A 128,679-nucleotide genomic window follows, 5' to 3' on the forward strand; every position below is an offset into this window, starting at 1 on the left:
ACAATTTATGAGATGGTTCTGAGGACAGACGTAGTTGCAGAGCATTCTATCTTCAAATAATTCTGTGTGTGTTTATCCCAGTCACACTGAGCAGAACAGTAAAAGGCGATGTGAAAAGAGCTGATTGAAAATGGGAAATGCTGGGGGCACAGAGCACTGAGGTTGTCGTGGGTGAAATCATGGAGAAGTCAGATGTAGAACTATAGACCTCACTCTAAGTTTGTTCCAGATTGAAATACAAACTTGTAAGTTAGTGTTTAAACTGTAAACCATTTGTAAGTTATCAAAGCTTTCACCGCTTTACCTTCCCAGTTCAGTGTCTTGTCCACTGAAATATAATAGAATGGAGAGTGTAGTACACTGCGTGCTGCAGGATGAGCTACTCATTGACTGGAGGGGCCTTGCCTGCTCATGGACCATTGCTCCTGTTAACAGGTGGCCCATTCACAGTTGCTCTTGGGGAGTTAATAAGCCATCGTCTTCAGAGCCTTTGTCTGTCTCATGCTTTTCAACCTGCTGGGAATGTATATTCACTGTGAAATAAAGAGGGTGATGCATCACAACACTTGGTCTCTGGGTCAATTCTTACTCAGAAGCAGAACTGGTCACTGATCACATCACCAGCCTCACAGTGAGTCGCTGGCTCAGCAGACAGTTGGGAAGACACGTGATACGTTGGCCTTTACTGCGTGATTGGTATACAAGTGTCAGGAAGTCTCGCTGCATTTGTACACAATTTAGTGAGACCACACCTCAAATTCTATGATTCAAAACAAGAACTGCTGGTATAGTTAATTTGTAAAATGTATAGAAAATAGTGGAGATACTGAAATGAAGAGTGCACCTTGCGTCTCAAGATTCATCCACACTCCAGTCTTGCTGGCCGTGCAGAGCAGCTTCAGTGGTTGATTCCTGGCATGAGGAATTTGTCTTCTGAGAGAGATTTGGTAAGATTGACCTCTGCTCACTAGCTTTTAGTGGAAACAGAGAGAAGTGTTATTGTCACACATCAGGTTGTGAGGTGTATTGAGGGGGTCAATTGAAACTCTCATGGCACTCCAATTTGAGTATCAGTCCTAGAGTCATGGAATCATAAAACAGAAATAGGCCTTTCAACCCTCTATGTCCATGCCAACCACTGAATGTCCATCTAGACTCATTCTATTTTCGAACACTTGGCACATTATGTTCTGAACCTGAGGATGTCTGTGATTCAAGTGCGTATCTAGATACTACGTAAATATAATGAGAGAACCTACCTTTGCCACCCCCTGAGACAGTGTGTTCCAGACGCTAATCATACGCTGAATCTTCCTCAGTTCTGCTCTAAACCTCCTATCCCTTACTTCAAACCTGGTTTATACATCTCTGCCATGGGGAAATATTGCCCACTACCTTCCCTAGCTATGCCGCCTCCCACCAGAATTTTTAATCCTTCAGTCAGGTCCACCTTCAATCTCTTCCATTCCTGATAAAACAAACCCACTCTATTCAGTCTCTCCTCATATCTGAAATATTCCATTCAGGCAACATCCTGGTGAATCGCCACTGCACCATCTCCAGCATAATCACACCTTTTCTATAGTTTGACTACCAGAATACAATAGCAACATTTGAGATGCATTTAGGCAGGCAGAGGATGAAGGGATATAGACCACGTGCAGGCAGATGGGATTAGTTTAAATAGGCATCATGGGCCAAAGGGCCGGTTTCTGTGCTTTACTGTTCTACATGAATGGGGAATGTGAGAGGGACCTAGGAGTACAAGTATGTAGGTCCCTGAAAGTGGTGTCACAGGTAGATAGGGTAGTAAAGAAGGCAGTTGGCACGTTGGTCTTCATCAGTCATGGCACTGGGTATACGAGTTGGGATGTCATGTTGCAGTTGCACAAGACATCAGTGAGGCAGCATCTAGAGTATTGTGTACAGTTTTGGTTACCCTTTTACAGGAAAGACATCAGTAAACTGGCAAACGTGCAAAGATTTACAAGAATGATGCCAGGACTCGAGGGCCTGACTTACAGGGAGTGGTTGGGGAGGCTAGAACTTTATTCATTGGAGAGTCAGAGGCAGAGCAATGACCTTATAGAGGTGCATAAAATCTCGAGGGGCAGAGGAAAGTGAATCAAAAAGTAGAAGGTATAGGTTTAAGGTGACAGGGGAAAGATTTAAATGGGACCTGAGGGGAAACTCCTTCATGCAGAAGGTGGTGCATGTATGGAACGAGCTGCCAGAGGAAGTGGTTGAGGCAGGTACAAAAACAACATTTAAAAGACTTTTGAACAGGTACATGAATAGGAAAGGTTTAGAGGCATATGAGCCAAACGCAGGTAAATAGGATGAGCTTAGATGGGCATCTTGGTTGGCATGGATGAGTTGGGCCAAAGGGCCTGCTTTCATGCTATATTACTCTATGACCCCATGACAGGACCGCACTGTGTCCAAACTAAAGTTTCTTAAAGATGTAGCATTACTTCCCTGTTCTTAGATTCAAAGACCCAGATAATAACGGCAAATTTCCAGTATGCCTTCTTAGCCACCATATCTACCCTTGCTGCTTCCTTCAGGCATGCTTTGACATGTACACCAAGATCACTCTGTTCTTCAGCACTTCCCATTCTTCATATACATTCGAGCCCTACTAGTCCTCTCATTTTTCAGGATTAAATTCCATCTTGCATTTTGCTGCCCATCTTCCCATCTCATCAATATCGACCTATATCTGAAGACCCTCCTCACCATCAACAACACCACAATTTTCATGCCCAGTTTTGTATTATCAACAAACTTGGAAATTTGATAGTTGGTCCCTTCAGCCAAACTGTTGATGTGCATGGTGAATAAATGGGTCCAAGCAGTGAACCCTGCAGGACCCCACTAGTCACAGCTGCCAACCTGAGAAGAATCCATTTATTCCCACTCTTTGCTTTCTGTCTTACAGTCATTTCTCAATTCATATCAGTATATTGCTGTTTACTCCAAGGTCTCTAACATTGTTGACCAACCTCCTCTGTGAAACTTTATCAAAGGCCTTCTGAGCATTCAAGTACACTACATCCACTGGCTCCCCTTTATTTAATCTACTTGTTACATCCTCAAAGAACTCCAGAAGATGTGTTCAGATTAGGGTTAGTCAACAATGATCCTATTATTCCTTTCAAGGTGTTGCTATTACATGATTCATTTTCCTACCAATGGTGGGGAGGATAACAGGATGTAAACTGCAATTGTACATGGTCTTGGTGAGACCACACCTGGAGTACTGAGCACAGCTTCGGTCAGCTGGCCTAAAAATCTTGCAACAGAGGGTATGCAATGAAGATCCCAGGGCAGCAGTTTTGCATTAAGGAGCGATTGCTTGAACTAGGCCTGCATTATCTGTAATTTAGAAGACTGACAGGTGAGCGCATTGAAAATTAAAACATTCTGACAGGGCTCAACAGGCTGGATGCAGAGAGGATTTTCCCCTGATGTAAGGAATCTTGAACCAATGGTCACTGTCTCGAAAAAATGGCTCAGCCATTTTGGACAGATATCAGGAGAAGTTTCTTCATGCAGAGGGTGGCAAAGCTTTAGTGCTGTGGAGGCTTAGTCATTGAGTTCATTTAAACAGTGTTTGATAGATCTGCCGATATTATAGGAATCAGGGGATATGAGGATAGCTCAGGAACACAGAGCTAAGGCAGATCTGTCATCACCTTGATGAATATTAATGCAGACTCGAAGGGTCAAATCGCCTACTCCTGTGCGTGCTTCTTCTGTTGTAGGTCATCCATCTGTGATAGTTGCTCATCTCTTTTCTTTCCATCAGTAAAGCCTGACCTGTGGGGCATGTCCCACATCCCTGCTATTTGCAACATGACATTTCTTTTATTTTCACCCTCTAACTGCTGGCGTTAACCCATTTGATCAACCAATCCCCATAGCAACCCTTGGCCTCACCCTAGCACCTACTTCTTTTGTCCGATTCATCCCTCTCACCACCTTCTCTGCAACTTAAAACTGATTTGACTTTCTCTCTTTCCCAGTTGTGAAGGGTCTCTGTCCTGAAGCATTAACAATGTTTCTCTTTCCATTGATGCTGTCTGCTGAGTTTCCTACATTTTCTGCTTTTACTTATGAGCTTGATATCTGATCAATCAAGGATCAAAATAAAGCTGACTGAAAGACAGATTCTCTTTCCCTGACCTTTAAACTTTCTTGTTATGTACTGCTAGGCCTACAGTGAGCTAGGACAATTCTCCCAGAAGGAAGGAGAGACCGCTACAGGCTGGTGGTAGTCAGAGATGTCAGAAGGCAGGTTCATTGTGTAAGGAGGCCACACTGACCTTCCAGGGCTACAGCCAAGCAATCCTCGCAAGAGGTTGCCATAGCGGTCTCGTTATGGAGTAATGCTACTTGAAGGTAGTGTGTTGATGCAGACAACAGAATCACTCTCACTGTCCATTCTCAGGTCAAACGGAAACTTATTTATTTATCATTCTTTGACTTCTGAGGTAGAGAAATGCTCGTTCACCTTATCACACAATCGCTGCGATTATACAAAGCATGGCATTTTTAAACACATTTAGGGAATTCATTTAACACTTCTTCATCAGCCAAGACTGTGCTGATATATTATACTTCTATATGCAGTTAAACCATAAGTGAACCAGTGCCTGGGCATCAACATCTCTAATACAACAAATTTCATGACATACGTCAGTGATAATAAACCTGATTCTGATTCTGAACCCAGAAGGCCAATCTCCCCCAATTCACTATTGTATCATTTGACTATGAATATCTACACTTACAATGCAGGCAAATCCCTCCTCCCCTTTCTACCCTCCCCTAGGGCTGAAGAAAAGGTTTGCAAAGTTTTCGTATCTTTCAATATGCAGTTTACATGAGCTCTGTGATGCAGGAACGAGACGTAAACTGTGAGAAGTGGCAGAAACTAGGAAACTAAGGGTTACTGTGACTTTAAACTCCTTGTGTAAAGCAGTCAAGGTCCACTTGCAAAGTCAAAGGACACATCACAGCGCAGCCAAAGAAGGTAGTTGGAGTGCTGGTCCTTTAAATGGCATGGCTTCAAAGGACATGGGTTTGTTGAGCCCAGTTGTTCTCTGTCTCACTGCTCAGACAATTGTGGTTGAAATTCAGAGAGGAGACAAATTTTGCATGTGCACTTGTTGTTGAGGTTACTTGGGATTTTAATGCTGGAAAATAAGGTGCTAAGCAAAATGCACAAAGTACAGGACGAGTATGCAACTGCAAAGAGTACAGGACTAGTATGTTCCAGTAAGAAGGAAGGACAAGGATGGCAAGGTAAGGGAACCTTGGATGACAAGAGCGGCTGTGAATTTAGTCAAGAAGAAAAAGGAAGCATTTCAGGTTCAGGAAACTAAAATCTCACAGGGATCTTGAGGAATATACAGAAGCCAGAAAAGAACTCAAGAAGGGAATTAGGAGAGCCAGGAGGGGCCAAGAAAAGTCTTTGGCAAGTAGGATTAATGAGAATCACAAGGCGTTCTACAGATACATCAAGAGCAAGCGGATAATTAGGCAAAGGGTGGAACCACACAAGTATAAAAGAGGGAACGTGCTTGGAGGCAGAGGATATGAGCGAAATCCTAAATAAGTATTTTGCGTCGGTATTCACCAAGGTGAAGGTCATGGAGGATAATGAGGTCAGTGTGGAGGGTGATAATAGACCAGGGCATGTTGAGATAAAGAAAGAGGTGGTGTTGGCTCTCTTGAGGAACATTAAGGTGGATAAGTCAAGCCATCCAGAGTGTTAAGGGCCTGGACGGGGTGGAATTTGTGAAATGTGTCCAGGAAAGTTTCCTGGGGGATCTACTAGAGAGGGTGCGACACTGGACCTCCTCCTGGAGAATGAGGTAGGGCAAATGGCAGAAGTGTCTGTCGGTGAGCACTTTGGGTCCAGTGACCATAATTCCATTAGTTTTAAGGTAGTGATGGAAAAGGATAGGACAGGTCCACAGGTTAGGGTCCTAAACTGGAACACGACTAATTTTGGAGGAATTAGACAGGATCTAGCAGAGATTGATTGGGTGAGCCTGTTTGAAGGAAAAGGAACGAATGGCAGGTGGGAGGCTTTTAAGACTGTGATATCAAGAGTCCAGGGGCAGCATGTTTCTCTTAGGGTGAAGGGTGAAACTGGCAAATTTATGGAACCCTGGCTGATGAGAGATATTGCGGCTCTGCTCTGGAAAAAAACGGAAGCATACATTGGGTTTAGGAGGTCAGGGACAAGTAAATCCCTTGACAATTGCAAAAAGATTAAGAATACACTTAAGAGGGTGATCAGGAGAGCAAAGAGAGGGTATGAGATGGATCTGGCAAGTAAGGTTAAGGAAAATCCCAAGAGGTTCTGTAGCTATATTAAGAGTAAAAGGGTGGCTGAGGAGAGAGCAGGTCCACTTAGAGATCAGCAGGGCCACCCATGTCTCGAGCCGCAGGAGATGGCTAGAGTTTTTATATTTACTGAAGAGAAAATTATGGGTGCTCAAGAGGTAAGATTTCCAGAAGACTGGAAGGTGGTTAATGTCATTCTGTTATTTAAGAAGGGAGCAAGGACAAGCCAGGGAACTATAAGCCGGTCAGCCTGACATCAATGGTGGGGAAGTTACTAGAGGGAATTCTGAGGGACAAGATCTACCAGCATTTGGATAGACAATGTCTGATTAGGAGAAGTCAGCATGGCTTTGTGCATGGAAAGTCATGCTTGACGAATCTTTTAGAGATTTTTGAGGGGGGTAACCAAAAGGGTAGATAAGGGTAGGGCAGTGGATGCTGTCTTCAACAAGGTCCCACATTATAAGCTGGTCTGGAAGATTAGGTCCCATGGAATCCAGAGAGAGCTAGTTAGGTGGATTCAAAATTGGCTCAGAGGTAGAAAGCAGGGGTTGGTGGTTGAAGGTTGTTTCTCAAAATGAAGGCCAGTGACTTGCAGTGTGCCACAGGGTTCGATGTTGGGACCCTTATTATTCATTATTTATATAAGTGACTTGGATGCAAATGCACAAGGCTTGATCAGTAAGGTTGCAGATGACACAAAATTAGGAGGTGTTGTTGATAGTGAAGAGGGATATCGAAGACTGCAGGGGGATCTTGATCAGTTAGGGAAGTGGGCCAAGGAGGGGAAAATGGATTTCAATACAGATAAATGCGAGGTGATGAATTTTGAAAAGGCAAGTCAGTGTAGGACTTATACTATTAATGGTAGGGGCCCAGGGAGTGTAGTGGAACAGAGGGACCTAGGAGTACAAGTGCATAGCTTGTTGAAAACAACATCACAGGTAGACAGGGTGGTGAAAATGGTGTTTAGCATGCTGGTCTTCATCATTTAGGGCATTGAGTATAGGAGTTAGGACATTATGTTCAGTTGTGTAATTCGCTGGTGAGGCCGCACTTGGAGTACTGTGTACAGTTTTGTTCAGCCTATTATAGAAAAGATGTGGTTAAACTGGAAAGAGTACAGAGAAGATTTATGATGATGTTGTCAGGACCACAGGGCCCAAGTTATAGGGCTAGAGTGGCCAGGCTACGTCTTTATTCCTTGGAACATAGGAGAATGAGGGACGACCTTATAGAAGTGTTTAAAATTATGAAAGGCATAGATAAGGCGGATGGTAACAGTCTTTTCCTCAGGGTTGGGGGGGGGAACCCAAAACTAGGGGGAAAAGGTTTAGGGAGAGAGGGTAAAAATGTAAAAGGGACCTGAGCGGCAATTTTTTCATGCAGAGGGTGGTGAGTATATGGAACGAGCTGCCAGAGGAAGTGGTTGAGGTAGGTACAATGGTATCATTTAAGAAACAGATGGATAGGTACATGGAGGGCCAGTGCCTGGAGGGATATGGGCTGAAAGCAGGAAATTGGGACTAGTTGGGTGGGGACCTTGGTCGGCATGGACTGGTTGGGCAGAAAGGTCTGTATCTGTGCTGCACTGCTCAATGACTCTATGACTCTAAGTTCCCAGAACCTAATGCGAGATACACTGGGTTATTGAGAGAGGTAAAAGACGAGATTGCTGAGGCCTTGACCAAGATTTTTGTGTCCTCTCTAGCCACAGGTGGGCTCCTGGAGGACTGGCAAGTAGCTAATGTTGTTCCTTTGTTCAAGAAGGGAAATAGGGATAATCCTGGAAACTGTAGGCCGATGAGTCTCACGTCAGCGGGAGGGAAGCTATTGGAAAGTATTCTTAGCGTTAGAATTTATGAGCATTTGGAAGTGCATGGGTTAATTAGGGACAGTCGGCGAGGCTTTGTGTGGGGCAAGTCAGTTTTATAAACTTGATTTTTGAGGAGGTGACCAAGGTGATCAATGAGGGTAGAGCAGTGGATGTTGCTTACATGGATTTTAGTAAGGCATTCAACAAAGTCCTCACGGTAGGCTCAGCCGGAAGATTAAGATGCATGGGATCCACGGTGACTTGGGTATTTGGATTCAGAATTGGCTTGCCGAAAGAAGACAGTGGGTAGTGGTCGATGGGTCTTATTCTGGCTGGTGTTCTGCAGGGATCCGTATTGGGACCTCTGCTGTTTGTGATATATGTCAATGATCTGGATGAAAATGTACATGGATGGGTGGGTAAGTTTGCTGATGACACAAAGATTGGTCGACGGAGACAGAGTTTAATCCGAGCAAGTATGAGGTGTTGCACTTTGGGAGATCAAATATAAAAGGAAAACACACAGCTAATGGCAGGACCCTCAACGGTGTTGATATATAGAGGGATCTTGGGGTCCAAGTCCATAGCTCCCTGAAAGTGGCAGCAAAAGTTGATAGGTTGGTAAAGAAGGCATATAGCATGCTTGCCTTTTATTAGTTGAGGCAATGAGTTCAAGAGTCAGGAAGTTATGTTGCAGCTTTATAAAACACTGTGTAGGTTACATCTGGAGTATTGCATTCAATTCTGGTCACCGCATTATAGGAAGGATGTGGAGGCGATGGAGAGGGTGCAGAAGAGGTTTACCAGGATTCTGCCTGGATTAAAGGGCATGTCTTATAAGGAGAGGTTGGACAAACTTGGATGCTTTTTCTCTGGAGCGGCGGAGGCTGAGGGGAGACCTGACAGAAGCTATTAAGATTAATATGAGGCACAGACAGAGTAAACAGCCGATATCTTTTTCCCAGGGTCGAAATTTCTAACACTAGAGGGCATGCATTTAAGGTGAGGGGGGAAAGTTCAAAGGAAATTTGCGGGGCAAGTTTTTTACAAGAGAGTGGTGGGTGGCTGGAATGCGCTGCCAGGGGTAGTGGTGGAGGCATATACGATGGAGGCACTTAAGAGGCTCTTAGATCGGCACATGAATATGCTGGTAATGGAGGCATATGGACCATGTGCAGGCAGAAGGGATTAGGTTCCATTAGCTTAATTAGTTCAGCACAACATTGTGGGCTGAAGGGCCTGTTCATGTGCTGTACTCCTCTGTGTTCTATATAAATACTTGCTAAAACATTGAGACTAATTTCCAGACAGGTGATACCACTTTTCTGCAGGTTACACAAATTAAGCACCTTTATAAAGATGTTTTTTGATCCAGTGCCCTGCAGGAAAGAGCATTCAATGCCGAATGAAAGGAAGCTGATGTGTTATGGGAATGCTGCTATGTTCTCTCCCTGTGATGGATTGGTGGAATTAACTCTTTGTGTGCTGATTCCATTGATGTTTCAACAACTGGATCTGGTACTACACCAGGAAAAGGCCTGTTAATTCCAATCACCACACTCCTCACTCTTCCTTCTGGTGTCTCTTATGTCATAAATGAAAATAAAAATAAATGCAGATGCTGGAAATTTGAGGAGGTGACAAAGATGTTTGATGAGGATAGGGCACTGTCATGGTTCCAAGTGCTGGTTCTCAATTCTGCCCCTTATCCCCATTGCTGGTGCCTTGTTGTGCCGCACATAGTTTCCTTGCACTGCTATTTGCCTAATGACACACACCTGAGTTCCATCAGGAGACTAGTATAAGAACCCTGGTTTCATAAACACTGGTTGCCAGATTGTTGGTCTGTCTCTAGGTATACTGTGTCTCCTGGCTGTTTAGAGCTGTTAACTCTAGAGCAGTCCTGGTTTTTTGCAGTTTCTCCTAGAAAACCCTATTTCCATGTTGGGACTCTGTCTCAGAGTCCTGAGGCAAAATTCCTTCTGTTTGTTGCTCTGTGTTTAATACTGAGGAAGCATCCTGACTCCAATCTTGTACTGGTGTTCTGCATTTGGGTTCTCTGTGATCTTGCTCTTTGTGTGACATTGTGACAGGCAGTGGATGTTTTATATATGGACTTTAGTAAAGCTTTTCACAAGGTCCCTCATGATCCAGAAGATTAAAGCACATGAGATTGGTAGATTTGATTTGAAATTTGCTTGGCCTTGGAAGACAAAGGGTAGTTTTGGAGGGGTGTTATTCACACTGGAGTTCAGTGACCAGTGGTGTTCTTTGAGGATCAGTGCTGGGGCATCTGTTGTTTGTGATCTACTTAACTGATTTGGATGAAAATATAGGTGAGCTGATTAATAAGTTGGTGTTAGTCAAGGATCCAGTTACAGAGGAAGGTGTTGAGTCCTAGGTCTTGGAGTTTGGTGACAAGTTTGCTTGGGATTATAGTATTGAAGGCAGAGCTGTAGTGAATAAACAATAGTCTAATGTAGGTGTCTTTACTGTCCAGATGCTCCAGAGCTGAGTGTAGGACTAGTGAGATGGTGTCTGCTGTAGACCTGTTTCAGTGATAGGTGAATTGCAGTGGGTTGAGATTGTCTGGGAGGCTGGATTTGACGCCAGCCTCTAAGCACTTCATGATGGAGGATGTCAGAGCCACTGGTCGGTAGTCATCAAGGCATGTTATACCTTTTCTTCAGTACCAGGATGATAGTGGCCTTCTTAAAACAGGTGGGAACCTGAGATTGAAGCAGGGAGAGGTTAAATATGTCTGCAAATACTTCTGCCAGCTAATCAGCACAAGATCTGAGCACGTGGCCAGGGACACCATCTGGGCCAGATGCTTTCCTTGTGTTCACTCTCCAGAAGACTGATCTTACATCCTCAACGGTGACCACAGGTTCAGTTGCATTGGAGGCTATCAGGGTGGGTGGTGACAATCCACTTCCCTTCCATTCAAAAAATGTGCATAGAATGCATTAAGCTCATCAGGAAGGGATGTGCTGTTGTTAACTATGCAGCCTGACTTCATCTTGTAGCCTGTTATGGCATGTAAACCCTGCTATAACTCCCAGCTGGTCTGGGACTCTATTTTGAGTTGGTATTGCCTCTTGGCATTCCTGATAGCTTTCAGAAAGTCATACCTCAATTTCTATTTGTTGACACTTTCTGGAAGCTGTGGACTTGCACCCCAAGATCTCTGTATATCAGTGCTACTAAGGATCTTGCCATTTACTGCATTCTTTTCTCTTGTATTTGACCTTACAAATTGCAATGCCTCACACTTATCCACAGGAGGTTGCCTTGGAGGTCTCTGTATGGAGTAATAGTACTTGAGGACAGTGTATTGTTGCAGAGCAAAATAATCATTTGCACTGTTTCTAGGTCAAAATGGAACATATTTAGTCGATTGCTCTTTCACCTATCACAGAAGATTTAAACTAGATCTGTGCAGGATGGGACCCTGAACAGTACAGAGGTCAATGAGAAGTTTGGGGGGGGGGGGAATACTGTAGCTAACAAGAGCAAGTTTAGTTGTCAGGATAGCCAGAGAGGAAGTACCACTGGTTTAAATTGCATTTGTTTCAATGCAAGAGGCTTAACAGGTAAAGTGGATGAACTCTGTGGATTGGCTCTGGGGATTAGGATATCACCATAACAGAAACATGGATAAGAGAAGGGTAGGACTGGCAGCTCAATGTTCCAGGATATAGATTTTACAGGCATGACAGCTACAGGTAAGAGGGTGAGTTGCCTTTTTGATGAGGGAGGACATAAGTGTATTGAGAGGATATTCCTGGAGATCACCCAGTGAGGCCATATGGGTAGAACTTAGAAACAAAGGGGATGGTCACTTTGGTACTGTATTAAAGGCCCCCCAATAAGCAGCAGGAATTAGAGCAACAGATTTGCAGATAGTTGTAAGAATAATAAGGGGGTAGTAGTAGTGGGAGATTTTGTAGGCAGTAGGCAAGATGTTGCAGAGGTCGACTAGGTAAGGTGATTTTCTGGTAAAGGGATGACTGCCAAGTGAGAGGCTTTTAAAAGTGTGATATCAAGAATCCAGGGGGGAGCATGTTCCTGCTAGGGTGAAGGGCAAGGCTGCTAAGTTTAGAGAACCCATGGTTGATGAGAAATATTGAGGTTCTGGTCAGGAAAAAGGAGGCATACATTAGATTTAGGCAATCAGGAACAAGCAAATCCCCCAATGACTATAAGAAGTGCAGGAATACACTTAAGAGAGAAATCAGGAGGGCAAAAAGAGTACAAGATGAATCTGACAAGTAGGAAAATCCCAAAGAGTGGCAAGGGAGAGAATAGGTCCCCTTAAAGATCACTATGGCTGTATATATGTGGAGCTACTGGAGGTGGGTGAGATTTTTAATGAATATTTCACATGAGTTTTTACTGCAAAGAAGATGACAGTTGCTAAAGAACTGAGGGGAAAAGAGTGATATTTTAAACCACAGAGGATGTATTGACAGCCTTAAAGCATATTAAGGTTGATAAATCCCCAGGGCCTGACCAAGTGCATCCTTGGACCTTGTGGGAAGCTAGGGAAGAAAAGAGGCCCTTGCAGAGATATTTGCTTCATCTTGAGCCACAGGTGAAGTTCCAGAAGGTGGCTAATATTGTACTCTTACTTGAAAAGAGCAACAAAGACAAGCCAGGAAACTACAGGCCAGTGAGTCTGACATCAATGGTGGGTGAGTTCCTGGAGAGGATTCTGAACAAGATCTATCAACATTTGGATAGACAAGGTCTAATTAAGGACAGTCAGCATAGCTTTGTGTGTGAGAAATTGTCTGACAAATCTCTCAAGGTTTTCAAAGGGTTAACTAAGAGGATAGACGAAGATAGGCAGTGGAAGTTGTCTATATGGGCTTTAGCAAAGCCTTTGACAAGGTTTTGCATGGCAGGCTAGTCTGGAAGGTTTGATCACATGGGATCCAGGAAGAGCTAGCTAATTGGATTCATAATTGGCTCAAGCAAGTAGAGGGCGATGGTCGAAAATTGTTTCTGAGTTGAGCCCTATGACTAGTGGGGTGCCATGGGTCAATACTGAGACCTTTGTTCATTATTTATATACAACTTGGATGTTAATGTACAAGGCATGGTTAATAAGTTTGTGGATGATGGGGAGTATTGTAGACCATGAAGAAGGTTATCAAAATTTAAATAGGGATCTTGATCAGCTTGGTAAGTGGGTTTGAGGATTGGCAAATGGCTTTCAATTCAGATAAGTGTAAACTTGCATTTTGGGAAGTCAAACCAGAGTAGGATTTATATAATGGTCAAGCCCTGAGGAGTTGTAGAACAAGGACCAAGGCATACAAGTAAATAGTTCACTGAAAGTGGTGTCACAGGTAGACAGGGTGGTGAAGAAGGTGTTTGGTACATTGGCTTTCATTAGTCAGGACACTATGTATAAGAGTTGCAATGTTATGCTGCAGTTGTACAAGACATTGGTGAGACTTCACTTGGGAGTTTTGTGTACAGTTTTGGTCGCCCTGTTGTAGAAAAAAGTGCAAAGAAGATTTGAGGTTGCTGCCAGGACTTGAGGGCCTGAGTTATAGGGAGAGGGCAGGCAGGCTAGGATTTCATTCCTTGAAGCATAGGAGACTGAAGGGTGACCTCATAGAGGTGTATAAAATGTTGAAGGGCATAGGGTGAATGCACATAGTCTTTCCCCAAGGGGTTTAGTGGGATATAGGCCTAATGCAAGTAAATAGGACTAGCTTGGTGGGCACCATGGTTGGCATGGATGAGTTGGGCCAAAGGGCCTGTTTCCATGCTGTATTACTCTATGACTTATCACACAGTTGCTCTGGTTGTATACAGTGTGGCATTTCTAGTGGCAGAACAAGCAGGGTGGTAAGAAGATGTATAACTTACTTGCCTTTGTCAGTCAGTGTTGAGTGTAAAAATCGGGAAGTCATGTTGCAGCTGTTTAAAACTTTGATCAGATCACATATGGAGTATGTGCAGTTCTCATCTACTCAGTACAGGAAGGATGTGGAGGCTTTGGACAGGATGTAGAAGTGGTTCACTGGGATGTTGCCTGGATTAGAGAGTAATAGCTATAAAGAGAGGTTGGACAAAATTGGATTGTTTTCTCTGGAGCATCAGAAGCTTGGGCAATTTGATAGAAATTTATAAAATTATGAGAGGCATAAGTAAGGTAGATAGTCAAAGTCTTATTCCCAGGGTGGAAATGTCAAATACTGGAGGGAATAGGTTTAAGGTGAGGGGGAAGTTTAAAGGAGATTTGAGGGAATTTTTTTTACATTGAGATTGATAGGTACCTGGAATGCACTGCCAGGGGAAATGATGGAAGCAGATACAATAGCAATGTTTGAGGCATTTAGACAGGCACCTGAACAGGCAGGGAATGAAGTGATTATAGACCATATGTAGGCAGATGGGACCTGATGTAGGGTCTTGACCTGAAATGTCGACAATTCCTTTCATCCTACAGATGCTGCTTGACCTGCTGAGGTCCTCCAGCAGATTGTTTGTTGCTCCAGATTCCAGCATCTGCAGTCTCTTGTGTATCCATGCTGCTCTAAGCTTGATTTGTGTGATCCTCGCAGCTCTTGGTTTCCCCGAAATAATCACCTGCGAACCTGAAGTCCCCTTGGGATCTGCTATATTTCAAAAACATAACCTTTCATTCTAATCTCCAGAATTTAAACCAACCTGCTGAATTCCACATATAATAAACCCTTCATACCAGGAATCAATCTAGGCCAGATACAGTTAACTCCAAATTCTGTACTCCACTCTGTCCTCTTCCACTTCTCTTTGATCCCCAGTTCTTTCTCAGATATTCTGACCACTTTCTCTTTGATCCCTACCTCTCCTCTCTCTGATCAGCACTCCTCTTCCCTTTGATCCCCTCCCCCTTCCATCACCCTCTCTCCATTTCCCTTCTTACTCTAATTTTTTGTTCTCCTGCCACATATTACTAATCGGAACTCATTCCTTCCCTATTCCAATTTTGAAACAACAAAAACTTATGAGGAACTTCTGACTGCAAAGAAATATGATTCAGAGATTGTACAGCACGTGCAGCTACATATACCACTTTGGTTAAGAGGGGCAGAATACAGGTTAACATTTGGGCTTCCCAGATATGTATAAGTACAATAGAGATCAAATTTATTATGCTAGCAGTTACTTCAGAAATCAATAACTGCCAAGTCAATCTTTTTCCTGAACCAAAGACCCTTCAGAGGACTTCTTTTGCTCGGTACCTCATCCCTGGACTGTCCCTGGAAACGGACGATCATCATAACATGTTCTAGTTGATCTGTAAATTTGCATATCAAAAGCAAGAAAATGTCTTGTGTAAATTAATAGCAATGTGGCATATGCTGAGAGACAGTGTTATCAGCATAACTGAACAAAATATGGAAACAAATCTTTGATGCATTTGCATTTACTGTTTTCCATGTCATCTCTTCTTTGGCTGTATTATGTTTTGTAATCAATTTGATTGTGAAGCCAGATTTTAAACTTTCAAATTACTCTCATGACGGTAACACATTTTAATAGTCAATTTTATTTGTTTTCCTAGACATGACCAACCTACCAATGCAGGCAAAATGAGGGCAAAGCCAGCCTGTATTTTCTAAAATATCTGCTTTTCATCACTAATATAACTTCACTCAATATAATTGTGCAGCTGGTACATTTTTTCCAGACCAAGTAACACAAGGATGCTGCTGTATATTTCCAGCTGAAATATATTTTGAAACAAATACACACAGTAGGAATTAGAAAAATAGATATTTCAATATGTAGAAATACACCATATCATTTTTGTTACTTTATTGCTAGGCATATAAATGGGATATGGGATGAAAGTTTTAATTTTCTATTGGACCACTAGATGGAGCATTTCTCCAAAGAAATCCACAGGCTAACGTAACAGTTAAGGATTCAGGTAATTATCAAAGGCAGGATAAATCATTTTTATCTTTAATGCTCCCGGTGCAGTGGACAATCTTGTATCTTCCTCAAGATTACACTCCATTTGCCAGATCTTTGCCCACTCAGTTATCTTAACGATATACTTTTGTAATGCCATCAGCAATTTTAGTAACTGTACCTTTGATGCCTTCATCCAAATGAAAGAAGCTCATGCCTCAGCAGTAATCCTGTGGTATACAACCATGGTATCTGTCCAACTTGAATAAGCCCTATTTCTGCCAACTCTTTTTCAAGATATCCAACCCATCTCTGCCAAAATGTCACTTATATACCATGATCTGAATTTTCTAAAATAACCTTTGATTATGGCACCTTGTCAAATGCTCCCTGGAAATCTATGTTTAGTACATCTGGTTCCCCTTATCCTCACAGCATGTTACTTTTTTAGCCACTTTTTCTAAAGCCTAAGGATGAAGTCCATCAAGACCTGAAGATTTGTCAACCCACATCTCCAAAAAAAATTGCACAGCACCAATTGCTGGTGATTACAGTTTTCCCTGAGTTTCTCCCGCTCTTCTAATTTCCAGCTATTTTTGGGATATTATATATCCTCTAAAGTGAATACAGACAGAATGTATCTGTTAAATTCATCTGCCATCTTCTTGTTTGTTAATTCTCCAGACTCACTTTCTATGAGATCAGCATTCAATTCAGCTTACTGTGGTCGAGAGACCTCGTACCCATATATCTGCCATTTCCTGCACTTCTGCTCTCACCCCCACCCCTCCCAGACCCAACAGGGAAAGGGTTCCCCTTGTCCTCACATTTCATTCCTACCAACCTATGTATCCAACATATCATTCTCCACCACTTCTGCCATCTCCAATGGGACCTCACTATCAAGCATATCTTCCCCTCCCCACCCCTTTCTGCCTTTCGCAGGGACCGCTCTCTCCGTGACTCCCCAGTTCACTTCTCTCCTCCCACCCTGGGAACTTTCCACTGCCCCTACCAGAGATGCAACACCTATCCCTACACCACCTCCATCCAGGGACCCAAACAGTCCTTTCAGGTGAGACAGAGATTCACCTGTACCTCTCTTAATATCATCTACTGCATTGGGTGCTCCAAGTGTGGCCTCCTCTACATTGGCGAGACCAAACACAGACTAGGTGACCATTTCACAGAACACCTGCACTCTGTCCATAACCGCAATCTGTATCTCCCCGTTTCCGGTCACTTCAACTCCCCTTCCCACATTATCACAGATATGTCGGTCCTCGGCCTCCTCCACTCCCAGGAAAATTCCAAGCACAAACTGGAGGAAAAGCACCTCATTTTCCGTCTTGGAACCTTGCAGCCTAATGGCATGAACATTGAATTCTCCCACTTTAAGTAATCCCCAATACCCCCACTCTACCCCAACCATGCATCTTCTTTTCTTCGCTTTTCTAGCCTTTCTTCTACCCATCCCCCAATGGATCTGCTCTCCCCTCCTCCCCCGCGCCTATTACTATCGCTTACCTGCATCTATCACCACCTTGTGCCCACCACGCCTCCCCTCTTTTGTCCACCTATTACTGCTCTGCTTTTCCCTCCTATATATTGGGCTTCCCCTTTTCCTATCTTCAGGCCTGAAGGGTCCTGACCTGAAATGTTGACCGCCTGTTTTTCTCCATGGATGCTGCCTGGCCAGCTGAGTTCCTCCAGCATTAATGTTTTTCATTTAGATTCCAGCATCTGCAGTCCTTTGTTTCTCTATTCAATTATTAACTCTTTTTTAAGTATCTGCAGAAGTGCTTACTATCTGTTTCTTCCCTTATTTCAGTCTAGGTTTATCTTGTATTTTAATATTATCTTCCTTATCAATCTTTCTTTACTGTATTTCATATTGCGTCCAAGTTTCCAACCTGCACTTATTCACAATTGCCATCTGGAGCTCACAGTTGCAAGATATTTTAATTCCCCTTCTCATTCCCACAACAATCTGTTTGCCCTCATCCTCCACCGCCAGAACAGCACCTCATATTCTGCCTGGGTATTCCACAATTCAACAGCGTGAACACTGAATTTTCCAAATTTAGGTAACTGCTCCCCCTCTTATCCCTGTTCCTTTTTCTTTCCTTTTGATCTACCCAGGTCCCCCCACACACCCCCTTCCTTCCAACATCCCCCACCCCCCAGTTTCTTTCTCCTCTCCCACTTACTCCATCTTCCTATCACCCACACACTTCTCCCACGGGGTACCCTATCCCCTCGTCCCATTATTCCCACATATCCATCTTCTCTCCTTTATTTGGTTCCACTCTTCACCTTCCTTTCTTACCAGATTCTGTAACCTACAGCCATTTGTTAACTCCACTTACCACCTCTCGACCTCTGTCACGATCTCCACCTTTCTCCTCCCCACCTGACTCCATCTGCCAAGTAATCCCTCCTCACCTGAATCCACCTATCATTGCCCCATCTCTCCCCCTCACCTCATTATACTGGCTATCTCCCACCTACTCTTCCAGTCCAGATGTTGGATCTTGATCCAAAATATCAACTGTCTATTCCCCTCCATAGATGCTGCCTGACCTGCTGAGTTTCTCCAGCAGCTCGTTTTTTTTGCTCTAGATTCCAGCATCTGCAGTCTCTCTGGTTTGTGTCAGAACTGAACAGTATTGACGCAAGGTCATCCACTTGTGATGTTGATCTATTTTTCTCTCTCCAATGGTGCTTACTGATCCACTAAGTATTTCCAACAGGTCCTTTTGTTTCACATTTGCAGCAGTTGCTGGGTTCTGCAACTCAAAGTTCAATCATGTTCTTTTATTTTTCTTGCTCTAATCTATTAATGACACAGCATCAAAATTAATTTTATGTAACAATCTACCCTTGTCTCCACACGGCCACTGACATTCCCTCTGTCCTCTCCACCCCTTCTCCTTTCTGCAATTCAAAAGTTTTTTTCTCACTTTTCAGTTTTTAATGAAAATTCATTAACCTGAAATATTATCTGTTTCTTTCTTGACAGATACTGCTTGAAATACTGAGTGATTCCGACTTCTCTTGTTTTTCCTTCTGATCTGTCACTTGCCTTTGCACAATTATTTTCTTTTAAGTTTGATACCATCTTTAATTTCTTTAGTTAACCACTAACAATCATAGAATTCAATCATGCTATATTTTCTGACTTAGGAAACTTTCACAATGAGGTCATTATTGTGCAATAAAATAGGATTAATACATGCAGTAAAGACTGCTCTCTGATTGGCTGTAGAACATACTGTCCTAAGAAACTATCCTGAGAACACTCAACATGAGAATACCCTGAGAACATTCAAGCTTTCATTATCCATAAGTTTCTCAGTCTATATGTAGATTAAAATCGCCCATGATTATCACTATACCCTTCTGACAAGCTTTCAATTATTTTGTCTATAAAACTGATAATATGGCATCCTCAGGATTTGGCTAGGGTCAGACTAATACACTTCTTTTTGAACATTTATTATTTATAATCCCAAACTGCTTCTACATCCTGGTTTCTTGAAATTACATCATTCTTCTAAAATCATCATTGATTACAATCTCCGGGTTGTAATATCTGGATCACTCCATGTGCCACACACCAGTGAGGGCAGGAGAAGGAGGATAAGGCAAATGAATGTGTGACTGAAAAGCTGGTGCAGGCAGGAGGGATTTGATTTCTTGGACCCTTGCAATCTCTTCCAGGGCAGAGTTGACCTGTAAAAAAGGGACAAGTTACAACTAAACTGGAAAGAATCAATACCCCAGCAGAGAAATTTACTAGAGCTACTTGGGAGGATTTAAACTACTCTGGCAGGGGATGAGACCCAAAGTAGTGGTGTGTCATTTAAAAAAGATGAAACAAATGTTGAGGTTAATGCAAGTCCAGCCAGAAGCCTGACAAGTAAGACAGATGAACTCAGGGCATAAATTGGCACATGATTGTGATATTATAGCTGTTACAGAAACATGGTTGAGGGATGGGAATGGTTCAATGTTCCATGGTATAGATGCTGTACAGAAACATGGAACAAACTGCCAAAGTAAGTGGTAGAGACTGGTACAAGGTTTAAAAGACCTTTGGACGGGTACATGGATAAGAAAGAATTTGAAGGGATATGGACCAAACACAAGCAAATGTGCCTCGCTTAGATATGCATCTTAGTCAGCAAGGACAAGCTGTGCCAAAGGGCATGTTTCTGTGTTGTATAACTCTATGTCTCTATTAACAAAACTAATCCTTTGCATTTTTCTAGTTTCCATACCTTACAAAGTATCATGTATCCTTCAATATTCAGCATAGAACTGAGTTCAGAATTGCATGAAGGGTGATTTTGGAGCCAAATTTAACAGCTTATTTGTTTTGAAGAAGCGCAAGGCCCAGAACTTCTTCCACACAGATAAAGGAAAATATTTGGCCATTAACTTGGTTGACAGGATTAATTTGGTTTACTGTGTTGACTCCAATTTGTTGACTGTGTTGATTGGACTAATTGATATGGTGAACTTGGTTAAATGTGTCAATTAACTCATTTTGTTGATCAGTTTAAGTTAGTTAACTAGTTTGATATTTACCCGTTAGCTCAATTAGCCTGAGACCGGGTTCATTTAGTGTAAGTTACTGATTGATTCAGCCATCTTGCTTCATTGGATCAAATCATTTGCTTTACCTGTTGAGCCCATTAATTTATTTGGCTTGGTTGTCTTGCCCATTGGCCCTGTACATTTGATTTAAGGTCACTTTGTTGGCTAGAGTGTTGGTTATCAGTTTGGCTCTGATGGTTATGTCAAATGGCTTTAATGACTGGGTTAAGTGTTAACTGTTTTGGCTTGTAGTGGTTGGCTGGTTAAGTCAATTAACTGATTTGACCATTAAGTTTGCTCAGTTAGTTAACTTGTTTGTCAGTAAAAGAGCAGATCAGGTAGCTTGGTTGGCTGGTTAACTCATATGGCATTGATAAGTGGATCAATTGGCTCCATTGATAGGGTTGTGTGTAACTGATTTGGTCATTGATGGTTGGCTGTGTTCAGTTGATCAGAGGAAGGTTGGCTCAGTTAACTGAGTCAAGTTGATCATAGGGTTTGTCAGTTGGCATTATTGACATGGTTGAGTTGAACATAACGTTTGACTATTAATAGCTGGCGCAGTTGAATAGGTTTTCAGATATGGCCGTTAACGGTTGGCTTAGTTGGTTGGGTTGAGTTGATCAAAGGGTTTGACCATTAACTGTTGGCTCGGTAGAAAGAGTTGAGTTGATCACGGGGTTTGGTCGTCAACAGGTGGCTTGGTTGACTGGGTTGAGTTGATCCGATCATTTGATGACTAACAGTTGACTGGGTCAAGCCGATCCAACGGTTTGACTGTTGACGACTCCCCATGACGACTGGGTAGAGTTGACCCAACGGTTTGACCATTGACGTCCTCCGACAACTGGGTCGGGTTGACCATTGATGACCCGACCCAAAACGACTAGGTTGGATTGACCGTTGACGACCCCCCCATGACGACTGGGTCGCGTTGACTGTTACTGACTCCCCACAACGACTGGGTCGGGATGAACCAACGGTTTGACTGTTGACGACCACCCCACAACAACCAGGCCGGGTTGGCCGTTGACAATCTCCAATGATGACTGTATAGGGTCGACCATTGACGACCTCCCACGGTGACTGAGTTGGGTTAACCATTGATGATCCCACGATGACTGGGTTGGGTTAACCATTAACGACCCCAAGATGACTGGGTTGCGTTGACCCAATGGCTTGCCCGTTGACGATCCCCCACGATGACTTGGTCGGGTTGACCCTTGACAACCCGCCATGACAACTGGGTCGGGTTGACCCAACGGTTAGACCGTTGATGACCGCCCCACGATGACCGGCCCACATTTACCATTGACAACCACCCCACGACAACCGGGTCAGGTTGACCGTTAAAGACCCCTCATGACGACCCCCAACGACAACTGGGTCGGGTTGACCGTTAACGACCCCCACGATGACTGGATCGCATTGACCGAACGGCTTGACCGTTGATGATCCCCCACGACGACTGGGTCGGGTTGACCCTTGATAACCCGCCACGATGACTAGGTCGGACTGACCCAACTGTTGAACTGTTGGCGACCCTCCACGACGACCGGGTTGCATTTACCGTTGACGACTGCACCACGACGACCGCACCACGACGACCGGGTCGGGTTGACCATTGACGACTGCCCCATGACGACCGAGTCAGGTTGACAGATGAAGACCTCTCACGACAACCGTGTTCTGTTGACCGTTGATGATTCCCCCTATGATGACTGGGTCGGATTGACCTGATGGATTGATAGTTGACAATCTCCCACTACAACAGGGTCGGGTTGATCGTTAACAACCCCCACGATGACCGGGTCGGGTTGGCCGTTGACGACCCGCCACGACGACTGGGTCCGGTTGACCCAACGGTTTGTTGGCAACCCCCCACAATGACCGGGTCAGGTCGACTGCTGATGATCCCCCACGATGACTGAGTCGAGTTGACCGTTGATGACCCCCCCCCACCCCCCCAAGACGAATGGGTCAGGTTGACTGTTGACAACCGCCCACGACGACTGGGTCAGGTTGACCGTTGCCGATCCCCCACGACGACTAGTCAGGTTGACCAGACTGGTTGCCCATTGACGACCCCCCCACGACGACCGGGTCGGTTTTACCGTTGACGACCCTCACGATGACCGGGTCGGGTTGACCGTTGATGACCCCCATGACAACTGGATCGGGTTGACCATTCACGACCCCCCACGATGACAGGGTCGCTTTGACCGTTGACGACCCCCCCATGATGACCGGGTCACGTTTATGTTGACGATTCCCCCATGACGACCGGGTCGGGTTGGCCATTGATGACCCCCCCCCCCCCCCCCCACGATGACTGGTTCCAGTTGACCATTGATGACCTCCCACGACTGGGTCGGGTTGACTATTAATGATCCCCACGACGACTGGGTCGCGTTGTCAGTACGGCTTGACTGTTGACGATCCCCCGCGACGACTGGGTTGCCTTGACCCTTGACCACCCACCACGACGACTGGGTCGGGTTGACCCTTGATAACCCGCCACGACGACTAGGTCGGATTGACCCAACGGTTTGACTGTTGGCGACCCTCCACGACGACTGGGTCGCGTTTACCGTTGACGACCGCACCACGACGACCGGGTTGGGTTGACCACTGATGACTGCACCATGACAACCGAGTCGGGTTGAAAGATGAAGACTCTTCACGACAACTGTGTCGGGTTGACCGTTGATGATTCCCCCCATGATGACTGGGTCGGGTTGACCTGGTGCATTGACAGTTGACAATCTCCCACTATGACAGGGTTGGGTTGACTGTTAACGACCTCCACGACGACTGAGTCAGGTTGACCCAAAGGTTTGATCACTGACGACCGCCCCACGATGACCGGGTTGTGTTGACCTCACAGGTTGACCGTTGACGACCCCCCATGACCACTGGGTCGAGTTGACCTGACGGGTTAACCATTGACGACCATCCACTACGACAGGGTCGCTTTGACCATTGACGACTCCCCACGACGACCGAGTTGTGTTTACATTGACAACTCCCCACGATGATTGGGTTGCATTTACGTTGACAGTCCCCCACGACGACCGGGTTGGGTTGGCCATTGACGACTCCCCACAACCATCGGGTTGGGTTGACCGTTAACGATGCCCATGACGACTGCCCGGGTTGACCCAACTGCTTGACTGTTGACGACCACCCACGACAACTAGGTCCGGTAACCCAACAGTTTGACTGTTGACGACACCCGACGACTGTGTCGGGTTGACCGCTGACAATCCCCCATGACGACTGGGAGCGGCTTGCAGTCGATGGGCCCCCCACGACGACTGAGTTGAGTTGCCAGGTGACGACACCCCCCCCCCACCACGATGTATGGGTCGGGTTGACCGTTGATGACCCCCGACGACGATCGGGTCGGGTTGACCCAATTGGTTGACTGTCGACAACTGCCCACAACAACCGGATAGGGTTGACCGTTGACGATTCCCCACAACTGGATCAGGTTGATCAGGCTGGTTGGCCGGTGACGACCCCCACGACAACCATTTCTGGTTGACCATTGACGATCCCCCATGACGACTAGTTCGGGTTGACCCTTGAAAACATACCACGACAACTGGGTCGGGTTGACCCAACGGTTAGACCATTGACAAATGCCCCATGACGACTGGGTCGCGTACACCGTTGACAACTGCCCCACGATGACCAGGTCAGGTTGACCGCTGAAGACGCCTCACGACGATCCCCCCCCCCCCCCCATGGCGACTGGGCCTAATTGACCTGACAGGTCGACAGTTGACGACCTCCCACAACGACAGGATCGGGTTGGCTGTTAACGACCCCCACGACGATTGGATCGGGTTGACGGTTGACGAACCCCCCCACAACGGCTGGGTCAGGTTGACCATTGACGAACTCCCCCACCCCCCACGACGACTGCGTCGGGTTGACGGTTGACGACCCCCCACGATGACTGGGTCGGGTTGACAGTTGATGACCCCCCACGATAAGCTCCCACAACGACAGGGTGGGATTGACTGATAACAATCCCCACTATGACTGGGTCGTGTTGACCCAACAGCTTGACCATTGATGATCCCCCACGACGACTGTGTTGGGTTGACCCTTGACAACTCGCCACGATGACTGGGTCTGATTGACCCAACGGTTTGACCGTTGGCAACCCTCCACAACGACCGGGTCACGTTTACCGTTGACGACCACACCACGGCAACCAGGTCGGGTTGACCAGACTGATTGCCCATTGACGACCCTCACGACGACTATGTCGTGTTGACCGTTGTTGATCTCCCCCAAGACGACTAGGTCAGGTTGACGTGACGAGTTGACAGTTGACAACCTCCCACTACGACAGGGTCAGGTTGACCGTTAATGACCCCCGCGATGAATGGGTCGGTTTGACCGTTGACAATCCCCCACAATGACAAGGTCAGGTTGACTGCTAATGATCCCCCATGACGCCCAGGAGGGATTTGCTGGTGACTGACCCCCCACGATGACTGAGTCGAGTTGACCGTTGATGACCTCCCCCCCCCACACCCACAACGACTGAGTCAAGTTGACTGTTGACGACCTCCCCCCCCCCGCCCCCACAATGAACGGGTTGGATTGACCGTTGACAACCCCCGACGACCAGGTCGGGTTGACCATTGTCGATCCCCCACAACGACTGGGTCAGGTTGACCAGACTGGTTGCCCATTGACAAAACCCCACGACGACCGTTTCCGGTTGACCATTGATGACTCCCCACGACGACCGACTCACGTTTGCATTGATGAACTCCAAGACAACAACCGGGTCGGGTTTACCGTTGATGACCACCCCACGACGACCGGGTCGGGTTGACCGTTGACGACACCCCACGACGACCAGGTCGGGTTGACCGTTGACGACCCCCATGATGACTGGGTTCGGTTGACCTTTGACAACCCGCCACGACGACTGGGTCCGGTCGACCCAATGGTTTGACTATTGATAACTCCCCACGATGACTGGGTCGGGTTGACCACTGACGATCCCCCATGACGACTGGGTCAGGTTGACTAGACTGGTTGCCCATTGACGACCCCCTACGACGACCGGGTCGGATTGGCCGTTGCTGAACGCCCACAATGACCGTTTGGGTTGACTATTAACGACTCCCCACCATGACCAGCTCGCGTTTACATTGACAAACCCCAAAACGACCGGGTCGGGTTGACCATTGACGAACCTCCAACGACGACTGGATCTGGTTGACTGTTGACGAACCTCCCACGACAACTGTGCCATGTTTACCATTTATGACACCATCCCACAACGAACAGGCTCGGACTGACCACTGACGAACCCCCTCCCCACGATGACTGGGTTGGGTTTACCGTTGACCCCCTACGACAACCGGGTTGGGTTGACCATTGGCAACCCCCCTCAATGACCAGGTTGTATTTATGGTTGACGACTGCCCCACGACGACTGGGTGGCGTTTACCGTTGATAACCACTCCACGACGATTGGGTCAGATTGACCATTGACCACCCCTCACGATTACCAGGTCAGGTTGACCGTTCACGACCCCGATGACTGGGGCGTGTTGACCGAACGTCTTGTCTGTTGATGATCCCCCACAACGACTGGGTTGGGTTGGCCGTTGACGACCCCCCCCACGATGACCGGCTCGAGTTGGCCATTGATGACCCCCCATGACGACCGGGTTGGGTTGACCGTTAACAACTCCAATGACGACTGGGCCAGGTTGACCCAACTGCTTGAATGTTGAGAACACCCGACGACGACCAGGTCCGATTGACCGCTGATGATCCCCCGTAACGACCGAGAGCAGTTTGCCATTAAGGGGCCCCACACGATGACCGGGTCATGTTTACCATTGACAACTGCCCAACGACGACCGGGTCAGGTTGACCTTTGACGACCCCCCACGATGAACGGGTCGGGTTGACCATTGATGAACCACCCCATGACGACCGGGTCGGGTTGACCATTGACGAACCCTCACGATAACCGGGTCGTGTTGACCGTTGACGACACCCAACGACGAGCAGGTCAGGTTGACCATTGACGACTCCCATGATGACTGGGTCGGGTGGACGAAACGGGTTGACAAAACTACTTTACAAGTGATGATCCGCCATGAGAACTGGGTTGGGTTGACCCTTGACAAACCCCCACGATAACTGGGTCAGGTTGACCCAACTGTTTGACCGTTGACGACCTCCCTCAATGACCGGGTCACATTTACCATTGACGACCCCCCCCACCCCACGACGTACGGGTCGGGTTGACCGTTGACGACCCCCGACGACGACCGGGTCGAGTTGACCCAACAGGTTGACTGTCGACAACCACCCACGACAACTGGGTTGGGTTGACCGTTGACGACCCCCATGACAACTGGGTCAAGTTGACCCAACTGCTTGACTAGTGATGATCCCCCACGATGACTGGGTCGCGTTGACAATTGACAACCTGCCACAACGACTGGGTCGCGTTGAGCGCTGATGATCCCCCATGACACCCAGGAGGGGTTTGCCGTTGACGGACCCCCCACGACGACTGAGTCCAGTTGACCGTTGACTATCCCCCATGACGACCAGGTCAGGTTGACCGTTGCCGATCCCCCACGATGAGTAGGTCAGGTTGACCAAACTAGTTGCCCACTGATGACCTATACGACGACAAGTTTGGGTTGGCTGTTGACGACTCCCCACGACGACCGGGTCGGGTTGACCGTTGACAACTGCCCCACGATGACCGGGTTGGTTTGACCATTGACGACCCCACATGACGACCAGGTCCTGTTGACCGTTAACGACCCCCTAACGATGACCAGCTCGGGTTGACCGTTGACGACCCCCATGATGACAGGGACGGGTTGACAAAACTGCTTGACCTGTGATGATCCTCCATGACGACTGGATCAGGTTGACCCTTGACAACCCGCCACGACAACTGGGTCGGGTTGACCCAACGGTTTGACCGTTGGCGACCCCCGACGATGACTGGGTCGGGTTGACCCAACGGGTTGACTGTTGACAACCGCCCACGACAACCAGGTCGGTTTGACCGTTGACGATCCCCTATGACGACCGGGTTGGGTTGACTGTTAACGACCCCCACGATGACTGGGTCAGGTTGACCCAACTGCTTGACCGTTGGCAACCCCCCCAAGACAACCGTGTTGCGTTTACGTTGACAAACCCCAAGACCACTGGGTCGGATTGACCGTTGATGAACCTGCAACGACGACTGGATTGGGCTGACTGTTGACCAATTTCCCACGATGACCGTGTCGTATTTACCATTGACGACACCCCCCCACAACGACCGGGCTCGGATTGACCACTGACGACCCCCCCCACAATGACCGGGTCGGGTTTACCGTTGATGACCCCTCACAACGACCCGGTTGTGTTGACCGTTGATGACCCCACCCATTCCCCCCCTCCCCCCCCACGACGACTGGGTCGGGTTGACCGTTGACGACCTCCCACGACGACTGGGTCGGGTTGACCGTTAACAACCCCCAAGATAACTGGGTTGGGTTGACCCAACGGCTTGACCGATGACGCCCCCCCCATGACAACTGGGTCGGGTTGACCACTGATGACCTCCCATGACGACGCGGTTGCTTTGACCATTGACGACCCCCCACGACAACTGGGTCGAGTTGATAGTTGACGAACCCCCACCACGACTAGGTTGAGTTGATCGTTGACGACCGCCCCCCCCCCCCCACAGTGACTGGGTCACGTCGACCATTGACGACCCTTCCACGACGACTGAGTTGACCGTTGACGACCCGCGCTCCCTCCCCCACGACGTCCAGATCGGGTTGACCGTCGACGACCCCCTCATGACAACTGGGTCGGGTTGACCGTCGACAACCCCCTTATGACAACCGGATCAGGTTGACCGTCGACCACCACCTCACAATGAACGAGTGGGGTTGACTGCTGATGACCCCTAACGATGACCGAGTCAGGTTGACCATGGACGACCCCCTCCCCCAACGATGAAAGGGTCGGGTTGACTATTGACGACCCTTCCACAACAAATGAGTCAGGTTGACCCAACGGTTTGACTGTTGATGACCCCCCATAGCGACTGGATCGGGTTTACCGTTGATGACCCTCCCATGACAACCAGGATGCATTTACCGTTGACGACCCCTCACGACTACCGTGTCGTGTTTAGCATTGACGACACCGCCCCACAACGACTGACTCGGATTAACCATTGACGACACCCCCTCCCCCCACAATGACTGGTTGGGGTTGACCCTTGATGACACCCCCCCCACGACGACCAGGTCGGGTTGACCGTTGACGACCCTTCACGACGACCGGCTTGGGTTGACTGTTGACGACCGGGTCGGGTTGACCACTGACAACCCCCCATGACTGCCGTGTCCTGTTTAGCATTGACAACACCTCCCCACGACGTCTGGCTCGGATTAACCGTTGATGACCCCACTCCCCCACCCCCATGACGACCGGGTCGGGTTGACCATTGATGACCCCCCCATGACGACTGGGTCGGGTTTACCATTGACCCCTATCGATGACCGGGTCGGGTTGACCGTCGACCACCCCTCACAACAACTACGTCGGGTTCACCTGACGGGTTGACCATCGACGACCCCTCACGACGACCGGCTCGGGTTGACCATCAATGACCCTTCACAACGACCGGGTTGGGTTGACCGCTGATCACCCCCCACAACGACCGGGTCGGGTTGACCGCTGACGACCCCTCACGACTGCCGTGTCCTGTTTAGCATTGACAACACCTCCACATGACGACTGACTCAGATTAACCGTTGATGACACCACCCCCCCCCAACAACGAATGGGTCAGGTTGACCATTGATGACTCCCCACGACGACCGTATCGCGTCTAGCGTTGGTGACACCCTCCCACGACAACTGGCTCGGTGGCTCGGATTACAGTCTCCCCTACTTGGACTCTGTCTTTACCTCTCGCTGCCTTGGTGAAGCAGCCAGCATAATCAAAGACCCTACCCACCCGGGACATTCTCTCTTCTCTCCTCTTCCATCGGGTAGAAGATACAGGAGCCTGAGGGCACGTACCACCAGACTCAAGGGCAGCTTCTACCCCACTGTGATAAGACTATTGAACAGTTCCCTTATACAATGAGATGGACTATGACCTGTGACCTCATGACCTCACGATCTACCTTGTTGTGATCTTGCACCTTATTGCACTGCACTTTCTCTGTAGCTGTGACACTTTACTCTGTACTGTTATTGTTTTTACCTGTACTACATCAATGCACTCTGTACTAACTTGATGTAACTGTACTGTGTAATAAATTGACCTGCAAGATCGGTTTGTAAGACAAGTTTTTCACTGTACCTCGGTACAAGTGACAATAATAAACCAATACCAATACCGATACCCCCCCCCCCATGATGACTGGTTTGAGTTGACCGTTGATGACCCCCCCCCCCACGACAACCAGGTCGGGTTGACCATTGACGAACCCCCCCCCCCCCCCCCATGACGTCTGGGTCAGGTTGACCGTCGATCACCCCTCACTATGACTGGGTCGGGTTGACGTGACAGGTTGACCGTCAACGACCCCCTCACGACGACCGGGTCGGGTTGACCGTCGACCACCCCCCCCCCCCACGACAACCGGGTCAGGTTGGCCATTGACGACCACACCCCCCCCCCGACGACGACCGGGTCGGGTTTACCATTGACGACCCCCCATGACGACTGGGTCAGGTTGACCCAACAGTTTGACCGTCAACGACTCCCTCATGACGACCGGGTCGGGTTGACCGTCGACCCCCCCCCCCCCCCCACGACGACCGGGTCGGGTTGACTGCTGATGACCCCTAACGACAACCGGGTCAGGTTGACCACCGCCCCCCCCCCACCCCACCACGAATGGGTCGGGTTTACCATTGACGACCCATCACAACGACTGGCTCGGGTTGACCTGACGGGTTGACCGTCGACGACCCCTCACGACGACCGGCGCTCGGGTTGACCTGACGGGTTGACCGTCGACGACCCCTCACGACGACCGGTTCGGGTTGACCTGACGGGTTGGCCGTCGACGACCCCTCCCGACACGGGTTGACCGTCGACGACCCCTCACGACGACCGGCGCTCGGGTTGACCTGACGGGTTGACCGTCGACGACCGGCGCTCGGGTTGACCTGACGGGTTGACCGTTGACGACCCCTCACGACGACCGGCTCGCGTTGACCGTTGACGCTTCAACCGCCGCCTCGCGCCGCACGCGGCTCGCAATTGCGTCACCGGAAGGGGCGGCTGGCGGTGGGCGGGAACATGGCCCGACCCGGCTCTTTAACTGCAGCCGGGAGGCAGCAGCGGACGGCCGCTGAGCAGGTTTCGCTGTGCAAAGGGCATTGCTGTCATTAGAAACTGCTCCTCCGAAATAAAATCCTGCAGCTCGGAGAATAAACTTTCTCGTTGCCAGTTTCCCCCCCCCCCCCCGAAGGATTTTTAATCGGGGCAAATAAATTTATAAATTGTGAGATTTTTCCCCCCCGCGAAGGATCAATCGCCATGTTCAGCTGGCTGGGGAGAAACGAGCGGGGTAAGAAGGATCCCGAGCTATTTCAGACGGTGACAGACGGCCTGAAGAAACTCTACAAGACCAAGCTGCTTCCCTTGGAGGAGTATTACCGCTTCCACGAGTTCCACTCGCCCTCGCTGGAGGATGCGGATTTCGACAACAAGCCCATGCTGCTGCTGGTCGGCCAGTATTCAACCGGCAAGACCACCTTCATCAGGTAACAACACCCCCCCCCCCCCCCCCCCCGAGGCAGGAGGGGCTGGGGGACGGGGTGCTCGGCATTGCATTGGCGTTGCACTTGCCTGGAAACAAGTGTCTCCCGATGTGTGGGCACGAAGGAAATACAGTGAAAATTCGCAGCCCGGGAGGATTCCACTTGACCAGCCATTAACACTCCAGATTAACCTTCTCAGTTTCGTGATCCAGATCGGTAGCCTATGTACTACTTCAGATTTTTTTTTAAATGTGGTGAGGATTAGATTTCTGCCTCCACCATCTTTTCAGGCTGTGATTTGCAGGTTTTGAGTGATATTTTTCTTCCATTCCTTCCAATGACTTTAAATCGATGTCCTGTACGTATTGATTGTGCTGTCTTTTTTTTTGCCTATTTGCCATGGCTAGTTCTTGCTTTATTATACACCTTGATTTGGGCCTCTTGTTCTTGGTGAACCGAAGAGAAGCTGATCCAATCTTCCCTTATTACAAATTCTTGAGATCTTGCAATATCCATTTCAATCTCCAAGGAGAAGAATTATTGAGATGTATGGAGTAAATAACTCCAGTCGATAATCTGGTAGGTCTTTGCAGGACAGCACAGCTGGTCCCATTTGCCTGCATTCTTTCAAAAGTCTTCCAAAAATTTTCACTTCCAAATGGTTATCCAAGATCTTTTGCTGACTAAACGTGTGTCATGTACCCTTGATCCACTTTTAATCGGGGTTTCTATTTACCTTGGTTAAATATCCCAAGGTTTTGAATACTTCTCTTCGATATCTTGACTTCAAGGAGGATGACCCCAACTGTTCTAGTCTATCCATGTTACTAAAATCCATTATTCTGGATAAACCTTTTGTGCTCTCTCAAGGTGTGATGTTCTAAACTTAATGTTGAAAACGGGAGGTTCACAAGAATGATTCCAGGAATGAAAGACTTAACCTATTAGGAGCATTTTTGATGTCTTTGGGCCTTCACTCAATGGTGTTCAAAAGAATGAGGGGGGGATCTCATTGAAACCTGGGTACTGAAAGGTCTGGATAGAGTGGATGTGGAGAGAATGTCTCCATCAGTAGGAGACCCATGGATCTAAGGGCACAGCCTCAGGATAAAAGGACATCCATTTAAAACTGAGATGAGGAGGAATTTCTTCAGCCAGAGGATGGTGAATCTGTGGAATTCATTGCCACAGAGGGCTGTAGAGGCCAAGTCACTGCGTGTATTTAAGGCAGAAATTGATAGGTTCTTGATTGGTAAGGGGGTTAAGGGTTATGGGGAGAAGGTGGGAAAATGGGTTTGAAAACAATCAGTCATGATTGAATTGCGGAGCAGACTCTGGGCTGGATGGTCCAATTCTGCTCCTATATCTTATGGTCTTGTTACTCTAATTGGGACCTAAGCAATGTCTTGTAAAGATTCAATGTAATCTCCCTGATTTTTGCACACAGTGCTATGGTATATGAAAACCAGCATCTGTGCTTTGGCAACAGTTTTCTCAACCTGTTTTGCTATTTCAAAGGTCTACTTCATCAGGGTTTCTCTTTCTCCCTGTAGAATTACATTGTTTAGCCTAGGTTGTCTCTTTTTGAAAAAAGTGGATCATTTTGCTTTTCTCAGCATTGAATTTCACATTCTGTTTCATTCAACTGTAGAACTATTACATCCTTAAGGTTTGGTAACCATAGCTGTGTACAGTAGACAAGTTGCGGCCTATTTAATGTCGTGTACAGCATTCTCACAAGATCACAAGACAAGGGAGCAGAAGCAGGCCATTCGGCCCATCGAGTCTGCTCCAATGAAAAGGGGGGGGAGAAAAAAAAATGAGGAATGGGGTGGGGGGGAAGAAAAAAAACCTATTCTAATCCCAATTTCCGGCCTTATCTCCATATCCCTTGATACCCCTACTATTTAGATATCTATCTATCTCTTCCGTGAACGCCCCCACTGATCTGGCCTCCACTGCTGTATGTGGCAAGGAGTTCCACAAATTCACCACCCTCTGGCTAAAGAAACTTACTTCTCCATCTGTTTTGAAATTGTACCCTCTAATTCTAAAGATTGTGCCCTCTGGTCCTGGACTCACCCACCAAGGGAAACAGCCTAGCCACATCTACTCTGTCCTTTCCTATCAACATTTTAAATGTCGCTATGAGGTCCCCTCTCATTCTTCTGTACTCCAGTGAGTACAGTCCAAGAGCCGACAAACGCTCCTCATACGTAAGCCCTTTCATTCCTGGAATCATCCTCGTAAATCTCCTCTGAACCCTCTCCAACGTCAGCACATTCTTCCTGAGATGTGGGGCCCAAAACTGCGCACAGTATTCCAAATGAGGCCTCACTAGTGCCCCGTAGAACCTCGTCAACACTTCCTTACTTTTATACACTATACCTCTCGAAATGAATGCCAAGATAGCATTCGCTTTCTTTACCACCGATCCAACCTGGTGGTTAACCTTTAAGGTATCCTGCACGAGTACCCCCAAGTCCCTTTGTACTTCCCTACTTTGAATTTTCTCTCCTAGGTAATAATCTGCCCATTTATTTCTGTTTCCAAAGTGTACAACTGCACATTTCTCAACATTGAATCTCATCTGCCATTTCCTTGCCCATTCTCCTAAACTGTCTAGGTCTCTCTGCAACCTTCCTATCTCCTCAATACTCCCTACTCCTCCACCTATCTTGGTGTCATCTGCAAACTTAGCCACGAAACTATTTATTCCATCATCCAAATCGTTAATGTACAAGGTAAAAAGGAGCGGCCCCAACACCGATCTCTGCGGCACACCACTAGAAACTGGTAGCCAACCAGAACTAGATCCTTTTATTTCCACCCTTTGCTTCCTGCCAACCAGCCAATGCTCCACCCATTCTGTTATCCTACCCATAATTCCATGACATCGCATCTTATTAATCAGTCTCTTATGAGGCACCTTATCGAAGGCCTTTTGAAAGTCTAAATACACAACATCTACTGCCTCTCCCTTATCCACCCTACCTGTGATTTCTTCAAAAAACTCCAATAGGTTGGTCAGGCAGGATCTTCCCTTCACAAAACCATGTTGGCTAGGACCTATCTTGCCTTGCGCCTCTAGGTATTCCGTAACCCCATCCTTGAGGATAGATTCCAATAACTTTCCCACTACTGACGTCAGACTGATAGGTCTGTAATTTCTTTTATGCTGCCTCCCACCGTCCTTATACAGCGGAACTACATTTGCGACCCTCCAGTCCTCCGGAACCATGCCAGAATCTATCGATTCCTGGAAAATTATCACCAATGTCTCCGCTATCTCTAAAGCCACCTCCTTCAGAACCTGGGGATGCACCTCATCCGGTCTGGGAGACTTATCAGTCTTTAGCCCATTTAGTTTTCCTAGCACCTTCTCGCTAGTAATCTTAACTGAACTCAGTTCCATTTCGTGAGACTCCTGACTAACCGGCACATTGCTGATGTCCTCCACGGTGAAGACCGATGCAAAATATTCAATTCCTCTGCCATCTCTCTATCGTCCATTATAATATCTCCTGCACCGTTATCAATTGGTCCTATATCAACCCATGTCTCTCTTTTACTCCTTATGTATTTAAAAAAAAACTCTTAGTATCCTTTTGAATGTTATCCGCCAACTTCCTTTCATAATTCATCTTTTCTTTCCTGATGACTTTCTTAGTTTCTCTCTGCAGGTTTTTACAAGCTTCCCAGTCTTCTGTTTTCCCACTAATTTTTGCTTCTTTGTACGCCGCCCCTTTTGCTTTTATTTTAGCCTTCACCTCTCTCGTTATCCACATTTGTGCCTTTTTTCCATTGAAACCTTTTTTTTCTTGGAATATATCTATCCTGCATTTTCCTTATTTCCTGTAGAAATTCCTTCCATTTTTCCTCCGCCGTCCCTCCAGCTAGCTTACTCTTCCAATCAATTTGGGCCAACTCTTCTCTCTTACCATTGTAATTTCCTTTGTTCCACTGAAACATCGATACACCAGTTATCAGCTTCTCCTTCTCAAACTTGAAACTGAACTCAATCAAATTGTGATCACTGGTTCCCAGTGGTTCCTTTACCTTTAGTTCCCTAATCACCTCAGGTTCATTACACAGCACTCAATCCAAAACAGCCAATCCCCTGGTGGGCTCATCAACAAGTTGCTCCAGAAAAAACGTCCCTTAGACATTCCACAAACTCACTCTCCTGAGTTCTGACTTGCCTGCTCTTGTATTTTGTGACCTCAGTTAATAATAACCCTTATGCCCACTTCATCAGCTTATCTGCCAGTCCTTTTCAGTACCTTCCCACCTGTTGCCTACTTCTGTGCCATATTTGGCCTGTACATTTGTAATTCTCTTGAACTGAAATCTATTGATTTTTTTTTCAACCAACCTGATGCATACCATGTATGTCATTTGCATGGAGGCTTGCATCAGGCTGACCTCATTGGAACTACTTTGTGCCCAGGTCATAGGCTTTGGTTCTCCTGTCCTAAGTGAGCAGCCATTCATTCTGTTCAGCCTTTAGTTTCCAGCTGATCCATATCTCAAATACATTTTCCTGCCTCAGATGCACATAAGATTTTACTGCAAAACTAGTCTATTGATCCACCAAGTCCTTGGAAGGAAGGGCAGGGATTGGGTTCCTCCAGGCCTCCTTCAACTTTCCATCACTTCTTCCTTGCATCTTGTTAACTTTTCCCTTAACTTCATCAATGCTATTAAGTTGTTCTGTGTGAATGAAAATTCTACATTCACAGCACACTCTGGATGTAGATTTTCCTGAATTCTCTTTGATTTACAGCTACTTTATGGCTTCCAGTCTGTTTCCTCTTGGGTCACCTCTTTTTTTTCCATTGGAGAATAGATTTTGGCCTGTTTCTTCATGGGTGTAACTATTTGACTGTTCGAGAATCATGCTGAAAATTTTTGCTGCTTTAGAGCATAACTTCATGTAGTGAGCAAAATTGCAAAGTACTCCAACCATGATTTGAAATACAGATGAGAGGGAGTGATGCTTTTGGTTTCTGTCTGTGCTCCTTCATAAAGATGTTTTCCCTTTGGAAGGGTTACAACAGATTCACCAGAGTTATACCTGGGTTCAGAGAGTTTAAATTGTGGGGTTAATTGCTAAACTTGGTTTGTATTCCTTTGACTCCAATGATTAATTTATTTCAAAATGCCTCTTGTTAAATATTGAGGGGAGGGGGGCTGGGGTGGGGGAACAATCTAGTTCCTCTTGAAGAATGCAGGATGAGGGGTTAAGGTTACCAATTTAGGAAAAGGATTTGGCCATCACTCTTTCAGCATAGGAACATAGAAATCTGGTACATCTCCTCATGCATCAAAAGCCACAGTGTTGAAAATTGAACACTCCAGTTTTGTTACTAAGGCACTTGAAGCAAAGTAAATTGTGTTGAGGTACAGATCAGCCATTCACTAATTGAGTGGCAAGCAATTTTGGGCATTGTATGTCCTGCTTCTGTTTTTGCAGCCCTTCTTTGTAAAAACAAGTGAATTGTTCTTTCAGCAAAGCTAGAGGAATTATGGTTAACAGAAACCAAGCAATTGTTGCTAATGTATGCCTATCAAATGTCTGTATTGCTTGCTGCAAATTCTTGATTTTCTGTGATTCTGAATCAGGTACCTTCTGGAACAAGACTTTCCCGGAATGAGAATTGGGCCTGAACCGACTACTGACTGCTTCATTGCTGTAATGAATGGGGATGTGGAAGGTGTGATTCCAGGAAATGCTTTGGTGGTGGATCCAAAAAAACCATTCCGGAAACTTAATGCTTTTGGCAATGCATTTTTGAACAGGTTTGTTAATGTTGATCATATTAAAAGTTGGTTATGATATTAAGGGAATATGCTGTGCAGGGCAAGCCAATAGGAAAGGATGAATACAAAAAACATTTTAAAAAAACTGACTACTCATCTCTTTGGCAGTTAGGTTCAGTGGTAAGTACAAGAATGGATAATATTCACCCAGTACTTGATATTGGAAAATGTTCCATATCCAACTTATTTAAAACAAGTAAACTTTAATAAACCAAGTCTGGCATTCAGATGCCAGAAATCTATACTTTGTGTACTTGCATAAGTAATGTGATTGTAGCATTTGATATGTGAATTAGTATTACAGGTGGAGTATTCTTATTAAGCTACATCCTTACTTCAAATTTATAAGGATGCCAATCAATATATCTTGAGTAGATTCATTACATTAAGATTGATGATTTTAATCAGATGATTTTGCTTCCAATCTTTAGAACTTGAATGCTTAGCATTGTTTCTTTCTATAAGCAAATTGCCACCTTGTTTAAAAGACATTAATAATGCAGAATTGGTTTCAAAAATCTTTTTTAATCAGCATGCAGATTAGATTTAACAGAAACCCTATCAGTTTCTATAAGCTAGTTATTCTTTTGACTTTACGTGAAATTTTCTATTCTTAACTAATACAGGAATTATAAATTCAGATTATTTTTTAAATATTATCAACTGGAATTTTATTGGCTTAGTCTGAAAATAAGGGGATCTCGGGATCAAACTTATCCAACTAACCTCTCTACAGCTGTGTCCATGCATTATAGATGGATCTGAAAAGACATTAAAAATTTAACTGGGCTGTTAAAGGTTTATGAATAACAGTAATGGAATAAAATTAGAAAACTGGGAAGAATAAAAATGCAGTGGAGGTAATTTCATGATTTGTGGACTGGGTTGAAGTAATATGATGCATATTGATTTTTGTGCTAGTTAAATATTTTTTTAGATGGCTCTGTTTGATAAGTAAAAGTAATGTAGCAGCATTTCTTGAAGTGACTTTTTATTTCCCTTTTGCTTTTTAAAGAAAAACACACTCAGTATTGCACTCTACTCTTAGTATCTCAGAACATTTAAATTGCTTAAGTGACTATATAATTAAATAACGTTGCAATACCCTAGAAAATTGGCTTTTTCAACACTTATAAAATTCCAAATCAGTTTTTATTTTCTGAACTGAAATGTGATAATGACCGTTTGCAGGTCATTTTGCATCTCTGGAAATTCTGCTGGGCACTTTGAAAGTGAGTCGCATTAGGGTCATGTGGGATGATGTCATTCCTCATTCAGCTTGGTTTAGCCAGCAGAATGCTGGTTTGGGAGTCCCTATATGTGTCAATCAATCCTGCCTTGACTTTCAAACCACCTCCAGCTTACTGCTACTACCACAAAACATTCCCCTACTTTGCTGTCAGATCTCAGTCTCAATCCTTCTGAGGCCCAGATCCAAACTGCCCCCAATGATACCTGTGAATGCCCTCATTTTAACTTGTTACCCTTATTGTCAACTGCAATCCTTGTTTTAAAATCATATTAATCCCTTCTAGCCACACTGACCATACTACTGGTCTCATTGGTTACATTGATTATAGGACCAGTGGAGATAGAGCTTCGTGACATGGTGTCATGACAATAACCTTTCCGTCAATGTCAACAAAACCAAAGAGCCGGTCATTGACTTCAGAAAAGGGGGTGGTGCAGATGCACCTGCCTATTATCAACAGTGCTGAGGTCAAGAGGGTTGAGAGCTTCAAATTCCTGGGAGTGAACATCACCAATAGCCTGTCCTGGTCAAATCACATAGATGCCATGGCCAAGAAAGCTCACCAGCACCTCTACTTCCTCAGGAGGCTAAAGAAATTTGGTATGTCCCCTTTGACACTCACCAACTTTTACTGATGCACCATAGAAAGCATCCTATCTGGATGCATCATGGCTTAGTACAGCAACTGCTCTGCCCAGGATTGCAAGAAACTGTAGAGGGTTGTGGACACAGCCCAGCGCATCACGTACACCAGCCTCCCCTCCTTGGACTCTGTCTTTACCTCACACTGCCTTGGCGAAGCAGCCAGCATAATCAAAGACCCCACACACCCAGGTCATTCTCTCTTCTCTCCTTTTCCATCGGGTAGAAGATACAGGAGCCTAAGGGCACATACCACCAGGGTTAAGGACAGCTTCTACCCTACTTTGATAAGATTATTGAATGGTTCTCTTATACGATGAGATGGACTCTGACCTCATGATTTACTTTGTGACCTCGCACCTTATTGCACTGCACTTTGTTTGTAGCTGTGACACTTTACTGTTGTTTTTACCTATACTACCTCAATGCACTCTGTACTGACAATGTAACTGCACTGTGTAATAAATTGATCTGTACGATCAATATGCAAGACAAGTTTTTCACTGTACCTTGGTACAAGTGACAATAATATACCAATACAATCCAGAACCCCCATTCCAAATCTCATCAGTGTTTGTGCAATTTTAAATTTGGGTAATAATCTGGAAATTGAGTGGGGGAAAAGCAGTCTCAGTAATGATAACAGCAAAAACTACCAAACTGTTGTTAAACTCATGTTGGATCTACTATCCGTAACTAGTCTGGCCTATATGTGACTTAGACTTCCCCCACGTGTTCTCTAACAGTACAAAAACAATTGGGAATGGGTAAAGGAAACTAATATGTTGATGGCACCAGTGGTGCCTAGGTAAACCTGGGGGAGGTGGAATGGGTGTAGAAATACATGATGTGTTTGTGTACACAGCCCATACCCATGTTAACTATATTTGGTTGAAGTCTTGCATATCCCAATGTAGGCAGAGTTAGAGTTGTGCAGCATTGAAACAGCCCCTTTAGCCCAACTTGTCCATGCCAACCAAGACTAATTGGGCATGGAATGTAATGTGTTGTAGATTTATACAGCACAGAAACGGGGTCTTTGGCCCACCATGTCCATGCCAACCATCAAGTATCCATCTGTACTACTCATTGTCTCTGGGGGCTGCAACTTGTACCCCAGTGAACTATGTCATGCCCCCTTAGCAAGAAAATCTTGTTCCTTTGGGGGGGGGGGGGTGGGGGGCTGGAGGTGGGGGAGAGGTCTTGTGGTCTCCAATGTGCTTTCCATGGTCTGCCCATTTGATGCTCTTGCCTGCTGACCTGCAGGAGGGGGAGGTTGCCAGCAGGGGACAATGAAGAGAGGCCCTCATAAGTAATGACTGTTTCTTCTGAACCAGTTTTACTTCCCCAGCTGTCCTTGACCTGAACCATACTGCTCAAATTCTGCAATCCACAGATGAATTTACAATCGGCATACTGTACATCATTCAGAAATCACCTATATTTTTTCTCTCTCTCCCTCCAGTATCATTGGTTGCTGGTTATTTCAGCTCATCTATTTCTGAAATCAACCATTCCTGTATCACCTCTAGACTTGACCATCCCAAAATACCCTATGGCCAGGCTATTAATTTAAGCATATTGAAAATTCTGTCCAGTGCTGTAAATCCCTCTTATCTTTGTTTTCATTCACTCCCATAACATCCAATGTCATGTTCTGTTTGTTCTTTCATTGCAGCAATGGTCAAATTACTGGACTAGTAATCCAGTGATCCAAATTCAAATCCCAAAATGGCAGCTGTGCAATTTAAATTTGACTCGTAGTCTGAAACTTGGAGGGAGAAAACTACCAGATTGTTGGAAAAGCCCATATGGTTTGTTGATCTCTTTTGGGGAAGGAAATCTGTTGTTCTGGCCTACTGTTGATCCCATCCCCACTCCATGTGGTTAACACTTAAATGCCCTGTGTCTAAGTTGGGAGAGCAATCCTACAAACTAATATTCTGGTGGAGGGGGTGGGGGCAGTTGCTGCTGCTATTGAGGAGAGTTTAACCTAGGCAGGTGGATGGGAACTTCAAAATACATCTGGTTGGAAGAAACAGTGGAAAGATGAAGTTAGAAAAATGCCTTCAGGCTTTCCCCTTTAACAATCTTGGTCATCTTATTTTGCACATGGCCTTGCTTGCCTCACCCTTGCCTCTTGGTTTCCTGTTTGTTGTTTCTTTCCTTGCTTCCTCACCTTAGTCTTCCCACTCGGGTTCCCATCCCCTGTCATTCTCGTTTAAATCCCCCAGAGGCACAGTGTCCTCCATGAGGATATTGGCTCCGGTGCTGCCTAGGTGTAATCCATCCTGTTTGTACCGGTCCCAATGTCCCAGGAATCAACATCTCTCCTTCCTGCATCACCCTCTCTCTGTCACACATTCATCTAATTTATTCTTCTAATTCCTATATTTGATTGCTTGTGATACAGGAAGTAATCCTGAGATTATCATCTTTTGAGATCTTGCCTTTTTGGCTCCTAATTCTTTAAATTTGCATTGCAGGACCTCATCCTTTTATCTACCCATATTGTTGGTACTGGCATGTACCATGAGCACTGATACCAACCTTCCTCTTCCACCCACCCCCCCATGTCCTGGATCTGCTCTGGGACATCCCTGACCCTAGCACCAGGGAGGGAACATACCATCCTGGTCTCTTGTTGGTGGTCTTTGAAAAGGCTCTTCTTCCCTTGCAAATGAACCCCCTATCACCATTGCTCTCCCAATAATTTTCCTCCCCATCCGTGCAGCAGAGCCATTTGTGAGGCCACAAATCTGGCTATTGCTGCTTTCCCTTCTGAGGCAATTCCATTGTCACCCCCACTCTTTTCTTCCGTTTCCCCCCCCCCCCCCCCGACTGAAATCGTATCCAATACTGTGCATCTATTTGAGGTGCACCTGTTATTATGATACTAACACTGAAGAAAGCAATCAAAATGATTAAGAATTTGGTCCAACTAGTATTGGTTTTAAGGGGTTGGGGAGAAAAGTTAGCAATGAAGTATTTACAGGGTTGCTCCTAATAGGAGATCAATCTAATCTATTGCAGGGAATGTCAGATTCTGTTTATAATTTATTCTGTTACTGATGGCATTACTCTGTTTTGGTTTTCGTCACACATTTGAAACTACCTAAAGGTTGGTATTTTTAAGGTGAGTAGCATATTTTAAAATGTACATGCTTCTAATTTTCCAAATTGAGATTTAGAGAGTCGTACAGATCAGAGATGGGCCCTTCGGTCTACTGAGTCCCTGCTGATCAAGTATCAATTTGCACTAATTCCATTTTTTTTTCCCTGTCAACTGTCTTCAATTCTATCACTTACTTACAAGGGACAATTTACAATGGTAAATTAACCTAACAACCTAATGTGGCATGTACTAGTAAATCATTATATGGCTCAATGGATGTTGTTCTGTTAATCTGTAACGTATATGTATTTACATTCCTGCAAAAAAGAGATGCATTACGCAGCAAAGAATTGTACACCGTAATGAGTTAAATGTCTACTAAAAATGCAATTGACCATTGATAATAATGCAAAGAAAATACATGATGTAACCATGGGCAAAAATCCACTGATTTTTGTCAAGTGCCAGTTTAATAATGCATCAAATGATAATGAATCTGGGCATTCAGGATTTCAACGTGGGATTTTTCTTTCACACTTGAAACAAAGCATGCTACTGTACAGTGAAATGGCATGGCTCTCAGGCTTTTAGATTGCCATTGAGGAAATTATTTACTAGATACAAATGAAATAAGTGTTTATATTTGCTTGTGAATATTTTCGTCTATCTTGCATTCTTTCCCCCGACTTTTAAACTGTTTTAGTGCTTCCTTTCTTGTTCCAAATGAACATAATCAAACTTTGCTTAAATAGAGTGGCAACACTGAATGTCAAACGTGCAATATAAATTTGAAAAATTTCTCATGGCACTTGAATCAAGGAAAGACAGCAGCTGAAGGAAGAGAAATTAGGAGTCTGTTTTGCAGAACAGGTAGATTGGCACCGGGATTCTACACAGTAGGTCCTGGACAGTTGAAGCATTGTTTAATGACTTTTTCTGATTCAAACTGAACATTTCACACTCGTTTAAGGAGAGAGGAAATCCAAGAAGATATAAACCAGTTACCACAGCGTAGGCCATTCATGGGTGATTTTTCCATCTCTGCATCCTTTTTATGATTGTTCCCCATATTTGTTTATTACAACAAAAGTTCTAGCCACTTAGCCCCTCAAAACTTGCATTGTCTCCCAGCAGAGCAATCCCATCAGTTCCTCACCCCACCACCTGCCGTGATTCTGCCCTGTACCTGCAATTACTTTGAATTCCTTTTTATATTGTGAAACTGCACTGAGTATTTCAATTTTCAGCCTTTTTTGTTTCAGTATCTGAACATAGCTGACAAAGGGAAACATTTATTGCTCATGAAAAGGTGCTGTTGAGCTACTGTCTTGAGCCAGTACAGTCCCTTTAGTGAAGCTACTCCAACAGAGCTGCTGTTTGGGTTGGGGGAAATTCTTGAATTTAGATCCAATGACAATGTATTTCCAAGTCTGAATGGTGCATGATTTGGAGGGGAATCTGTAAGTGGTATTGTTCCCACGTGTCTGTTGGTCCTAGCAGTAGGTGTCATACATTTGGTTGATGTCACTCACCTCAGCTACTTAGATGACTATGATGTATTTTAGATGATCTACACTGGAGCCACAGTGCACTGCTCATGGAGAATGAATGTTTTGGGTGCTTACTATACTACAAAGGCTTGCTTAGCTACTTGTTTCATTGTTTTATCTTGGCATTGTTACTCTAAAACCTATTCCAGAAGAAATGACTAAACCAAATTCTTTGGGACTGAGCAATATTTTGAATACTTGGTTTACAGGTATCAATTGCTGCCTGTGTTTAACAGTTGCCACTTTGATGTTACTTGTATGTTGTATTAAGTTTCTTGGGTACAACCTTGCTATATAAAGCCCTTTGTTTATTGTATTTGTTAGATTCATAAGTATTTTTGAGTCACTTGTAGAAGTCTGGAGACATGTCACTGCAGATGCTGGAATCTGGAGCAACAAACAAGAAGCTGGAGGAACTCAGTGGGTCAGGCAGCATCTGTGGAGGGAAATGGACAGTTGACATTTTGAATTGAGACCCTTCATCTGGATTGGTCCAGTTCAGATGAAGGGTATAGAAGTTTGGATTTGGGGTGTTTTTTGGACTACAGATATTGGGGTTAGAGATCTATGTTCTGTTATTTTAATGGCTTTGTCCATGAGTTGCTGCCTCTTAATGTCTTTTTCAAATGTCTTCCCTCACTGCTGGGCTTTTGTCCAAACTTGAGAGCCTACCCCTCTAACAATAACTCCCCCCATTGCTTCTACACTTTACCCCGCCCCCCCCCACCCCTCCACCACTACATCCCCTAACCTTTCTCCCAAAGACACATCTTTGTTGTCAATGACAGAATATCAAAATGTAGTGGATAGTCCAGCCTAGAGTTCTTATTTGTCCTGTGGGAAGTCATTGCATCGAACTTGTTGGCATGGATGATTTCCTCTCAAATATCTGGTTCTAGCCAGTCTTCTTTCATTTTCTCTGACCTATTGTACTCTTCCTTTACATTTGTCAGCAGAGCCACTGCTTGCTGAAATCCTTTGCCAGAAACTCCCCTCTCAATTTATTGGATGGGTTTCAACTCATCCTCTAGTTCAAGGTCTGATTTGGAATTGCTTCTAGCAGAAATGTCACATTTGGACTTGATGGTACTTCCTGTAGGAGCTACTCGTCACTGACCTTGAAAGCCTCCATGATTGATAAAACTAGTTTATCCTAAGTTTTAAAAGAAAAAGCAACTCTATGAAATTTAGATTAGAGGAAGCCAAATTTCAATTAAGGTAAATTCCCATTTTAGAAAAAGCTTTAATTTTACTCTCTCCCTTACTATTGTCACGTTCAATTTATGCTCAGACTTTTGTATTTGGCCCTCTTGAGGATGTCCTGAACCCCTGAATTTTGATTTTTTTTAAATCATTATATTTTAGTTCAACTTTAAAAATTATGCTGTTTTTAAACATTAGTTTCACAAATATGTCGTACATGTTTTAATGTTATTGCTAATTCTCATTAGGTCGTAATATCAGCATATAACTGCTGCTATTTATTTGAATTTATTGAAGTAATATGAAAATTAATGTGGAAGTAAATCATAATCATTTATGAAAACACATTTACTGAATAATAATAATTCTATGCTAAGTCTTTAAAACTGCAAGCTTCTATGTGGTCATAACTTAATCTTGAGGGCTACAAAGCAAACTCTGGAGCAGATGTTGCATGACGTTTTATTCACTGATTCCCTTAAATGCAATAGAATCATGACATCAAAACTTGGTTAGTTTTGTGCAGGTAGATTAAAATGTGCAAATTTTCTGTTAGTTTTTTTCTTTGATGCAATGTGTTTACCCTTTGGGTATTCAATGATATATAAGAGAAAATTGAATCTGCAGATAAACTTTAATTCCTTCACTTGTAAGAATGTGGAATTTGGGTTGAGAACATTAGAAATGGGAACTGATGTAGGTTGCACAGTCTGTCTGGCATTCACTATCATGTCAAAGCCTTTGAAGCTTCCATTTTCTCATTCTATTTTCCCCATATTATCTGATTTCCTTGTATCCTAAAATGGCTCGACCCATCTAGTTCTAACTGTCTAAGGGAAACTGTCTCTCCTGTATCTACCCTGTTAGCTCTTCTCAAGACCCTTTCTCAGTGGGATCATCCCAACATTCTTGGGTAAATCATGATCAACTCTTGGGACAACCCCTTCATCCCAAGTAAGTGAAAATCGAAAAAGCCGCAGATGCCAGAAATCTGAACTAAAACTTGTTTGAAATTCTCAGGAGGTCAGATAGCAACTGGAGAGAAAAAGTTAATTTTTCAGGTTGAAGAGCCTTTGTCAGAACTGTCTTCAACCTGAATTGTCAACTGCATCTCTCTCCACAGATGCTGACTGTTTCCAGCATTACTGATTTTTCTTTTTAATCCTTGTATTGAAACCATGATGCACTGACTCCAAAGCAAGTGCATTCTCCACCTATGGAGATAAATCTGTGCACATTACTCCAAATAAGACCTTGGCAAAGTTCCATTTGGTGTCTAGCAAGACGACTATTATTATACCAAAATCAGATTTATTATCACTGACTTGTATGTTGTGAAATTTGTTGTATGTGGATTTGAGTACAACAGCCATTTCAGTTTGTCTTCCTAATTGCTTACTATGCTTGTATGATAACTTGCTGCATTTTTGAACCACTGCACCCAAGCTGCTTCTGTATATCAACATGAATCTCCCTGTTTTTGTTCTTTTTCTATTCTCACATTTTACTTTCTGCCACTTCTTTTAAAGACATTTACTCAACTACCTATATTTGCAGAATTTTTACACTCTCCTCTCATTTCACTTCACCACCTTGCTTTGTACTATCAGAAAACTTGAATACATTGACTTAGATGAAGGTAAGAGTGTAATTGCAATCAAGTTGAAGACTTGTTGACCTGAAATGACAACTCTTTCTCCTAGCAGTATTTCCAGAAGTTTTTCTTTCAGAATTCCAGCATCAGCTTTTCTTTATTGTCAATCAAGAAATTCAGTCGGGGATAAAATTGATAATTATGTCCAGCCTTAATTAAATTCAAATGTAACCCAATGTGGCAGAATTCAGGCTCGAACAGCAGTTTCAGAAATTTGGTATTGGGCAAAGGAGCAATGTGGCTTGTCCATTGGAGCCAACCCTGTAGTTTCAATAACAGGGATGTTGTACTACTAGGGAATGCTGATGGTTTCCATAGCCTGCCTGTGGATTTGGAGGACTTTGCAGAGACTGCATTGGTGGTACTTCTGTACTTCAAGGTACCTGCTTTTGCAGTCTGTCTCTAAAGCAAACGAGAAGGCAGGAATGTTTGCTGCCCTGCAGATTAAGAGCATTGTACCAAATTTATGTTCACTTTTCATTCCTTTAATGGCTGAAGGCTTTGCTCATGGATTTGAATTTTATCAATATCTTCCCCAGAGAGATCCTGCAATATGGAAAATGGTTTGTTTTTAATGGTCTCTCCATGGCCTTTTTATTTTTGAAGGGTGGTGTTTCTTGAAGATCTTGTATTGTAAATGTTTAACATATTCTTTAGTATGCTTCAGCAAATGAGTCAATGATGACTTGGACCTCTGCCTCCAAACCTACACATGTACAACCGTCTGTTTATTATAGCACTGGCTGAAGTTGGTGACTTGGACTTGACTTTAGAATGGTGATGTAGGTTAAGTTCATTTGTCTTGTAAATTAGCTTCACTCCAGCAGGGATCGTAGAAGTTCCTTGTCAAGTGATTCCTACTATAATTTTAAAAGGATTTTTCTTTTCCTCTTAAGTGCCATTTTACAACAATATTAAACATTCATGAAACAATATCTTGGAAGATTACTTGGAGGTAATACAACACTACATCACCCACCTTTATCACTGGCAGTGAGTTGTGCTAGTTGATGACTATTTTTCTTTTTAGCAGTCCAAAGGGATTTTTGTGCCATTCTGTCCTCACTTTTTAGCCATCCTATCATTTGGTGCTAGTGCACAATGCTAGTTGTTTTAGATCTGTATCTGGCACTCCATGCTCGTGTTGCTGAGCAACTAGGAATGGGATAGTTGGTTTCTAAGTAACTTGGCATATTATTTGTGCCATACAACTTAATAAATTCAAACTACATTTTAAATTTCAGAATTGAATTGTCTCTGCAGGCAATATTATAATTCTAGGTGTCCATCTATGTGGCAAATCAGGAAAGAGGGCATCCAATTATAAACTTGTGTTTTTTTTTAAATAAAATTAGGAAATGAAAAAGATTACTTCATGTGTTCTTTGATATCTAAAGTTTTACAGGAACTAGAGTTCAGATGGATACACAGTATTCAGAAATTGTCAGCCTGGTCAAAGTAGTGCTGAGTTACCCATTCCAGATCCAAGCTGCTATATTCCAATAACAATCATATTTCTGTGTGCATAAATATTTGAATTGTTTGCCTTGAAGTTCATTGTTAATAAGAACTGAAATACTTGTTTTCTAGATTTATGTGTGCCCAGTTACCAAATCCTGTGCTTGAAAGCATTAGCGTCATTGACACGCCTGGTATCCTGTCAGGAGAAAAGCAGCGCATCAGCCGAGGTGAGGTTTCTATGTGATCCAGGTTTTTTTAAAAATTAGAATTGCTTGTGTTTTAGTTTGGGATGGTAGCTCTCTGCCTATCTAGTGCAGCTTCTCTGTGTTAATCAAAATGTACTCATGGTGTTCAGTCAGAAATGCAAGTTGTCATCAAGGAAAGTATAAAATAATTGTCATTAAAGCCATAGGTAAGAGGCATTGGAATTCTTTTTCCTTAATGTCAGTACTCTGGCTATATTTCCACATATCCATATAAGGTGCAGCAAACTTGTACAGGGAAGGGTGTGGGGCAGAATTTTTGTTAGTGTTAATGACTTCATCCTGGAAGTTACAACACTGGACAAAATTGCTTGTCTAGTTGATTCCTTTTTAAGCAAATGATGTAGAATGACCTTGTGAATCAGCATCTATCCTTTCCTTGAGTAAATATTTTCAATACTGATAGGTGATGCATCTTGGTAGTCTAAGGATGGGACGTACACCACTAGTGGTAAGGCCCTAGGAACAGGAACAGACTTGCATTGATGCACAAGTCCGTAGCTCCCTAAAAATGTTTGCACAGGAGGATAAAATGGTGAAGAAGGCATGTGGGATGCTGGCTGTCATTAGCAGGTGCACTAAATATAAGAGCACAGAGGTCATGTTACAACTTGGTAAAACATTGGTAGGTCACAGCTGGAGTATTGTGTGCAATTCTGGAAAGACATGAGTGCAGAGGCGATTTAACAGCCTGTTGACAGTGTTTCACTTGAGGAAAGATCATAGGTGAGATTTGTTTTCCTTGAAGTGGAGGAGGCTGAAGAGGGACTAGAGAAGCATATATAGGGTAGATAGTGAGAAATTTTTTCCCCTATAACAGACTTCTAAACCTAGAGTGCATAGGTTTAAGACAAGGAGCAAGAGGGCAATTTTGTTATTATTGTCATGTATACCAAGGTACAGTGGAAAAACCTTGTTTTGCATGCCATCCATAGAGATGATTTCATTACAACAGTGTATTGAGGTAGTACAAGGGAAAAGCAATAACAGAATGCAGAATATAATGTTACAGTTACAGAGAAAGTGCAGGCAGATAATAAGCTGCAAGGCCATGATAAGGTAGCTTGTGAGGTCAAGAGTCCATCTTGCTGTACGAGGGGACCGTTCAATAGTCTTATAACAGCGGGATAGAAGTTGTCCTTTGGTCTGGTGCTTTCAGGCTTTTGTGTATCTTGCCAGATGGGAGGGGGGAGAAGAGAGAAGAGAGAATGTCTGGGGTGGGAGTGGTCTTTGATTATGTTGGCTGCTTTTAGGCAGCAAAGTATAGACAGAATCCACAAAGGGGAGGCTGGTTTTTGTGATGTGCTGAGCTGTGTCCACAAACTCTCTGCAATATGCTGACTCGCCCAGGATTCCATGTTCTCATGTTCCAGACCAGCCTACTAAGTGGGACCTTGTGAAAGTCCATGTAGGTAACTTCTACCACCCTGTCCAAGTTGATCCTTTTGGATGCCCCTTCAAAATAAAAACTAATTCCTGAGGCACGATTGGCACGGTAGTGTAGCAGTTAGTGTAATGCTATTACAGCGCCAGCAACCTGAGTTCAATTCTGTCCACTGTCTGTAAGGAGTTTGTACGTTCTCCCCATGTCTGTGTGGGTTTCCTCCAGGTGCTCCGGTTTCCTCCCACATTCTAAAGGCATACAGGTTAAGAAGTTGTGGGCATGCTGTGTTAGTGCCAGAAGCGTGACAACACTTGTGGGCTGCCCCCAGAACACTCTCTGCAAATAGAGTGCACTCGATGCATTTCACTGTGTGTTTCAATGTACATATGACTAATAAAGCTATCTTGTCTTGTCTCATCTTTTTCCTTGCCAGAGCCTTAATGTTCCTTGTCAACCAAGGTTCCCTAATCTTGCTCTTTATTCTAACAGGAACATGCTGGCCCTGAACTCTTCCTATCTCGCTTTCAAAAGCCTCCCACTCGCCAGACCTCCCTTTTACATGCAAACAATCACTCGCGAACAAGTTTTTTGAATTTCTGTCTGTTGCCATTAAAATTGGTCTTCACTAATTTTGGACTTTTACTTGAGCACCTTTTTCTATAACTGTCTTGATATCAATAGAATTGTGGTCACTGGTCTCAAAGTGCTCCCCCACTGACACATCAACCCAGCCTCATTTCCTGAGCAGATCAGATGTAGCCCCCTTCTCTAGTTGGACTATCTACATGATGCTTAAAGCTTTCCTGGATGCACTTAACAAATTCTGCCCTGACTAGTCCCTTAGCAATAAGGTAGTCCAAGTCAATATTATGGAGTTAAAATCACTACTGTTAGAATTGTAGAGTAATACAGCACAAAAGCAGGCCCTTCAGCCCAACTGGTCAATGCTGACCAAGATTCCTATCTAAGCTAGTCCCACTTGCCTGTGTTTGGCCCATATCCCTGTACACCTTTGCTATCCATGTACCTGTCCAAATGTCTTATTAAATGTTGTTATCGTACCTGCCTCACCCACTTCCGCTGGCGGTTCATTCCATATACTGACCACCCTCTGGGTGGAAAAAGTTGCCCCTTGGGTTACTATTCTCCCCCTCTTCCCATGCCCTCTAGTTCTTGATATCCCCTAACCCTGGGCAAAAGCTGCGCATTCACCCTATCTATGCACTCATGATTTTATACACCTCTATAAGATCACTCCTCAGTCTCCTACACTCCAATTGAGGAAAAAAAGTCCCAACCTGCTCAACCTCTCTCCATAACTTGGTCCCTTGAGTCCCAGCAACATCCTCGTAAATCTCCTCTGCACTCCCAGCTTAATGGCACCTTTCCTATAGCAGGGTGACCAAAACTGAACACAATTCCAAATGTGGCCTTGCCAACATCTTGTACGACTGCAACATAACATCCCAACTTCCATATTCAATGCTCTGACGGAAAGCCAGCATGCAAAAAGCTGCCTTTAACACCCTGTCTGCCTGTGGTACCACTTTTAGGTAATTATGTACTCGTACTCCTAGATCCCTCCTGTTTTACAGCAGGATCTCCCCAAGGCCCTGTTGTTCACTGTGAAAGCCCTACCCTGATTTGTCTTCCCAAAATGCAACACCTCACACTTATCTGAATTAAACTCAGTTTGCCAATTCCTTTGCCCACTTTCCCAGCTGCTTTCCCCTCTAGTTCCTGATAACTATCTTGACTGTGCATGACACCACCTGTTTTAGTATCATCTGTAAATGTACTAACTGTACCTTGTACACTTCGTTCAGATCATTGATAAAGCTGACAAATAGCAATGTGCCTATTACAGCCCTAATATTCCTACACCTATCTGTGATCTCCCTACATATTTGCTCTTCTAATTCTTGCTGACTGTTGGGGGATGTATAATATGACACCATCAAAATGATAACCCCTTCTTATTTCCAAGTTCTACCCATGAGACCTCACTGGATGTTTTCTCTGGGATATCCCCTCTAAGTACCTAATCTCCAGTGCAACTCCCCCTCTCTTACCTTCACCTCTGTCATGCTGGAAGCATTGAGACCCTGGAATGTTGGGATATCAGTCTTGCCCATCCCTCAATCATATTTCTATAATAGCTGTAATATTTGAATCCTGCATTCCAATCCATGTTCTGACATCCTGTGCCTTGTCTGTGAGGCTTCTTGCATTAAAGTAAATGCAGTTTAGCCTATCAGACTTCAAAGGGCAGTAAGGATAAACCAGGAAACTACAGACTAGTAACCTTTGCATTAATTGTAGGGAAATTACTGGGGGGAAAAACTATAAGGAATGGAATTTGTGTTCGCTTGGAAAGATGGGTACTGATTAGGAGTCAACATGGTTTTTTTCAGGAGAAACCCTATCTTGTAAATCTGAGATTTTTTGCAGAAGTGACTAGGAAGATTGAAGGCAACATGGTAGATGTAGCTTTTGACAAAGTCCTCTGCTACTCTTGTCAAATTCCTTGCTAACATTCATGTAGACAATGTCTACTGCCCTGTCTTCATCAATCTTCTCAGTTACCACCTCAAAAACAAACTCAAATTAGTGGGGCAGGATTGAGGTGACAAGTGGCCTACTGCTGTTTTCTTGTGATGTTGTGTTAGTGCTGGCTGCATGTTGCATTTTCTTTTCGTCCTACTATGGCAGATGCCAGGTAGTAGGATTTGGGTGTAGTGGGTGTAAGAATGGAGACTGGGGCTTAAGAGGTAGAGTTTATCCCCTTTAGTTTTCCTCTTTCAAAGAGAAACTTCCAGTAATATCCAGACCTTTTGCATTGGAATTTTGGTTCAGTTTTGTACTGAAGTTGCTAAGAGCATGCCCTTGGACTCTTGCAACTATTGGAGAGCAGTCGTCTGGTGGCATAATGTTCTCCTGATTAGAGGAGGCTGATGCAGGTGACTAGCAAAGATGAACCGTCCCAAGCTAATTCAGCAGTACAATTGATGCTGAAGTATGTGCATGTTTGGTTTGTATTTAAATCGTACAATGACCATTTAGTAGGAGGGTACAAAAGAACAATAAGCCTGGCAGCAGAGTGAACATCAGTATTGAAATTGCTTGCTTGAAATGCCTTTCAACATAAAACCCCAGGTAATGGAAGGTTTTTTTTAAAAAGGAACACAATTTTGTTTTTGGAAAGGAACACATTAGAGTTTTTTCTCTTGAATACTAGTTTGAGGAACCAAATAAATGTTTATGAAATCAAGATTTTTGAAAGTAAATGTCTTCTACTTGTTGGCAGATTTGATCAGAAAATTAACATGCCACTAATGAAGGGGGGAAAGTGCATATTTTTATTAGATAATTATTGCTTTGCAACATAATTGTTGAGGCAGGGAATGTTTAAGAGGAGCAGGGTCCATAGTTAACTGAAAATAAGGATGTATTGGAATAAGGTTTGTGATTGGGTGCCTCCTGAAAGGTCTGAGTTTGCCAGGGCATGGGCACACTGGGCCAAGTTGCCTGCCTCTTTATTGCAAGTTTGAGACTTAATTGGATCTAAAATCATTAGAATCCCTCTGCCTTAACTGTCTTGTGACACATGAAATCAAAACCTAGAAAAACTGCAGGGGAGGATTTTATGCTACCAAGAATCTGTTTGAATGTTAATATTCAAGTTATGCTGCCATCCTGAAAGCATGTTTTCTTCCCTATGCCAGACATTTCCCTGACCCTTCTCACAAACCTCAATTTATTCCAAGCTTTGAAAACTGGAAAACGTACAGGAGAGATGAGTTTTATGTGCTGGTATCCTTGGCTTTATAATTTTTCCCACTGCTGTTTATGGCCAGTGCATTCTTTATCTCTTACTAGATGTTATCTCATATGCATTGTTCCAATCTTGTCTCTTGATCCTTCTTAGGTACTGCAGATGGGGGGAAAATGTGCAGGCAGCTTTGTAGATGGTGAACAGTATGTATGTCAAGGAAAGACTTGCACATGTATCTTTCACAACCTCTGTCTCAAATTGAAGTATTGTCACTGTGGGAAAGGTAGTAGCCAATTTGTGCACAATGGGGTGTAGCATAATGATCTGTTTTTGTTGGTCTTCATTGATGGGTGAATGTTGGCTGGAATAGTAGGCCAACAGTACCATTTCTTTCAAAGATACATGCATCTAGATCACAAGACAAGGGAGCAGAAGCAGGCCATTCGGCCCATCGAGTCTGCTCCATGGAAAAGGGAAAGAAATGGGGAATGGGGGAGGAAAAAAAGAAAAAACCTATTCTAATCCAATTTCCGGCCTTATCCCCATATCCCTTGATATCCTGACTATTTAGATAGATAGATATCTCCTCCTTGAACGCCCCCACTGATCTGGCCTCCACTGCTGTACGTGGCAAGGAGTTCCACAAATTCACCACCCTCTGGCTAAAGAAATTTCTCCTCACCTCTGTTTTGAAACTACCCTCTAGTTCTAAGATTGTGCCCTCTGGTCCTGGACTCACCCACCAAGGAAAACAGCCTAGCCACATCTACTCTGTCCTTTCCTATCAACATTTTAAATGTCGCTATGAGGTCCCCTCTCATTCTTCTGTACTCCAGTGAGTACAGTCCAAGAGCCGACAAACGCTCATCATACATGAGCCCTTTCATTCCTGGAATCATCCTCGTAAATCTCCTCTGAACCCTCTCCAACGTCAGCATATCCTTCCTGAGATGTGGGGCCCAAAACTGCGCACAATATTCCAAATGAGGCCTCACTAGTGCCCCGTAGAGCCTCATCAACACTTCCTTACTTTTATACACTATACCTCTCGAAATGAATGCCAACATAGCATTCGTTTTCTTTACCACCGATCCGACCTGGTGGTTAACCTTTAAGGTATCCTGCATGAGTACCCCCAAGTCCCTTTGTACTTCCGTACTTTGAATTTTCTCTCCTTCTAGATAATATTCTGCCTGCTTATTTCTGTTTCCAAAGTGTACAACTACACATTTCTCAACATTGAATCTCATCTGCCATTTCCTTGCCCATTCTCCTAAACTGTCTAGGTCCCTCTGCAACCTTCCTATCTCCTCAATACTCCCTACTCCTCCCCCCTATCTCGGTGTCATCCGCAAACTTAGCCACGAAACCATTTATTCCATTATCCAAATCGTTAATGTACAAGGTAAAAAGGAGCGGTCCCAACACCGACCCCTGCGGCACACCACTAGTAACCGGTAACCAACCAGAACGAGATCCTTTTATTTCCACTCTTTGCTTCCTGCCAACCAGCCAATGCTCCACCCATTCTGTTATCCTACCCATAATTCCATGACCTCTCATCTTATTAATCAATCTCATGTGAGGCACCTTATCGAAGGCCTTTTGAAAGTCTAAATACACAACATCTACCGCCTCTCCCTTATCCACCCTACCTGTGATTTCTTCAAAAAACTCCAATAGGTTGGTCAGGCAGGATCTTCCCTTCACAAAAGCATCTTGCCTTGCGCCTCTAGGTATTCCGTAACCCCATCCTTGAGGATAGATTCCAATAATTTTCCCACCACTGACGTCAGACTAATAGGTCTGTAATTTCCTTTATGCTGCCTCCCACCTTTCTTATACAACGGAACTACATTTGCGACCCTCCACGTATGAGGACTGTAATGATGGGAAAAGTTCAGAAACTTGTGAAGAGTGAGGCCATTGAGGGATTTAAAAATGAGGGATTTCTTAACCAGAAAACAAAGTCAGCAAATGTGGGTAATCGGTGAAGAGAACTTGATACTGATTTAAGATGGGTGATAATATTTTAGATATAAAGTTCATAGAAGAGGCCTACGAAGAATGCATTGGGATCATCATCTGGATCAATTTAAATTTACAGCATTTAGTGAATCTTGAAATGGCAATAGTGGCCTTGGTAATGTTAAATGAGTTTTGAACTCTTCTCACGATGAAATGATGCCAATGTTCATTAATTACCTGATAAATTAATGGAATTTGGTCTCCAATATTTGTCTGGAAGAAATTTCTTGCCATCTAGACGAGCAACAGACAACTTGGAAATCGGAAACATGCTGGAAATGCTCAGCTGGTTGTAATTTCAGGTCAATGATCTAACTGGTGAAAGGTTGTACAGCTGAAAGGTCAACTGTTTCTCTCTTCATAGATGCTACTTGACTGGTTGAGTTCTTATGGCTGTTTATTTGTCTTAACGGTTTAGAGACATTGGATAGGGAACAAGATGTGGTGATAAGGTTGAGCTGGATGATATTGGCATTTCTCTTTAAAACTGGTGCTGAGAAGCAGCATGTAGATTAGAAAGGAAGCTTAAAAACCCTAGAAGTAATGGTGCAAGAGGAGGAAGAAAACTCATTGCAGGTAATTCTCTAGCTAAACTGATGCAGATAGAACTATGGAATTTCCAATCCCTCAGTTAGACAAACGCGGTCATGATAATCTGACAGTACATTTTGATACTGTTATTCCTGGAAAACTGGTTGGGACAGGTAGTGTGCATTTGGAAAACAATACATTCCTTTCCTAATCTTTGAACATGCCAAGTTAAAGATGGACTGGTAGTTTAAGGGCTTTTTTTTTGAAGACCTTATGAAAAGGATAGATTGAAGAATTAGGGCACTCCACCCTGGAGAGTAGAAAGGGAACGAAATGCACAAGCAACTGACTTAATGGAACCGATCTTGGTGAGAAAAATTAATAAGTATCTCGTAGTACAGATTGAAGGTAGTGGAAAAGGTTTTAAGGAGATGGTTTATTGGAGCAAAGATGTATGCATTCCTTTATGATTACCCTCATGAGCTGATGGTATTGTAGTCCAATGAGATCTTGTGGTAAGCAAACAAGAATCTGCTAAATTCTTTAGTCTTTATGGCTTGCATCTCTTCTCCTGTCTTGGGCAAGACAGTAATGGTCTTAATGGGAACCAGGGCATGAAAATGAAGCTGGATGTGTGGGTTGAAGGCAACACAAATGTTTCTGCAAGTGGAGGCTCGAGGACTAGATTTTATTTCTGTTTGTTTCTTCTAACACTAATCTATTAACGAGGTTACTTCAACATCTTATCCCCATGATAACCTTGGCATCAATTTATCAGAGATTCTTTGTCCAATCCATCTATCCACAGATTCTTTCCACAGATGCTGCTGGATTTGTTGAGTTTTTTGAATTTAAAATCCTGCATGGGCATGTGTGTCAGTTATTACCATGTCAACATTGTGAAATATAGCTTGAATGTAAACAAATTTTCATATTCTGGGATTTGTCCATTGTCTTAACTGGAATTGAATCATTGATGATATGAGCTCTTGCATTGTGAAATGGAAGCTTGAACTGAGTGACTCTGAATGATTGAGTGTCTCCAGATGAGATGGAGATAGATCTAAATGGGGCACCATGGGTGTGTACTATTAATTAGGTCCCTGGTCCCTTTTGAATTGTATTTGGGGGAGAAATAGAACAGTGGAGAAATTGTAATTACTTGAATAAGTAAATTGAAAGGGATGAGAAAAGTTGGTAACTGATCTCTAACTTCTATATAGGAATGAGATCTTGGCTGCCACAGTTTAAGGAGGACATGACTGCACTGGAGAAAGTAAAGAGGATTTACCAAGATGTTGCCTGTGGTGGAGAGATTACATAGGCTGGGTTTGTTTTCCTTGGATGGAAGAGGCTGAGGGAAGAATTTGATAAGAGTTGTACAAAATTACAAGGAACATGGATAAGGTAGACTTTTAGAAACATTTTCTTCATAACAAAGGTGTCTAGAACTAGAGTGCATAGGTTTAACAAAAGAGTCGGAGATATAAGGGCACATTTTTTCACCCTGAGGGCGATAGCAATGAAAAGGTGGTGGAGACAGGTCCTCCAGCATTTAAAACAGAGCACCAGAATTGTCAAGGCATAGGTTGCAGACTAAATGCTGGTAAATAAGATTAATGTAGATGAAGACGCTGGTTGGCATGGACATGGTGGGCTAAAGAGGCTGTTTCTGTGCTTATGACTCTGTCTATGAGATGAATCCTATAACTGTTTCCTTTCAGTAGGTCAGTGAAGTCAATTAAGTATCACAATGCTTAATCACTTGTGATTAACTGCATTTCGTCAAGGTAGTTGAGTTAATGCAAATAAGCACATTTTAAGTATTGGAAGTCAAAAATAGATACTATTCAAGTGAAGCAAGAAACAATGGTGTAAATTGACCATGATATATAATTGTGGTCTTGATGTCTTGACATTAATGCATTGCTAGCATGCCACTTTTCCAGCAAGATTTCCCATTTTATTTTGAATTCAATATCTTACGGTAAATCTTACAACTGTTCTGCTTTAAGGCTGTTGACTTCATATTGGCCTCTCATTCCAAAGGGGCATTAAGGTGACCAATATCTCAACTGCATTAAACATATTTAAGTTTAATATAATTGCTTGTCTCTCCTTATTGGATTCATCCCTTTACATTTCCAAAGCTCGCTTGAGATTTTCTTATTGACTTTTGGTAAGATTATAGTGATCTCTTTTGGTTTTTAAAAGCAGTCAAATTAAATGTTTAATGAAATTGTAGTAATCCCAAAATTGCTGGGTAGTAATCTGAATTTTTGTTTCTATTTTCGACCAGAAGTTTTTTACTATGATGTGATGTTAATGCTAAAATAGGCTTTTTTCCCTCGGTGAGGATGGTAGTTAATCTTCTTGGACACATTGAACAAATAGAGATTTGTTCTAAATATCTGTAATTACATGGTTTTTTTGTACAGTTTCCAAAAACAAGTTGGTGTCATCCACCAGGAGGATCTCTGGGATCTCAGAGGAAACTGATCTTATTGAGATGCCCTTGACCTAAAGTTTAAAATATTAGACATAGTAACAAACACTGTCCTCTGGAAAGGTGTCTCATAGCAGGCGTGTTCTAAGTAAGAAATCATAGATTCTAACTTTAACACGTGGGGGTGGAAAAACACAGGCTAGTTCTCCTAGTCTAGCCTTTCGTATCCAAATTTGCATGAACCCTCTTCTTTCAAATTCCCAGCTGCACCCTATCCCATGTGGTCTCTTACTTTTATCACTCTTGATAGCTGGTGGCTTGCTTTTTTTTTGTATCATTACCAAAAATAAATCCCTTTTGCGTTCTCCATCCTATTTCCTGTGTTTTTTTTTACCCTCCACCCACGCCAGCACTTTATCTCTTCACCTCCTCTATCTCCATGACATGGATAGAAATAATAGCCCCATAACCCAGGATTATTTTCTCTCAACATGTCTTTCAGTTGTGCTACAACATCAACATGCTGCAAGATGGGCCTCTCAAACCAGGTCCACCATTCAATAAGATCTGATTGCAACCTCCACTCTGCATTCCTGTCTACCTGTGATAATCTGAGTCTATCTCCCTCTGCCTTAAAAGATATTCCGACTTTCATTTTGCCACTCTGAGGAGATAAAGAATATCTGTGGAACTCTTCCTCAATGTCGAGTTGGCATGTTTAGAAGGTAAAATAACCTCTACAACTATCTACTGTGAAGCACTGAGATGTTGACCTTTGGGGAAAATTTCAGTGCAAGTCAATGGGCTGTTGAAGTTTGCTCTAAGTGCAGTCTAAATTGTAATTGGTCTATTTTTCTTGGGCACTGTTGGGATAATTACAAAAGAAATTGATTTTCTTTTCTGAAATCATAACTGACAATGATGTTCCCTTGACACTAGTACTGTTTTGACCAAATGTTTTCAATAGAATTTGGGACAGCACCATGAAATGCAAGCTGGGCATTTTTGACTTGAATTTCAGCAGATGCTGACACGCCTTTAATTCTCAAGTGCATTGTTACACAAGTATTCATTTGGAACATGATTTTTGGCCCATATGGGGTGTTGTACAGCTGGGAGGATCATAACAAATCGGGCAAGTAACATAATTAACATTGTGTCCAAAAACCTGTTGCTGATCAGCTAACAGCAATCTGCTCTTCCAGTTTTTAAGTTCCAAAGCAACCATATGGCTATGTATCTGCCTGTGAGTTTCATGACCCAGATTTTGTGGGTAAATGTCAGCACTTGCGTGATTGTCAGCAATTTCAGTACTTCCCCCACGAATGTATGATCCCCAAAGTTGTGGTCACAACTTTTTGGTTGTTGACCTGATTGTAGTCCAGCACAGGATTCCTCACAAAATCCAAGTATGGGAGCTTAAAATTATTTCAGTTCTCCAATAAATACAAGGGGCAGTTATTGCTAATATTTTGGTGCCAGTTGCAATCTTAGTTTAATGAAGGGGACTGACTAAGGTAAGCAGTAATTAATTTAAACATGCAAATTCTAACTCTAAATTGTTTGCAATATCTGAATCTCAGGTAGGTGTTTTTGTTTCGACAGCTGGTTCAACCAGGCGAATTGCTTCAGGCAGCTGTTATTTTTCAGTTTTTTTTTGTGATTCAGTATTCTCCCTCCTTGTGTGATTCTATTACGTTGCAGAAGCCCTGTCAACATTCGGAGTTTAACCAGGAAGGATTGACCTGACTCCATCTGTGAGGACTGCTCAGTGGATCTGAATTTTGGTGCTCTGTGACAAATGAGGGTAGCTTGCCACTGACCACAACTTCTGGGCCATATTTTTCACCTATGGTATCTGTGCAATTATGGCCTAATTTGTTGTAAAAATGGACAATAACTGAGTAAACACTTAGCTCATCAGTGATGCACCCATCTTGTAAGTAATTTTTTTTTTCAAAAGAATGCACGGTATTCTGACCAAATTCTAAATGCAGTATGTGCTAAGCTAGATGAGCACAGCTTTGATAGCAGTAAAGGTAATACAACTCGCCTTCTCAAAGGCATAATCATTCAAGATCTGGAGTCCTAATTTCTTTTGTACAAGATATTAATTTGGGTCTCTGTCTGCCACCTTGGGTCATTACAAAAAAAAATTTTGTGATGTTCAGAGCAGGAGATTTTTAAACTGGAGGAAGGTGATCAGTGGTATTCAAATGGGATTGATGTTAGGGCCATTGCATTTTGAACTGTATTAACCTAGATTTAGGAGTGCAAGCCACAATTTCTAAATTTTCAGATGACAGAACTTGGCACTATTGTGATTATAGCAGGGCATAAACATGCTGGTGGAATGGTAGATGAAGTTTAATGCAGAGAAATGAGATTATATGTTTTAGTAGGAAGAATGAAGAGGGATGATAGAATAAAGGATATTGTTCCGAAAGGGGTGGAAGATCAAATGGTCCTTGGGATATGTATTCACCAATTATATGTAGCAGTACAGATTGAAGTACAGAAGCCATGTACAATTCCCAGCTTTGTCAATAGAGGCATAATATTAAAGCAGTGAAGACATTTTGAACCTTTATAAAATACTAGTCTGGTGTCAGAGTATTGTTCAATTCTGCTCGCCACATTATAGGAAGGATATGACAGTATGAGCAAGTCCAGAAAAAAAAAATGCCACTAGTTCCTGAAATGAGGGACTACAGTTACAAGGATATGTTAGGGAGGCTGGATCTACTTTACAGAAGAGGCCAAGCGGAGTAACAAAGTGGAAGGGTGGATAGAGGAGGTAGAAGGCTTGAGGATGAGAGTTCACAGGTACAACATAAAGAGAATTAAGAGTGACGTGGGGGAATTTTGTTTTCCTTCATTATAGGTTTCTGCATTTTCCCTACCACTGACATTAGGCTAACAGTTTAGTAGTTCCCATTTTACTGTCCCTGTATTTCTCAAATAGTGGGGTCACGTTTGCTGCTCTCCCTTCTATAGATTCTGGAATGAATCCTACAGAAGTTTGAAAGATGACCAGTAAAACCAATATCTTTATTGCTGCTCCCTTCAAAACTCTGGGATATTGGTCATCGGGTCCTTGGGATCTATTGGCTTTCTTACCAATTTAAATATTTAACAGTGCGGTATTTGACTCATACCGTTTTGCTTGGTTCCTCAATCTCACTAGACTCTTGGTTCTCCTTTTGGCAGTTATTTTGTCCTGTATTCTTCTGCCACTTTCTCATTCTCCATTGCACATTTTTCCATTTGTTCGTTAGGGATCCACATTTGCCCTTGTCATTTCCTTTAAATATCTAACAGAATCTTTTACATTCAGTTTTTTTATTTCTCTCCAGTTTACTCCCCTATTCTGTCTTGTCTTCCCTTCCCTTCCTCTGTGCTTTCCTGCTGAGTTCTGAAATATTTAATCCTACTGCTATTTCTGGCAACTATATAAGCCTTTTGATTTAATATCTTAGTATTTTTTTCAAAACAAAGGCTGACTCTAACTACAAGGCAAGTAGTTTTTGTATTCTAAATCTGCATGCCATTCTACACCTAATCTCACCTATCTAACCAGCAGCAAAAAGTGATTTGTGATTTATTATGCATATGTTACATGTTCTACTACAGTTTTAAAAGGTAGTATGAAGATTGCATTGCAAGAAGATGAGGTAACGCTTGGGGTGTGAAATGCCACACAACTTCACTAAGTTCCAGTAAACTGTTAAACTTCACATGGTAACCACTTGTGCTGTAGATGAAATGGCTAAGAAATCATCCTCTTCAAGAAGAAAAAGTTGAAAGGAAAAGAGACTATTCTTCTTATTTACCCTCTCACCTCTCCACCTTGGTTCCTAGTTAATTAACCACTAATTCCATATCTTCAAATTCTTGGTCTGTTATTCTGCATCCAATTACATTTCAACCTGATTTGAAGCCACAGCTTTCAAACAATTTCATTTATATCTACATCCACCCATTTTTCAACCAGGTATTTATTTGCTCAATTCTTCAATAACTTGGTCTTCAGGGCATCAGTTATTGTTAGTTGTAATCAATTATGCTTTCTCTTGATTTTAAGCTACTAATTTTTGGGTGTTGGCATTTGTAGATTGGCCCTAATTGGAATCCCTCCCAAAAGTTAAATCAGAATTTATTAATGATGGCTAATTAGTGTTCAAAGTGGGTGGAATAAAAGCTGTACTTGTTCAACTGGAGCAACTTTACTTGCAATGATAATAAGAAGACACAATGAAATGTGACAAGCCCTTGAGAAACTGTACACAAGTGACCCTTACAGAAGCTGATGAATGTCAGTATTGTGAGGAAGGGCCAGTGCTCTGGCCAACTGCAGCTTTACAATCTCAGTGGCCACCCTACTGAGAATCTTCCAGAACTTTTGTTTACAATGGCATTCTCTTCTATCTCTGCCCTGGGCCAACCTTGTGCTGAACATAAGCATGTAAATGGGGTGGTGGGGGAGGAAGAGTAAATTTTTCCTCGTCTGGTTCTTTTGAATTTAGTTTTCATCCCTTGTAATTTACCAGGGAATGTTCAGTAGATTACTAGTTCAGTCTAGTGAGACTTGACTAAAGACTTCACTGGGGAATGTAAAGAGATTGTCAGACTTTTTAAAAATTGACTTTTCAGTGGACAATTTGGCTATATCCCAGAGGTGCTCTTGAAAATGAAATATATTTTTAGGTGGACTTAGTAAGGATTAAAATGAACATGGCAAAGGTTAAGGAAAGAACTTCAGGAACAATTGTTTTGTACTTCGGAGGTTTTGACTTGTTATTTTGATTACTTCATTTTTCTCACTTCACTGAAAGAACTGACACTTGGCAGGTTATTACTTCAAAGTGGAAATCTGATTCAGAAATATTGTTAGTGTCAAGGATCATGTGAATTTTGAAAGTTACACGATGTATTCAAAAACTTGGCAGTTGAGTTTTCCTTAAGTAGTGCACATATTCTCTATTGTCACTGTTGATATCCTGGGCCATTGATCATTGTTAGAGAAACTTGTGCTTCTTTGTCTCCTGGCTTCAGTTTTTATTCTGTCATCTCTTCCACTCCCTTGCTGTCATAACTTTTCAAAGGGAAATGGATAACAGTTTGGGAAAAATTTAAATTTAGTGGAGTTTTAGGAAAGGTCTAGGGGAAAGGCAACATGAGTACAATGAACTGCTTCAATGATGCATTCCAGGTTGGTAGATAATACAGATTTGAAATTCTGTAGTCCAACTCCTGGGATCTGACTGGTGGTAGCAAACAAAATCCAGACTGCAGAAATTGCCCCGATCATCTTCGTCTGAGCAGCAGAACAATTCTTTTTAAGTATAAACTCCCAGGTCAAGTAAGGGTTCAGTGAACTGTCAGTAACCCAATGTTTCTGTAAGTCGGAAACTGTCAGCAGAGATTGCAGAAGTTGCAATGTAGGTTAATTAGCTACAATTAGTAGAGATCTTTGTTAATTTTAGAACTTTAATTAGAAAATATAAATCTGAACTACAGATTGATGTTGCTGGATCACAGAATGATGGATGAGAGAGTCTCAATCTGTACAATCTTGACAATTTACTGAAAAGCTGAAATAAAGACAGAAAATACCAGAAAGTCTCAAACACCATAAATGCTGCCTAACCTGCTGAGTTCTAACCCTTTGTTATTTCATATTTCCAGCATCTGTAGTTCTTATTTTTTTATTTGTGGAAAAGCTGGCTACTTCTACCTCGTTTTTCACAAGTTGCATTTTTTTATGTGCAAAGTCTTGTGTTTTGTTTCTCGATTCGTTGCATATTTACTGGGTTTTTTTTCTATTTGTCACGACCTGCACCTTTCCCATCAACACTCTCCCAGGGATTAACTTTGACCTTGGAGCCCTTTTTTGAGTCTCAGTATTTTGTAGTGATGAGGTTGGGGGTGCGAGCCTACTCTCCAGGAAATTAGGAAGATGCCTGGCTAGTGGGGAACAGATGAAAAACCATCACCAGCAGCCGGGAGTAATTTTGCACCTGCCAGATTTAACTCGGTATGTATATAATGCATCCTGGGCTGGGGTTATGCCAGTGCTGAACCCCAAGGTGGGGGGGCCTTTGTGATAAGGGCTGGCATTTTAAAGGTTACTCCTCTGGTAATCATGGAACATTTAATACATTGAATGGTTTCAGTTATTGAACAGGCCATTAGATTCTAGGCAGGTAATTGAAATCGACTGTACAAATAGTACAGTCCATGCTTGTAAAGATCTATCATTTTAAGTGATTCATTGTCAAATGAGGATGCTGGTGTTAGCCCAGACATTTAACTGTGCAACACCCCCCTTGTGTGCTTTTAGCCTAGCAATGTGCTGATGACTGCTTCTTGTCATGGCCCCACAGCAGCAAATTTTGGTAAGTGCCCAAAGTCCAAAATGTCAGGCACCACTGAGCAAGTTGCACACATACTCTGGAATGAAACATAGCTGTAACACCAAGACTGGGGTGAAGAGGGAAAGAGTCAGCAGTCAGGCCCAATTGGAGCCTGTGGCAGTGGTGTCTGGGAGTGGTTGGGGTGTTGGTAGAAGAAGGGTTGGGAGCTGATGCCCTAAGATTGGACCCTGATGCATTTGGGCAGAAGGAGAGGTGCTCCAATATTGGAGTAGTATTGGGATGTCTCTGAGAGTGAACAGTCTACCTGGGTAAATCGAGGTGTGATATTGTGAAAATTAGATGGGAGTAATTGAAAACTTGAATTTTTGCCTAATGGGGAAAGGATGGTAGGGGGATGCAAGGGGCACAAAATAGGGGGAGAGATGGTGGTGAGTTTGCAGGAGGCATAAAATAGGGGGAGGGGAGAAGAGAGATGCAGGAGGCACAAAATGGGGAGGTGGGGTTGGCGGAGGGATGCAGGAAGCACAAAATGGAGCAACAGGAGCACAAGCCTCCCCGTCACCCCAAGTCACTTAAGTTCTTGTATCTGCCCCTTGACACTACAAACCTCAAACCTAAACCATGAAATTTATCTGATCTTGAATTTTATTATACTTTCCAAGGAATTTGTACATTTTGAATCTGTAGATTTCTGAATCTAAATGAGAGAACTCTTCATTTGCAATTCCTTGCCCCCACTACAAATTAAGTAAAACTTTTGATTTTGAATAGTTTCCAATTTTGCTTTTGAGGTCTGAGATGAACTACCTCACTTAATTTGTTGGAAAAAGATTGAGCATGATTTTAGTTACATATGCTTAATCTCTTCCCAGCCAATTAAGTGGGGTATTTCAACTTGTATACCTAGAGTCATATTAGAAACTGCTCAAAATCAAAGCCTTACTTTGTGGTGGGGGTAAGGAATTGCAAATGAAGAATGCTGTCATTAAGATTCTCAAACCTACAGATTCAAAATGTACAAATTCCTTAATGTACTAAATGATTTTTAAGAATTTCAGCATCAGATAAATTTCATGGTTTAGGTTTGAGACTGTTTCTCTTTCCTCAAAATGCTGCATGACCTACTGAATGGTTCCAGCATTTTCTGTTTTTATTTCACATTTCCAGCATCTGCTTTTCTTTTATTTCAAGAGCTGCTGGATACCTTTGGTGTGGAATGTAAAGAGGGGAGCTTCACAAAGAATGAATCCTCAAAGTACGATCACAAATCTTGTGAAGTACATGCAGCTTGAGGGGCTTCAGTTTTTCTTGTAAACCAAAAAGATTTGAAGGTAAAATATTTGAGGTGGCACAGCAAGATGATGTTAACATGCCATGTATGGTTAAGTGATGGTGCTTGATCTTCCAAGGCTGAATGCAAGTGTGTTAATTTTCTTTCTCATTATGGTATCTTGATTTTTCTTTATCATCCAATTGAATGTTTGTCTTGAAAGCTAAAATGAGAGTGCATCCGTTTTACAATGGTCATCTTGTACATTTTTTTTTCCCCAAGAACATCTTGATAGGAAGGGGTTCATTTGCCTACTTGTTTGATTTTCTCTTTGTTGCTTTTATCAAACGTCTTTTATCTCCAAGCAGAGCAAGAGGATGGGTACAGCTGGCTCCGTAGATGCCCATATGGAGGTACTTCAAAGTAGCGCAGCTATTTTTTTTAAAGAAAAGGCAAATCTCACTGAATTATTTGAATGCTTACATCACTCTTAACTCCACCAGTACAAGGCTAGCTCTGGCTTGCAGTTTGCTTCACTGTCTAAAATCCCTTGCTGCATTGGTAGTTTCTGGGCTTAAATTTCAGTGATTTGTCCTGTATTTCCATTTTTGAGTGCTCTCCAATGCTGAACTTGGAGTACATTTTGTAACCCCCCCCCCCCAGAAATTACATAGCAAGTTCCTGTTTAAGGTAGGCAGACTCATCATGCGATAATTTTCAGTATACTGGCTCGAGCCCAGCTGTTAACTTAGCAGACTGTTAGAAGCTCAAAACAATGTTAAAAGGATAACTTTAAAAGAGCTTAAAATACTTTTCTGCAATAATCCCTAATAGATTGGAATTTTCCGTGGTGGTTGGCTTTCCATAACTTTTACTGTTTCAAGATGCCATGCAGACCCATTCCTGTTTCATGAACTGGAAGCCCTGCAATTCTGATACCAAACTACCACTGTTCAAGATCATCTAAGGATAATTATCATTAAACCAACTGATATTCAAATGTTAAAGTCTGTAAATGTACAGACTTTGATCATGTAAGATTGCTGGATTTCTGTTTTTTTAACTTGAGGGGTGAGGAAGCAGGGGCTATGGTGGATAGTGGGTGCAAGAGATTGTGCCTCCTCTTTGCATATGGGTAAAACTAAATTAGCCCCAATAGCCTTTTACTCCCTCAATCTTGCAATCTCTCTTGTCCCAAAAGCAAAATCTAGAAGCTGTTTCAATGATGTTTGTGCTATTGAATTAAAGTTTCACTTTGGTGCATTTATGACACAGGGCACACCCCTCAATTTAAAATTGTGATATTCATTTCATTGAATCTGCGGATGAGAAATTCCCATTGACTATGGATAGCAGATTCCATTTAAGACAGGAGTTCATTGTTCTTGAGGTAACCAGGAATGGATAATACAGCACTGCCTTGCTACATCTACACACCCTAAACAAATATAGAAATGGTTCCCCCACCTACACTTGGATATCTTTGTCTAATTTGCCATTTTGTTGCCAATAATATTTTGCATTAACCTTTTCCACATTTGGAAACGTGATGCTTGCACATTCCTTAAGTGATTTGATTCACTTGCTCTCCATAACACTAATGCATTTGATTCTAATTGTTTACATTTTGTATTTAAAAAAATATATATTCAACAGATACAATGGAATCCAAAGGATCAACCTTTTTCCATACATTAATTTTTGACCAGTGGTAAACAACTTCATATAATGTTTTGGTGTTTTTTGCTTGTCAAGGCTGACTGTATAGACCAGGATAAAATACATTATTAATTGATATTGATCCAAATTATTGCAACACCCAAAATTAACTACCATGATTTGGGTGCATTCAAAAAGATTTTCACCTGGCTAAGCAACCTAACCATATTCTTAATTGAGTAAATGCTCAAATTTCATCACTGTCCTTTCTGAGAAATTGATTGCAAAAGTACCATTATATTTCGCTTTTCCTGTCCACCTCTGCAATTTAACCTGCTTAAATTATTGATGGTTTAACTAAATTAAGGTGATGGGAGAGAATTGTTTTGTTATTTAACTTGGTTCTGAAGTTTGCCATTGCTTAGAAATGGCAAAATCAACTAGCAATTCATGCCTACTATTCATTTTCCTAACATGGGTCAGAAATTGGCAGTTCATTCACTCCAGAAGTGCCAATGAGATCCCATGTATACTTTTTCTGCATTTTGTATTACAAACATTAGCAGAATGCACAAATGTTATATTTTAATTTTGTCAATTAATATATAACTACTTTGATTTCATGCAATCATTATTGTGTTCCTGTACCATAGGGTTACGGGAAAATGTTCTGTTCCGGAGTTCATGTAGAGATTATGAAGAGTAGCAATGTTCAACCCTGGTTTCCATCTCGGGTAATACAATGAAAGGAATAGTGAAGATGGAAGGGTGATTGTGAATTAATTAGTATCTTATCTACCCAAACGAGGCAATAAAAGCTGAACTACGAGTTAAGGCTTTGGAATTCTAACACTAGGAAAAATATAGAAGCATCTAATAAATTCATTGCAGAATCAAAAATTTGAAGCCAAACTGTCTCTCGGATGTGCAGAGTTGGACAAGTCACATCCATCCAGTAACTTTGAATTCCACGGGAATATTTGCCAAAATTACTTGAAGGAAATGGGTAAACTCTGACCTCTGGAGCCAGCTAAGTAGATGGATGTGACTTGTCCAACTCTGCGCACATGTGTGACAGTTTGGCTTCAAATTTTGATTCTGCAATAAATTTATTAGATACTATTATATTTTTCTAATGTTTAAAATTCCAAAGCTCTAACTCCTAGTTGTTGTTAAGAAAACCTAATTGCTTGTTGTCTTTCAAAGCAATAGGCCTCATTACCACAAGTAGATTCGTAATCCACAACTGTTTTCTTTTTAATCTTATTACATAGGAGGTGGTGTATCACTTTTTGTTTGCATGCATGATATTTTCCTAGATTTTGTCCTTTTATTAAAGCCAAGGTGACGTTTTTAATAACTAAAAATTAAAATTTATCTTTGCATATTGTTTTCATTTAATGTGCCTTTGTTAATAAATGCTTTTGCAAATTAGACACTAAAAATACAAGTTCAAATTCTTAAATGATTGCATGTGGCTCCATTTCAGCAAATATTTTATTTTAAATAATTTAGTAATTTCAGTGATCAAAATTGGCTAATTCAGATTGGTTGGAATTAACTTGCATTGTAACATGGAGAAATTTATTAGCTCTTGCCATTTCACATCACATTCATACTTTTTCACTTTTTTTCACAGTGGAAAACCCTGTACCACCCCTTTCTTCCTTTCTTTTCATGGATCAGGGGGTAGAGATTTTAAAATTTGGAGCAAGTCTTCTGGAGATTTTTTGGGTGGGGGTGTTGGTGGTGGGGAGGTACACTTTTGACAGGCAGTGAATTCCAGGTCATAACTATTGTCTGCAAGTGTGATAGAAACTGAATTGATTCATACCATCCAAAGGGAACTGGACAGGTATTGAGAGATTAATTATCAGGACTATGGGGGAATGGGACTGATGAAATTGCTGTATTCTGAGCTAGGATTGACTCATTGGGCCATGCATTTGGGCAAACCAAGTGTTGTCTTCCTTCTGTGAATAACAAAAGTATAATTCTAAAATATGCTTGAATTTTAGAACTGCAATTCACTTATCTCTTCCAGGTTATGACTTTGCTGCTGTATTGGAGTGGTTTGCAGAACGAGTTGATCGTATCATCCTGCTGTTTGATGCTCATAAGCTGGACATCTCTGATGAATTTTCTGAAGTTATCAAAGCACTGAAGAATCATGAGGACAAAATCCGTGTGGTGTTGAACAAGGCAGATCAGATTGAGACCCAGCAACTAATGCGTGTTTATGGTGCTCTAATGTGGTCTCTGGGCAAAATTGTCAATACACCTGAAGTGATTCGGGTCTACATTGGCTCGTTCTGGTCTCATCCTCTTCTGATTCCAGACAATCGCAAACTCTTTGAGGCAGAAGAACAAGATTTGTTTAAAGATATCCAGAGTCTCCCCCGAAATGCTGCTTTGCGAAAACTCAATGACCTAATCAAGAGGGCACGACTTGCAAAGGTTTGTAGTTGTATATAAGATCACAAGAATTTTGTAAGTACTCTGTCCATATTTTCCTCTCTACTTAATGCAGTATTCGGGAATTCCCAAATGTGAGGAATTGGTTTATTGTTGTCACGTGTACCAAGGTACAGTGGAAAAACTTATTTTGCACACAGTTCATGCAGATCAATTAATTACATGTGCATTTGAGGTAGTACAGGGTAAAACAGTGCAGAATAAAGTGTTACAGTTAGAGAGTGCAGTGCAGACAGACAATAAGGTGTAAAGCCGTGACGAGGTAGATTGTGAGGTCGAGAACCCATTGTTTTGTACTAGGGGACCGTTCAATAGCCTTATAACAGCAGGATAGAAGCTGTCTTTGAGCCTGGTGGATTTGGCACATTATAGTGCTCTTGTGTTACAGTGGTGTTGCTTCATCTCTTACTATGATTCAAAGACCATTTCAATACTTCCCAAAAGTCCATCAGCATTTTGATCTTTGGAAATGATAATTTAGGTTTGCTTTCTCTAGAGTTTAACCTCATTGTCCCCGATTTAATTGCCCCTTTTTCTGCATTGTAAGAACTTTGACCTTGCTGGGCTTCTGCCAGGGAGTCTAATGCACCATCTTCCTCTGCAGGAAATCTGTATTTGACACTGGAATGGGATGATACTGTGGAATTTTGAAATCCCAATAAACTCCTTTCACTGCTGGCAACCTGAAGTAGCATTTTAACAATTTTAGTTACTAATTAAATGGAACACCAGACAGAAGCAATTTTAAATCAGGAATGCCCAAATTATGGTTCATGACAAACCTTGGTTTGGCCAGCTAAAGTGTAGAACAAATATTTTTAAAAATATAAAAAAAAAGTACTAGGCATTTTCCCCCACATTAAACCATAACAGTACAGCACAGAAACAGTCCTTCAGCCCATGGTGTCTTTAACATTCCAATATTACTGATGGCCTTCACTGCCAGTGGTAGAATTGCCCTGATTCCCACTGACATTTTCTTTTACTGTGCCTCTTTCTCCACCTTCAAATTATCTCTGGGAAATTCTCCTCTCTACAACTAACATAAGATATCTTTATCAGTCACATGTACATCAAAACACACAGTGAAATACATCTTTTGTGTAGAGTGTTCTGGGGGCAGCCCACAAGTGTTGCCACACTTCTGGCGCCAACATAGCCTGCCCACAACTACTAAACTGTATGTCTTTGGAATGTGGGAGGAAACTGGAGGTCTACATTTTCAGCAACAGCAGGAGATTTGTATAGGACAAGAATGTTCTTCTAGTACAATGTGTGGACCTCATGCATGTTAGAATGTCAAAATATTTGTTCTACACTTTAGCTGGCCAAACCAAGTTTTGTCATGAACCATAATTTGGGCATTCCTGATTTAAAATTGCTTCTGTCTGGTGTTCCATTTAATTAGTAACTAAAATTGTTAAAATGCTACTTCAGGTTGCCAGCAGTGAAAGGAGTTTATTGGGATTTCAAAATTCAAATACTAATGGTTTAAGTATTTGAATGTAAAGAACTGTTGAATATCTTAAGGTATTAAACATAGAACACTACAGCACAGTACAGGCCCTTCAGCCCACAATGTTGTGCCAACATTTTATCCTACTCTAAGATCTATCTAACCCTTCCCTCCCACAAAGCCGCCTACATTGACAGATAATTGAACTTGAGCTTTGGCATTGGGAATCGAACAAGTAATTCCATTTTGCATTGTGAGAAGTTTTGCACTGATAGAAGTTTATAAAATTTGAGGCATAAATGGAGTAGATAGTCGGTCTTTTTCCAGGGGTAGAAATGTCAGATACCAGAGGGCATAGCTTTAAGGTGAGAGTTTAAAGGAGATGTGTGGAGCAAGTTTTTTTTTTCCCCCAGTGATGGGTCCCTGGAACATGCTGTCAAGGGTGGTGGTGGTGGAAGCAGACACAATTGTGGTGTTTGAGGCATTAAGGCGGGCATATGAATGTGCAGGGATAGAGGGATGTAGACAATGTGCAGGTTGATTAGGTTTTGTTTAATTTTGCATCATTGTCAGCACAGACATCATGGGCTGAAGGCCTGTTTCTGTGCTGTACTAGAATGTAGAACAGGCCCTTCAGCCCATGATGTCTGTGCTGACCATGATGCCATATTTACAACACCTTACACAGACTAAAGAAGCTAAGTGTCACCATTAATCCATTTGGTCTCACCCTATCAGAGATATTCCCTTTTGTTCTGCCCATCCCTCCCCCACTGTGTCTCCTACTGAATATGGACTTATTTTTATAGAACGTAGAACACAGAACTGTACAGCACAGGAAGAGGCCCTACAGCCCACACTGTTGTGCTGAACTAATTAAACTAGTTATTAAAAGCCTACTATATGAGTCCTTTTTTTCTCTTTCCCGGTTCGGACAACAGGTCCCAGACACAAAACATTAACTGTTTCTCTCCACACAGATGCTGCCTGACCTGCTGAGTGTTTCCAGCATTTTCTGTTTTTGTTTCCGATTTCCAGCATCTGCGGTCTTTTGATTTTTATTTGCTACGTTGCTTGCTCCTTGAAAAAAGTAACAAATCTATAATATTAATTAGTTACTTGCATAAAATACCTAATTATATAAATAATTATTTGCAGACACATTTGGGTACAGTCAACAACTATAAATTTAATTATACATAAATATATTCATTGTTTGAACTATCAACAACTATACAATATAAACTAGACTCAACAACTCAGCAAATGACCCATAGTACCTCTAAGAAGTGTTGCATTCTGGACTGAAGAAGTATTTTATCTGTTATGGGTTTAATGTGGGGGGGAAATGCCTGGTATTTTTTAATATAATTTACACTACAGTATCATCCCCTTCAAACGTCAAATGCAGATTTCCTGATCAGTGAGAGGTTCTGGAATTGCCCCAAGGGCATCAAGTGAATATTAACTCTAGTTTCCAGTTACATCATTGTTTGTAGGGCATTGAAATTGCATACCTCATTGTTTCTCTTTTGCCATAATACTTTAACAAATTTTAATGAAGGTTTGAAATCCCATCCTGTTGATATTCATGAAGAATTTCTGTTCCACCTAATACAGTCCTAAGTGTGCGTTCTCAGGCCATTTATTCAGCAAGTCTGCATATATAATACATTACTAAAGCCATTAGAACTATTTTTAAAATTCCATTTCTAGAATGAATAAACTGGCGTAAACAATGTCAGCTGGAATAAACAATGCTCCTGCTTTTCAACTTTTTCAACTAACTCCTTCACTTCCCTTTGCAGGTCCCTATCTCTCCTCTTACCCGTGTCAATAGTACCAATATGGGCCATGACCTCCTTGCTGTTCACCCTCCCCTTTTCTTAATTGAACTGGACAGAGTGCAGAGGAGGTGTACCAGGATTTTGCTTGGGATGGAGTGCTTTGGCACTTTTTGTCAAGGAAGTAACCCTTGCCTGCAGTAATCTCTTTATAATACGTACCAAACTGCCCAGCCTGGATTAATTGTTTATGCTGTCGATAATCTATTTGCTGCATTTTTCCAAGGTCAAAACTTCCAAATCAAAATTGTACAGGATATCTGTTGTATTCGATCCAAGGTGCTTTTATTTTGGAAAATAATCAGCAATATTTTTCCCCAACTCACTTGTAAAGTCAAGATACTCTGCATTTGAATTATTGTGTGTACATTGAATGTTTCCAGTACTCGAATCTGATTTCCTGTTTACTTGGAAATAATTATCATAGAGTTTTAGCTCTCCATTTTTATTTTATTGTTTAAATGATAGTAAAGCCAATGCTGTAGGTCTTTAGCACAATTAAACAATTTGTTATATGGGGTACGCAATAGCACAGCAGTTAGTTCTACCATCTCTGTTCCAGCAGCTGTTCAATCCTGAACTCTGCTGCTTGTGTAGAAGTTATATGTACTTCCAGTGACTGTGTGGGTGTCTCCTGGGTGTTCTTGTATCCCAAAGATATTCCATTTGGTGGGCAAATAAGGTATTCTAAACTATCCCTAAGGAAGGTATGTGGTCAGAGAATGGGGTGCAGTTTATGGGCATCAGTTGTTGAGTTACAGGGAAATAAGTGGAGGAATGGGTTTGCTCTGAATTTGGCTTGTATTGGATGAGCTGAATGACCTCTTGTCATAAGAGAATGAAAGTAGAAATATTGGTTGAATTCTGGTGCTGATATTGGATCCAATGCTGAGAAGTGCTTTCATCTGGTACTCTGTGATAAGGCATTTAAGCTGGTACAAGTTGAGTACTTGCTTTGCATTAGTCGGAGTTTCTCTTGTCTTTTGGATCTACATGGGAACATAATAGAATAAAGATGAAGACCATTGAGATATGTCTTCCATTTGTTTCAAGGTACCAGTGATCTACTGTTCAGTCCCCAGTTTTTTTTAATATTTTTATGCAGCCATCAATAGTAATCATTGCCTTTGTCACCAGTTAGGATGACTTTTTTTCAGCTGACAGCTAGAAAGCAGCTTGTCCATTGGCCAATGCACAAAGCATGATATGATACTGTTAAAGGCCAAAAAAAATGTCATCACGAGCTCTGTATATGTGCAGTGTTGAGCTCTGTTGCAGCACCAGAGGAGATTTGTGGTTCATTGCTTCACAAGATCAGAAAAGAGCAGAATGTGTCTTTTTACAGCACTTCATCTCATCCTAACTTCTCAACGCCCTGAAGACCTACATAACAATTGAAGCAGAGATGAAAGTAAGCCAGAGTACAGTGAGACATGCAATAGACTACAGGTGCTGAAATCTAGAGCAACACACAAAGTGCTAGAGGAACTCATCAGGTTGGGCAGCATCTATGGAGGGAAATGGACAGTCAATGTTTCGGGTTGAGATCCATCATCTGGACTGGTCCAGATGAAGGGTCTTGACCTGAAACTGTCCATTTCTCTCCATTGGAGTGATATGTGGACACAGCTTGCAATAAGGGTAATGATGTTTTACTGCAATTCTATACGACCTTGGTGAGGTTGCACCTGAATATTGTATGCAATTATGCTGCCCTGTGAATATTCTTGCTATAGAGGGAGTCAGCAAAAAATGACCCTTTTATAGCAAGAATATTTAAAGACAAGGGCAGCATTGCTCCTGGGATGGGAGGTCTGTCAAATTAAAAGTGAGTAGACAAAGACCCCATCTTCAAGAGTTTGTAAGAATGATAGGTGACCTCTTGAGACATATAACGTTCTTTAGAGATGGATACAGAAGGATTTTCCCCTTGGTTAAGGAGTCCTGAAATATTCTCAGAAGTAGGAATAGACTATTTCGGGCTGAAATGAGAAATTTCTTCACTAGGGATAGAGAATCTTTTTGGAATTCTCTGCTGCAGAAGGCTGTGGAGTCTGCATTTTGATTGCATTCAAAACTGAGATGAACAGATATTAGAGCAATTGAAAGATACAGAAATAGGGGAGGAAAATTGTGTTAATGTAGATGATCATCCATGGTTGTGTTGAATGGCAGAGAAGGCACAAGAGTGACAGGCCTACTGCTCTTGTGTTGAAATTATTGCTTGTTTTCAGTGCTTTGTCCAGTAGGTTCTTCCTGGTGCCATTAACTATGTGTGAATGTGTTTCCCGGCATTGGGTCTGAAGTTGTTTTACCCATTTGTACTTGTCTCCTTATCCTGCAGTCGTCATTCAAATTCTATTTGTGCTGAGGGTTGTGCATTTCTATTCCACTGCGAATATTTTCAATTATCTCTTTTAGTTTAAAGAGGATTGAATTTTTCTAACCTTGTAACCCTCGTGAATCTTTGCAATTCTGTACCCCAGGGAGCTGCAAATACATTCAAAACCAAAACAGATTTTTCTCTCGATCAGTTCAGAGGTTGCGGGACGGGCAGGAAAGTGGAGCTGAGGCCAAGATACAATCAGCCATGATCTCATTCAGCAGCAGAGCAGGCTTGAATGACCATGTAGAACACAGAGCACAGGAACGGGCCCTTCAGCCCACAATGTCTGCTGCCAACCATAATGCCAATTTAAACTAATCCCATCTGGCTGCACATGATCGATATCCCTCCGTTGCCTGCGTAAGCACCTCTTATGTTGCTATCCTATCTGCTTCCACCGCATTCCAGACACCCACCACTTTTTTTTAAACTTGCTTTGGAAAGTTCCTTTTAAATTTCACCTCACCCCACCCCACCTTAAATGTATGCCCTCTAGTATGTGACATTTTTGACACTTCCATCCTGGGGAAAAGACTCAGATTATTTACCCTATCTATGCCTCTCATAAATTTCTATCAGGTCGCCACTTGACCTCTACTCCAGAGAAAATAATCCAAGTTTGTCCAATATCTCCTTATAGCTAATACTCTCCAATCCAAGCAATATCCTGGTGAACCTCTTCTGCACCATCCCCAAAGCCAGGCTGATTATCCCTAATAAGTCCATGCTTTTACAGATGTGAGTAAGTCCTATCCCTGAGAATCTTCAATGATTTCCCTACCCCTGACAATAAGGCTGTGGCCAATAATTTCCTGGTTTGTTCCTTTTGCCCTTAATGCTTCTGCTTACTCCAGTGAAATTCTAACATTGCATCTTAAATGTCTAGTCCTGCTCTGTACAGAGGGCTTGGGTATCTCCTTTGTGCCTCTGAGCAGAAATAGAGCAAAATGCTTTCTGACCCAGAATCTGCATCAGCAAGATGGCTTCAAGAAAATTGATCTGGTAATCCATCACAGGACTACATGATCCTCCTGTGAGATCCACATATTTATACCTAATGCTTCCCATTCAGTTAATCATTGGTCTGTTAAAATCGTCCATTATGCTTATATATAAAAAATATTTTCATTTGCTACAAAGTTGCCTTTGTTGGCAAGAAGGCGTGTATGGTAAATTGATTTGTCCTTATCACTAAAGGCCAAGTCCCTTGGGCTTGGTTCTTTTTAGTGTTAAAATACCAGTACACATGAGGCAGATCTGACTGGAATTAAAGAGAAGAACCTTAGTTTTCAGCTTTTGGTGGCTGGCTTTTAGACATGAAAAAGATGGCTCTAGACACTGCATGATGCTATTGTGATTTATTTTTTAAGAAAAATCAATGATCACTTTCTTTACAATGTTAGATTTCTAAAGGCAAACTATCCAAAGGTCACTGATAGCTTTTGGTTTAAGGTTTTGTTGTGAAACCTTCATGTCTGTATAAAAAAAGACATCTGTTCTGAATCATCTGTGATGTTCAGCATGTTGTTCTTGGACAACCTTGCATAAATGCAGCTGGTCTGCTAATTGAATTAGTAATCTGTAGCCTTGGATGTAGTTAATCACAAACAGCCCATCAGGTGCAGTTTCCTTTGGGGTTTGTATTGATTTCCTGCAACAGTGTAAATGTAGAGAGAGTAGGAATTTGTATTCATTAATTGTAGTAAGGGAAGTAATTTGGTAATTGTACTTTGAACTGTTCTGCTTTTTGCAATGGATGATTTGTAATGCTAACTTCATTCACTCTGCAATCCAAGAATACTTTGTTTTGGAGCAAAACTGCAGAACTTTTCATTTTCCCCCACTCATCCATTGTGACAATGTTCAAGGAAATTATTATTTACTGGTAAGATTGTGTGTGTATGCGTATATGTGTGTGTGTGTATGTATATGTGTGTGTGTGTGTGTGTGTGTGTGTATGTATATATATATATATATAAGACTTTTTTGTTTTAATGCAAAATGGAATATCAGTCATTTATGTTCTAACCAGATAACGTGAAGTTTCCTTGCAGGATTGAAGTGTACTTTAGCACATTTACTCGGTGATTTGCTTTAATGAAAAGCTTGCATTTTGAATAATGAAGTACTTTAACTGGGGGGGAAAAAAATCAAGATGCTGGAGGAACTCAGCAGGCCAGGCAACATCCATAGAGAAAAGCAGATGGTCAATGTTGCAGGTCAGGACCCTTCTTCAGGACTGAAGATAGGAAAAGGGGAAGCCCTTTTTAACTGTTTTCAGATTTGTTGGTTGTATCTGCTCTGTTTTTTAAAAAAAAATTTCTCTTCGGCTTCATGATGGTCTTGATCTTTGCAGCTGCACAATAGTCTCTATACCACTGTTAGCCCCCTGCAAGATATGCTAGATCAATCAAATGGTTCCTCTTGCTTCCCCCACTGTGGAAAACAAGTGGACTCTTAAACTTGGATCCTACTGCCTACGCTTCATTGGTCTAGCCATGAGATGTTGACCACAGTGGGAAGGCTCCACGTTAAAAATGTGTAGACAGATTTTGCTGTCCTTGGATTAAGAAATTGGCAACTGTGGAGAGGATTTTAATTTGAGAGCTCTTCTAATATTTGTGACCTAAAGTACTTATTGGTATGATGGCTTCATTCTGCATTTTTAAAGACCAATGTACATCAGTAAAATCAGCAAATTAGTTTTTTTTTAAAATGCAGCAATTCTTCTGAGTAGGGCGAGTCAGGGTATGCTGAGGCAGTTACCTGGAAAAATGTTTAAACGATACCAAAGTGTTCTTATTATACCTTAGCTACTCTAACTACGCCTCATAATTTTGTATATTTCTATTAGGTAGTACTTCAGCCTCTGCTTCAGAGAAAACAAACCCAGTTTGTCCTTGAAGCTAATACTCCAATCCAGGCAGCATCCTAGTGAACCACCTCCACCCCCTCTAAAGCCTCCACATCCTTCCTATAATAGGACTGCACACAATACTCCAGTCTTGTACAACTTGACTTCCTGACACGTAATCAATCCCTTGACCGATGAGGGCAAGTATGCCATATGCTGCCTTTACAATCCTATCCACTTGTGCTGACACTTTCAGGGAGTTATGGACTTGCACCTGTCTGCACATCAATGTTCCTAAGGATCCTGCCATTTACTGTATAATTTCCTCTTGCATTTAACATCCCAAAGTGCATCTCCTTGCACTTGTCCTGATTTTAAACTCCATCTTCCACTTCTGCACCAAATTTTCCACCTGATCTATATCCTGCTGTATCCTTTGACGACCACCTTCATTATCCACAACAGCACCAATTTTTGTATTGTCTGTAGATTTAGTAATCAGACCACCTATATTTTCACCCAAATCATCTTGCAGTTGAAGGTCTCAGCACTGATCTTTGCAGAGCACCACTGGTCACAGACTTCCAGGCACAAAAACACCCCTCCCCCACTACACTCTGTCTTCTATGACCAAGCCAATTTTGTTCGCAATTTGCCGACCCATTGTGGACCCCATGTGACTTAATCTTCTGGACCAGCCTGCTGTGACGTTCCTTGTTGAATGCTTTACCAAAGACTATGTAGACAACATCCACTGTCCTACCCTTACCAATTATCTCCTCCACCTCCTCAAAAACTCAATCAAATTTATGAGACAAGACCTCTCCTGCTGACTCCCACTCTAACAAATTAATACTTTTCCAAATGTGAGTAAATCCTGTCCCTAAGAATCTTCAAATAATTTCCCTGCCACTGAAGTGAAGTGCTCTAGCCAATAGTTTCCTGGTTTATCCTTGGTTGCCCTTAAAGGAAAAACACTTGGCTTTTCTTCCATCTTCTGAGATTTTGCCTAAGGCTAAAGAGGATACAATGAACTCTGTCAGGGTTCCAGCAATCTCCTCCCTTGCTTTCTGCAGTATCTTGGGATACATGCCTTCAGGCGCTTGGAACTTATCCACCTTAATGTTCTTTAAGAGATCCAACATCCCATCATTCTTAATATTGTCATGCCCTGGAATATCAGCATACCCTTCACTGATCTCACCATCATTCATGACCTTGGTGAATACCAATGCAAAGTACTCATTTAAGAACCTCAGCCAGTTCCTCTGGCTCAATGCATAAATTCCCTCCTTTTGTCCTTGAGTGGATCTACTCTTTTCCTAGCTACCTTGCTTTTAATATGTGTACAAAAAGTCTTTGGATAATCTTACTTGCCAAGGAAATTTCATACCCCCCACCACCACCCCCCCCCCACTTCAGCCTTCTAATTCCTTGTTTAAGTTCTTTCCTGCTTCCTTTATATTCCTCAAGGGCCTTGTCTGATGTCAGTTTCCTAAACCTTGCATATGCTTCCTCTTTTAAACTGAGCTTACAATATCTCTTGTCATCCAAAATTTCTGAACCTTGCCATCCTCATTTCATCCTCATAGGGACATGCTTGTCCTGAATTTTAATCAGCTGGCCTTTAAAAGATTCCTGTATGCCAGATGTGGATTTGCCCCCAAACAGCCATTCCCAACCTACTTTCCCCAGTTCCTGCCTAATACTATTAGAATTAGCTTTATTTCCCGGCCCCCCCCCCACCTCAAATTTAGCACGCTCACCTGCAGATTAGTCTTGTCCATACTATTTGGGGAAAATTCATAGAATTATGGTTGCTGTTCCCCAAATGTTTTCCCCCATTGAAACTTCAATCAGCTGGCCAGGTTCATTCCCCAGTACAAAATCTATAAAGTAATTCTCTATAGAGCAAGTTCCATATTTGTGACAAGTTTTGAAGCTTAACTTGCATTATTAATTGATTAAACACCCATTTCTAGATGAAAATCTGTCTGGTTCCTAGCAGAAACTTTTATTTATTATCCATGCTGATGGTAAATGGCTTACCTTCTGACTTGAAAAATAGAGAAATAATGTCCTAACCGCTCAATTTGTTTTATCAGCTGTGATTACTGTCCTTCAATATATGCCTCGGCTATGCATTGAGATTGTAGTATTGTCTAAGCCAGTATGGTAGGGTATAGTGGGTTCCATTCTATGGTGCATGATGTTTTTGCAACCATCTGGAAAAATGTTATTATTTATGTTATATAAATCATTAATGAATTTAGGTTTGCATCTGATTCTGGTTGTACAGGCTAGCCTCATGTTACAAGCAGCCTGTCTGTATATATGGATGCCCATACATACAAACAAGCTCCCATAATACTACATTCAAGAGTATGACATGCATACATGTTTGTTGGTAATTAATTTCCCCTCCCTCTTCACTCTTAGTAATTATTTGTTCTTATCAATCTTGTGCGCTTTTGATGCCATTCTTTACAGTACTGTGGAGGCGTGGTTACCATAATCAAGTGTTTTTGGTGTATTTTCAGACTTGTGGACAAAATCGACTGAAGGATGTCTGTAAAAACAGAACTTGTTTGTTACCCAGGGATGGACTCATTTGATGGGGCACCCTCTTGTTAATCTAATGCTGTAACTGCAATGTATGAAAATTTTATCTGCTGGTTATTCCATAAAAGGTAGACTCCTTGTGTAAACAAATTGCCGTGTATTTTCTCTTGTGCAGGTCCATGCCTATATCATTAGTGCCTTGCGGAAAGAGATGCCAGCTGTATTTGGTAAAGATAACAAGAAGAAAGAACTGATTAATGGCCTTGGAGACATTTATGCCCGGATTGAACGAGAGCATCAGATCTCTCCTGGAGATTTTCCTAACATTAAGAAAATGCAGGTAGGTCTGAATTAGTTGGCTTCGTGTTGCTTATTTTGTCAACTTAATTTTGGTATTTCTGCCTTAATAGTACCATAATCCAAACATGGTGCACACTGACATCTTCGTGCTTTATATCTGTATTTATTACACACTCTAAGAAAATTGATACATTATAGTCTAGGAGAACTGATGCATATAGCCTAGGAAAACAATGATACAATTTTGAATGATTATCTGATCTATACAGTATGATTTCCTTATCTGTCATTTTTAAAAAGTATCAAGGACATAAAAATATAGTATTCAGTTCTTTTTCATTAGTTACCTTTGGTATTTAAATTGGTTTGGATGACTTGAGTTTAAAGCAGGTTTATTATGGAAAATTAACTCTTCTTGTATGGAATTCCACAGCTAGAAGGTGCTGTAAATGCAAGCAATCACCTGGGAGAAGTTGCAACGAGAGAGCTTGCTTGTTTCAGACAAAGAAATATAGAAATGAAATTTAAAACAATTGCCATTAGATCGGGTTCCATATTTGTGAACTGAGTTCTTGAGCTGCTTCTGATTTGCATAATAGGTAGTTATGTGGTGCAAATAATAAAACCAAATCACCTAGATGCTTGTGGGTTATGTCATTGTAGTATTGGGTGTGCTGGCAAAACAATGTCGGTGTCTTGCTCTTAAGGGATAGTATCTACCCCCACCCCCACTCCCCTCCCCCATCAAATTCCACAGCTGCACTGCCATTGGGTGAAGATTTATCTTTCTTTCTTCTCAGATCTCGGTGACTAACCCTGATTCTGGCTCAGGGTGTTGCCATTCCTAATTGTTCTTGAGGTGGTGGTGAGCCAATCTGCAGTCCTTCTGTGGGAGCACTTCCACCAGTGTTGTTGGAGAGGGAATGCCAGGATTTAGACCCAGTGACAATGAAGGAACAGTGACATAATTCCAAATTAGTATGGTGTGGGATTTTGGGGGGGGGTAGGTGGGTGGTGGTGAGAAACGTGGAGATGGGGGAGAGAAAACTGCAGGTTGTGGTGATCCCATGCACCTGCTGCACTTGTCCTGTGGTAGGGGTTGCAGGTTTGGGAAGTGTGCGAGTAACCTGGTTGAGTAACTGCAGTATGTTTTGTCGGTGGTGCACACTCACACTCTTCTCTACACCCTTGCAAGCAATTGGGGTTTTCAAAAGGGAAGTGGCTAGTCACTTGGCTAAAAAAATTTACAAGGCTACAGTGAAAAAGTAGGGGAATGGTACAACAGAGAATGGTGTGGAGGTGAACTGAATGGCCTCCATCATAATTGTATTGCATCGCTTTGCATTGTTGTTTAGGCAGCAATGATAATTAAGTACATTTTTTTAACTTGGATCCATCTTGATCTTGGCACTGTTTTCAATCATTAAGGCTGGTGATGTCAGCAGGATGTGTGGACATTTCGAAAACCACTTTGAAAATCATTGGTATGTCAAAGGTTCTTTTGAAATGAGGGCAGATTTGAGTACAGAACTATTTAATCTAACTACATGTGTCCTTGATAGTTGGCATGCTCTGTTCAAAGCTGTTTTTGTTTAATAAATGTCACATAGTATTATCTCCCAGTATTTGGGTGTTGCTCACAGTGGTTGAAATGAGCAGTGTGCATACAGTACATCTGTGGCATTTGTATATTACATAACTCGTGCTCTCTGGTATATGAAAGTGGGGCAAAAAGAATCATATCCTATTCTCTATACTGTTCCCTATTTTCTGCCTTAAACACATTGTTCATTTGCACTTGTGTAGTGCTAGTAATGTAGAATCTCAACTGTGTCTTGGGGATTAAAAATGGATGCTGAATTATAGGTGTTATTGGGAGGAATGGTCACATGGATTTTAGGGTGTTCATGGAGAGAATCTCGGAGCTTGTACTCGGAACGTACATGTATCAATGGTGAGATAGAGATCTCATGGGGGTGGGTGGGAGAAACCTGCAAGTAGCGTTTTGTGCACGTTCTGCCCTTGAACCTTGGTAGTAACGGAGCTTACAGGTTTGAGGTGTATGAGTAACTGCCGTGTATTTTGTATATGGTACACACTGCATACTTGCTAACTCTTTTCTGCACCCTTGGGAAGCAATCAAGGCTTTCAAAAGGGAATTGCATAGTAATTAGGCCAAAAATTCAAGGTTAAATTTTTGAAAGAGCAGGGGAATGGGGCAGAGAATAATGTGGAAAATGCAAGAGGATAGAGTTGAAGAGATTGAGTTTCCAGAATGAAAGGTTGGATGTTGGAACAGAAGCATTATGATCACAATTGGAATTTAAATGAGGTGAAAATGTTTGCATTGCAAAATTTCTGGGTAACCAGGAATCAAAGTCTGCCAGCAAGAGAGTGGGTGATAAGACAAGTGGGATTTGGTACAAGTTCATATGTAAGGACTGGAGTTTTCAAATGAAGATTTTGAGAAGTTGCCTTTCTCTGGCAGTCCCCAGGTTGAAGATAGTTTGCTTCCCCATTTCTGGAAAAGACCAAGATCAAAGTCAAACTAAGCACTAGTCTGAGCACTTAAGCAAATGTTTTCAGGGATCATTGACACTCTGCCACAGGTGGGATGAGTGATATTTGACCAGGTGGGTGGGTAGATGTGGATGCTATATTTTTTTTCCATTATTTGTGCATGATGTTTACTTGCTCCAAGTGCAGAATGTATGCTCAGCCCCTTCCCATATACTCCTTCCTGAATTTGTGGATGGGGAATCTCATGTGTTGGAAGATGCTGTGTATGTGTTTATCCAGTGGCAGAGCTTGGAGTAGAGTGCTTGTTTTGGTAGTCTGGCATCAAGTGTGCAGACATCATTGGGTAGTCCCACTCACCAGAACTAGTTGGATGCAATCAAAGTATTGACACTGGGGATATTGGCCTGGGGCAGGAGAGTACACTGACATTGGTTTCTGAATCTGAATCAGATCTATTATCACTAACTTGGATGACCCGAAATTTGTTGTTTTGCAGCAGCAGTACAGTGCAAAGACACAAAATTACCATAAATTACAAAATTAGTGCAAAAAAAAGAGGTAGTGTTCATGGACATTCAGAAATCTGGCAGAGGGGAAGAAGGTGTTTCTGAATTGTTGATTATGGGTCTTCAGGCACCTGTACCACCTCCCCAATGGTAGTAACAAGAAGTGGGCACTGCCTCCTTGAAGATGTCCTCGATGGCGGGGAGGGTTGTGCCTGTGATGGAGCTGGCTGAGCCTATAACCCTGGCTGCTTGATTATGTTGGCTGCTTTACCGAGGCAGTGAGAAGTGTAGACAGAGTTCATGGTGGGGAGGCTACTTTTCATGATGTGCTGAGCTGTGTCCACAACTCTCTGCAGTTTCTTGCAGCCTCAGGCAGAGCAGTTGCTATACCAAGCCATAATGCGTCTGGATAGGATGCTTTCTATGGTGCATCTATATATAAAAAAAAATTGGTGAGGGTCAAGAGGTGCGTGCCAAATTTCTCTGGCCTCCTGAGGAAGTAGGGGCACTAGTGTTCTTTCTTGGTCATGGTGTCTACATGGTTGGACCAGTCAGGCTATTAGTGATGTTCACTCCTGGGAACTTGAAGCTCTCAACCCTCTTGACCTCATCATTGATGTAAACTGGAGCATGTGCACTGCCCCCTCCTTCCTGAAGTCAATGACTTGCTCTTTTGTTGACACTGAGGGAAAGATTGTTGTCATGACACCATGCCACTAGGCTCTCTATCTCCTTCCTGCACTCCAACTTGTTATTTGAGATACGGCCCACTACATAGATGTCATCTGCAAACTTGCAGATGGAGTTAGAGCAAATTTGGCCATGCAGTCATGAGTGTATGGTGAGTAGAGGAGGGCAGTGAGATTGCAGCCTCGTGGGGCACCAGAGTTGACTTATAATAATACCAGAGGTGTTGCTGCCTATCCTTGCGCATTGTGGACTGTTGGTCAAGAAGTTGAGGATCCAGGTCCAGGAGTTTGGAGAGGAGTTTGATTGGAATTATAGTATTGAAGGTGGAGCTGTAGTCAATAAACAATAGTGTAATGTAGGTGTCTTTACTGTCCAGATGCTCCAGAGATGAGTGTAGGGCCAGGGAGATGGCGTCCACCATGAATTGCAGTGGGTCGAGGTTGTCTGGGAGGTTGGAGTTGATGTGTGTCATGGCCAGCCCCTCAAAGCACTTCATGATGGTGGATGTCAGAGCCACTGGGTGGTAATCATTAATGCACCAACTACCTTTAATCAACCCCTGTCTTTCCAGATGCATGTATATCTCATTCACCAGAATCCTCTCCAGTAACCTGCCTAATACAGAGTTTAGACTTGCTGGTCTATAGTTCCCATGTTTTTACTTTGCAGCCCTTCTTAGATAAAGGCACAACCCTCCAGTCTACTGGCACTTTGCCTGTGGCTAATGTTGATGCAAATATCATTTCCATCATAAAGCCTTTAAATCTGAAGCTAATTTTAGTGTTGTATTAATGGTAGACTGTTTTGCAATGGTTGCAACTATTTCAAGTATTAACCTAATGTCTTGAGATTTATTCACATCTTGATTCCAAATAACATTCCTGTTTCTTGGTTTCCAGGATCAGCTACAAGCACAGGATTTTGCCAAATTTCAACCACTAAAGATTAAACTGTTGGAGACGGTAGATGACATGTTAGGAAATGATATTGCTCAGCTCATGATCCTAGTACGTCAGGAAGAAAGCCAGCGGCCCGTCCAAGTTGTAAAAGGGGGAGCCTTTGAAGGCACAATGAATGGGCCGTTTGGACATGGATATGGTGAGGGAGCTGGCGAGGGTATTGATGACCTCGAGTGGGTTGTGATCAGAGATAAACCAAGCTACGACGAGATATTTTACACTCTATCACCCATCAATGGAAAGGTCACTGGTGCGAATGCAAAGAAGGAGATGGTGAAGTCTAAGCTCCCAAACACAGTGCTAGGGAAAATCTGGAAACTGGCAGATATTGACAAGGATGGCATGTTGGATGATGAAGAGTTTGCATTGGCTAACCATTTAATTAAAGTCAAGCTGGAAGGTCATGAACTACCCAGTGAAATTCCACGGCACCTCATTCCACCATCGAAGAGAAAGCTGGCTGAGTGAATCTGTGAAATCCTCTCCTCTCTCAGTTGGGAGAGCACAGCACAATAGATTGAAGATGAAAAAAGGCTGGAAAATGAAGAGTCAGTCTTAAATCTTAAGCAGTCAAAATAGTATTACAGCTTTTACATAGTAAATATTTTTCTTTCCATTATTTACACTGATTGCAATACTAGTTTTCAAAGCATAGACATCTATTTTATTGGTTAGTTCATTTGATGTAGCAAATTCGGTGTTCTCCGGAGATTGGGCAATATGGTTACTGTTTGTTTGGAGGCAGGAGTTTCTTGGGATTGTTTCTCTTCCATGTCCCTTTTTTTTGTTCCTTTTTGATGTGGAGTACTGTGATGTCACCTTGTTACTGTGAGCAGTACTACAGAAGTTTCTGTTCCCCTTTTAAGGGGCGATGAAATTTTTCTTTTCAAGCTTCTGCCCTGTTTACCTTTTGGGTAACTGGGGTATTTCCTTTATCCCAACTAGTCAACTTCTACATAATGCTGAAGATTAGTTCAGATAGTTAACCACTGAATAACTAGTTACTGCAAGGATAATTTGTATTCACTTTATATAGACTTAGATTTTAGCCACATATTGCAGCAGCTTATGAGGAATAGCTTCATGTTTTCTCGATGCTCACTCCATGGACAGGAACATTAGAAGAAAAATGTTCACGGACCCACACTAGTGTAGGAATAAGTGATTTGCATGAAAGCTTTGATATTTCTACAAAATGATGTTTGGAAACATGACTTTTTTTTTGATTCGTGAACAATTCCTATTTTGAGTATTTTTTCATTTGAAACTTTTTGAAGCCTTTACTGTGACTAATCTGTGGCAATGGATTGTAGTTTAATTGAATATGTGATATCTATAATACAAGGAAGGTCTTGACATTGGTAAGGAAAACCTAAACCAAATTCTATTGTATGGAGTACTGTGAATTGTACAGCAGTATATTCAAATATATACTGCATGCTTATTGATCAAGTTTAATATATAATACCATGTATGGAGGAAAAGTTGCACAAAATCTTGTACTTGCATTCACACATGTTCTAACTTGGCTCTTCTACCAAGTTCAGCATCTCTTTAAATGCAGTGATTTGCAACATGTTACCTGACCTTTGCATGTTTTTTTTTAACGAGCTATGTTGCAAGTTGCTGTAAAAGACCTATCATAAAATGTTCAATTCAGTTTCTTCCATTATTGTATTGAATACTCTGGAACCTGTTGAAAAATGTTGCTTGTGAGAATTTTGTAAATGGAAGTTATTTTTCTGTCCTGTAGCCGTTGAAAATTGCTATGGGGAAAATCACTGCTGTTATATTTGAAACTACGTAGTGAATCCACAGATGTGCAGTACATTAGTGCGAGATCTGCAGTGTGAGTCACAAGTCTTGATCTTTCGTTGGAGAGAGGCAATAAGATTGTCTTCCCAATCATATGAATATGATCCCATCCCAACAGATTGAACCCCATTGACACATTGTGACCTTTGTGTGGAAATGGGGCAATTTCCCTGATGGATATTGCATTTGTGCAGGGCCAACAGTTTTCTGAAGGCTTAACTCATCCAAAAGCATGTGGCACAACCCTGTCCCCCCACCCCCTGCCAAGAAATTTGAATATTGCCCAAAAATGTTTTTAAAGCCTTTTTTTCTTTATATGAAATTATACTTGAAATGTGAAATCACTTTTTAAAAAAAAATTAAACTGGGTTATGAATGAGCTTCCACAGGTGATTTTTTTTTTTGTTTTAGCACTCTGGGGTGGTGGGTGAAGAGGGGAAAGAACTGAATGCAAGGGCTTGGAATTCGTGGTCAGAGGGACTGTGGAAAGAACATTCTTATTGAAACAAATACTTTTCTCTCAATTCGTGCTTTAAAAGCATTCAATGTGATTGTCACTTACACTGGTCCATACTGAAATCTCACAGCTGGCTGCCTAAAAGCATCTTCGCATCATGAATCTACTCAACTCAACGTCACCAGAAGTCTCCTTGCATTGCTCTGGACTTCTTGGCGTCTGCACCAATCTGTACAAATTGTACTTGATGAGGAAATGTGCTGAACCAACTGCTTTGAGATGTGGGTAGGCTAGGCACTTCAGACAGGCCCATGATTCTGAGCAGTTGATAATACCAGGTTTTTTTGTAAGCACCTTGAAGATTGATGGAGAAGTTTTATTCACTATGGGGCTGTATCTCTATTGTGCGCCCCAGCACTGCATTCTGAAGCCCTTTCCAGTTTAAAATTATGATCAAAATAATTGGTTATCCTTTAACATTTCACAGATCTTTTTAAATAGATTTCTGTACCATATGCACAATTTTTTTTTAGTTGTCTCCAGTTATTGTTATAAGATGCCCTCTGGTTGCAACTTCTAATGGAATTACCAATGCTTTGAGATCATTTCGATGAATAGAATGTCAGTGAAAATCTAACTACCAGAGTATTCCTTTATTCCCCTTGTTTTATGGTACTTTTGCCACTATTCTAAAGTTGAGAATAAATACACAAAGATTAATAGGTTTTTTATCTTCAGCCACTGCCACACACTTCCCTATACTCCCAGTGTAAACATTGGATAATATTCATAAGCCCTACTTGGATAACAAAGTGTGCTCCTATAAGGACTGAACATTTTTTACTGCTATTTGTCTACTGATAAAGTAACCAGCTTTAATAATGTGAAATACACAAGTAGCCAAGTGTAACTTTATTTCTTAAGTTTTATTGAATACAAATTGCCACTGTATGAAATGGCCTTTTCTACCATAGTACCACAACAGTAAGAACAAGCTAGTCTATATACTAGGTGTTAGGAAAGCCAGCTTCTTATGGTGCGAGTTTAATTGAATGGGGTAAGGTTGGGGAGGAGCATATATTGATCATTCACTGTTAGAGCTTGTATTTTATCTTTGGTGATATCTGCTGCAATTGGGTGTCCCTGCTTCCCTGTTAGCTGACCAGAAGTTTTTAAATGGTTCTGAAATTATTTCCAGTGGAATCTTTACATTTGTGTATTTAAATGTTTGGGTTAAAATAGGAAGGTCACAAGCAATTATTGATGTCTAGAGTCTTTTAATCGATTGACCCCTGCATTCTTGCATTAATATGGTCATTAATTAGCAATGTTGCTGAAATCTGTCTACAAATGTTGTTCAGGGAGCCTGGTCTTCAAAGTGGAATTAATGAAGGTTAAATACTAGTGAATAACTTTTCAAATCCCTATTTCTGCAATTGGAGGAGTCTAAGTTAATAACATTGAACAAATTGGAGCACTTTGGCATTTTGTACTTTTTCATGGCCAAGTTCTCATTTCCCCATTTGCACTGTTTGTCATTATTGTGAAGAGTAGAATAAAGACATGTATTTTTCTGTAGATTGTGGCATCCTGTCTGATACTGTGTTTGAGAATACTGTACTTAAAAGTAAATCCTGGTCATGCTGTCAGCTTTTTCAATTGTTCAGATTTGTTGTGGCACTTAAGTAAATCTTAAATATCAAGCCTTCATTAACCAAGCTTCAGAGGGTAAAATGAGAGGGGGACAATTGACCATGGCTGTTGACTACTAAAATATTTATGGTCCCTTCGAACAAATTCTTCAAAGCATGGGTATTGTATTTTTGGAAATTCCATGGTGGCATTCCTGGTTCTTTACAAACTATCACAATGCTTCCAAAAGTTTGCCAAAATGTTTTTTTTCTTTCTTTTGCCAATAATATGCTATTGTACATTTATATAAGAATATATCCTGTATTAACAGTGTATTTAAAAGAAGCTGTAGATTAGAGAAATGCTAATAAAATGGTGTCTTAAGTTTTGTTGTCTGTCTTCATGGGAAAAATATGGCCAGTTAACCACATGAAAATTAACTGAAGATTAGCTTGAAGGAAGAGTCAAAAGAGGGTATGCAGGGGATGTCAAAGCTAACAAATCTTTTTAGAAATCTGAATGTGTAAGGGAGGAATATGGACAGCAGCTTCTGATCCCTTTTGATTTAAGGATGCTTTGCTTCCACTTCAGTATGTGGTTTCTGATGAAGTTGATATGGGCCCCTAGACTCTGCCACAAATGTGACAGTAGTGGTTGACCGGGCAAGTGGATGGGTTGTTTGGGAAGTGGTGAACTCTTCTGATTTATGCTGGATTTCTGTGTTCCTGATGAATGGACTGTGCTTGGATATCATCTATATCCAGCAGATACCTGCCAGGGTAAAACGATGTCAGCATCCTTTTCCAGGCCAAAATCCCCAGGATTAAAGCCCTAATTGGGCAATGTTACTTCCAATGGGTAGGACATGTCTGTATGCTTGATATGAGACTCTAAGATGTGCCTTGGAGCTCTGTCATGGCAAGAGATCAACATAAAGTTGAGGGGTTGATACTGTAATCAGTAAACTGTGACCTTTTAGATTGTTGGCGTGTTGATGTAGTACTTAGTGTGTAAGAGCCTAAAAACGAGGTTGGATATTGTTTCATTCAATTTGTTAACTGATAATGGGACAATGTAAAATTTTATTATTCTGCCATTTTACACTTTGAAAGAAATATTTAGTTTCTGCACAATGTGGGTTTTTTTAAGGTGCCCCACATTTGGAAATCATGGCTGAAATAGAAAGTTGCAGATGTCCCTCCATAATTAAAACAAAATTACGAACCGGTCAAGTTAACATTTTGTGGTGATGTTGATCAAACTTAACAGTGAGTACTTCTGGTTTAATCAGATCTGACATGGATTTGCAATGGGCAAGCCATGTTTGACGAGTTGATTTTTAAGGAAGTTGCAACATATTTCTGCAGAGATGCTCTGTGTCGAGAATTAGGATCAACTTTACCATGCCTTGGTAATTGGTTAGGACAATAGGTCAAATGCTGTTGGGTAGCATGCGAAAAGTGTGCCACAATTCCATTTGGGAATCTCTTGCCTTATCCATTGTTGTTTTCTATATAAATGACAGGGATGGCTGGATATCAACATTTACAGACTACTCTAAACTGGGTACAGAAATTGGTATTGGATACAAGCACAAAAATACTGGAGGGCTGTAGACTAAATGTGGGGCAACTCAGGTCATCACCTTAAAAGATTATTATATTACAATAACCTCACTGTATTATTCTCTAGGAATTGTGAAGCAGCAAAGGAATTTGATTCTCCATGCACAGGTCACTAAACTAATGTACAGGTACGAAACCATTACAAAAAGCTAGTGGAATGTTGATATCTTTGTCTGAAGAGACTAGTATGCATTGCAAAGAAACTTATTATAATAAAAGACTCTGGCTTTTGTCTCCTTTGATAATGGGTAGTCCTGAACAGAAATGATGGACTGAATGGTATAATTCTTTAGCAGCATTCATCTTGTCTAATCCCAATGCAACATGGCCTATGCTGCATAACTATTATCCAGATCAGCAGTGTTACATGCCACAAGACTGTCCACATTAGGTGCAAGAATGTCAGTGCATTCTCCTTTTGCTAAAAATATTTCTGATTTGTGGTGTTCATAACCAGGGCAGGCACAGTAGCCTAGCAGTTAGCATAACACCATTACAGCGCCAGCCACCTGGGTTCAATTCTGGCTGCTGTCTGTAAGGAGTTTGTACGATCTCCCTGTGACTGTGTGGGTTCCTCCGGGTGCTCCACTTTTCTCCCACATTCCAAAGATGTACGGGTTAGGAAGTTGTGGGTATGCCATGTTGACGCCGGAAGCATGGTGACACTTGCAGGCTGACCCCAGAACACGCTACACAAAAGGTGCATTTCACTATATGTTTTGATGTACATGTGACTAATAAAGATATCTTGCAAACTGGGGTTATTGTAATAAACAGTTGCTCCTCTGACATTGAAGAGGGACAGTTTTTATTTCTGGGATAGTTATCACAGTGCAATTGGACACAATGACTGGTGTGCAGTGCTGTAACTGGGGAGAGTGAATGCAAGTAGAAGGCCATTCGTCACCCTGAGCTCCTCCATTCACACAAATGGTGGCTGATCCTCTACCTCTATGCACTATCCCCATATTTGGGGCTAAAATTCATGTAGATACCCTCTTCTCACAATAGGGTGAATAGTCAAAAAATTTTACCTATGATAGGGGTATTAAAAGTAAGAGGGCATATAGGTTTAAGGCGAGAGGAAGGAGTTGTTAAGGGAATCTAGGAGGGCAAGTTTTTTTGTACAGTGGTTGATATCTGGAACATGCTGCCAGAAGAGTCGGTGGAATTGGATAAAACTACTACTTAAGAGGCATTTAAACACTTAAACAGGCAAGCCATCAAAGGATGTGATCCTAATGCCAACAAATGGGAATGGTGTAGATGGGCAAAAAGGTCAGTATGAATGTGGTGGGCTGAAGGTCTGTCCTGTACCTCTCTGACTTTCCACCAATATCCAGCAATCTATTAGTTCTTTCTTGAAGGAACACAAGGACTGTGTCTCTACAAACTCAGTGGGGTTTGAACCAAGAAGCCTCTGACCTAGAGGCAATAGTGTCTAAAGCTAGGTAACAGCTCTTGCGTTAAGAGAAGCTGACTTTACCATCTGGAAAGAGTCCAACTGAAACCTGCTTTAGCTGAGGTTTATCCTACAGTAAATGATGTGAGGAAGATAAATCCAGAACATGATTTATATCCGAAATGTGCTTCAAGGGCAAGAGGGCACAGATTTTAAACTAGTCAATGGCACATTTAGAATTGCTCAGAACCTCTTCAGTGCAGCTTATCTGACTTGAAGTTGCAGATTAAGTTAATCACATTGTTTAAAAAAAAGGCAAGAAAAATTATGTACATATTTTATTGCTGTTTGTTGGGTAATAACAATGTTTGCTTATCTGAGAAGGAATTGGCACAAGTCTAGGAGTCTGGACTTGCTTCTGTTCAGAACAAAGTAGCCATTTCCTTTCATTGAGAAGGTCAAAGTTGGCTGGAAAGACTGACGCCTCTGTGGTCCTTGACTCCAAAGGTGACTGTCAGCCTGTTCTTGCATTGTGCATGAGGAGAAAATGAACTAACCATCTGAACTGCTTTCTATAGAGCTTTCTAACATCGTCTTTTAGCTGTTACTTAGCCTCTTTCATCAGTTAGGTTTTTGTTCATTAAATTCTAAAACTTGATCCAATAGAAATCAGAGTCATACAAAATGGAAATGGACCATTTGGCCCACCGTATCCATGCCAACCAGTAGGCACCTATCCATATGAATTCCATCTTCCAGCACTTGACCTTATAGCCTTCCATGCCTAGATGATTCTAGTGCTCATCTAGACACTACATAAATGCTGTCAGAAACTCTGCTTTCACCAATCTCTCAGGCAGCATATTCCAGGTACTCGCCACTCATTGTTATAATATAGAAAGAGGCCATTCAGCCCTACTATCCAACCTTGTAGAAGAAAATTCCCATCATTACTGTTCTCTACCCTTTCCTCATAACCTATTTCATGTCCCATTTCTCTATAGGGCTTATGAGGACAGGTTATAGATTTTGCTTGGACTCAATTGAGTATGAGAGGTTATCAATGAGATGTCAAAAATGATGAGATTAATTATTAGGGTAGATACAGAAATTCTATTCCTGTGGACTGGAATAACCATGGACGAGGATACACTTAATATTTGACCTAATCCATCTAGGAGGAAAATCAGAGAAAGGTGGAACAATCTGGGTCCATTGGATATTTTAGGTTTGGTGTGGATAGGTTCAGTCATTGACTCCATTCAAAACAGAGAATTAAAACAAGAAAATAGGAGCAGGAATAGGCCACCTGGCCCCTCAAGCTTGTCCCACCATTCAAAATGATCATAGATGATCAATGCTGACCTCAACTCTTCTTCTGTGCCAGTTCCCTATAACCTTCAGTTCCTCGATCTTTCAAATATTTATCGATCTCCACCTTAAATATCTAATGATCTGGCCTCCACTACACTTGGGAGCAGAAATTTTCCAGAGATTCACTACCCTCTGAGAGAAGAAATTTCTTTGTACCTCAGTTTTAAGTGACCAGCCGCTTTCGTTGTAGCTATGTCCCCTTGTTCGTGACTCTCCCGGTAGTGGAAACATCTCCACATCCATCCTATCAAGGCCCTTTAGGATCTTGTGTTTGAATGAGTCCATCCCTCATTTTTCTAAACTCCAAGGAATACAGACCCAAACTGTCTAGCCTCTCTTGATAGGACAACTTTCTCATTCCGACAACTGACCTCCTTTGGACTGCCCCCAATGCTACTATATCCTTTCTTTAGTTAAGGGGACCAAAACTCTGCACAGTATTCCAGGTGTGACCTCACCAAAACTCTGTACAGCTGCAACAAAACCTCCCTATTCTTAAACTCCAATCTGTCTGCAATAAAGGCAGCATGCTGTTTGCCTTCTTCGCTACATGCTGGACCTGTCTGGTTTTGTCATTTGTGTATTAGAACTAGATTCCTCTGAATTTCATTCATTGCAGTTTCTCTCCATTTAGATAATAATTTGCCTTTTGATTTCCCTAACCAAAGTGTGTGACCTCACGTTTTCTCACATTAAACACTATTTCCCTGGTTTTTGCCCAATCACTCAATCTAGCTATATCCTGCTGCAGAATCACAGTTACCTCATCACAATCTGCCCTTCCATCTATTTTCATATCATCGTCAAACTTGGAAACCTTGCATTTTGTTCCCTTCCCCAGGTCATTAATGTAAATAGTAAACAACTGAGGGCCAAGAACTGATCCCTGAGATACTCCACTAGATAAGATATCTTTGTTAGTCACATGTACATCAAAATATACAGTGAAATGCATCTTTTGCGTAGTGTTCTGAGGGCAGCCCTCAAGCGTCACCACGCTTCCGGCGCCAACATAGCATGCCCACAACTTCCTAACCTTGTACGTCTTTGGAATGTGGGAGGAAACCCACGCAGACACAGGGAGAACGTACAAACTCCTTACAGACAGTGGCTGGAATTGAACCCAGGTCGCTGGCACTGTAATAGCATTATGCTAACCGCTACACTACTGTGCCTGCCATTACATCCCTCCAGCCTGAAATGGACCCATTTATTCCAACTCTGTTTTCTACATGACAGCCAGTTTTCAATCCATGCCAACACACTTCCCCCCAATGGCTTGGACACTTGATTTATGCACCAGCCTCTTATGTGACACCTTGTCAAATGCCCTTTGGAAATCTAAATACACTACAAGTTCCTGTCAATCAACACTGCCTGTCACATCCTCAAAGAATTTAAGCAAATTTGTCAAATGTAATTTACCCATCATAATATCATGCTGACTAGGTTTAATTATATTCAGCTTTCCTAAATGATTAGTTATTTCCTCTTTAATTATTGAATCTATTAATCTTGCCAACAATTACACACACTTCTCTCCTTGAAAGATTTCATTGACCAGGATTTGCCTCTCTCTCTGTATGTGAAAACTGTCTCCTTCTCCACTCATCCATGGTGTGTTACTGTTATGTGACCATCATGGGAAGTGTTATCAATGATGTTGGCCTTTATTGTGAAGGGGTTGAAGTTAAAGAATAGGGGGGCTTTGTTACAGTTACACAAGGTGTTGGTGAGGCCACGCCTGGAATAGTGCGCAGAGTTTTGGTCCCTTAAAAAGGTTTATAGTTGCATAGGGGGCAGTTCAAAGGAGGTTAATTCCTGGAATGAGAGGATTGTCCTAACAAGAGAGGCTAAGTCACACAGACAACCTGTAAACTCCACACAGTCAATGCAGGAGGTCAGGACTGAACCCAGGTTGCTGAAGCTCTGAGACCATTTGTGCTACTGTTCTTGTTAAACCGTTCTACTGGTTGCCAAATAGTAGTGGAATTATTCAGGTAATAGGGGATGTTGAGAAATGTTGGACTATGAGACTGATTCATTTTGTTAGAGGATAGAATTTCCTTATCAAAACCTATCAAACTTCAGAATTAATTTCTGAATTGTGAGAGGTTTTGATAAGGTATAACAGGGACACTACTTCCCACTTATCAGTGATTCCATAACCCGTGGAAGTAGATTTAAGATTATCGCCTTAAGAACTAAGAGGAGATTAGGAGAATTTATTTTTACACAGAAAGTTGACCGCCTGACAGGAAATACCATGAGAAGCAGGATCCACAACAGCTAAAGAGGAATTGTGCTAAGTTTTTGAAAAGATTAAATTTGAGCTGAGGTCTTTATTTAAATGCACAGAGCATTTGCGATAAGATAGATGAGTTGATAGCATAAATAGCAACATACGAGTGTGGTCTAATAAATATTATAGAGACATAAGTTGTACAGTGACCAGGACTGGGTGCTCAGTATTCCAGGTTATACAATTTATACAATGTTCCAAAAGAACAGGTCAATAGGGAAAGGAGGTGGAGTAGTGTTGTTAATCACAAAGCAATCAGAGTAGTGTAGAGGCAGTGGATGGTAATGTAGAATCAGTTTGAGTTGAAGTACATGAATAGCAGAGGGAAGAAGACACAGATCGGGAGTAGCCTATAAGCTCCCAAAATGTGACCTCTTAATAGGGCAGAGGATAAATGGGGAAATAACTTGGGAATGTTTAAAGGAAAATGCAATTGTCATGGGAGATTCTAATCAACATATTGATTGGATGAACCAAACTGGCAAGGGTATCGTAGAGGAAGAATTTGTGGAATGTGTCAGGGATTACTTCTTAGAACAATATAAACAGGAATCGAAGGTTATGGGGAATTGGCGCAGAAGAGGAGTTGAGACCAGCAGAGATCATATTGAATTTGGGGCAGGTTTGAGTGCCCTACTCCTGCTCCTACGTTCTTGTGGGAACAGGCTAGGGCTGGGAAAATAAGCTAAGAGACAGGTCAGTAACTGAGCAGCAGCAGATATTCAAACAGCAGGTCTATAACACTCAGCAGGAATGTATTCCAATTAAAAAAGAGAGATTTCTGACAAAGAGGCACAAAGGAGGTCAACGTTAAATTGAGAAGGAGGGCATATCAGGTGGCAAGGGCTAGTGGTGGGCCAGAGGACTGTTAAGTCTTTAGGATTCAGCAGCAAAAGACTATGAAGCTCCTAAGAAGGAAAAACGTTAATTCTGAGAGAAAACTTGTATGTAATATGAAAAGAAAATGGGTAAATGTTTCAATGGATAGGAAGAAGGCAGCTGAAGTGGGTGTGGGACCTCTAGGAAGTAAGTCTGGTAAATTAATAATAAAAATCAGAGAAATGGCAGATATGTTAAATCAATTTTTTTGCATCAGTCTTCACTTTAGAGAACACTGCAAATATTCCTGAGATAACAGATTGGCTAATTTCAAATAGAGGGAGGAACTTGAAAAGATCCCAATCACAAAGGATAAAATATTAGAGAAACTCATCGGGAAAAAGGGCAGATAAATCACCAGGACACGATAGCCTGCATCAAGAGTTTTAAAGGAGGCAGCTGCAGAAATAGTGGACCCATTGGTTGAAATTTTTCAAAACTTGTTAAATTCTGGGTGAATGGAAAACTGCTTTGTTCAAAAAGGCAGGAAGACAGAAAGCACTTTACACCATTTAGTTTAACATCAGGTGGGGATCCCAGGTGACACATAACATCCCTTCATATCCTGCTTCACAGATCCACCTGCACTAATCAGAATGCATCAATAAATGAATCTGTGCTCCTTACTGAAATATTAGTCAATGACAGTCATCCATCTTAAAGAACGTAAATATTTTATTGTATATAAAATTATAAGAGGCATAGATAGGGCAGATAGTCTGAATGTTCTTCCTATGATAGGGGTATCAAAAGCAAGAGGGAATAGGTTTAAGGTGAAAGGAAGTAATTTTGAAGGAGATCTGAGGGGAAAGTTTTTTTTTACACAGAGAGCGGTTGATATCTGGAACATGCTGCCAGAGGAGGTGGTGGAATCAGATACGATTACTACATTTCAGAGGCATTTAGACAGACATTTAAATAGGCAAGGCATAGAAGGATATAGACCTAATGCGGGTAAATTAAAGTATAGGTGGGAAAAAAGGTTAGCATGGACATGGCAGGCTGTAGGGCCCATTTCTGTGCTATAAACCTTGAACTAATCTCGCCTGCAGTCATTGATGGAGATGTCACCACCCATGGAATGGTACTTCTGGAGGAAAGTACTCCTCTCTGTTAGTCTTAGCACATTCTGTGAGTTTGGAAAGTCTCAGAGTAACCTACAGTGAGTTCTGAAGCTGCCCAGTCAGGTGTCCCAATGGCAGTTGAGTGTCCCTTTAAATAGTGAGAGAAACCATCACAGTTCTCCTGGTTTTACTGGAACTGTCACACAGCAGTGCTAACGTGGAGATGAGCTCTAATTTATATTAATGTGGGTGGACATGGGCATAAAACTAAGCAGGATTAGATAATAAGGATCTGAGCCCAAAATGCTTGCTCTTTTCCCATGACAATGAGAAAGAATCTCGTGAACTGTTACTGAACTGCTTCCAAAGCTAATATTTCCCTCTGTAAATAATGAAGCCAAAACTGAGTGCAGTTCTCCAAGTGTGGTCTCACCATCAATTGTTTGAAGATTTCCCTGTTCCATTCCTCTTACAATGAAGTAAAAACTCCATCAAGATCTCCTCTCATCCCGATCTGCTTTCATCAAAACAGGCGCAGTTTCGTTTTGTTTACTTTCATGAGGAAATTTTGATATCATAATATCAAATGCCCTTCATTAACTCCCCATGATCTCGATATCCTTTGGTTCCCCCCCTACCTTCCCTCCACCCACCCCACCATCTATAGGTGCTGCTCCCTGCATAGCACCTAAAGGTCCAATCCATAAGGAATCTCTGGGATATATCATCTCCAGTGGGGGTGGGCGGAAACATAAAGAAAACCTGCAGATGCCAGAAATCTGAAATAAAAACAGAAATGCTGGAAACATTCTGCAGGTCAGGCAGTATCTTTGGAAAGAGAAACAGTTAATATTTTAGATCCAGAATAGCGAAAGAGAGGAACAAGTTTGTCTGGGTAACAGAGAAGTTTGGGGATGACAATAGGTGGAATAAAGGGAATTTCTCTGATAGGCTGAAAAATGGCACGTACATCGAAACACACAGTGAAATGCATCTATTGCGTAGAGTGTTCTTGGGGCAGCCCGCAAGTGTCGCCACGCTTCCGGCGCCAACATAGCACGCCCGCAACTTCCAGTTAGGGAGCAGTTAAGATCAGCTAAGTTACAATTTCAGGTAACTTGATTTCTGCCGGTATTAGCTGTCCATCTGCGATATTGGCTCAGTTTATTTGGTGTTCCTCTTCTCTTTTATTTTTGCTTTTTTTCCCTCTGGGAATAGGGAACATGCCCAGCCTGACCTGCCAGGTGTGTCTGCCTGCACCGCATTTTGCAACTCCTACATTCTCTCATTTCCATTCTCTCTCTCTAACTGCTCCCATTGCTCCATTGTGCAGGTAACCCTGTTTACACCTTATCCCCTGTTTTCTAACCCTATCAGAGACACCCCCACTCCCCTGCCCCACCCTCCCTGCAGCTTAATGAGCTTTTTTTTATCTGCTTCCCAGTTCAGACAAACGGTCTTCAACCTGAAACATTAACTTTGTTCCTTTTCCCACGGACGTGGCCTGCCCTGCTGAGACCGAGGACAGGAGGTCAGAGTAGGCGTGGGATGGGGAATTAAAAAGCAAGTGCATGCTGCTATTTTGAGGCAGCGGAGTTATCCCTGGGGTCCTGATTGCTATACATCCCCCACCCAACACCCAGATAACATTGTTCATGGGATTTTGCAACCATATCCCTCATCACAATAGTGACAACACCTTGTGAAAGTACTTCAAATGGCTCTCTGGGGCACCTTGAGATTACAAAAGCCACAATAGAGATTGAAGCTCTTGCCAGTTCTGATGAAGGATCATGGACCTGAAATGTTAACTGTTTCTCTTTCCACACAATGCTGCCTGACACGTTGAGTTTTCCCAGTGTCTTCTATTTATTTTGTTGTTGTGCAGCTCTTCCTTTCTTCATTTGGTGGAGTTCATTGCATTTGACACAATCCGTGGTGGAAATGTGGGAAGGTGCGGTGTGGCAGAGTGGGCTTCCTCACCATCCAGGGAGCTGACCGCTCACGCCAGCAGTACGGTGGCGTCAGAGAAATTAACACTGTTTCGGAAGACTCTCAGTGAGATTACAAACTGCTCTGCCAGGTTTGGATGGGTCACTGAGGCTGGACTATAAGAACATAAAGACATAAGAAATAGAAGCAGTAATAGGCCATTCGGCCTCTCGTAATTGCTCTGCCATTCAACAAGGTCATGGTTGATTTTTGCCTCAGTACCATTTCCCTGCACTATCCCATATCCCTGATTCCAGAACTCTATACACCTCTATTTTAAATGAGCTCAATGACTATGGCTGGTAAATTACTAGATGGGATTCTGAGGGATATACAAGTATTTCGAAAGACAGGGGTTGATTAGGGATAGTCTGCAAGGCTTTGTGGTGGGAGGTCATGTGTCATGAACTTGATTGAGTTTTTTGAAGAAGTAACCAAGAAGGTCGATGAGGGCAGGGCAGTGGGTGTGGTCTATATGGACTTCAGTAAGGCTTTTGAAAAGGTTCTGCATGGTAGGCTGCTATGGAAAGTTAGATCCTATGGGATCCAGAGAGAGCTAGCTAATTGGAAACAGAATCAGCTTAATGGTAGGAAGCAGAGGGTGATGGTGAAAGGTTGTTTTTCAGACTGGGGGCCTGTGACTAGTGGTGTTCCCCAGGGGTCGTTTCTAGGCCCATTGCTATTTGTCATCTATATCAATGATTTGGATGAGAATGTACAAGACATGCTGAGTAACATTACAGAAGACACTAAAGTAGGTGGTGTCATTAATAGTGGTTATCAGGATTTACAGAGGGATCTTGATCAGCTGGGTAAGTGGGTTGTGGAATAGCAAATGGAACTTAATTCAGGTAAGTGCAAGATGTTGCATTTTGGGAAGACAAATGACTGTAGGATTTTCACAGTGAACAGCAGCGCCCTGGGGAGTTGTAGAACAGAGGGACTGAGGAGTACAAGTACATGGTATCCTGAATGTGGCATCACAGGTAGACAGGGTGGTGAAGAAGGCTGTTCGCATGCTGGCCTTCATCAGTCAGTGCATTGTATAAAAGTTGGGAGGTTATGTTGAAGTTGTACAAGACATTGGTGAGGCCACATTTGGAATATTATGTTCAGCTTTGGACACGCTGCTATGGGAAAGATGCCATTCAGCTGGAAAGAATAAAGATGACATTTACGAGGATGTTGCCGGGACTTGAGGGACTGAGTTGTGCAGGTTGAGACTTTTATCGTTGGAGTGGAGGAGAATGAGGGGTGGTCTTATAGAGGTGTATAAGATCATGAGGGGCCTAGATAGGGTGAATGCACACAGTCTTTTTTCCAGGGTTGGGTAATCAAGAACTAGAGTTGTAAAAAAGGCAGTTGTAAAAAAGAGTTATAAAGACAGGGTTGTAAAAAAGTCTTTTGGCATCCTGGCATTCTTAAATCAAAATATTGAGTATAGGAGTTGGGATGTTATGGTGAGGTTGTATAAGTCACTGGCGAGGCCAAATTTGGAGTATTGTGTGCAGTTCTGGTCACCTAACTATAGGAAGGACATCAGTAAGATTGAAAGAGTGCAGAGGAGATTTACTAGAATGTTGCCAGGTCTTCAGGAGTTGAGTTACAGGGAAAGATTGAACAGGTTAGGACTTTATTCCTTGGAGCGTGGAAGAATGAGGGGAGATTTGATAGAGGTTTACAAAATTGTGAGGGGTATAGACAGAGTTAATGCAAGTAGGCTCTTTCCACCTAGCTTAGGAGAGATAAGTACGAGAGGACATGGCTTTAGGGTGAAAGGGGAAAGGTTTAGGGGCAACATTAGGGGGAAATTCTTCACTCAGAGAGTGGTGGGAGTGTGGAACGGGCTGCCATCTGATGTAGTAAATGCGGGCTCACTCTTAAGTTTTAAGAATAATTTGGATAGATACATGGATGGGAGAGGTCTGGAGGGTTATGGACTGGGTGTAGGTAAGTAGGACTAGCGGAATAAAGTTTCGACACAGACTAGAAAGGTCGAATAGCCTGTTTTCTGTGCTGTAGTGTTCTATGGTTCTATGGTTCTAGAGGGCATTGGTTTAAGATGAGAGGGGAGAGATTTAATAGGAACGTGAGGGTCAACTTTTTCACCCAGAGGGTGGTACATATATGGAATGAGCTGCCAGAGGAAGTGGTTGAGACAGGTACATTAACAACATTTAAAAGGTACTTGGACAGGTACACCGATAGGAAAGCTTTGGAGGGATATGGGCCAAATACAGGATAGTGGGACTAGTTCAGATGGGAATCTTGGTCAGCATGGATCAGCTGGGCCAAAGGGCCTGTTTCCATGTTGTATGACTCTTTGACTCCATGACTGAGATTCCATGGGTCTCTAGGGTAGAGAATTCCAAAGATTCACCACCTTCTGGGTGAAGAAATCTCTCAGTCCTAAATAGCTCATCCGTTACTTTGAGACTGTGACCTCCAGTTTTAGACTCCTCAGCAGAGGAATGCATCCTCCTAGTGTCTACCCTATAAAGAAGACTTGGTGCTTTTCCCAAAGGCCTAGGTTCTCCTCAAACAATGGGATTTGAGGAAGGTTATATCCGTCCTCTCAATCACTTTCTCTACTCCCGGAATGGGTTCCTTCCCTGAACTCTCCCATGCAGAGTCTCATACTACAAGCATTTGGTCTTATGAGACCAAATGACTGTAATACAGGTCCTCCCCAGCTTATGAATGGCCGACTTATAGTACAGCCCATGCATATGTACGAGCGTTTGGGAGACTGCGAGCATCTTCTGCCGTGTGGGAGCTCGGTCCGCAACCACATTTCCGACTTGTAAAATGTTCAGGTTACGAACAGTTCACAGGAACAGAACCCTGTCATAACCTGGGGAGGACCTGTGCAAGGAGATGGCTTGTCTCAATCACACATTTTGTCTGATTAGCTCTTTATACAGGTCATGGTGAGCCAGGGGCTGGGATCGGGTGGGAAGTGTGGAGATAAGCATGCCAATTGGGAAGCAAAGAATTATCTCCCTCCAGATGCTTCTCACATTTCGACCCTCCCTGGAATTTTCAACAGCAGTGAAAGATTCCCGAGAAATATTGTAATCATCCTTTCCAATTAATGAGAGAGTGGAACATTTTTTTTGCACTGAATAACCTCAGGATGTGTGGCAGCACCAATCCAATTCCACTCCCATGAGTCTGGATGTGGGCCAAGACCAGACATTTCAAATCCAATGTAATGTGTAGAGATAGATGGATGTCAAAGAGCCATAGAGTTGTACAGCACAGAAACAGGCCCTCTGTTCCATCATGTCCATGCCGACCTTTTTGCCCACCTACACTAATTCCATTTTGCCCACATTCAATCTGTATCCTTCTGTGCCTTGCCTATTGTTGCACTGGGAGAAATAAGTTGTCCTGCCCAAAAGGCCTATGGCAGGTGCAACCTGTTGAATGAAGCATCAAATCAAGATCCCTTTGCCCAGATGGTTCCACTCAAAACAGCAGCAAGTGACTTCTCCCCCAGTGACCAGGTCAACTTCCCTCCCTCAGTTAACATCATCAATAATGCGAGCAGCTGATCTTCATCTCGATGCTGGCAACAGGACATCAGATTTATGAACAGAGCAAATGTCACCATTAATCAGGAATCCCTATGGATATACAAACAATCTGCTGAAGGAACTGATCATGCAGGGTTTCGACCCGAAGCATCAACAATTCTTTCCCCCCCACCCCCCCCTCCCCAGATTCCAATGTCTACAATCTACTGTCTCTCCATCCCTATGGATGTAAAGTCATGAAGCAGTTTAATGATGAAGCATTTCATTTGGTTTCAGAAATGCATTGGCAGGAATCTAGGCCTCAGAGGAGCTCACTGATCCCAGACCCATATGCAAACTCAATGTGTGGTTCAGGCAAAGCTGTTATAATGTGAAAATGGGTCAGTAACTAAGCAAGCCAACATCGGCTATTCCCAAAGCTAGGATGGCCACCGGAATTTTCTTCCTCAGATCTTATCTTTTGACCCTGGTTAGGGGCGGCAGATACTCTAGTGTCAGTGAAAGGACAATAAGGTGTACAAAATATTAAGAGGAATAGATAGAGTGGACAGCCAGCGCCTCTTTCCCAGGGCACCAATGTTCAATGCAAGAGGACATGGCTTTAAAGTAATGGGTGGGAAGTTCAAGGGAGATATCAGAGGGAGGTTTTTTTACCCAGAGAGTGGTTGGGGTATGGAATGCGCTGCCTGGGGTGGTGGTGGAGGCAGGTACATTGGTCAAATTCAAGAGATTACTAGATAAGCATATGGAGGAATTTAAAAGAGAGGGATACATGGGAGGAAGGGGTTAGATAGTCTTAGACGAGGTTTAAAGGTCAGCACAACATTGTGGGCCGAAGGACCTGTATTGTGCTGTACTGTTCTATGTTCTTAATAAGCTAATGAGGTAAGTGTGACACATCATGCACGCCTTCCATGGCCTTACATGATCCCAAAATGCTTCACAGCCACTGAGGTCCTTTGGAAGTGCAGCCACTGGGGGCTCCACAGTTCATTTGCAATCAGCAAGATCGTTAAGTGAGCAAATAATCTGCCGTCATTACTTGGGGTAAGTATTGTCGTAGAGTCAGTAAGGCAAAGGAGGAGTCCATTCAGCCTTGTGACTCCACACTGGCTCTCCTTGGAACGACCCAGTTTAGTTCCTCACCCTCCACTCTATGCTAGTGTCCGTCTCCAAGTTTTCCCACCATCGTAGGCATCAAAAACCAAGTCAATACTGCTCACTGCATAACACTGTTTTTTGTTATAAGCTCCACATATCTCTTGCCCAAAGCCTGACAGCTGTGTCTCCAGCTAATAGAGCTGCTGCCTCTCAGCTCCAGCGACCTGGGTTCGATCCCGACCTCTGGTGAGGAGTCTCCCTGTGGCCGTGTGGGCTTCCTGGTACTCTTTCTTCCTCCCACATCCCAAAGATATGTGAATTGGTAGGTTAATTGGCCACTGTGGGTAGTGGGGTGGGGGTGGGGTTTCTTAGGAAAGTGGGGAGAATAAAATGGGATGTAGGATTAGTGTAAATGGGTGATTGATGGACAGCACAGACTCAATGGGCCAAAGGGCCTGTTTCTGCATAATACGTCTCTATGACTCTCTGAAGACCCACATTCAGCGACTTAGGAACAGCTTCTTCCCCTCCGCCATCAGATTTCTGAATGGATGAAAAAAAAACAGGATGCTGGAGGAATTCAGCAGGTCAGGCAGCATCCGTGAAGAAGGGTCCTGACCCAAAACATTGACCATCTGCTTTTCTCCACAGATGCTGCCTGACCTGCTGAGTTTCTCCAGAGTCTTGTGGTTTTTTCGTCTAGATTCCAGCATCCGCAGTCCTTTGTTTCTCTAGATTCCTGAACGATCCATGAACCCATGAACACTACTTTGTTATTCCTTTCGTTTTGCAACATTTATCTATTTTGTAATTTAGAGTAGTTTTTATTTCTTGCACTGTACTGCTGCCTCAAAACAACAAATTTCACGATATATGAGTGATAATAAATCAGATTCTGATCCTAGTCTTTGAACTATCAGATAATGAGAACAGCTTTATCTCCCACATATAAACCCATTGTAATGTTGTTCACCTTAATCAAATCTCCCCTCAACCTCCTTTGCTTCAAGCAGAACAACTGTAACTTCCCCAACAAAGCCTCACAGCTAAAATGAGTGGCACCCTGGCTCAGCAGTTAGTCCAGCTGGAAAACTGTGTGCACACGGTAAGAAGGACATGCCTGCATTGGAGAGGGTGCAGAGGAGGTTCACCAGGACAGTGCCTGGGATGGAGTGTTTCACTTATGAGGAGAGACTGGATAGGCTGGGTTTGTTTTTCTTGGAATGGAGGAGGCCTGAGGGGGGAACCTGATAGTGGTGTACAAAATTATGAGGGGCAAAGATAGATAGATGAGTGAACAACATTTCTCCTGAGCATCGCGTTAGAGATAAAAGATTTAGAGGGGATTTGAGAAGGATTTTTTTTCACCCAGCTGATAGATGGAAATTGGTGCACACTGCCTGAGATTGTGGTGGAGGCAGAGACTCTTACAACATTTAAGAAATATTGAGATGAGCTCTTGAAATGCCAAGGCACAGAAGGCTGTGGGCTGAGTGCTGGGAAAAGCAATTAACGTTGATGGGTATTTAAAAGCCAGCTAGTACACAATGGGCTGAAGGGCCTGTACCTGTGCTGTATGATTCTATGACTCCATGATTCCATATATTACCACTGGGTCTTGTACGTCCACCTAACCCAGATTGGATCTTGTTTTAATGTCTCGTCTTGACCTTCAGACTCAACAACCTGACTGTGGTAGGCATGGTCGCTAACAACTATAACGTTGAACTTATCTGGCACCTTCGACATAATAAAATGTCCCAAAGTGGATGACTGGAATAATCAAGACCCTTCCATTGTTACTTCATGTCGGCACCTTAAAGCTTTCTGCCTGTCTGTGGATGATGGCAGTTAAGACCCCTGACCCAGACTTGTCTATCAGAGCAGTGGATTGGCACTGCAGCAGTTAACTTACAAGATTAGCAACCCTGCGATCTTGCGCTAACAATCCTGAGATTCAGAGAAATTTAAATTCAGTTAATAAAATGGGATTGCATTTTATTTGAAAAGGAACTAATCTCTAGGAATGACGACGTCAAAGATTGTTTGGGGAGGAGATGTGTGTTACAGAATCATAGATCCATAGAGTGGTTCAGAACAGAAACAGGCCCTTCAGCCCATCACCTCCATGCCAAATTCTTTGCCCATCTCCACTTATCCCATCTGCCTGCACTAGCACCATATCCTTCCATGCCTTGGGAGACACAAGAGCCTGCAGATGTTGGAATCTGGAGCAATGCACAAAAAGCTGGAGGAACTCAGCGGGTCGGGCAGCGTCTGTGGAGAGAAATGGACAGTCGACGTTTTGGCTCGAGACCCTTCATCTGGACTGAAACGTAAAAGGGAGCTAGCCAGCTGAGGGGAAGGGGTGGGGCAAGAGCTGGTGATGGGTGGATCCAGGTGAGGAGGGGTAATATGCAGGTGAGGGAGGGGGAAGAGTGGGAATGCCAGCAGAAGCTGGGAGGTGATGGTGGGAGGTGACAGAGGGCTGAACGTGATGGACTCTGATAGGGGAGAAAGGTGGAGCATGGAATAAAGTGATGGAAGTGGGGAAGGGAACCGGTGGGAGGTGTGTGTGTGGGTGATGGGCAGATGGTGGGGGAGGGGGAAAATATGGCGACTGGGGCCAGGTGGATCAGCAGGGGGGGAGAAGAGAAGACAGAGAGGGAGCAATCACTGGAAGATGGGGAATTCAATGTTCATGCCGTCAGGTTGCAGTCTGCCCAGGTGGAACGTGAGGTGCTGTTCCTCTACTTTGTGATTAGCCTCAACTTGGCGGTGGAGGAGGCCGTGGAGAGGGGAGGTAGCTGGGGGAATGGTGAGACAGGGACCAGAGGTGATTGGTGGACTGAGCAGGGGTGAACGATGACGGGCAGGTCGAGTCAGGCATGGGGGGGGGGGCAGCGGGGGAGGTGTGGGTGGTGGGGAGGATTAGAGCTGGGAGGCAGGATGATAGATGGAGGCAGGTAAAAGAAAGGAGAGGCAGATGGAGCGAGGTGGGAGGTGTGGAGGGCGAAAGTGCAGACAGCTGCTGGCCTATTAAAGGTGATGGATTTAGTTCCATTCCGAGATATGGTATCCATGTCCATGAGTATTTTCTCCCTGTTGCCTTTTCCCTTCCCATGGTCACTGACATAAATCACACACAAAGGATTTCCCAAAACAGCACTGAGATTGGTGTAACACTTCCAGGAAGAAATAGTATTTCCTCTGTAAACTGATAAGGAGGTCTTGTTTTGCCTCTGCCCCAATGCATTCAAGGGCAGGAACAAACACTCACAAGTTACGCCACATCTGTTTCTGTTTCGATGGATGCCAGGCCGCAGGAGAATAGGATGATTTGATATCTTTGCTATCTTCCAAAAGTAATCCAATCAGTGTCATTGGCCACTGTAAATTGTCTGTGTGAATATAGAACGTGCAGGGCGTTCATGGAAATGTGGGGACGATAAACTGGGTGAGGATAGGATTCTTGTAAAAGTGGGTCCTTGGTGGTCACCATGGACTCTGTGAGGCCAAAGGCCCTGTATCTTTGCGAGCTGGCTTCAGCAGATCCACTTCTTACATATATTATAATCTTTCTACTCTGTACAGTTATCGTTTTTAACCTGTACTACCTCAATGCACTCTGTACTAACTCAATGTAACTGCACTGTGTAATGAATTGACCTGTATGATCGGTATGCAGGACAAGTTTTTCACTGTACCTCGGTACAAGTGACAATAATAAACTGATACCAATACTCTTTTAAATCTCAATTCTAAGACTGACAAAAATTAGTAATGATGTTGTCCTGCAACCGCAACACTATAATCTGCATTCTGTTTTTCTTTATATTACCTTGATATAATCATGTTCCGTCCAGATAGCACACAAAACAAAAGCGTTTTACTGTATCTTGGAAAATGTGACAATAATAAGCCAATGTGATATCCATGTTGTATGATACTATGATTCTATGACTGTATTACCTGACTGTGCAGCTTCAGAACTGACTGCAGTCTGTTTAGACCCCTTCCAAAGTCCACAGCACTCATAAACAAACAGGGGCTGATGCTGGGAGGAAGGGGCTGCCTGCTGGTTCCCCGACTCCTGACTTCAATTCACAGTCCCGCCCCCAACAGACAAGCGCCAGTACACTGAGAGATACACAAGCACCAGAATCATTGTGGAAGGAGCTGAGATGCCAGCGTCTGCACCAGTCTGGAAGCTTTGCAGTGGATGCCTCGTGTGCTGAACAACCTGGGCAACTGAAGCTGGTGCCAGAGGAAGAGCTGGAGCCTGAGTGGCAAGAGGTGCAGGGTACAGGACAGCAGGACCTAAGGCCAAGTCAAGTCGAGGTTATTGCCATGTGCACAAGTACGGTGAGGTACAGGTACAATGAAAAATTTGCTCTCAGCAGCATCACAGGCACGTAGGTACAGACAACACACAGAATATAAATTATACATAAAATATACAAGACAGTGAAGCGAGAGGAAAAAAAGACTACAAAACAAGATATTAGTGCAAAAAAAATCACAATCAGAGACAAGTCCATGGCAGTGCAAGAGGTGTTCCATAGTGTTCCGTTGCTGAGGTAGGGTTAGGGTTGTGCAGGTCGGTTCAAGAATCTGGCGGTTGTAGGAAAGTAGCTGTTTCTGAACCTGGTGGTGTGGGACTTCAGGCTTCTGTACCTCCTGCCTGACGGTAGCAGCGAGAAGAGGACATGACCTGGATGGTGGGGATCCTTGATGGTAGATGCCGCCTTCTTGAGACAGTGCCTCCTGTAGATGCTGTCAGTGGTGGGGAGGGCTGTGCCTGTGATGGACTACACTGTGTCCACTACTCCCTGCAGCCTCTCACATTCCTGTGCATTGGAATTGTCATCTCAGACCGTGATACAACCAGTCGGGATACTTTCAACAATGCATCTGTGGAAGTTAGTGAGAGCGTTTGGCGACATGCCAAATCTCCTTGTGCTTCTGAGAAAATCGAGGCGCTGGCATGCCTTCTTCGTAATTGCATCTATGTGCTGGGTCCAAGACAGGTTATCTGAGATGTTAACGCCCAGGAATTTGAAGCTGCTTGTCTCTCCACTTCTGACCCACCAATGAGATCTGGCATGTGGTGTTCCGACTTCCCCCTTTCTGAAGTCAATGAGGGGCTCCTTGGTTTCGTTGACGTTGTGTGTGGGGTTGTCATTGCGGCACCACTCAACCATACGTTCTATCTCAGTCCTGTATGCTGACTCATCACCACCCGTGATTCAGTAAACAGCAGGGGATCAGGAGGACGAGGAAGGACTGCTGGGGGGGGGTTAGTTTCAGCAGAACACCAACAGCCCCTCGCTTCTCTCTTCCATGTCCTCTGTCTTCTCTCCTCTTCCATCGGGTAGAAGATACAGGAGCCTGAGGGCACGTACCACCAGGCTTAAGGACAGCTTCTACCCCACTGTGATAAGACTATTGAACGGTTCCCTTATACAATGAGATGGACTCTGACCTCACGATCTACCCTGTTGTGACCTTGCACCTTATTGCACTGCATTTTCTCTGTAGCTGTGACACTTTACTCTGTACTGTTACTGTTTTTACCAGTACTACATCAATGCACTTTGTACTAACTCAATGTAACTGCACTGTGTAATGAATTGACCTGTACGATCGGTTTGTAAGGCAAACTTTTCACTCTACCTCAGTACAAGTGACAATAATAAATCAATACCAATACCAATAGCCTCATCTCGGCAGAATGGAAGAGGGAGGCGTTGAGTGCTCGGCCAATATAAACACCAGAAAGTCGGAGCAGGAGTGCGCCACTCAGTCCCTCTGTCCTGCCCCACCATTCAATATGACCATGGCTGATTTGCCCCAGGCCTCAACTCTTCTTCTGTGCCAGTTCCCCACAGCCCTCAATCCCCCAATCTCAAAAATGTATTTACTGCCACTTTAAATACTTCCAAATATCAATCCTCCACAACCCTCCAGGGTAGAGAATTCCAGAGATTCACTTCCCTCTGCAAGAAAAAAACTTGATGTAACAGTTTTAAATGTCTGGCCACTTATCTTGAAATTTACCAAGATTCTCGCTCCAGTGATAACATCTCGGCATCTCTCAATAGGACCTTATATGTTTCCATAAGATCACCTCTCATTCTTCTAAACTCCACAGAATACAGATCCAACCTGTTTATCCTCTCTTGATGGGTCAGTCCTCTAATCCTAGGACTTAGCCTGGTGAATCTCCTGCCGACTCCCTCCAATGCTACGATATCCTTCTTTAAGTAAAGGGACCAAAACTGTGCATGGTACAGGACTCCATGATAGGAATCATTATTATAAGGAGCCAACTAAATTAAAGTCTCCAATGTAGACAAAGAGATTCACTGTATATTGCAGTCAACACCAATGTGGTAAATACCAATAATCGAGTGGAGAGCCCAGCAAATACATTAACTTCCCTCACATCCTGCTGTGTGGGACCATCTATACTGAATATAACTTTTGAATGACTGTGTCCGTGACCCTATAACATCAATGACTTGAGATAAATGATCCACATTTCCTGATGAGCGACAGCTTGTTTAAACAACTGTGTTGTTTATAAAAAAAAAGCACACATTCCTTGGGTTAGCTCAGCTCTGCAGAACTAAACACTGGTCGATCTCTTGGGTGCTTTGGACAGTACATCTCGCCATTGGTGACTGCAGCCATGGCAACTGCTGCTTTAATGGGCCTGTGGATCATTGTGGGCCAAGCTCCTCATGCAGATGTCCCAGAGGTGAGTGGGATATATAACGCTCCAGTGAATGAGTCCATTACCCTACAATGTCAATGACTGGAGACAAATGAACCACCTTTCCTGATGAGCGACATCTTCAGGAGGTGGCGCCTCAAGAAGGCAGCATCCATCGCTAAGGACCCTCACCATCCGGGACATGCCCTTTTCTTGTTATTACCATCGGGGAGGAAGTACAGGAGCCTGACCACCCACACTCAATGATTCAGAAACCTCTGCCACCAGATTTCTGAATGGTTCATGAACCCATGAACACTACCTTGTTATTCCTTCTATTTACACTGTTTTTGCAATTGATAGTAATTTTATGTCTTTGTACTGTACTGCTGCCACAAAACAACATATTTCACATTATTTAAGTCAGTGATAATAAATCTGATTCTGATTCTGATTCATGGTAGTGTAGCGGTTAGCGTAATGCTACTACAGCGCCAGCGACCCAGGTTCAATTCCAGCCGATGTCTGTAAGGAGCTTGTACATTCTCCCTGTGTCTGTGTGGGTTTCCTCCGGGTTCTCCGGTTTCATCCCATATTCCAAAGACATATGGGCTAGGAAGTTGTGGGCATGCTATGTTGGCGCCGGAAGCGTGGCAACACTTGCGGGCTGCCCCCCAGAACAGTCTACGCAAAAGATGCATTTCACTGTGTGTTTCGATGTACATGTGACTAATAAAGAGATCTTATCTTATCTTATCGTAATCAATCATTCACCAATAAGAACTCCCTGTAAGGTTGTTTGGAACCAATGGTTATAGTCCCAGTAAAAGAGATTGGCCTTTCCCAGAGAGTGGTGAATCTTTGGAATTCTCTACCAGGAGGGTTGGGGAGGCACAGTAAGTGTAGAGACTGAAAGGTTTTTGCATATTAAGAGAATCAAGGGATTGGGGTTAGTTCAGGGAAATGGAACTGAGGTAAAAGATCAGCCATGATCTCACTAAAAGAGTAAGCATGAAGGGCTGAATGGCCTTATCCTGCTTCTATTTCTGACATATTTCTTATGTTCCCTCATGAGACTCCATTTGAAGTTCGTGTTAAGCCATGAGAGGAATGTCAAAGGGGCAAAACCAATGAAGTATCAGCGGTAGAACTTCATATCACACAGCTTGCAAACATTATGGTAATTTAGTTATTGGACAAGAAGCTGTCAGACTTGTCCACTGATCCACAAACATAAGTTAACGTCCTACTGCAGCAGCTGGGCGAACATAAATTTAAGGGAGTAAATCTGGAATTTTTGAAAGGGAGTTAGTCTCAGTGACAGTAACCATGAAACTACTGAATGGGCATAAAAGCCCAATACAAGAGCGACTGCAGACTCTGGAATCTGGAGCAACACACACACACACACACACACACATACACACACACAGACACACAGACACACAGACACACAGACACACACACACACACACACACACACACAGACACACACACAAAAAGCGCTGGAGGAATTCAGCAGGTCAGGCAGCATCTATGGAGGGAAATGAACAGTCGACGTTTCGGACCTTCATCAGGACTGGAAAGGAAGAGGACAGAAGCCAGAATAAAAGGGTGGGGGGAGAGAGAGGAGCACGAGCTGGCGGGTGATAGGTGAATCCAGGTGAGGGGGAAGGGAAGGTAGGTGGGTGGGGGAGGGGGAGAACGGGAATGATGTTAGAAGCTGAGAGGTGATAGGTGGAAGAGACAAAAGGCTGAAGAAGGTGGAATATGCTAGGAGATCACAATAGTCAATGGAATAAAGGGAAGGAGGTGGGGAAGCAGGGGGGGAAGGTGTGGCAAATGGCAGGTCGTGAGGGTGAGGGAGGAGAAAGAGAAGGGGTAGGTCCCCATTATTCTGGCTTCGGCCCTCTTTCTTTCCAGTCTTGATGAAGGGTCTCAGCCCAAAACATCAATGGTTCATTTCCCTCCATAGATTCTGCCTGACCTGCTGAGTTCCACCAGCATCTTGTGTGTGTTGGATATACAGTAAAAGCCTATCTGGTTCATCATATCCTTCAGTGAAGGAAAACTGGCATCTTTACCAAGTCTGAGCAGTGTCGTTGAGTCTTAAGTCCGTCTTTGGTTCAGGGGTATTTGGGGATGGACGATAAGTCGTACGGACTTGCCCAATACATCGCGGGCACATCCCTCCTCACCATCGGTAGCGTCTACACGAGGGGCTACCTCAAGAAGGCAACATCCATCTTCACCTTTTCATCTCCAGTGGCCGCCGTGATATCAACCGCCTCGACTTCTCCAGTCCCCCGGCCCACTCCAATCTCACCCCTTCCGAACACACAGCCCTCCATTCAAGCATAGAGTCCTGTCGCAGGGTTTTGACCTGAAATGTCGACAATTCCTTTCCTCCCGCGGATGCTGCTTGACCAGCTGAGTTCCTCCAGCAGATAGCTTGTTGTGGGGAGAATAAAATGGTATTGTTGCAAATGGGTGCTTGATGATTGGCATGGAACCAGAATCGGAATTAGGTTTATTATCGCTGACTTATGTCGTGAAATTTGTTGTTTTGCAGCAGCAGTACAGTGTGAAGATATAAAGACATAAGAATTATTATAAGTTACAAAAATAAATAAATTGTGCAAATGAGGAACAACAAGGTAGTGTTCATGGGTTCATGGGTCGTTCAGAAATCTGATGGCAGAGGGAAAGAAGCTTTTCCTGAATCATTGAGTGTGGGTTCCTGTACCTCCTCCTCGATGGCAGTAACGAGAAGACGGCAAGTCCCGATGGGGAGGGTCCTTAATGATGGATGCCGCCTTCTTGAGGCGCCGCCTCTTGAAGATGTCCTTGATACCGGGGAGGGTTGTGCCCGTGATGGAGCTGGCTGAGTCTACAACCCTCTGCAGCCTCTACGATCCTGTGCATTGGAGCCTCCATACCAGGCGGTGATGCAACCAGTCAGAATGTTCTCCACCGCACATCTGCAGAAATTTGCAGGAGTCTTTAGTGACATACCAAATCTTCTCAAACTCCTAAAAAAGTAGAGCCGCTGGGTGTGCCTTCTTTGTGATTGCATCAATGTGCTCTGGGCCCAGGATAGATCCTGCGAGATGTTGACACCCAGGAACTTGAAGCTTCTCACTCTTTCCACCGCTGACCCCTCAATGAGGACTGGTGTGTGTTCTCCTGACTGCCCCTTCCTGAAGTCCACAATCAGTTCCTTGGTCTTGCTGACGTTGAGTGCCAGGTTGTTTTTGTGATACCACTCAATCAGCCAATCTATCTCATTCCTGTACACCTCCTCATCGCCATCTGAGATTCTGCCAACAACAGTGGATCTATTTCCATTGTATATGACTCTATGAAATGCAATGCCGGCTCAGCAAGATAAGATGAAATCTGATCACTGGACAATAGAAATTCTTCGTTCATTCAACCCATTGTGTTGGCTCTTGGAAGTAACTATCCAGTTAGCTATACACTGGAGGCAGAGAAATGGAGGGAATTCTGGATTTAACCAAATGAGTAATAGAAAAATGTACAGAAAGTGCAGAGGCTACTCAGCAGGTCAGGCAATGCAGCAGGGAGAAACTCAGTCAATGTTTCAGGTTGGTGACCCTTCACTAGAACGAATATAGGACTCTGTCTCTTTACCTATTGGCAATGGAGGAAGCAGTAGATGGACCAACGGTGGAGGTCTGAGGTCGGAGGTCAGGGGGATGAAACCTCAGGGACATACTTGACTCCAACTGGGCAGGACCTACACAGTAAATGGTAGGGTTCTGGAGAGTGTTGTAGAATAGAGACATGGGGGTACAGGTACGTAGATCCCTGAAAGTGGTGACGGTGGTGAAGAAGGCATTTGGCATGCTTGCCTCCATCAATCAGAGCACTGAGTACAAGAGCTGGGACATTATGTTACAGCTCTACCAGACATTGGTGAGACTGTACTTGGAGTATTGTGTACAGTTTTGATCGCCGCTCTGTGGGAAGGATTTGATTAAGCTAGAGAGGGTGCAGAAGAGATTCACAAGGATATTGCTTGGAGGGCTTAACCCATAAAGTTAGACTGGACAGGCTGGGACTGTTTTCCCTGAGGTGTAGGTATATAAAATCATCAGGGGCATTGATAAGGTGAATAGTCACAGACTTTTTCCCAGGGTAGGGGTGTCTAAAACTAGAGGGCATAGATTTAAGGTGAAAGGGGAAAGATTTAAGGGGACCCGAGAGGCAAGCTTTTCACACAGAGGGTGGTGGGTATGTGGAATGAGCTGCCAGAGGAGGTGATAGAGGCAGGTACTATTACAATGTTTGAAAGACATTGGGACAGGAGTGGAAAGGTTTAAAGGGATATGGACCAAGTCCAGACAAATGGGACCAGCTCAGGAAGACACCTAGGTCAGAATGGACGAGTTGTGCCAAAGGGCCTGCTTCTGTGCTGTGTAACTCTGTGACCATGACTCTATAACTAGCAGAATGGTAGCATAGAGGTTAGCGTAATGCTATTCCCGTGCTGCCCATAAGGAGTTTGTACGTTCTCCCTGTGTCTGCGTGGGTTTCCTCCGGGTGCTCTGGTTACATCCCACATTCTAAAGGCGTACGGGTTAGGACCTGCGGGCATGCTATGTTGGCGCAGTAAGAGTGGCAACTCTTGCAGGCTGCCCCCAGCACATCCTTAGCAATGCAAAAAGATGTATTTCACTGTGGGTTTTGATGTACATGTGACTAATAAATAAATATCTTATCTTATTTCTAACATGCCTGACCACTCCAAGTACTGAGATAAAGTCCACCTCTCTGTCTTTGGGGACAACTGAACATTATTGAATGCCATTGCTATTTTATAAGCTGGACTCCCAGATGGTTTTCCTTCTTTGATTTCTATGGCCAGCACAGGGTTTTTGTCATTCCAGTGTGTTTATCAAAATGTCAGGCGAGCCATTCATCAGGATGATCATTGACTCCTGCTCTTGACATAAACCAAGAGGTCGTCGCCTGCTAACTTTACACTGACCTCCCCTTTCCTGCTGCCAGACCCAGCTCAGCAAAACAGGTAAGAACCACGACCTCGAAACACTCACCACAAATGTATATTCAAGCTTCCATCCCCTCCCAGCTCCGTGACTATAAATCTTGTCTCAGAAGGTGGGATTAGTGCACAGAGACTGATGCGTAATTCGAAATAACAAAAAGAGGAATACTTGTTGTTATTCAGATAATGAGTGACTACTGCTCAGACACCTCATAGACATAACAGTAGGTATATATATATACACAGCTAGCTGAAACTGTGTCTACTAAAAACAAATCAACACTGGGAAATGTGGAGCAGGAAAGTCTTGTTTACACAAGGCTTTCGGGTTACATTCCAGCTCCCATTGTACTGCTGCTACCAGCTCATCTTCTTCTTAAGCAGCCCCTTGGAATCGTGGATGACTTGCTTCCACTCCAGTTTTGTGGGTTCTGAGGTGGCTGATGAGGCCACAGATGGGGCAGGAGACCCCTGATGGGATGGCGAGGTGAGTAATTAATGAGGTCGTGCTGCTTATGTGGAGACTGTAAAGGCGTAGAAGTATTGGTTAGTTCACCTCCCGTTCTTCTAAACTCCAGAGAATAAAGGCCTAGTCCACTCAACCTCATATAACAGATCCACCATCACATCTGGAGGATCTTTACTGCACTGTCTCTCAGCAGGTATATGGCTTTTTTAAGATAAGGAGTCCAAAATTATACTCAATACTCCAGGTGTGGTCTCACCAAGGTCCTTTGTAATTGCAGTTAGACATCTTTACTCTTATACTCAAATTCTCTTGCAATAGAGGCTAACATAGTATTTGCCCTCCTAACTACATACTGCATCTGCACCTTAGATTTCAATAATTTGTATGCAAGGACACATTTGAACATCTATATTTCCCAATATTTCATCATTTAAAAAAGTATTCGTGTTTCTGTTTTTGATTCTACCAAAAGTGGATAACCTCATACTTTTTCAGATAGTGTTCCATCCGCCATATTGTTGCCCTTTCACTGATACAAACGAGCTCCCATAACATCATTAAATTCAAAAGTCAGACATGTGTAAATATGTTTGTTCCTACAAATGGCAGAAGTAGTTTTCTCTCTCTCCATTTTTAATAATTGTTTTCCTTATCAACCTTATGTGCTTTCGATGCCATTCATTACAATACTGTGGAGGGGTGGTTACCACCAAAAAAGTGATTTTTGTGTACTTTCCAACAGGCGGCGTAACGCTATTACAGAGCCAGCGACCCGGGTTCAATTCCGGCTGCTGTCTGTAAGGAGTTTGTACGTTCTCCCTGTGTCTGCGTGGGTTTCCTCCGGGTGCTCCAGTTTCCTCCCACATTCCAAAGATGTACGGGTTAGGAGCTGTGGGCGTGCTATGTTGGCGCCAGAAGAGTAGTGACATTTGTGGGCTGCCCCCAGCACATTCTCAGTAACACAGAAAGACGCCTTTCACTGTGTGTTTCAATATACGTGTGACTAATAAATAAATATCTTATCTAACTTGCAGGCAAAATCGACTTATGAACATCTGTGAAAACACAACCTGTTTGTTTGTTACCTGGGAACGGCCTGTACTTGCCTGTATCTCCTTGAAGCCTCTTTGCATCTTCATCACTACCTGCAATCCCAGTTAGTTTCTTGTCATCAGCAGAATTTAGAACACCAGGGAACTGAATGTACTGAATGGACTGCATGTTGTAACCTTGACACATTGCTGCGCCAGCCACTGCTGTTAGTTGCCAGTTACTATCTCCAATAAAGAATGTTATGTTACTTGCATTTTGCAAGGACCAACACTGAAGAGCTTATGGATATGACAGAGTCAATTGTGGTTAATTATTCATTATGACAGGGAAGCCTTTTGACTCACTGAGTCTGCATTGACCTTCAAGTACCCATTCACTCCAATACAGCACTAATCCCATTTTATTCTCCCCATATTCCCATCAACCCCACTCCACCCCCCAGATTCTATCACCCACCTACAGACTAGGGGCAACTAACCTACCAACCTGCACATCTTTAGGATGTGGGAGGAAACCGGAGCACCCGGAGAAAATCCACATGGTCACAAGGAGAACGTGCAAGCTCCACAGGGATAGCACCCAGGGACAGGACTGAACCCAGGTCACTGGGGTTGTGAGGCAGTAACTCTACCTGCTGTGTGACTGGGCTGCATTCCCAGCTCTAAGTCAAAAGGATGTTGCTCCATCCTACCCCAGAGAGTGAATCACAGGGCTCTAGACTGACCCTTCAGTACTGCACAATCAGGAGCACCACTCTTCGGATGAGGTGCTAACATGATAAGCTGCCTGCCTTTCAGTTGGGCATTAATGAAAGAGCAGAAAAGTGCTGTCAGTTCAATACCTTCTCTCCTGGGGATCTAGTGATGGAAATCTCGTACATTAATGCAATGGCTGCAGTTCAAAGCTGTAGTTTTACATTAGCTGTAAAACACCACAGAATGCCTTGTGGTTGGTAAGTCACTGAAAGTCCAAATTTATCCCTGGCTCCAATTTTTGAAGCCCAGTTAAGTAACCACAGAGTTCTTGTGGCTTCTGGCTGTTACTGATCAGTACCCAGGTTTGTGTGTGAGAATAGACTCTGGAAATCACTGAGTGACACTCTCGGATCATTAACCACATCGGGAGATATTGTGGGCCAAAGGGCCTGTTCAGATGCTGTACTGTTCTGTGTTCTATCCAATGGAGAGTCTGTGACTGCAGACCCATTAAATACCTCCCAGTGTTCCTGTTATAAACAGAAAAATAGCAGCCGGTCTGAAGTGAATAACAACAACTTGTATCCGTAATATCATCTTGGTCATAGTCATGGTGTGACACAGCATGGAAACAGGCCCTTCAGCCCACCGAGTCCATGCTGACCATCAACCCACATTGTTCGCTACGCCCACAATAATCCATTCTTTAAAATTGTCCCCACATTCCCATCAGCCTCCCCCCACCAGATTCTACCGCTCATTTATACACTAAGGTCGATTGACAGTGGTCAATTAACCTGTCAAACCTGCCCAGTTTTGGGATGGGGAAGGAACCTGCAGCAGCTGAAGGGAACCCATGTAGTTACAAGGAGAATGTGCAAACTCTCTACACTTGCTGTGAAACACTTTGGAGGATTTTACAGGGGATTTATCAAACAAAGTTTGACATGGAGATGAATATTGCAGCAGAAGGCTGGACATGGGGTTAAAGAGCCAGCCATGGGGTCATAGAGAGACACACAACACAAAAACAGGTTCTCTGGACCATTGTGTCCATGCTGCTAATCGAGGATCCATCTGCACTAATCCCATTTACCATTATTGAGAAGCAGCGAGACTTGGGAAGGAATTGTGGAGCCCAGGACTTTGTCTGCGGAAGGTACAGAGGAGAAGTCCATGTGAGCCTGTTTGAGGGCCAAGGGAGTTTCACGAGTGCTAGAAGAGGTGTCCCACTTGGGATGGGGTGAATAAATCAGGGCTGGATGTGGAGGGCACAGATTTCAGGGAGGGATTGTTAGGCTGAAGGATCTAATGGAGGAAGGGAAGGGCAACTTAGAAGAGAGTTCTGAATACAAGGATGAGAGCTTTACTATCAAGGCATTCCTGGACCAGCAGTAAATGCATGGTTTATAGAATCATAGAAGCTTACCTTGCAGAAGGAGGCCATTCAGCCCATCGTGACTGTGTCGGCTAATGTTGACCTTTAGACTAATCCCACATCCCCATAGTTCTGTAGCTCACAGCTCATCCATTGCTTAACCCAGGGACTTTTTAACTGTGATGAAGGTTTCTGTCACCCTGATCCTTTCAGGCAGTGGCGATTCTTCTTCAATACGTTCACATATAAACTGACATCTGTTCCCTTGCTGACTGATCCCTAAAATGGTGCTGCTGCCACACTACTCCAGAGAACCAGGTTTGATCCTGACCTTGGGTGCTGTCTGTGCAGAGTTTGCACCCTCTTCCAGTGATACCATGGGTACCCCCACCTCACCCTTAACACCCCCCCCCCACACATTCCCCCAGATCTTTGGTTCTCTCCCACTTCCCAGTGATGTGCTAGTAGGTGAATTGGTGGCTGTAAATTACCCTGAATTTAGGAGGGTAAAAGGGGTATTGCGGGGTGAGGGGGCAGCCAGTAGGGCTGTGAGAGGGCAACAAACAATCTGCTGGAAGAACTCAGCAGGTCGAGCAGCATCTGCTGGGGGGTAAGAAATTGTCGAAGTTTCGGGTTGAAAATTGTGTTCAGTTTTGGTCACCTCATTATAGGAAGGATGTGGAAGCTTTAGAGAGGGTGCAGAGGAGATTTACCAGAATGTTTCCTGGATTGGAGAGCACGTCTTTGGTTGAGCAAGCTAGGGCTTTTGTCTTTGGAGAGAAGGAGGATGAGAGGTGATTTGATAGAGGTGTACAAGATGATAAGAGGCATAGATCGAGTGGACAGTCAGAGACTTTTTCCCAGCATGACAATGGCTAACAGGAGGGGACATAATTTTAAGGTGATTGGAAGAAAGTATAAGGGAGATGTCAAGGGTAAGTTTTTTACACAGAGAGTGGTGGGTGCGTGGAACGCACTGCTGGCAGAGGTTGTGGGGGCAGATACATTAGGGACATTTAAGAGACTCTTAGATAGACACATGAATGATAGAAAAATAGGAGGCTCTGTGGGAGGGAAGGGTTAGATAGATCTTAGAGCAGGATACAATGTCGGCACAACATAGTGGGCCGAAGGGCCTGTACTGTGCTGTAATGTTCTATGTTCTAAGAAACCCTGCATCGGGTCTGAGATCGGAGAGGGGAGATGGCTGGTATAGAGAGGAGGTGGGGGAGTGGCGAGAAAGGAGTCCGAGGTGATTGGTGGGCTGAGGAGGGGTGTAAGGTGACAGGCAGGTGGTGCCGGGTAGGGATGGGGAGTGGGGGTGGGGGTTGGGAGACAGTGGCAGGTAAATGACAGATGGAGGCAGACAAGGAGAGAAGGGAAAATGAAAAAACCAACAGATGGAGTAGGGTGGGAGGGAGGGGAGTGTGAAGATGGGAGACGGCTGCCGAAAGGAGAGAGACAGGGACACAAAGTGCTTCCAGTGACCACTAGTGGAGAAGGGAGGGGTGAACGACAGTTGGAACCAGCTGGGGAGGTGCGGGGGGGGTTGGCGGGGGGTGGGGTGGGTAACCTATGTGTGAAGTGGGTGGAAGGAGCCAGGAGGGGGAAGTGGACAAAGACGGATGAAGGGGGGGCTGGCGGGAGGGTGGGAAGCGGGACAAATAAGGGGGAGGACCGCAGGATCGATGGGGGGGGGGGGGGAGAAGGGAGGGCGGGGAGAGAGGGAAAAAAAAGGGGGCTTTACGTAAAATTGGAAAACTCAATATTCATGCCATTGGGTTGGAGACGGTGGAATCTGAGGTGTTGCTCCTCCAGCTTGCACTGGGCTGTGAGAAAGTAGGTCTCAGGGAAAATTACTGGAGTGGAGCTAATGGGAATGTTCTGTGAGCTGGCATAGATTGGATGGGTTAAATGGCCTTCTTCTGTGCCTTGAGAACAAAATATGAGATGAATAACTGTATGACACTTCTGCTAAGGGTAATAGATTCCTTTCATTACTTCTGATAAGTTCATACGCAATTAAATTTCCCCTCAGTCTCCGTCTGCTGCTGAGAAAACAGCTCCAACCTTAGAGTCACTTCCCTTAACAATAATTCCCAAGTACCAACAACATCTTATGAACTTACAGTGGGAATCTTCGAAGCTCTAAATGTTGTCATTTATAATGCAAAAGTATATTATTCTTTCACCCACCTCTGTTACTCATCCACTGATGGTTTGGGAAATGTTTCAATTTACTGGAGGTTGCTGGTCATGCTTCCTAACTCTGACGTCATTGTTTATTGATTTTAGACACGGAAAATAACGTGCAGGAAGATACCTTGGGATGTCGCACAAAGGGAAGAGACGTAAGGCCCAAGAAAAGGATTGCCACATTTAAGGGGACTGTCTCAACATTTAGGTCAAGAAAGCTCCCAAGTGCCTCTACTTCCTCAGGAGGCTAAAGAAATTTGGCATGTCCCCCTTGACCCTCACCAATTTTTATTGATGCACCATAGAAAGCATCCTATCTGGATGCATCACAGCTTGGTGTTGCAACTGCTCTGCCGGGACCGCAAGAAACTGCAGAGAGTTGTGGACACAGCTCAGCACATCACGGCAACCAGCCCCCCCTCTATGGACTCTGTCTACACTTCTTGCTGCCTTGGTAAAGCAGCCAACACAATCAAATGTCCCACCCACCTGGGACATTCTATCTTCTCCCCTCTCCCTTCGGGAAGAAGTTACAAAAGCCTGAAAGCACGTACCACCAGGCTCAAGGATAGTTTCTATCCCACTGTTGAATGGTCCCCTAGTACGATAAGAATGGACTCTTGACCTCACAGTCTACCTCGTTATGACCTTGCACCTTATTGTCTGCCTGCACTGCACTTTCTCTGTAACTGTAACATTTTATTCTGCATTCTGTATTGTTTTCCCTTGTACTACCTCAATGCACTGATCTGTACGATCGGTTTGCAAGACAAGTATTTCACTGTACCTTGGTACAAGTGATAATAATAAACCAATTCCAATTCCAATTCCAACAGTACCCTCACTACATTTAAGAAGCATCTGGATGAGCACTTGAATCGCCAGTTTACAGTGTAGTTGTTGTTCATCATTTGTCCTTGAGTAAGACTATGGCGTTTAGTCTATAGTGTTGTGATGTGTACAGAGATGGTTGATGAGACCAGTCTAGGCTCGTAGGCTATGGATCCCATGCTGACAGAGTCATAGAGTTGTACAGCTTAGAAACAGGCCCTTCAGCCCACTGTGTTTATGCCGACCATCGTGCCTATCTGTACTGATCTCACTCGCCTGCTTTAATCCATTTCCTGCTATGCCTTGCAGAAATAGATCCTTCAGACCGAGTCCATCCTCTGACCATCAAACACCCATTTTCTCTGCAACAGAGGAGACTGAGAGGAAATTTAATTGCATACGAACTTATCAGAGGAAAACAGAAAGAACTTACTATCCTTAGCAGAGGGCTTATGTTGTTATTCATTCAAGTACCTGTCCAGATGCCTCTTAGATGTTGTTACTGTTTCTGCCTCCACCACCTCCCCTGGCAGCTCATTCCAGATCCCAACTGGACCTTGTGACCCCAAGATCCCCTTTAAACTTCCTTCCTCTCACCTTAAACCTACGCCCTCTAGTTTCAGACACCTTACCATGAGAAACAGATTCTGGCTATCTACTCTACCTTTGCCTCTCGTAATTTTATATGCCTCTATTTGGTCACCTATCAACCTCCTTTGCTCAAGAGAAAACAGTCCCAGTTTATCCAATCTCTCCTTATAACTGAAGCCCTCCAGTCCTGGCGACATCCTTGTGAATCTTTTCTGCGCCCTTTCTAGCTTTGTCATATCCTTTCTCTAGTACGATGATCAGAACTGCACATAATATTCCAGGTGCGGCCTAGCCAATGCTTTATGGGATTAGTATAGGTGGCTGCTTACTGGTCAGCAGAGATGAGGTGGGCTGAAGGGCCTGTTTCTGTTGTGTATGACCCAATGATTCCATGACACTGGGATCACTTGAGTTGCTACCTCTACTAAACTTATGGAGGGAGGAATATCAGGTGGATGTATACCATTGGATAGAGGAGAGATTGCCTTCAGTTTCTATAATGGTTCCCTCGATGCTGGGCTGGTAATGGAGTACTTTCTGTGAGGCTCATCACTGAAGGAACATGACAGCCAATCTGCCTGGATAATGCTGTCCTTAGATGCTGCCTGTGTGGAGTTTGCTCGTCCTCCCTGTGACCGGGTGAGCTTCCCCCTGGCTGCTCTGGATTCCTCCCACATCCCAAAGGCGTGCGGGTTGGTAGGTTAATTGGCCGCTGTAAGTTGCCCCTGGTGCGTGGGTGAGGGGTAGAATCTGGGGGGAGTTGGTATGAATGTGAGAAGAAGAATAAATGTGGTTGACAACTTTACTGCAGCAAAGCTCTTAAAAAGCATGGTGATCAAACCAGTTGGCTTGTGGTGTTAGTTAACAGCTAAACATCGAAGCAATTTCCCAAATATCGTCAGAGAAAGAGAACTATACGATAGAAATGACGAGAAGGTGCTGAAAGAGGGATCTATCATGGAGACGTTTCTCATGCCCTGGTGTTTGAACTACTGAGTCTCACGCGAGCCATTCCACACTCCACAGAGAATTGAATGTCATTTAATTAGAGGGTAGGTAAGAAACAATCCCGTTTCTTATTGAGGTGGGAGGATCCAATTAAGTTTAATCATGGTTTATTTACCAAATAGTTAAGTAATGTAGACACATATAGGGAAAAGCTAGTGTTACATATTGCCAACTGCAAGAGATTAGGAGAGACAAAGAATCAAACTGGAGGCACTACCTGCTGCTGAGAGACCTGTCCTTTCAAAGGAATTCCATGCAAACCAAACAAGTCCCCCTCAAGGCCATTCCATTGTTCAATGGGATTGCGGCTGACATGTGATTTAATTTCACCTTTGCCCTCTGCCCCCTTATACCTCCGATTAACGAAGATCTATCAATTGCAGATTTTAAAATACAATTGACCAAATATTAGGAAAAAGGGAGTAATAGAGTCATAGAGGGATAAAGCACGGAAATAGGCCCTTCGGCCCAACAAGCCCATGCTGACTATCAACCATCCACTTACACTAATCCTACACTAATCCCATTTTACTCTTCTCACATCAGTATCAACTCCCCCCAGATTCTACCCCTCACCCACGCACTAGGGGCAACTTACAGCGGCCAATTAACCTTCTGACCCGCACGCCTTTGGGATGTGGGAGGAAACTGGAGCATCCAGGGGGGAACCCACCCGGTAACAGGGAGAACGTGCAAACTCCACACAGAAAGCACCCGAGGTCATGATCGAACCCTGGTCACTGGAGCTGTGAGGCAGCGGCTCTGTCGGCTTTGCCACTGTGCTGTCCTAGATAAATGTCTCCAGGTAATAGAGGGTTTGAAGAAAAAGTGATGTTTTGACAATTGAGGTGTGATCCCAGGCCACAGGATATAAACTACCTCTCGCAGTGGCTCCAGAGGAAGAGGCCTGTCATTCTGTGCAATGAAAATATTTACCTGACCCAAATTATAGGGGTGCAGTCGTGGAGTGATTATATGACTGGACTCGTAATTGGGAAAAGGCAAATTCAAAAATTCAAAATCAAAATTCAAAAATTCAAAAAAATTCAAAAATAGTAAAAATTTAAATTCACTGTAAAAGAAATGAGCTGTAAAGAAACCTATTGGATTGGTATAAAATCCCCAGCTAGTTCACCTGTGGCCTATTATTGATGAGTGTCCACCATCCCTTCAGTATATGTGAATTCATTACCATGGCAATAAGATGCACACATCATCCTGTAAATAGACCAGCTAGTCACTCTGACTGTATTAATTTTTTTTTTAATTATTTTTTTCCCTCAAGATTCAATTGGCATTTATTGCCCATCCCTAGTTGAGAAGGTGGTGGTGAGCTCCCTTCTTAGTCTGTCTAGTGAAGGTGCTCCCGCAGCGCTGTAGGGGAGGGAGCTCGGAGATTTAGACCCAGCGACGATGAAGGAGCGGCAATAGATTTCCAGTGTTCAGCTTAGTGGGGAACCTGCTGGTGGTGGTGCTCCTATGTGCCTGTTATCCCTTGCCCCTCTTGGCGGTAGAGGTTGTGGGTTGGGGAGGTGCTGTGGGAGTAACCTGTTGGTGTAACTACAGCGCACTTTGTGGATGGTTCGCACTGCAGCCACGGTGTGAAGGCGGTCGAGCGAATGAGATTAACGTGTATGGTGGCGGAGGGAGTGTCATTGGTTTTGTCAAACGGCGTGCAGTTGTACAGATGGAAACCAGTCCTTCAACCCTCAACCGGTTCCTTGCCATCCATCAAGCACCCACGCACTAATCCTACACTAATCCCAGTTTATTCTCCCCACATTCCCATCAACAGCCCCCACATTCACCTACAAACTAGGGACAATTTACAGCCCTCAGTTAGCCCACAAATCTGCACGTCTTTGGGATGTGGGAGCAAACTGGAGCACACAGAGGAAACCTGTACGGTCACAGGGAGATTGTGCAGACTCCACACAGAAGTCAGGATCGAACCCAGGCCCTGGCTCTGTAGTGAAGGGCTTCATTTATTCAGGATAACAAAGAATGGAGAATAAATATCATATCAACATCTGAGAATTAATACTTAAAAACGCTGTTCCATCACACCTGGGAGCTCTGCAGGTTTAACCTCTGATAATTCATGAAAATTACCGGATCTCTGACACTTCACCGCCAATTTGGGCTCACCTGAACTTAAGTTTGGATCCGAGCACACAAGTTCGGATCCTTCAGGCCGGAGGTCACAGCCTTTGATCAGTGCACGGCGCAGAAAAGGAGATGAGGCCTAGGGCAGATCAGCCATGGTCATATCTATTGGCGGGGTCGATTTGAGGGGCTGAATGGCCTATCTGACAATAGACCTACAAGTGTGCCAATTAGAGCCTGCAAGTTACAAAGCCTCGGGGGCAGGTTCCTGAATAAATTTCCAGAAGTGTTGATCATGTGCAAAATGGGGTATATCAGAATAAACTGATGTGTCTGTGGTGAGTCTGAGTGTCCCCCAGGGTGATGTAATCTCACGGTGTTACTCCTCCCCTGTAAGCACATCCAACCCTGCAACTTGGGTGGGGTGATGAAAAGAAATCCATGTTAATGAGATAATTTCACCACTAAAGCACTTTGCAGCCAAATGAGTGTTTTTCAAGTGTTATCATGGTGATTACAGCAGGAAAGAAAGGCCTGTGCTTGTTGAGAACATTTAAGAACCATTTGGTATCACATTGTACGACCCTTGCTGCAGTTCAGTTGAGGGTTACTGTGAGGCCACACCTGGAGTATTGTGTACGGTTTTGGTCACCCTGTCATAGGAAAGATGCTATTAAACTAGAAAGAGTGCAGAAAAGATTTTCCAGGATGTTGTCTGGGCTTGGGGGCCTGAGTTACAAGGAGACGTTGCGTAGACAAGGACTTTATTCCCTGGAACATAGGAGATTGAGGGGTGACCTGATAGAGGTATATAAGATCATGAGGGGCATAGACAGGGTGAAAGCACACAGTCTTTTTGCCAGGGAGGGGGTGCTAGAAACAAAAAGTTTAAGATCAGAGGTGAGACATTTAAAAGGGACATCAGGGGCAGTTC

At 43.2% G+C, this 128,679-nt stretch overlaps 1 protein-coding gene across 2 annotated transcripts; it reads left to right on the forward strand.

The window, feature by feature from the left end:
* Nucleotides 1-31,085: 31,085 nt before the first annotated feature.
* LOC127575173 (EH domain-containing protein 3) lies at nucleotides 31,086-90,768 on the forward strand. 2 transcript variants are annotated; one of them, XM_052024868.1, is made up of 7 exons: nucleotides 31,086-31,504; nucleotides 37,127-37,303; nucleotides 48,331-48,428; nucleotides 66,644-66,688; nucleotides 69,979-70,391; nucleotides 81,687-81,851; nucleotides 86,427-90,768. In XM_052024868.1, the coding sequence occupies exons 1-7, from the start codon at nucleotides 31,278-31,280 to the stop codon at nucleotides 86,952-86,954; spliced, it is 1,653 nt and encodes a 550-aa protein (XP_051880828.1). In that variant the 5' UTR covers nucleotides 31,086-31,277; the 3' UTR covers nucleotides 86,955-90,768. The 2 variants fall into 2 exon arrangements, with proteins under 2 accessions (XP_051880828.1, XP_051880829.1); XM_052024869.1 differs by lacking the exon at nucleotides 66,644-66,688.
* Nucleotides 90,769-128,679: the final 37,911 nt, after the last annotated feature.

This window comes from Pristis pectinata, chromosome 10 (assembly GCF_009764475.1).
Source record: "Pristis pectinata isolate sPriPec2 chromosome 10, sPriPec2.1.pri, whole genome shotgun sequence".
NCBI classification, from domain to species: domain Eukaryota; kingdom Metazoa; phylum Chordata; class Chondrichthyes; order Rhinopristiformes; family Pristidae; genus Pristis; species Pristis pectinata.

Coding starts and splice junctions, on each gene's coding strand:
- LOC127575173 (XM_052024868.1), top strand. CDS start 31,278: ATGTTCAGCTGGCTGGGGAGAAACGAGCGGGGTAAGAAGGATCCCGAG. Junction 37,304..48,330: donor GGCAATGCATTTTTGAACAG/GTTTGTTAATGT, acceptor CTTGTTTTCTAG/ATTTATGTGTGCCCAGTTAC. Junction 48,429..66,643: donor AAAGCAGCGCATCAGCCGAG/GTGAGGTTTCTA, acceptor ATCTCCAAGCAG/AGCAAGAGGATGGGTACAGC.